We start from the raw sequence: 101,770 nt of genomic DNA on the forward strand, positions 1-101,770 counted from the left end.
GCTAGTGCAATAGTGCATTTTGGCATAAACGTTTGCGAGAGCAAAGAGGAAGTAGTGAACTCCAATCTGAGGAATTTGGTGCCATTCATGGTGAGAATAGTGTGGGAGGGGGAGTGTGAGGTTTTAAGGTGAGGAGATTTCGTTTTGAAGAGGTTGGCAAGTGCTGCAGACACTGTCCATTCTGCGCCTCAGATGCGCTCGGTGCATCTCCGAGCTCCGTGGACAGTTCCTGAGCATGCGCGCAGCCTCCCACCGCAGAGCCTTCCTTTCTCCGCCGCTGGCTGTCTCCGTTGCTAAGGGAGTTTACTCAGCCTATTCACAGGCCAGCCTGGAAGTGTGGATCCCTAGGGGCAATCGTCAACCACTGACGGGTGGCGCTGGGTGACTAAATCCCAGCCATCTCTCACTGGGACGGTTCTGAGGGTCGTTCTGAGTTTCTCAGAGGGTCCCCAACGGGATGCAACCCCAGTTGCCTACAGAGGTGATGCAATTATCGAGGCACACTTTTTGGCTTTTATCCCTTCAGGTCTTATTTAGTTTCTTTCTTTTTTTAAAAGATTAGCACTTGAGGGCCAGCCCGGTGGCACAGCGGTTAAGTTCGCACATTCTGCTTTGGTGGCCTGGGGTTCGCTGGTTCGGATCCCGGGTGTGAGCATGGCACCACTTGTCAAGTCATGCTGTGGGAGGTGTCCCACGTATAAAGTAGAGGAAGATGGGCATGGATGTTAGCTCAGGGCCAGTCTTCCTCAGCAGAAAGAGGAGGATTGGTGGTGGATGTTAGGTCAGGGCTAATCTTCCTCAAAAAAAAAAAAAAAAAAAGAAAAAGATTGGCACTTGAGTTAACATCTGTTGCCAATCTTCTTTTTTTTTCTTCTCCTCCCTAAAGCTCCCTGGGACATAGTTGTATCTTCTAGTTGTGGGTCCTTCTGATTGTGCTATGTGGGACACCGCCTCAGCATCGCTTGATGAGCGGTGCTAGGTCCGGGCCCAGGATATTAACCACCGAAACCCTGGGCCACCTGAAGTGGAGTGCGGGAACTTAACCACTCTGCCACAGGGCGGCCCCCAGGTCTTACTTTCTGTATTCCCTCTCTTGCTTCCTTGGATTGCTTTCCAAATAAATTGCCTACACTCAAGACCTTGTCTCAGGATCTACTTTTGGGTGAACCTGAACTAAGATAGCAAGCTTCTCTCCTGTGGGAGAATAGCGTACAAGGAGAAGTGGGAAGATGGCTTGAGGATCAAGGAGAGGATACAGAGTAGAGAAAAGTGGTGAATGCTCTGGAGTAACAGAGGAAATAAGGACCTTGCTACTTAACCAGGGTCGGTGTTAGAGTTCAAGACCTTGAACCTAAAGTCATCTTGGTGTCTAAGCTGCTGCCTTGGGGAATGAAAGGGAGTCTAGAGGAAGGGGATGCTGTTGGGTGGGTGAGTCAGAGGGGAGAACATGGCTTCCTGAGCAGGAGGGAAGAGAAGACTAAAAGCACTGGTTGGCATTAAATATCTGAGCTTAACTGTTTTTGCTGAAGAATTTTACCTGTGATAGCCTAATTATTTCCCTGAGAGAATCAGAACATTTAGTGAGCGCATATGTGAAATGACTCTAAGTAGAACAAAGCTTTGCACCTGCTAACCCCACTTCATGAATAACTAAGGGATAATTGATGAAGAGTGAACTAGCCTATCGTTTCGGAAGTTATCTTCTGTGTAGGAGGCTCTCTAGGTTTTACATCAAATTTAACAATCCTGGAAAAACACAGAAAAGCTTGAATTCAACTCTGTTAATGACAGACTGTCCTTCTATTGACCGTTTGTGTCAGGAAACTTCATCTGACCCTGTTTCCTTGAATACTTATGCCAAAAACTAAACAACACTCCTTTGCAAGTATGAGTCTTTGGATTTTGAGATAATGGTGATAGACACGTGTACAAAATGTGACTGAGAGGGTAGCTGACCAGCTCCTCCTCTCCATCCATCCTCCCTTTCCTCTTCTATGGTAATAGAGTTGAGCTGGGCACATGGCTGCCTAGTTGGAAATCAAATCTCAGGTTGTTCCTGCTGCTGGATGTGGCTGTGGGACTAAGCTGTGACCAACGGAATGTGAGTGGAAGGAATGTGAGCAACTTCTGCCTCACTTTTTGGGAGGAAGTCTCTAGATTTAACTCTTTCACCCTTCCCAGTGGCTACCCTGGTGGTCCTTGCAGGAAGCTCAGATGCCATTAGCCTGGTTTCTGAATGATTGTGGAGGAAATCCTCTTGCTGACCTGGAATACCCAGCTTGGACTGAACCGTGTGAGAGGGAATTGACCTTCGTTGTTCTTTAGGCCATATTATTGTTAGGTCTCTTGTTACAGCAGCTTAACTCTTACCCTAACTCGTGTATGCACACATATAAGTACTTGTATATTTCCTTTGCCTCTATCCTGATCCCTGATCCGGTTGGTCTAGGCTAGTTTAGAGCATCCAAGATGAATACAGACACTTGAGCTTTATCTTGCCAGGTAAAGGTTGTCAATGCAGGGAGTGTTTGTCATTGGTCAATTCATTAATTTATCCATCCTTCCATCCAAGCGTCCATCCATCCATTCATCCATCCAAGTATCCATTCACCATCCATTACACATGCTATTTTGAGACCTAATGTGTACAAGACTCTTTGCTTGGGGATACCCAGGGAATATGAATGACACAAAGATGAATGATACCCAGTCTCTGCTCTCAAGGAGTTCACAGTCTAGAGACTTTAGGTGGAGACTAAATCATTGAAATAGGAATAATTATAGTTAATTTTTCTTTTGTAAAATTTTAATCAAAATTGAAAAAGGTAGGCCTGGCCTGGTGGCAGAGTGGTGAAGTTTGCATTCTCCACTTCAGTGGCCTGGGGTTTGTGGGTTCAGATCCCGGGCGTGGACCTACACTCCGCTCATCAAGCCATACTGTAGCAGTGTCCCACATACAATGTAGAGGAAGATTGGCACAGATGTTAGCTCAGGGCCAATCTTCCTCAAGCACAAAAAAAAAAGAAAAAAATTGAAAAAGGCTAGTTTCATTTATATTAGTTTATTATTGTTATTACCACTATTTTTTGAGAATGCTGTCTGCTGTCCCTGGTGAATTTTTGTATTCATTTCTAAGACCAGCGTTTACAGAATGATCATTTTCATTTAATGGCAATAAAGCATGCTTAAGCACAAGTGATGTGTCAGTCACCATAAACACAGTCCTTGCTCCTCCCCTCGCCCCCCCTTTCTTTCCCCCAGGAGAGTATTAAAAAGAGCTGGAAAAGCTGATGTGTCATTGTAGCCTCAAACCTTCCTGTACTCTAGGGAATTCCAGAGGCTCAAACAGTTTCTTAAGGGATGAAGATAAGAAGGAGCAATTGAAAGGACCAGCCTGAAAGGTTTTGCCAGGTAGGAGGAAATTCCTTTTGCCAGGGACAATTTTGTAGGTGGGAAGTCTAGTTTGTTTCCATTTGTTTTTGCAAATGCACTGCTTCTCTTTCATTTCCAGGCAGAGAGAGGCAGAGACATAGACAGACAAGAGAAAGAAACAGAGACTAAAAGAGAGACTTCGAATAATGAAGAGATGGAGAGAAATTGAGACAGGGGTAGAGATGCAGAGAAAAAACACCCCAAAGTATCTGCTAGATATACAGAGCAAGAGTAACCTCTAAGATGAAAACAATGATAGACAGAGATCTGTAACTCTCTGAAGTTTTATTGAGCAGGAAGATGTGAAATATTTTGAGATTGCACTTGGAATTTTCTGTCTGCATGGAAAGGGAAACGTGACTTATGGGGACTCATGCAAGTTCCACGAGTTATTTCATTGATGCATTATCTCTTTGGGGGATATTAAAAATGAAGAGTCGTGTTAGAATGGTAAGACCAAAGGAAGAAGAAAACACTAAACATTTAACAAATAAACAGGCTTAGTAGAGATATAAAACTCTGTTATAAAATGACTCTCCCTCTCAAAGCATCCCCATGGGCAATGGGGACAATTTTGAGTTAGAAATAGGAGTTCTTTTCTTCTGTCTAGCTTTCTAGGATTCATATAATTTGACTGTCATTTCTCTTTCCATTTGACTACCATAGACAATTTTAACAAATAATTTAAATGATTATTCAAATTGTTTATGAGAAATTTCAAACAGACATCAAAATTTAAAGAATTCACAGAAAATACGTGTATACTCACCACCTAGATTCGCCATTAACATTTTAGTATATTTTTATCACACACCATCCCTCTACCCATCCATTAATCCATCCTATTTTTTAATGCATTATAAAGTAAATTGTAGACATCAGTACACTTCTCCCTAAATACTTCAGCATGCATATTATTTACAAGAGTTCAAGAAAATGATCTTTTTATAAAGCACTTCAAGAAAAGTTATTGTATTGGGGCCGGCCCGGTGGTACAGCGGTTAAGTTCTCATGTTCCGCTTCAGCAGCCTAGGGTTTGCCGGTTTGGATCCCGGAGGGTGGACATGGCACTGCTTGGAAAGCCATGCTGTGGCAGGTGTCCCACATATAAAGGAGAGGAAGATGGGCACGGATGTCAGCTCTGGGCCAGTCTCCCTCAGCAAAAAGAGGAGGATTGGCAGCAGTTAGCTCAGGGCTAATCTTCCTCAAAAAAAAGAGAGAAAAATTAATGTGAAATTGATCAGGATTAGATTTTGTGTGCAATTTTTAGATAACTGGGGCTGATATTTCTACATTTAAATTCGCTGAACAAACCTGGGGACGGTGACAACTATTAAGATGTGAGGTGAAAGGATCAAACATTGGCAGAGAATTAATCCACAAGATCTACAGGAGAAAAATCGATTATACTTTTATTCTCTTTGTATTGATCTTCAGAGGCTCAGAAATAGGCCCAGGGAATACAAAATACAGAAGGACCCTTTTTTAATTTCAGTCCCTGAGTGTGTGGCCCACAGGCCTTTAAAATTTGTCTGCCATCACAGATTCCTGTTTGGTGGTTTCCGACTCATGAGAATGGGCTTTGAAAGGTCTGTGGATGTGTTTCTTCTGGCACTGGCCAAGAGTGATGGAGCCCTGTCTCCATTTTTGCAGAAACAGCAAGTATGGCACATTACAGAGTCACTAGGAAGTGAAGTGATGAATTTGTCTACCTGATATTTTGGCCTGAAATATCCTGAGCCTAAAAACACAATCACTCCTTTTAAAAAGATCATACAGAAAATTGTTTTGCCCAAACATTCCAACCTAATCTTGTATCTTATGTTTAAGTAACTCTCTATCTAAGTGAAATTTTTTGGCTGTGAGTTTTAAAAGATTCAACATCCTGGTCGCGTCTCTCCCCTGCCTCCTTGGGTGTGGGTTGCAGTCACAGTCTGGCTCCATTTTAGATTTCTCAGAGGTCTCAAACCAAGTCTCCTTTAAATACTATGCCCAGGATCTGCTTTTACTCATTCTACAAATTTGCCGAATGTTTACTTTTATCCTGTTTGTTATGATGATATTTTTAGCACAAGCGAATTAAAAATATAATTGTAATTAAAATATATAAGTGAACCCAGTTGGCTCTGAGTTCTCCGTTTACTAAAAAATAATGGCCTAGAGGGCACCAATCTTCCCAAGAGTGCCTCTAAGTCTTGGTATAGAATATTCTATCTTAAGAACAGCATGTCATTTTTTTGTTTTTCTGAGCAAATGAATTAATGCAACAAATATTTGTCAAACACCTGCTATGAGCCAGGCATTGGAGATGCATCAGGGAAACAGAAAGATTCCTTGTCGCTCTTATATTCTAGCTGAAGGTGGGGGCGTGACAAAAGATAATAAAAACCACGATAAATATTATATAGCGTGTTAGAAGGTGATAAGAGCTATGGGAAAAGAGGAAAAGCAGAGCGGGGTAGGGGGTTGGATGTGCCTGGAGAACAAGGGTGGGTAGCAATTTTAAGTAGAGTGGCTAGGGTGGACCTCACTGAGAAGATGATATTAGAGCAAAGACTTGAGGGAGGTGAGGGAATCAGCCACGTGTATATATCTGGATATATGGGGAGAAGCCTTCCAGGCAGAGGAAACAGCACATGCAAAAGACCCTAAACGGGGAGTGTAACTGGCTTGTTTGAAGAACAGCCAGTTGGCCAAAGTGATCAGAGTATAACAAGTGAGGATGAGAGATGAGTCAGAGAAAAAATGGGGCCAGATCACAATAAGGCCTGTGGCCTATTTCGTCTTGAAACAGGGAACCAGTGGAAGGCTTTGAGCAGAGGCGACTTCGGTTTTAAAAGATCTCCCTGGGTATATGTTGAGAATAGACTTCAGAGAGAAAGGTTAGAAGAAGGGAGACCTATGGAGGTTGTTGCAGTCATCCAAAAAGAAAGATGATGGTGGCTTGAACAGGCTATTTGCAGTAGACGTGCTGAGAGAGGACCAGTTTCTGGATAAATGGCTTTAAAGGTAGAGCCAACAGGATTTCCTGACGGCTTGGATGTAAGGGTGTGTGTGTGAGAGAGAAGTTAATGATAACTCCATGGTTTTGGGTCTGTGCTAGGAGAAGATTGCAGTTTCCATGCACTGGGAGAAATGAAGGGAGGGAGGGAGAGAAGAAAAGAAAGGGCAAAGAAGGGAACTATTCTAGGTGCTGAGCAAATATAAATGATGAAGATGTGGTCATAACAAATCCCAGTTATTCACTGAAATAAGTGTACAAAGTTCAGAGGAAGAGCAGAACAGGGGGTGACTCCCCATCAGCCTTGGGTTAGGGAGGTGACGTCTGAGCTGGGTTTTGAAAGATGAATAGGAGCCTACCAGGTGTGTGCGAATGTAAGTGTGTGTGCATGTGTACTGGGGCCGAGGAGTGGCGTGCAGCCTTCTAGGCGGAAGTAAGGAATAAGTAACATATTCTGAATTTGCGATCTGGATGAACTTGGCATAACTCACCGTCTTATAATTGTGTAACCTTCGGAAAGTTTTGTAGCCTAGTCAATGCATCCTGCAAGTTTTAAAGCAATATTTTTATCTTTCTGAGGGCTGGATAGGTTTGTGTTGCTGCATTTAGTGGGTAATTTTTCAATTGTCTTTAAAAAACTTATTATACATGATTTGAGATATTCAAAAAAGATACAAAGACTGCTTCAATGGCACTTAGTTATTTTAAGCTGAAGTCCTGGAGACAAAAGTGAAAGATTCAGCTCAAAGAACATAGACAGCTAGATTAAAAGAGCTTATCTCATCTAGATGACCACACTGCCACCAGCCTGGTGTCGCTCCTGGTACCCTACTCCTTCAATTTAGGAAATCTTCTCTCACTGCTGTAAAAAGTGTGTCAATCCAAACTCCCGCTTTCATCATGGTGTGGTTATTTCCTAGATATAATGGAGCAAATATGTGTTCGCAGCTCTTTGATTTAAGCAAAGCATTTATCTTGGAATAGAAAATGCTGAGGTTTGGTTCTGTCAATGAGAAAGTTCTAAATTTGGGGGATTTTGTTCCGTAGATGATTGCTTGACAAAAGTGATGGTAACCTCTCAAATCATGTACCTTTTTACAAAGTCCTTCCTCCACCGTTAGCTCTTGCTGTGCTCGCAACCACCCTGCCACGTGGTGGTGGCAAGGTATCATTGGCTCTATTTTATGCTGACAGAGCTGAGGCTTAGAGAGTTCAAGAGACTTCCAAGAAGCCACATCACAAGAATATGGCAGGGCTGACACTTGAACCAGAAAATTCAAAGTCAACTTCTGTGCAATTTTTACTGCTCCGTACTATACTTTCTCTCCAGTTTCTGGAGCAACATTCTTCTTAAAGGACATAAAAGAAATAAAGGACTTTGTATATGATGCCCGGCTAGACAATTGCAGAGGGCCGCCAGACTTGCCCTTATTCACTATCATGACCTGCTCTTTCTGTTTCCTGGTGACAGGAAGTAGGGAGTGGCAGAGTGCCCTGACCTGCCCAGGGTGTTTGGAAAGGCCTGCTTTGCTTAGTAGATTTTAGACATCCTTCCTGAATGAAACACTTCAGAAAGATGGAGTAGTTATTCCTATTTCTCTGGCAAGACCAAGCTCATGAAATGCTTGGATGATGGAGTTTATAAGCTACACATAAGTAGAAAGAGTTTGAGTAAATATTCTTTTTTCTTTGGATTAAATCATTTAGCAGTTTGTTCAATCATTTATATAATGATCATAAAAGGAAAAGATTAATTAGTTGGATTCAGTGTATCCAAGACTACAAAAATTTCTCAGGCCGAGGCTCTGCCCTCTGTGTGTTCACAGCCCAGTGACGGAGATAACAATTAAGCAGACCATGACAATGCAATATGACAATTGGCGTAATTGAGGTATGAACCAGGCATTACGGGAAACCAGATGACTCAGGATATGAAGAGGGTTTAGAATAGTCAAAAACTGCCCAAGAGCTGAGATTGCGTTCAGTTCTAAAATTTTAAACATTTCACAAATTGTGTGCTAATCTTGTAATTACCACGGCTAATGGGAATATGATGGTCATCAGCACCCATTTGTCGTGTCGATGAAAATAATCCATATCCAATCTATAAATGAAAATTTGGGTGAGTTTATTCTGAGCTTAAATCTGAGGATTATAACCCGGGAGAGTCTTTCCACAAAGGAACAGAGCACTCCAAAGAAGTGGGGGTATAAGGGTGGTTATATACCCTCAAAGAGGATGTTTCACATAGGATTGAAATGTCCCTCCCACAATAGTCGCGAGACTGCTCTGTCGGCACAGGGATTGATGGAAATAGCAGGTAGGTCTTCTGTCTCTGTGAACACAGCAGGGTGGCAGTCTGTTGTCTCCAGCTGGGTGGTCACAGGTGAGCTGGGAGGTGAGTGCAGTAATCAGTTCCTAGCCTAAAGAAAAATGCTAATGTCGGGGGGTAAGTTGCATCTTTATCTCAAGGGCCTTTGTTCTGGCCAAAGGAAATGTCTAAGCAGATATGCAATGCGTGCTCAATAGCCAGTCAGGCCCTTTTGGAGGAAAAAAAAAAAGAAGTCAGGCCGAATTAGGTTTATACCAAATGGCTTCCTCATATACTCCAATATATCCTATTGCTTGCCATTTTTATTTGTCAGTCGCTTTGTACAATGCTCTGCTGAACTCTGGCATTCTAATCCTTATCCCTCCCTGGAAGAACACGCCAAGATTCTGCATCTTGTTATTTTTTTTCTGAGCCTAATGGCGCATTAATTGTCATTGAAATGTTTGACATAGCCTCCCTCAAATATTTTACAACAAAGTTGTATATATATCCGAGCCGTCATAAGATTTGTGAATGGGCACAGAAAGCAAATGTTACTGTTTATGCAATAGGTTAAGGCGAACCTTTAGTTTTTTTAACTGTCAAACATGCTGTGTGGATTCTAACGTGATGTGTACAGAAGAATCTGATCATGTCCTCCAATTGTTTGCCTTCTGGAGCTTCCTGTTGCCCAGATGTGGTACACTACAAGACCGTCTTGTAAGAAAGCCAAAAATACAGTGCTTAAAATAACCCTAAGTGACCAGAAAAAAAAAGAACATAGCTCTAGACTTTTGAGAATAATTAGAAAGCAAGTTGAAAAAAATGTGTTAAATTAGTTTTGCACGTTTGCGTTGGGTCTTTCATCCAAATATTTTGAAACTTCTGCTTATCCCTCAGTCATGTCTATATAAAGAAAACATTTTTAATAGGTCATCTATTCCCTTTCCCCACTTAGTTGATAGACACAAATAGACACTTGATTTTCTCCATATGGAGCTAGACATGCTGTTGAAGGTAAGTGGACCACACATATGCCTGGGTGGGAACCATTGCATGCTAAATGCGTAGAAGAATGGTTTTCAATGTGTGGTCCCTTGGACCAGCTCAGCATGCAAATTCTCAGGCCCTACCTCAGACCTACTGAATTACAAACTCTGGAGGTGGGGTCCAGGAAGCTGGGTTTTAACAGGGCCTCTGGGGGATTCTGATGCTGTGCTCAAGTTTGAGAGCCGCTGGCGCAGAACATTAGTGATGGCATCTTTTCATTTTATAGTTGAAGGGTCCACAGAAGGAGAAGAGAAAACTTGAAGGAGACTGGGATATAAAACACTGTTGATTTAATTAAATGAAGTTAAGGTGGTTTATGGTTGAAGACTGAGAAACTCTTCCCAGATCCCCTCTTCTGTCCCACCTGCTCAGTTCAGGCATTTCAGGAAACCAAAGGTCTCCATTAGACTTATCACACCTTCAGAGCTTATACAGCACAGGTGTATGAGCTAGTGAAGGCTTAACTGAGTCCCCTACACTCCAAAACCTTAGCTCCCGAGGCTTTGGATGAGCTCTACTTGGGGTGTCTAATACCTCTCCTGTGTTCTTGCACATGCTGTCCTTCTGCCTGGAACTCTCCTTCTCCACTTGCTCACTTGCAGATTTCCACTCATCCTTCAAGTCTCAACTTCAGTGTCACCTGCTCTGTGAAACCTTCACCCAAGAAGGTGCTCGCCCAGTGTGTTCCTCGGCACCTTCTATTTCTATATAATTCTATTTCTATATAATTTTACTCACCCTATGATATTGCAATTTATCCATCTCTCTCTCCACTAGAGTTCCAAGTCCTTTCAGGATCTCTCTATTCCATGATTTTTAGTGCCTAACATATTGTCTGGTAAACAGTAAACACTCAGTTAAAAAGTTGCAAGAGTATTGCAATGCTTTCCTCCTCTCTCTCTATGAATTGTTGTAATTCTGCTGAAGATTTGAGAGTAAGTTGCTGACCTCAAGACTCTCTGCCTGATAATATATCATGTGCATTTCTTAATAACAAGGATATTCTCTTACATGACTATGACACAATGACCAAAATCAGGAAATTTAACATCAGCACAGAATTATTATATAATATTCAGTTCATATTAAAATTTTACCGACTACTCCACCAAATGTCCTTTTATAGCAACTCTTTCCAATCCAAGATCACGCTTGCCTTTAGCTGTCATGTCTCTTTAGACTGTTTTAACCTCAGCTGTTTCCTCAGCTTTTCTTTGTCTTTCATGAGATTAACGTTTTAGAAGAGCACAGACCAGTTGTCTTTTAGACTGTCCCCAAGTTTTGTATTAAATGATTGTTTCTTCATTACTAGATTTAGGCCATGGCTTTTGAGGAGGGCTACCATATAAGTGATGTTGAGTTTTCTCATGCATAACATCAGGAGAGATGTGATGTTGGTTTATTCTATTATTATCCTATTAATATTGTTGATGTCAACTTTGAACACTTGGTAGTGTCCACCATGTTTCTCCATTGTCAAGGTACTTTCTTTGCCCTTTGTAATTTATAAGTAATTTGTCAGGGGATACTTGGAAACTGTGTTAAAATCCTGCTCCCCAACATGCTTTTTTTTTTTTTTTTTTAAAGATTTTATATATTTTTTTTTTATTTTTTCCTTTTTCTCCCCAAAGCCCCCCCGGTACATAGTTGTGTATTCTTTGCTGTGGGTTCTTCTAGTTGTGGCATGTGGGACGCTGCCTCAGCGTGGTCTGATGAGCAGTGCCATGTCCACGCCCAGGATTCGAACTAACGAACCACTGGGCCGCTTGCAGCGGAGCGCGCGAACTTAACCACTTGGCCACGGGGCCAGCCCCACCCCAACATGCTTTTACCTGATGGTTTTAGCATCTCTTAATGATTCTTCCCTTGATCAATTATTACTGTGGTGATTGCAAAGTACTTACTTTAATTGAATGACTTAATCTTAAAAGATGGATTGTTCTGGTGAGTTAACTATTTGAGCAGCATACTTTAAGAGAAGTTGCTCTCTTCCCCAGGCCCATTAGAATTATTTCCAGAAAGAACTGACATCCTATACTATCCCTGCCTAATTACACCTCATTTAATCGCTTCATTTTTTGCTTCCACGATGAGCCCTACATATTCAAATGCAAAACCTCTTCAGCAGCTTAAATTAAATATAAACATCTTCATGAAATAGTATATATAATATAGATGTTAAGTCCTTAATCTACAGACATTTTTCTCTTCATTGAAATAACACACACATAGACACAGCTGTGAAATGTTTATATACTTTTGACTTTCCCACTAGATTTCCATAAACAGCTCTAGTGCTTTATTTACAACTAACTAAAAATACTTCTCATTTCTTATGACTAAGTGCATTAATGCTAATAATTAGGACATAATGAAATATGAAAATGTAGATATCATACTTGAAGCTTTTATATTTCATCTAACTTTATTAACCCGACTTTAAAAAATTGAAGTACAGTATTTTATTGTGATAGTAATCATCATCATCATCATCATCATCATCATCATCATGGTAAATTTATTTTGGAACATTTTTCCTGGTACTTTCAAACTTGCCAGCTCTTTACCCTCATACTGTCCCTAATCCATTAGAACAGTTTATTCTTTAAGATTCATACATCCATTTATTTGCCATTAGATGAAAATTTATTGGGGAATAGGATATTTACAGTCTTAGAGTATCTTCCCTCAAGTTACTTATATGCCTCCTTGAGGAGGTATTAATGGGAGGTTGACGTAGAAACCGAGGAACAGAGAAATCCAATTATATCACATCTATTTATTGGAAAATCACTGGATGACTATCCTGGGGAATGCTTATAATATAGTGGGGTATATAGTAGGTGTCCCAAAGCAGCGCGAAGCTCTCTAGAGTCATCACATAAACCTTGAAAGGTGAACCGGCTTGCTGTGGTTCCTGGAGCAAATGGTCAAGCTGAAACCAGAATCAAGGCCTAAGGGCTTCCTCTGAAGTCAAGACTTCTCCCGGTATTTTCTGTGGGCATAAAATAATAAAATAGATGTGGTTATCTCCATCCTCTGGTTACTCTGAAGGAGTAAATTAAACGTGCACAGTAGCAATGTGTCCTTAGGGAAGGAAGGTGGCTACGCTTATACTTTCTGGAAAGAGGCCCTCAATCCGTGGGGAGCTGCTATTTCTAGGCACCACGATGTCATTTCCACACAACATTTTGCTTAAAGGTCCCAAGACTGAAAAGCGATATAGGTACTGTGAGATTCTTGCTTAAACTCTTTGATACGTTTAAGAATGTGCTTTAAAGTTTACTGAATTTCTTATTGTTTCCAGTATGTAAAATTTCTCTTCCCAAATAGATTGTTCAGTTCTCTAAACATGAAAGCAAGGTTTATAATTCCATTCTCTGGAGCACCAAATACAGTGTTTTGGATATAACATTATGCTCTTTGAAGACCTAATTGGTGGGCAAAGGAACTTATGGCTTGAGCTCACGTTTTTACCCCATGGTAAATTGCTCCTAGGTCCTCATCTTACAAGAAGTGGACTCTGGGGGATCGGTGACAGTCTGGACTTGGAGACTTTCATTGAAGGGTTTGAAGCAGAGGTTTGAGGTCGAGCCATGCACTAGAACTGGAGTTGGGTTCCCTGGGACAGAACCTGACAGTGCATGGCTGTGTAGCTCTGGTACGCTACTTAACCTCTCTGGGACCCGATTTCTTTATTTCCATCAACAAAGTGAGCAGACTAAGGCCTGATCTGCTGGCCTTTCCCAGGTGTGAGGTGAGGAACGCAGAGATATTAGTCTAGTAACGTACAAAGCAGCAATCAATTGAGAGTGAAAATTAAAGGAATTAAATCAAAAATATAAATTAAAATACACAGAATGAAATAACTGCTTTCTTAATACACAATGCAAAACATTAGTCTCCCTTTACCTCTGCCGATTCTGAGTTTCAAATTAAGGGGAATACTTTTTTATTCTTACATAGTGGGTTTCCAAGACTTACTTTATTTAACAAACACTTAAAGAGTGCTTTTTATGTGCCAGGCATAGGTACGGTGTTTTACAATAATGAACTCACTCAGTCCTGATTACAAGACCATGAGGTTGATGCTATTATTGCCCCCATTTTACAAATGGGGAAACTGAGGCACAGAGAAGCGAAACCACTTGCCCAAGATCAACTATTAAGTAGTGGATCTGGGATTCAAACCCAGGCAGTCTATCTCCAAGAATCCTTACTTTTAACCCCATTACACTCTGCTGAGGATGGCGGTGAGGTTGGCTGGTTAAGAAGATAAAGATGAGGTATCCCCTGTTCCAATTGCAACATCTCAGTCAATGTGATTGTCACGTTGGTCTTATTTTTCAACACATGGGCTTTCTTAGAGCCGAAAAACAGAAATGAAATTGGGAGGGGATAATTTTTATGGAGGCCTTTGAAATGGGATCCAAATTTAGGGGAGGGAAGTATGATGTTCTGCTTCTTCTGGGAACATATAAAATATTTTCAGGCTAGCTTGATGTTATCAGGCAGATGGACTCCTGCAATATCTGAATATTTCCGTCTGCCACAGATGTTTACCAGGTCCTCCAACACTTGTATAAAAATACAAGCAAAACCATCCAGAAATGTTTATGTCCCACCAAATGAATTCAGTGTGTGAAGCGGAAGTTCAACCCCACGCGCTATATGCTTTCTCCTTTTATAGCCATATCTGGGCAACTTCAAACAGTGGAATCTGAGGTATACACTGTGGGTGTTTACAAAATTCTTCCTTAGTTAGGTCAGCAAGACCATTTTCCCTGCACAGTTAAAATGATGTGGCAACATGTCCTTAATTTTTATAAAGCTTTCATTGGTCTTGGGAAGGACAGTTGTGTTTTTTTAAAATCAGTTTTATTGAGGTATAATGAACATACAATAGGATGCATTCATTTTAAGTGTATGAAGACGTAATTTTAATTCTGAGATTTCTTTTTCTGTCTAGGAACATATCGAGAATGGAGACTTGGAAGACGTTTTGGGGGCTCATCTTCCTTGCAACTAATTTCGGTTTTATCAAGGCACAGAGAATTGGTAATGCATCAGATTCTTTAAGCCGAAAATGATGACCTTGCCTAGGAACCTAGAGATAGTGACAATCTTAAAAGCACATATTACAGGAGCTTCATAATTAACAAAAGGAAAATGATTCTTTCAAGGAGAACTTAGAATCTGGAAACTTCTAGTGAATAGTGGGCACTGATTTTTTCAAAGCTTAACTTGGAACGAGAAAACAAAAATATTAAAAAATGCTATACTTTGGACTGCATTTCCAGGCTCTCAAATGCTTTTGTAAACATGGGCCCGTCCTATTGACTCTGCATTTTGCTTTGTCTCCTTCTATTCCGAGGGGTAATTGTCATCACAATTGCCTAAGCTACTGATAGATAGCTTCACCAAATGCTGGTGACACCTCTGCAATTTTTTGCAGTCATTAACAGATTGTTGGGACTTTTCAAGATGAAAGTCTCATCAAGAGAAGATTGTTTGAGTAGCCTGAAGCCCCACTGAGACAGTATTGAGGTTTAAATATTCAAATACAATTACATAGACTGTTACTTGTTGGGAAAAAAACATGAAGCTGTCTAAATTTTCCCTTTGGCTCCGACTCCCCTCACTTGTGAACAGAAGCTGTGACAGTCAGTCTTTTCAGGTTTCAAACACTTAAAATGACAAAGAACTAGTGGAGGGGTTAAGAAAGTAACAACGTATGAAAATGTAATACATTTCTCAAGTTGCACAGGATGGAACCAATACTTATTTGCCTGAAAAATATTCTCTAGGAAAGATCAGGGAGACATTTGTTAGATCTCTTCTGAAAGAGATGTTAAGGGGACAAGCCAGTCAGCCACCCCTGGAGCATTCAGTGAATTCTCTCCTCTCAATAGGATTGCATTCTGGAGGGCCAAAGGGAAACAAAGCTTAATGGGCCTGTCGACGAAAATAATCCATATCCAATCTATAAATGAAAATTTGGGTGAGTTTATTCTGCGCTTAAATCTGAGGATTATAACCCGGGAGAGTCTTTCCACAAAGGAACAGAGCACTCCAAAGAAGTGGGGGTATACAGGTTGGTTATATACCCTCAAAGAGGATGTTTCACGTAGGATTGAAATGTCCCTTTTACAATAGTCGTGAGACTGCTCTGTCGGCACAGGGATTGATGGAAATAGCAGGTAGGTCTTCTGTCTCTGTGAACACAGCAGGGTGGCAGTCTGTTGTCTCCAGCTGAGTGGTCACAGGTGAGCTGGGAGGTGAGTGCAGCAATCAGTTGCTAGCCTACGGAAAAATGCTAATGTGGGGGGAAGTTGCATCTTTATCACAAGGGCCTTTGTTCTGGCCATAGGAAATGTCTAAGCAGATATGCAATGCGTGCTCAATAGTCAGTCAGGCCCTTTAGGAGGAAAAAAAAAGAAGTCAGGCCGAATTAGGTTTATACCAAATGGCTTCCTAATATACTCCAATATATCCTATTGCTTGCCATTTTTATTTGTCAGGCCTTAAGCTCATTTATTTTCTGACTTTTCCATACTCATGACTCTACTTGGCTTTATGACCAAAATCGGGCAAACTTCTGAGAGAGGTGGGACTCAGGACTCTCGAAGTGGACAATGGATTTAATGACCCTGGAGAACACCAACCTTCCCCAGCCCTCTGGTCTAAACTCTCACGTGGTCTTTGCCTCTCTCTCATATGGACTTTTGATTTAATCTTCTTTATGGCAGTCCAGGGTGTGGACTGGATGGCAGGAGACCTGGTTTCTAATATAGTAGTCCCCCCTTATCCATGGTTTTGCATCCTGTGGTTTCAGCTACCCATGGTCAACAGCAGTCTGAAAATGTTAAATGGAAAATTCCAGAAATAAACAATTCATAAGTTTTAAATTGAGAGCCATTCTGAGTAACATGATGCAATCTTGAGTTGTCCCACTCCATCCCACCTGGGACACGAATTATCCCTTTGTCCCGCATATCCATGCTGTATAGTCGCTTAGTAGACATCTCAGTTGTCAGATCGACTGTTGAGGTATCACAGTGCTTGTGTTCACGTCATCCTTATTTTACTTAATAATGGCCCCAAAGCCAATTTTATTATTAGTTATTATTGTTAATCTCTTACTGTGCCTAATTTATAAACTAAACTTTATCATAGATATGTATGTACAGGACAAAACATAGTCTATACAGAGTTCAGTACTATCTATGGTTTCAGGTACCCACTGGGGGTCTTGGAATGTACCCCCTGTGGGTAAGGGGAGACTACTCTACTGGCTTTTTGAACAGATTTACACAAGTTACTTTGCTTTTCTAGGCCTTATTTTCTTTATCTATGAGATGGATGAATTGGTTTCATTATTCTATATCCGTACAGTTCAAATACATGGCCACTAGCCACATGTGACTATTGAAATTAAAATTCAGTAAAATTTAAAGTTTAGTTTCCCAGTTGTGCTAGCTACATTTCAAGTGCTCAATAGCTACGTGTACCTAGTGGCTACAGTATCGCGTTGCATAGTCTCATGGGATTATTTCTAGTTCTAAACTTTTCTAAGTCCCTTATTTGGTTTCATTAATGTTCAATATTTCCCTCCTTGTAAGTGATGTCTTCCTTCCTCACTCCCTCTCTCTTTCCCAAATATTTCCTTCCTCAAATATTTTTTGAGTGATGGCTCTATGCTAGACACTCAAGTGGTGGACAAACAAACAAAAGATATGGTATCTGTTTTCGTGGAGCTCACAGCCTGGTGGGGAAGATTGTCATTAACTGAATAAGCACACTGATAAATGTTACATTACAAACCAAGATCAAAGAACCTGATTCTATGGAAATTTACCAGAGGAAAAAGAAACCCCATGGAGGGATTAGCATGGTAAAGGCCAGTGGCAACTGGGAGCATGAGAGTTTGAGAAACCAGATTAAGGAGCCTCGAACCCAGAGAACAAAGTGGAGAGGGTGGAGAGAGAAAGCCAGAGAGATAGTGCAGGGCTAGTCCCAGCCAGTGTTTTAATCCTCCTGGCACAAAATCAAATGCAAGTATGTTTGACCAGTGTGGGATAATTATCCCTGGTTTTCCAGCCACTTGAAACTAAAATCTTCGTTAGCTGGTTTCTGCCTTTGTTCCTCCTCTCATCACTAACTTATGTGTTCTTTTCCCATCATCACAGATAATCAGATTGTGAGATATGAGGGTCTCCCCCATGAGAAATAGATAAATCATAATCTCCTCTTCCTCTTTTTGTCCACACGAGCACTGTACTTAATCCACGTTTTACTTCTTGTCACAGAAAAGCAAAGTTTGAGTCAGAAGAGGCCAGGTCATCTGGTCAACCCCTTATTCTAGAGAACTGCAATCTGAGAACCAGAAGATCAGCTATTTGCTCAAGTCCTGTAGCCACCTGGTGCCTGATCCCTTCCATGCAGAAGACCGGGGTGGACCCAGCTGGAGTACCACTTGGTCTGGCCACTGTTGGGGTTGTGATTCCCAGGATGAGAGCTGGGTTCGGGAGAAGTAGTTGCACAATGCAGCCTCAAGTTCAGGCAGCCAAAGGACAAACGTGAGCCACACATGTGGTAATGCCATGAGTCAAACTAACAGAGGCTGGTGGTAGCCAGGCAGTGCCAGAGATGAAAGCTGGAGAGCTGCTGTCTTAGGTCAGGTTTTCTAGAAGCAGATCTTAGGACTGGGATTTGGTGGGCATGTTATCTTGAAGGAGTGCTCTCTAGGACAAACCTGTAAGAGAAGTGAGATAGGGTAGGGGGCAAGGAAGCCAAGGAAGGATGTAGCCTTAGGTAAAATCAAGCCTTGACCTGAGCCACACGAGATGCTGGAGCATAAATAGCACTATGAATTGTTTCAGTTAAGGCAAGGGGGCCAGGTGTTTGTATCCCCACGTGATCAAACATTTGCCACCCAGGGTGGTGGTGGCGGTCGTGTAACTTCCCGGGTGTCTCCAGATGAGGCCACTTCCTTCAGCCAGGAGCAGGTCTCTGGACAAAGTCTCACAGGGGAGCAGTTAACTGTAGCACTTGAAGCAGCTGTGGAATAGATGTGCTAGCCAGCAAAGGAGATCTGGGGGGGGTGCCAACAGCATCCTCTACTGGTAGAAGCTGGTTTCTTTTATCAAGTTTAAGCAATGAGTGGAGGGCCACGGTCAGGAATCTAATTGAAGGGTCAAATGTCTGTTAGAATGGAGCAGAGGGTGGCAGGTGAACAAGGGTAGATGGTGACCGTGAGGGAGCAACGGAAGATGATGGCGTGCCTGGGCTGTGTGCGTATTGGCCATCATCAGAGAGCAGGGCAGGCAGATCTGTGGGGGGTAAAGGCAATGAATTGGGAAAGATGGATTCCAGCCAGCCAGGAGTTGTCAATTTTGTAATGTTTTATCTTAAATTGACCCTATTCCCCAGTCTGCAGGGAGGCCTCTGTGGGAGATGTCGTGTTTCTGGTGGATGCCAACGTCAACCCCCAGCATACCCGCAGCATGAGGAACTTCTTGTACACCCTGGTAAATGGCTTCAATATCAGCAGAGAGACCATCCGTGTGGCGCTGGCCCAGTACAGCGATGTGCCCCATTCAGAGTTCCTACTTTCCACCTACCACCGCAAAGGCAATGTGTTGAGACACATTCAGAAGGTTCAGTTTAAGCCTGGGGGCAACAAGTTGGGCCTGGCCCTGCAGTTCCTTCTAGATGACCACTTCCAGGAAACAGCAGGGAGCCGGGCAAGCCAGGGTGTGCCTCAGGTAGCTGTGGTGATCAGCAGCGGCCCAGCTGAGGACCACGTGCGGGAACCTGCTGAGGCATTTGTGAGGGCAGGCGTCCTGCTTTATGCCGTTGGCCTCAGAAAGGGAGCGTTGGCAGAGCTCCGGGAGATTGCCAGTAGTCCTGTGGAGAAATTTACCTCCTTTGTTCCCAACTTCTCTGGTCTGGACAGTCTCGCTCAGAAGCTTCAGCAGGAGCTCTGTGATATTTTGGCAAAGGCAGCTCAACCTGCTGACCATGCCTCTCCAGGTACAAAGGCTTTTCACTTTTCCTTTCTGATCAAGAAGTCACTGAACTCAAAGCTTTATCTCTTATTCATCCTCCCACCATCCTTCTTATTTTCCGTGTGTGTGCATGCTTAATTTTACTATTAAAATTTCACTAAACCATCTGTACTCTATGCTCCTCTCCAATCATTGATCAAAAACTTATGAACTCTTTTTATTAATCCTGTGGGCATTATGCTGGTTTTATATATGGATGTAGTGTAAGTCCATTTTTGAAGGAAGATATAGTTGCTCCTAGAATGATGTTATTCCTAGATTAACTTACCCATGTTGCCTGGATGCAGGGCAGAGGAGGGGAAAGGGCAGTAGATCCCCCAGGAAGCTTGCTTATTTTATTGCCAGTGTGTTGCTATGGTACTGGTTAAGAGGATGAATTTAGGGAAAAGAAGCATCTGGGTTCAAATCCAAGTTCTCTACTTTCTGTCTCATCTTGAAGAAGTTACTTTATCTCTCTGAATCTAAATTTTCTTCGTAGAATGAAAGTATCTGCCTCAGAGAGTTTTTAAAAGCATTAAATAAAATTATGAAGTAAAGTACTTATCACAGTGCTTAGCCCATCAAAGGTGCCTGTTAGCGTTACGGTCGTTACCTGTGATGATACACCTGTCCTCAGCTTTGTACTTCTGCTGGTGGTGATGGGGCATGTAGAGGAGGAAGAGAAAGCCTCTACCATCTGGGTCCTTCTGGCTGGTCTACAAATTAAATTGACATGAGACAGAATAACAGGAGAAAATCAAGCGAAGCTTTATAACATGTATACATGGGAGAAACCCAGGAAAACTGGGTAACTCAGCCAGCACGGCTGAAGGTCTCACCTTAAATACTGTCTTCAACTAAAGACAAAGGAGGATGTTGGGGGTAGTGCTTTGGGGCTTCAAAGGGGAGGAAGGCAGTTCACATGGAAAAGCAAATGTTTGGTAGACAGAACTTTGATAAGGATGGGCTTAGCAAGGACCCTCACAGTCTACTGATACCCAGAGTTATCTGTGGTGATGGCCTGTCCTGGGGATGGGGCTTTTAATCTTTTTTTTGGCTATTTTGTGAGGAAGATTGGCCCTGACCTAACATCTGTTGCCAATCTTCCTCTTTTTGCTTGTGGAAGATTGCTGCTGAGCTAACATTTGTGCCAATCTTCCTCTTTTTTTTATGTGGGATGCTGCCACAGCACGGCCTGAATGTTGTGTAGGTCCGTGCCCAGGATCCAGACCCACAAACCCTGGGCTGCTGAAGCAGAGCATGTGAACCTCATCACTATGCCACCAGGCTGGCCACGGCCACAGGCCTTTTATTTTAAATTCTTTTTTTTTTAAAGATTTTATTTTTCCTTTTTCTCCCCAAAGCCCCCTGCTACATAGTTGTTTTTTTTTAAGTTGTGAGTCTTTCTAGTTGTAGCATGTGGGATGCCGCCTCAGCGTGGCCTGATGAGCAGTGCCATGTCCACGCTCAGGATTCAAACCTACGAAACCCTGGGCCGCCGAAGCTGAGCACGTGAACTTAACCACTCGGCCACAGGCCCGCCCCGATCTTATATTCTTTTAGGCAGTTAGGGGGAGGGTCAAAGTTTTTTTTCAGAGTCTTTTGTCTTTAAAATTAAGCCAAAGAGACACATTTTGCGGTGGCCACTTCTGATCCCCCATGGGCATTAACTGGGAAAATTCTTTATAAATCAATTACTAAACTGTATAAGAAAGCATAGAACTTTGAACAGAGGGGAAGATTGCTTGTGGATTCCATCAAAACCCACAAGAGGTTAGAGCCTCCGTTACTTATTCATTCTTTTGGTATTTCTGCATGGGGGAGGTGAATTGGAGGAGGTGCTAAAACTTTCGACCCATTTGATGCTGCAACTGTGTGCTGGTAGATTGCATTTGTACAGCCAGATTACATACCTTACTTTGGTATAGTGCTTTAAAGTTTACAAAGAGGTTTTATATACATAGCAATGATAACTACCATTTGCTTGGTGCTATATAGTTTCCAAAACTTGTTTACATGCCCCATCTGACTGATAGTTAGATACATGAGGCAATTTTTGGTTCGATACATAGAAATATGTATGATACATAGGGCAATTAGTATTTGTTTTTACATGGATATGTAAGGCACTTAGTATTATTATTTGCATTTTTTTTTTTTGAGGAAGATTAGCCCTGAGCTAACATCTGCCACCAATCCTCCTCTTTTTGCTGAGGAAAACTGGCCCTGAGCTAACAACTGTGCCCATCTTCCTTTACTTTATATATGGGATGCATGTCACATCATGGCTTGACAAGTGGTGTGTAGGTCCACACCTGGAATCTGAACCAGTGAACCCTGGGCTGCCGAAGGGGAATGTGTGAACTTAACCACTGCTCCACCAGGCTGGCCCCTATTTGCATTTTTTTATGTGAGGAAACTGAGGCCAAAGGTGCTATAACTGGATGGCAGAGCTGGGACTTGATCCCAGGTCTTTCAGAGCAGATCCATCCCAATAGAATGGTTATTACAGATTGTGTCCCCAGAAGCAGAGCCTGAGGCAAGGATTTGAATACATGTTACTTCTTACAGAAGAGCTCCCAAAGGTGGTTGATAAGGATGTGAAGGATGCAAGACAGAAAAAGTAGAGGAAAGTAAGGAAGGGTGTGATCTCAGGCAAAAGTTCCAAACAGAGTAGTTTTAGCTTGATCTTACAGGAGTTCTCAGGAGCATAAGTTATGCCTCAGGGTTGTCTTGACCTAAGGCAAGGAGATAGGCTTTTATATATTGCAGGCAAAGCAGCTCCAGTAGCCAAAGAGAAATCCTCCAAAGATCAGTGTGCAGAAATGGTAAAAAGAAATCCAAAAGGACTTGTGCAGAGTGTTGCTATTGTCTGCTGTGATAGATTATCTTATTTTATCCTTAAAACAACCCTGTGAGAGTATGAGCGCTGGTGTAAAGATTTCAGTGCTGCTGCAGAGAAGAAAATTGAGTCTCAAAGAGGTGAGTGATAAATAGGTCACAGCACTACTAAGTGGGGGAGCTACAATGAGATTTACCACGGAACATGGACTACATTCCTGCTCTCTGAGCTGTTGGTGCCAGCACACTCCCAGAGATGAAGTTTATTCCCACTGGAAAGAGGACAGCCCCTTTCTCAGTGTGCTGCTACATTTATAGAAGTGTTTTTCTTCTGAATGCAATTCAGGGGATTGTTCGAGTGGATTTCAAGATTGGAGGTCTCAGTAGAGCAGGTTAGAAGCCTCAGAAGATGATGGAATGGAGGGAAGGAAGGCACAGGGGATGTTGTTACTTCTCTGAGCACACTGTCATTTAGGGTGTCTAAGGACCACTGACTATAGGCTTCCTGGCATTGCTCTCCTTTCTGTACACCATTTAGCTCCATTGGCTCTAAGAATTTTCAGTGAAAGCCTGCAGACCCCATCCCTTTTGTCCTCTCTCTTACAGCTTGCAGAGAAGCAGTCCTGGCGGACATTGTCTTCCTAGTAGACAGCTCAACCAGCATTGGACCACAGAACTTCCAGAAAGTGAAGAACTTCCTTCGCTCTGTTGTCTTGGGGCTTGACATTGGTAGTGACCAGGTCCAGGTGGGACTTGCTCAGTATAATGACAACATCTACCCAGCCTTTCAGTTGAACCAGTACCCTCTGAAGAGTGTGGTCCTGGAGCAGATCCAGAATCTACCCTACCGTACAGGAGGCACAAACACAGGGAGTGCCCTGGAGTTTATCAGGACCAACTACTTGACTGAGGCAGCTGGAAGCCGGGCCAAGGACAGGGTTCCTCAGATAGTTATCCTGGTGACAGATGGGGAGTCAAACGATGAAGTCCAGGAGGCAGCTGACAGGTTGAAAGAAGATGGAGTTCTTGTGTACGTGGTAGGAGTCAACGTCCAGGATATCCAGGAGTTGCAAAAAATAGCCAGTAAGCCATTTGAGAAGTTTCTCTTCAGCACTGAAAACTTCAACATCCTGCAGGATTTCTCAGGAAGCATTCTTCAGACTCTGTGCTTGGCAGTGGAGGGTGAAATAAAAGGTAAGAAGCTGTGTGAAAACCCACCCTTCCAACCAGGACACCTAATTCCAATGTGAGCCAGGATACGTTGAATATAGCGGGAGGGCAGGAGAAGCTGTCCACCACTGCGGGACAAGCTGGGGAGCCTTCCTAGATGAAGAACCATTGGACCTGGGGATCGAAGGATAAATGAAGTTCTCATGGGTAGGAAAGAACATGGGTTTTAGAGTCCAGAAGACCTGTTTTTAATCCTACCTTTTCCACATTTTAGTTATGTGAGCATGAATGAGCAGCGTCACTTCTTCACTTCACTTTTCTCATCTGACAATGAAGATAATAATACTTGCTTAGTAAGATGGTTTATGAGGATAAAATCAAATAAAGTGCATAAAAATCTCTAGCACAAAGTGGTGGCTCAGTATGTGTTAACTTCCTTTGCTTCCTCTATTGGTTGAGGAAGAATAATTGGAAGGTGCTTTAGCCTAATAAAGCAGACAACAGTTGCAGCAGAGTGTGAGAGGGAGAAAGCTTCGTGATAGAGTCTCATGTGGAGGAGGTGAAAGTATAATCTACACAGTGTTGCATAAATAGAGTACCTCTCCCTCTTCTATTCCCCACACAAACCCCTCCTTGTGTTCCATTTTCGTGAGATCTTGACTTGATTTACTTTCTCCTTTCCTTTTCCTTCCCCCTTCTCTCTTCAATTCCAGAATCCACCCAGGCCTATGCAGATGTGGTTTTTCTTGCTGACACCTCACGGAACACATCATGGACCAGTTTCCAGTGGATGCAGAATTTCATCTCCAGAGTTGTTGGCATGCTGGATGTTGGCAGGGATAAGTACCAGATTGGGCTGGCTCAGTATGGTGATCAAGGTCACACTGAGTTTTTGTTCAATACGTACCAGACCAAGAATGAGATGATTGCTCACATCCACGAACACTTTGTGCTCCGGGGTGGCTCCAGGAGGACAGGCAAAGCTCTGCGATACCTTCATCAGACCTTCTTCCAGGAGGCAGCGGGAAGCCGGTTTCTCCAGGGCATTCCCCAATATGCAGTGGTCATTACCTCAGGCAAATCTGAGGATGAGGTCCAGGATGCTGCACAGACATTGAGGGGAAAAGGCGTGAAAGTCATGTCTGTGGGCGTACAGGACTTTGACAGGAGAGAACTGGAGGGGATGGGGACCCCACCCCTTATTTATGAAATGCAAGGACAAGATGGAGTCAGACAGATGATACATAATGTGAATGCGGTGATTCAAGGGACTGGGCAGCCCGAGTTCAGCACTCAGGCAGAGAAAGAGGCTGCAGTAGGTAAGATTTGGTCTCTAGGTGTGTAAGTCACTGAGAGGTCTGTGCATAATAGAGAAGTCTGGGGAAAGAGCAGAGAAGAGGGTGCATTCTGGATTCTTCAGTTCTGGGACATTAGCACCAGTAGATGAGGAAGAGGAGGATGCCTGGGCTACCTCAGGCACATACCTCGTATTAGTTAACTATGGTCACAATGATGTTGCATAACAAGCCATCCAAAAAGTCAGTGGCTGAACAGAATCATTTATTTTCCCAGATGTGCTGGGGGTCAGCTGATCTTTGTTGGGTTCAACTGAATGGCTTTGCTGATCTTGCTTGGGCTTATTCACAGATTTAGCATTTGGCTGAGGGTTGGCTGATCTACATTTGGCTTTGCTCCGTAACTCTCATCTTCCTGGGATCATCAGGCTAGCATGGGCATATCCTTCCTATGGTAATTGCAGAGGTGCAGCAGGGAAAACCCAATTGTATAAGCACTTTTCAGATTTCTACTTCATCATCTGCTAACATTCCATTGGCCAAAGCAAGTCATATAGCTATGTCATCATCAATGGAGTAAGAAAGTATATTCCACCCATGGAAGTGAGGTGTAGGGAATGAATATTTCTGAGCAATAATCCAAGTTACTCCATACCTTTTCCAGAAGAAGGAGCATTCAGACTTCTCTCCAGAGATTAAATAAAGTCCCTCCTTAAGTTGGTATTCAAGGTGCTCAAGGGAGATGCAAATTGGCATTTTGGGTGGAACAATTCACAGTGTAGTTTTTGTCCTGTGCATTGTTGGGGTTTTAATATCCCTTGTCCCTGCCAGTAGCATCCCTGAATCTTAAGACAATCCAAAACATTGCCATATATTTCCAAATGTCCCCTGGGAATAGGTACCACTGTTGGTTAAGAACCACTGAGTCTTATCTCCTGCCAAGTCCTTTCATATATTATAAGGAGTAGCCTAGATGAACTATTCACCACTTGCTGTATATATGTCAGATGTTTTCACCTCTGTCTCTGCCCTTGAACACACTATACCGTCAGCTTGGAATGCCCACAATCAAAACATTATCCTTCAGTTCTCAAGTTCCCCTTAGCATAGTGTCCCTACAACTAGAATCTTGGTGGAACTTCCAGTTGATCCCCACAAATGGGAGTGACCAATCCTTCCTTTCTCTGAACTATCACAGCTCTGCCCAGACCTCTCAACATCTAGAGCCTGAGGGTACTTGGAATTTTACAGGCATAAAAGACAAACACATGTGAGACAAGAAGAAAATCCAAGCAGAGATAATAAGGAACTAAGAAGCACCTTCTAGACATTACATTAAGTAGAAATAGAGCAAAATGAGGGTATAGTGGAGAACCAGGCCTGGGAGGAATTGCATTGGCCCCTCAATAATGAATGTGATTTTAATATATAGGGAGAAGGGAGGAGGGTACTCTCGGTAGGGGGAAGAGCGTGAGTAAGAGTGTGGAAGTGGGAATGGGCTGAGTGAATGGGGAAGCAAGTGAACAAATGGAGCCAATTGGGGTTGGGAGGAGGGTTTAGAAGTGGTGAGGGATGAGATTGGATTAGGTAGGATGGACCCTGATTATGGAGTCCCAAAGGCACTGGAAAGTAACTGTAAGCTTTTAAGCAGGAAAACATGACATGACCAGAGTGGTCTTTAATGGAGACTTCAGTGGGCAGCCTGGATTCCACATGATACTTCAGACTCTGAAGGACTTTAAGGCTGAGCTGTCATCTGTCTACATAGGGAGGATACCTGGCTCTAGACCAATGGTGGCTCTGACAATAAGGAAAGGGGATGAATCCTGAAGAAAACTCAAAAGGACAACAATAGCTCTTGGTACCAGTACTAGGTGAAGGAAGGGAGAAGTCAAAGATGCTTGCAGTTCCTAGAGAAGGTGTTTTAGACTTGGCAAAATCATAGGCAACAGCCTCTTTTTAAATTGAGCATTGTTTTGGTTCTTTATAAAAAAGGACCAACAGGGAAATTTCATGACACCAAGAGACCAAAGATAAGTCAAAAGACTATACTGTTGCCCCTATATTCTCTTCTCTAAACTTTGTTCCACAATATTCAGTTGTGTACACATTGGTTTCAACCTTCTGTACATGTGGTTTTGGCTCTCTGCTAGGGAGATTTCTTTTTTTATATATCAAAGCAGATTTGGACCTTTTTTGTATGTGGGCACAGTGGGTTTCCCAACATTAGTTACTGCCTTAAATTGGGAGGGAGGTGTCTGGACTCCTCTCGGAGGGGAGTTTATGCAGTCAGAACTCTGTGACCCCATTTGAGGCAGGTTGAAGGGAAGACTGTTTCATAGCAAAATGAAACGGCCAGTTAGCTCAATTTTTGGTGAAAGATTTTTCATAGGAGCTTGCAACATTTCATGTTACCTCTATTGAAATGACATAAAATTTGTCAGAGAAAGGCACGCGAATTAATAGTCATAATTTGTAATTTCCATTTTTTACCGAGAGAGGAAAAATGATTAAGTCAAGGAAGTTTCAGGCCTATAAAAAAGAATTTGATCCAGGGTTTCCTAGCACTGGAAAACTGAAGAAAAAATTAGTTCAGCAAGACTCAAATGCTTTTAATGGACTTAGATGAATTGAAAAATCATTTTAAAGCACTTGCTTGTGGGTGTTCGTGTATTTACAGATTTTGCAAGTGATGTGAATACTTTTTCATGTGAAGAATTTTGAGATAGGTAGGAACTCTGTGATGCTCTTTGACCATCGTGCCAAATGATGGTCATAAAGGCTTCTACTGAATTCTAAACTGCATTAATATGTTAGTATAATATATATTATTACAATTCATAGTAGTAAATATATTATTACAGTATATAAAATATAGCATAATACAACTTTTATGTACAAAATGAGTGTTGCCTTTATTCCCCTGTTCTCACGCTAAAGCCCTTCTTTCTGTTTTGTTTCTTTACAGTGTGTCCAGTTGCTATCCCAGCTGACTTAGTATTCCTCATTGAGGAATTTAGCAGGGCTGGACAATCGAATTTCCAACAAGTTGTCAATTTCTTGAAGACCACCATCAGCTCTCTAAGCATTCATCCTGATGCTGTGAGAATTGGCTTGGTCTTCTACAGTGAGGAACCACAACTTGAGTTTTCACTGGATACATTTCAGAATTCAGCCAAAGTCTTGGAGCGTTTGGACAAATTAACCTACCAGGGACAAAGAGGAAGGATCAAGACTGGGGCTGCTTTGGATTTCCTAAGAAATGAGGTTTTCATTCAGGAGAAGGGCAGCCGGTCCAAGCAAGGTGTACAGCAGATAGCTGTGGTCATCACGGATGGCTTCTCCCAAGACAATGTGTCCAGACCGGCTTCTCTCCTCCGGAGGGCAGGGGTTACTATCTATGCAGTGGGCACCCAGCTTGCCTCAGAGGGTAAGGACCTGGAGAAGATAGCCTCATATCCTCCTTGGAAGCATGTCATCCTCCTGGAATCATTTTTGCAACTCTCCGTTGTGGGAAGCAAGATTAAGAACCAGCTCTGCCCTGAGATTGTGGGCACAAGGGCTTCCATTTCTAGGATGGGCAATGCCCTGCAAGAAGGTAGGAAGACCTTTCCCAGATTTGATTGTTTTTTAAAATCTTTACTCTGCTGCTCCATTCATTCACCTACTCTACCCTCCATCGAAGAAAAGATTTTGGAGTCAGATCATTGAGAAACAGAAACACAAACTTGTAAAATCCTTATTTTGTCTTGATTCCAAATAGTTCAGAGAATATGAAGTAAAAAGTGAGCGTTCCTCCCTCTTCTGTCTTACCCTCATGCCTTTTAAGAGTTTGATGAAAATATGCGTATGTGTATTTACAGTAAAGCCCTGGGGATCTGAGAATGGATTGACCAAACCTTTAATCACTTAAAGAAGAAAATTATTTCTAAAGAGATAGACACATTCTTGAAATTGGAAAATTTTAACTTAAAGCATAATAAATGAACATTAATTTGGCAATCTTTTGTGTAAGGCCAAGGCTTCTTTGAATATGAGCCCTGCTGATTGGAGTTCCCTATGTTTTCTTCATCAGTCATCCAATATTGTATTTCCTATAATTTCCAGTTTCAGTTTCTTTGAAGTGAGATGAGAACTTAGCCACTTTTGAAACAATCTGAGTATAGAAGTCCTTATTGATTTTTTATGATCTCAAAAATTCAATCTTTGTAGTGCTGTCTAGTACACCAATAATTTCTTTTAAAACACCTTGCCTTTATTGGTTTTTTTCTAAGCAGTTAACCTGATTTTCAGAGACACAATAAACCTGTTTTATTCACACTCATGTCCTATTGATTTGTACCATATTTGATTTGTTGTGTTATTATAATAACAAAACTGCCATAAACAGGCTGGGGACAAACCCACTTTGTTCTTGGTCGGCTTATTCTTCCACTGAGGGGAGCAGAACTGTATGATGTCCTACTGCTCCAGAGGAGGGCTCTGGATGTACTGGAGGAGCATCACTTGTGTGTTACAGAAGGAAGGGAGAACGTCAATTATCTGGTGAGCTATTTAAGAGGAGGTCAGTTAGGAGAGCTCCTACTATACACGTAGTTAAAAAAAAAATACCAGAAAAAACATAATGGTTAAGTATATACACCTTGGAGTCAAACTTCCTGAATTTTAAATCCCAAATTTGCCACTTACTGGCTCTTATAAATATCTGTGTGTCTGTCTACCTACTTGTCTATTTTTGTCTACCTATGCTAGAATTTCTTAGATTCAAATCAGAATTATAGAAAGAAGATGACAGCTTGAAGTGTAGATAATTAACTTAAAAATTCAAGGCTGTGATTATATCATCAGGGGGAAATCACTGAGCTTTCCTTTTTTTTTTCTTAAAACAATCATTAACTGATCCTGTAATTTCTTGATTACTTGTGCTGAGGTCTAGAGATTTGAAATATCTGAATAAATTCTCCTCTTTCTCTCTGGCCTGTATTTTCAGTCCCTTTCTCTTTTCTGGGAATGGGGAACAAAATTGTTAAATATGAATTTTATTTCCTTGTACATCCCCTGCCTATATTCTGTAGGGGAGAAGAAAACACAACTTACAAACAGTATAAAGAGTTGAGAGTTGATTTCTTTCCCAGACTGCATAGCAGCTAAAAATAAACCTGGAATCAAGAAAATCAGCCCGAAGTCTAGAGTGGTTGGGGGTGGGGTAGCTTAGGTAAATAGAAGTTGGGGCAATTTTACCAGAATTCTGTCCTGGGTGATCATAATGATCATCATATATACCATTTGTTGGTCATTTGCTATGTGTCAGACACTCTGCTAAGAAATTTGTGTATGTAATAGATGTGGATGCATAGCAGCATCCAGCTTGTAAAAAACATTCTCTTTCTCTCCCCTGACTCGCCAAATTTCCATCTGCCAAGATTAGCAGGAACGTGTAGTGCCAGACAATATTCAGGACTCTTGGCTCCTCTGGACACTGTCAGGGCAAAGGCCCTGGGCTGCAGGGGAGCCTCCTCGACCACTGCTGCCCGGGGCTGGCTACAGAGATGGCCCTTCCTGCACAGCGGTCCTTTTCTCAGCCTCAGGCAGCCATCCACCTGTCACCAGTGGGTGCTGGCTTGCTACAAGGTCTGAATTTCCGCCTTCTTTTTCTATAATTTCCCCTCCATTCTCCAAGCATTCAATGAACACTTACCATCGGGGCAGACCACTCCTCTTCGCATCCCTTCCAGTGCCTGCCCCTCTAGGGGAGGGTTGCCAGATAAAACACAGGATGTGCAGTTAAATTTGAATTTCATTCAGATGAACAACAAATACTTTTTCTAGTCTAAGTATGTCCCACATGTTGCGTGTACAAGCTCTTTCCAAATGAAGGTCTGAGCAAGGGAGCCCAGTGCCTGCCTCAGGCCGTTTCCCTCTCAACCAGGAAGCATGAAAAGGCTTTTGATCCTTCCCTGAGTCAAGAGAATCCAGAGATTAATAACAAAGGCTGGGCTGCCCTTAATGAAAGGGGCAAGGAGAAAACTATGTTTCATTCTTTTTGCGAAATCTGCTATGTGACAAAAATAGAACACTGGATGATCTTAACGGTGAATTTTTAATACTCAGCTCGGCTGTGTTTCCCTGACCTTATTTCATCCTCACAATAAGCTTACTGAGTAGGTGTTAAGATTCTTGTTTGACAGATGAGGCAATTGAGATGCAAAGGGACAAGCCGGCTGGTAAGTGGTGGAGACAGGATCTAAATGCAGAGCCATTTGCCCTTTGGAGTCTAGGCCTTAATACAAAGCGATTCATATGAGTAAGCCTCAGTTAAAACAGAAAGTTTTAAATTAATTAAACTAAGTTAAATTTCAGAAAATGCAGTCTTTTGCCCATGTATTTAAAAAGTGTGACTTGCGTGGGAAGCAGGAATATTGGATCCTGAGACATTTCGTAGCTTCAGATATGCTCTGATGTTTTACTCTTAGCTTGTTCTAAACTTCCTCATTTGAGAAATGTCGAGTAATATTTACTTCATGTTTTAAGTGAGGTTCTTCAGAAATAGACTCTGAGATAAGGATTTGGATGCAAGTGATTATTTGGGAGGTGACCCCAGGGGACACTGCTGGGGGAGTGGAGATGCGAGAGAGGAAGGGAAGACAGCCAATACAGGCTGAGTTAGCATGAGCAGGTTATTGTAGGTTATTGTGGGCAACTGGGTCTCAGTTCTGCTGGGGCCTCAGGGAAACTATGCAGAACTCACCTCCCAAAGGGCAAGGAAGCTGGGGTGTTTATCCATCAACCCCTGTCAATCATTGGTTGGTGGTTGCTCCCAAATTCACTCCCAGGTATTCTGGCCTGCCCAGTGTATGGGCTGATCAAGCTCCTGGCCAGACAATAGCCTTGGGCAGAGTCACAGGTGCTTTCGGTAGAAAGCTATTGGTTCTCAAGGGAACAATGAGTGCTGCGCGGGTGTGGATGCAGATCAGGATCAACAGCTTTGGCTGTGCCGTCTCACACTCTGTTCTAATGGGTTGCTCTTCTTATTGCCTAGGCTGTGTGCACATTGAGAAGGCAGATATTTACTTCCTTATAGATGGATCTGGCAGCATCAACCAAGAAGATTTTCTTGAAATGAAGGCATTCATGAAAGGGGTGATAAACGAGTTCCATATAGGACCTGACAGAGTACGGTTTGGAGTTGTTCAGTACTCAGATGGAATTAATAGTCAAATTATCCTCAGCCAGTATTCCAGTGCAGCAAGGATGAAGGTAGCCATTGATGGCATCCAGCAGAGGGGAGGCGGCACCATGACAGGTCGGGCCTTGAGTAATATGGCTCGAGTCTTTGCAGACACTGCTCGCAGCAATGTACCTTGGTATCTCTTAGTCATCACTGATGGTAAATCTGCGGATCCGGTGGCTGAAGCTGCAGAGGCACTGAGGGGAGATGGAGTCATCATTTACGCTATTGGAGTCAGAGATGCTAACACTATTCAACTTAAGGAGATAGCTAAAGACAAGATGTTTTTCGTGCATGAGTTTGACTCCTTGAAGTCCATTCAACAAGAAGTGGTACGGGATGTCTGCTCCTCAGAGAGTAAGAACTTTTTTCTTTAATCTTTCTCTCCAAGTATATATGTCTAATCTATTTGAATAGGTTTCATTCTCGAAGTGTGGATTCACTGATCCAAAAGTGAATATTGGACACAGAGTGACCATGGCCTAGTATGAACCAAGCCGGTCAAACTTTATGTCTTTATCATACAGCTGTGTCTTATTTTGAGACTGGTTTGTGCTGGGTCACAGAAAATTTATTTGATTGACTTCCTCTTTGACCCCCTGTAAAAATATTTTCATGTTGTGTATATGTCACCCCAGACTGTCCCTGGGGCCTTGTAATTAATTGGTTTCAGGCTCTGAGTGAATGTTCTGTTCTGCTCCTTTTCCCCACAGCCTGTAAGAAAAGGAAAGCTGACATTATCTTCCTGATAGATGGTTCAGAATCCATCTCCCCAAAAGACTTTGAAAAGATGAAGGGATTCATGAAGAGGATGGTGAGCCAATCCAATATAGGTGCTGATGAAATTCAGATTGGCCTTTTGCAGTTCAGCTCAAGCCCCCAGGAAGAATTCAGGCTCAACCAATACTTCTCAAACGTGGATATTCAGCGAGCCATCGAGAATGTTCAGCAAATCTATCATGGCACCTACACTGGGAAAGCCCTTGATTTCACTCTGCCCTTTTTTGACAGTTCAAGAGGAGGGAGACCCAGTGTTCCTCAGTATTTGATTGTGATCACCGATGGGGTGGCCCGGGATGATGTAGCCGTACCCGCTAAGGCTCTCAGGGACAGAAATGTAATTATTTTTGCCATTGGGGTGGGAGAAGCCAAAAACTCTCAGCTCTTGGAGATTACCAATGACCAGGACAAAGTGTACTATGAAGAAAAATTTGAGTCCTTGCAGAACCTGGAGAAGGAAATTCTTTATAAGGTCTGCACTCCACAAGGTGAGTGACAGAGGGTTTGTTATTTGATCCATAAGCCCTTCATAGATGTCAGGGACACTGTTGGCTCTCTCAATGAAACAAAACTGATCCTTCCAGTTGGAGGAGTGAGGGAGGGTCACTGTGTGGGGAGTACATCTGGCCTGAACTCCTGATGCTGTGACTTACCTTCCCCTGGGGATTCTTTTAATCATTCCCACGGCTGTCGCCACTCTGGACTCCAGAGGCCCAAAACTTCTCAGAACTCTGTCTCTCGAAAGTCCTCCCTTTCTTCTTTGTAGATAGATGAAACCGGAGTGGAATGTGTAAACACAACTTACTGAAGATTTGGGCATATCGAAAGGGAAAACGAAGCAGAGAGTATCAGTCAGACAGGCTGTCTTATGAGATAGAACACACTGTCTTTTCTCTGTGGCTCTGTACAGGGGTCTTCTCTCTATGTTGTTGCCAATCTGCTCCCATACGACTGAGGTCATCCTCAGTCCTGTTTTATCTCCTCAAGCTTTCATCCCAAACAGCAAGGCCCAGAGACAAGGGTTCCTCCTCCTGACAGCCTAGGTCTGCTCTTCTGCTCTTTTCCTGAGTCCTGCCTTTCAGTGGGTGATCGACCCAAGGTCTTCATGGATGAACCCACATCTCCCCCACAAGTGGTGAGATTCTATGGCACAACTACGTTATGAGCAGAATAGCTAAAGTTTAGATAGTGCTTTCTTGTGCCAAGGGTTGTTCCAAGGGCTTCCAGATATTAAAACATTTAATCTTCACAAAACCCTATGAAATAAATATTATTTAACAGATGAGGAAACCAAGGCACAGCAAAGTCAGATTATTTGGCCCAAGCTGAGATCTGAACCTGAGGCAGTCTGGGTCTACAGTCTGTGTAGTAAATGCTGTCCTATATTGCCTTTTGGTATAGTACAGTAGAGCATAGCGGGGACTCTGAAACTTTAACGTGCATTTGAATCACCTGGAGATCTCGTTAAAATGCAGATGCTGATTCAGTAGGTTGAGGTGGGGTTCTGCATTTCTATGAAGCTCCCAGGTGATGCTGATCCTGCTTGTCTCAGAGCACACTTTGAGTAGGAGGGTAGTATAGTATGGTATGGTGTGGTGTGGTGTAGTATAGTGAGGTATAATGAAGCATAGTATAGTATAGAAGTATAAAATAGTATAGTATAGTATACTATACTATATATCGTATAGACGAGTATATAACGGAACCCATAAAGCCTAATATTTCTAAATCAGCCCCATGGGAAGCAGATGCTATTATTATGATACCCAATTTCCAGATCAGAAAAACAAGAGAGAGGGTAAGAAACACAGATGGGAAATAGTGGCAGCAGAGTTTGAACTTCCCTGTAGCTTAGTGTCAAAAGCCTGAGCCAATTTTCTGGATTATTAAATCAATATTTTTGCTTATACCATTTAAAGAGTATCACTACTTTGCAGTGTCCTTGGTGAATTCAGAAATCAATTGAGGGCCAGCCTTGTGGCTAGTGGTTAAGTCTGGCCTGCTCTGCTTTGGTGGCCCGGGTTTGGTTCCTAGGCGTGGACCTACACCACTCATTGGGGGCCATGCTGTGGCAGGAACCCACATACAAAATGGCAATGGATGTTAGCTCAGGGCAAGTTTCCTCAGCAAAAAAAAAAAAAAAAAAAAAAAAAAAGAAATCAATTGAAAAGGAAAGAATACATGTGTAAAATTAGTTTTTAAATAAGCATGGATTATGGGATATCCTGCATTAGGCAGTTCAGATTCTTCAGGGATCAAAGTCTCATTTTTTTGTTTATAGGCACCTGGGTATTATCCTGGGAGAAGAGAAGAGATATAGGATTCCAGCTTCTCTTTTCAGTTCATTTTGCTCCATGTAGTAAATTAGGATTTATATTTATCTTTGTCTTTTAACATTTTTGATAAAATTAGCTGGGTACATTAATAGTGGCTTGAACCTAATTAATTCTAGAATTCTAGAATAGTAAAGCTGAATTATAAAAACTTCAGAAGTTATCTGGCAATGTTCAACCCTCTCCACTACAAAATAAAGCCAGCTGACAAAGTTCCTGGGGAAAATGTAGATTAGAAATGTTGGAATAATACACTATACTACAAAAAGGAAATTCCTTTTTTTCTGAAATTAGATCCGATATAGAAATGAGATTTACATCTGTGAAAACTCCTTTTGGTGAATTTCAATTAGAGATTTAAAAAATTAAAACAAAGCCAAGATGTTTTACATGAAAGGAGAGGAGGAAGTCATTTTCTGTCTTGGCAATTCCAGAAACGTATCTGGCCAGCTAGCATGGAGTATAATATGTCGAGGATTGAAAACTCACGGCTCAGCCATGACTCTCAGGTCCCTGAGAAAGTTTAAGCCACCATCCATGACCTTTTTCATTAGTGAAGAGTCTAGTATTTACTTATTTTCCTCAAAATTGCCCACCCCCAATAGCTGCAGTTTTATTTTTATTAATTCTGAGCCAAATAGTCCAATGAGTGCTGGTCTAAGGAGAAAATGTCCACATGTCCTGGCTTGCCCTGGAGAGTCCCAAGCTATGCTTTTTGTCTAGAAGTAGTTAATAATTGTGGCCCTTTTATGATTGATATTTAAGTCATTGACATTTTAAGTCATTCATCTAGATTCTAATGCAGGTGTGTCTGTGACAATCAACTTTTGCCTCCTCAGTGGAATTTTGTGGATGGCCTTATTATTCACCTGTGAGAGGGTGGGTGTAGTCTGAAAGATCAATGGGCCTTCAGATTCTGGCTGTACCCTTCTGTGAAGGCTTAAAAGTTTTCAAGTAGAAGAAACAGAAATTGAGCGTGATTTTCAGTCTTGATCTTTTCTGATATGGTTTCCTGAAACAAGGTCTATGTGTGGGTGGCGAATGAGGAAGGAAACTTCCAGGGGAGAAGGAAATAGTACAGCTAGAGCTGAAAGAAACTCAAGGCTCATTTATATTTCTTTCTTCATTCATTTGTCAAACATGTGATGAGCTTCTGTATTAGGCATGGGAAAAGTAAGATGACATAGTCCCTACTATGAAGGAATCTTTATTTAGTGGGAGAGAAGGTCAAGTAAAGTAACAACGGACATGCAGGGGCATTTAATAACTTGATTGAAGCGCTAGGGACATGAGTCCGACAGGCTTTGAGAGGGGGTTACGTGACCTGCTCCTCGAAGGACGTGTATGAGTTAACCAGACTGGGGTGGAGGGGGCGGGATAAGACACTCCAGGTAGAGGGAATAGAATCTGCAGCAGCGTAGAGGTACGAAACAGTATTTATTGTATCAGTTAGCTTTGGCTGTGTAACAAACCATCCCCCCCAATTAAACAACAACCATTATTTAGTTTGCACTTCTGTGGGTTGGCTGGGGGTTCTTCTTTTAGGGCCAGCTTGGTTGATATCTTCTGGGCTTGGTTGTGCCTCTATAGCTGACTAATTTGATTTACTTCTCCTCCACTTTCAAAGGATGCAACGTAGAGTTGTCTGTAGGAATTGATATCTCCTCCCCCACAAGGCAAGTTCAGCAGAAGCTTCAAAGGTTGCTGCCACAGCTGATGCAACAGCTGGCCTTGCTTTCCAACATCAGCTGTAGCGTTCCTGGGCAGTTCAACATGATGTTCCGCTATTTGGTTCCTGGCCCAAATGGGCAGCTTATCTTTGACTCAGGCTTTGAGAAGTACAATGATGAGATCATTCAGAAGTTCTTGGTTCATCAGGCTGCCAAGAGCAGCCATTTGGATGTGGATTTTTTGCAGTCCCTGGGAGATAATTCTATTCGCCTCTCTTCTGCTAAAGTGAAGGTAATAAATGCCGAGAATCCATGTCATGGGGGCCATTGGGCAGGGTTGGAGGGATAATGCTTTTGTGACTGAGGCCAAGGAAACTGTTCTTCATTGGAGATCCTACATAGTCTTACCCAGAAAAGACCAACAAGAGAAGTGTTTTCATTCAATCAACAAATGTTTACTAAGCCCTAGAGGCTCTGTGCTGAATGATGCCAGTAGGCATAAAAGGATAAAGACCTTGCTCTCAAGTTGCCCACAGTTTAGTGATCCAGAGTCTTCCACTGAAGAAATTCATTCCAAGACAGCTTGGAAGATATTTTAAGACTCCTTAGCTCCTATGGTCACTCATTGCCATGTAGAGTAGAGCCATATTTTTCTAGCCAGCAGTTTGAACCATCTTTAGTGACAGCTAATGACTGGCTAGCGTAGCCCATCTCCTCCCTTGCTGGTGCCCCAGAATTATACACCCACAGAAGTCCACAGAGCTGGAAAGAGCTCATGTGATGTCTGTTAAGGAATGACATCCCCAAACTTTGACAGTTACATTTAGTTTTCCCTTCGATCATACATCCAATGGATTTATTTCTTGACTAATGTAATTCACTTTTTAAATTAAATTTTTCTATGACTAACAGTGACAGATTGTAATTGTAGAAAATACAATAAAATTTTGGTATTTTTGCATTGATAAAGATGAATATTGTAAGATAAAGATAGAATGCCTTTTTGGAAGGTATTTTTAGGTGAACACATTAAGCTGGTTCAAATTCTTTTTTTGGGGGGGGTGGGGAGGTTGAAGTAAAAGTGAATGGGTAATAAAAGAACAAGTAAATGAAGGGGTAAAAATGAAGAGGGTGAAAGGCGGGATACAACCAGAAAAGCTAAGCTTACTCTTGTATTTTTAAGAAATGTGTAATTTATAACAGCCATGTTTCCCATCCCCCTTCCCCTCTCCGTCTCCTTCCTTCCTTCCTCACTCCCTCCGCCCTTCCCCCTCCATCTCCCCTTCCTCCATCCCCCTCTCTCTCATAAACAATAGGTCCTCTTAGTGTTTACAGATGGACTGGATGATGATTTAGAGAGACTGAAGAAAACATCGGAGCTTCTCCGCAGCAAAGGTAGGTACAATGAGTTGCCCTGCGTGGGCCTCGCTCCTCCCACAGGGGCTGAGATACTCTTTCAGATTTCCCGATGCACTGGACTCCATTAAGCCTCCTGTATGCTAACCCAGGTGGTTGGAGCTCAGTGCCCCTGAGGCTGATGCCCAGTCTCCCTCTTTGTACAAAGCAGGGGGCTCTTCAGGGCTGAGAGACCCCAGGGCCCCACATCCCTGACACTGACCAAGGGTCTTTCTGACAGAGACAGGACTGACCAATTACCACCCTGGCATCTGCTTTGAGGGTTGAAGGTACAACTCCTCCTTGATGGCCAATGGATGTTGTTTGCTCTTTTAGGCTGCCTAGGGGTTGGTATGTCTCTTTTTCCTAAACTCTGGAGTCAGCCTAAAGCTGAGCCTTGCTCTTTCCACTGCCCTTCCTCTATCCTTTGCTTCCTAATTCTTCCTCCTTTTCCATCTCCAAGGCCTGCTAGTCTACATGGCATCCTTGTGAAATTAGGAAAAGATGCCCAGTGCTCTGGGTGGAAGCAACTCCTTCACCTGGCTCCGTGAGCGGCGTGCTGGCTGGATTTCGGTGCCCGCCAGCTCCCTCAGCTGGGTTCTTGGGCAGCACCACCTGTACGACTGTGAGTGGTTGCTCTGGCTGTTCCCATTTTGTGCCACAGTAAGGCTCCAAAGCAAACGTGGGATGAACAACCAGCAACTTGACTTGTTCAAGCTCTTTTCACCCTTCTCCCTCCTCAGTAGAGTATGTTCAGTATATTCTTCTGGGGATGATGTTTTCCATTGGTTAACAATGTGCTGGAATATTTTTTATGACAACTTGTGCCCAAGTGAATTTATCTCACAGGTTGCCACTGGAAGTTTAAAATGTTGCATGTTGCAACTTTTCTGGAAGAGATTTGGGAGAATAGGACAAAAGTTTGCAAACAGCCCATGTCCTAGGTTGGCAATTCCACTTCCAGGAATTTATTTTAAGGAATAATTAAGAATATATATACAACTTTAACTACAAGATTGTTAAACAGCTTGTTTACAATAGCAAAAAGCTAATGTGCGCTTGTGAATTTACCATTCAAAATATTAACAGTAATATTTATTCTGAAATTCTACAAACAGTGATTTCTAGCCATATTTGAAAAACATCCGTGTCCATTTGTTCTGTATGTGGACAAATCCATGTGATCTTCTAGCGCCTGCATCAGTAGGATAGGCTGGGTTATGCTGCAATAACAAACAACCTCCAAATCTCAGTAGCTTAAATCAGCAAGAATGTATTCATTTCATGCCTCATGCCCTTTCATCTCTGCCTGATGCTCACCATCCAAAGACCCAGGCTGAAGGAGGGGCAGGGGAAAGGCTACAGGGTGAATTGTGTATTGCTCTTAAAATTTCTCCCAAGGAGTGACACATGTCGCTTCTGCTCATATTTCATTGGTTAGAGCAAGCCATATGGACACTTTTAACTTTCAGGAGATAGATAATATTTTTACAGGTAAACAATTTAAGCTTAATGAAAATTTACAACTTTCTCAAAGAAGTGAAATCCTACCATGTGCCCTTAAGTAGAAGAACCGGAAAATTCATGAACAGTCCCAACGACTGCCATACTTTCTAAGAGTAAACCAAGTCTATTTCAGGAATGGGTTTAAAGGATGTATCTTAATACAATAAGAGATGAAAACCCTCTGAGAAATAGAAGTAGCGGCTATCAGAGAGCTGAGAATCCTTTGTGGTTCTACCTAACTGCTTAACTTTCAGCCGGTAGGACTGAAAGATTATCAGATCAATTCTTTAAGAAGGCACGCCATAAGCTAGTTCTGATTTTAACAGAAGTGCAGTTTGAGACAAGACAGGTGAAAGATATGGGAAGGGTAGGATGATGGACAAAGATCTGAGGCTGAGAAAAAGACAGACCATTCAAAAGACATGCAAATAAATTGCCCACCTGTTGGTATTTTGAAGGATTCTCTGGACTCCTCATTATTGGCCTGGAGGGTGTGCATAGATTAGAAGAGCTCCAGGAGCTAGAATTTGGCAGAGGATTTGCATATAACCAACCTCTGAGTGTCAAACTGCGATCCCTCTCAAGCATCTTAGTGAAGCAACTTGTAAGTATTTTTTTTTTAACACCATCCTTCACTAGGTCTATTAATTCTAATACTTTTTAAAACCTTGAGGGAATTTTGTCTCTTTAGTGTGTAGCGTGATGTAGATTAACACAGGTGAAAAAATTACATGTGATATGGATTCTGTTTTTCAGAACACAATCGTAGAAAGAACATGCTGCAATATGTGTGTAAAGTGTTTTGGAGAAGATGGGCACAGAGGTGATGGTGGGAGCCCTGGCAGGAAGGTGAGAATTCCTTGGGTGTGGATGGGGGAAGGAGAGAGATGACGTTTTAGTATCTACAACATATCAGGCCTTGTGTTATGTCTTTGACACACCTTTTCTAATTCTGTCCTCTTACCAGACTTTTGAGGTAAATGTTATATTACAGGTGTGAAATTGAGGGTCAGAGAGGGAACATCACTTTCCCAAAGTCACACAGTTGAGAAGAGGCATTTTGGGATTTAAACCCCTATGCCAACCTGACACTAAGTCTCACATTCTTTCCACTATAGGATGCTGCCTACTTATGTTTATCTGAGAAATGCTTTCACATATTCCACCACTGCACAGACGTTTCTGCTTGTCTACAAAATTGTCTCCTATCTAACATTTTATATTATAGCATTCAACTCTGAGGAAAGATACAGTCAGTGGTTCATGAGTGGTTAACTTGCATTTCTCTAGCTCCAGGGTTAACTGATAGGAAAATTACTACTTCACACTTTTAAGGGAGAATATCTCGTTAGAAACGGTCCTCAGATATCCAGGGCTGACAAAGTTCCATTCTCGCAGGGACTATAGCTTTATGGGGGGGTATCACCACAAATCCCCATGTAAGGTTGAGTCAAATCCACCGGCTTTGCCCATCATTTTACATTCTCTCTTTCTAAGGTTTTCCATGAGATTGTTGCAATGAGCTCTTAATGACTTTGCGGATCAGTCTCATTTTAGCACAGTATAAAGTGTATAGTTACTTTTTGAAAAATAAATTGTAGTTATGACTTAGCACTGGATTCTGCCCCCCCGCCCCATTGTTCTTTAATATCAGGCTGGAGAATCAGAAAATCAAACTTGGGAACCTGTTGATATATTTTCTCTGCAACTCAAGGGCACTGAAATCTTGACTTCTCCGCTCTTTCTGTTTGCTAGAATTCAGTGGTTGATTGACTTTTATGTCTTTCTTGATCACAAATAGACCATGGCTGCTATATCTCATTGACCAGTTTTTAGACTAAATAAACACATCCGGCTATAAAATGGCAAGCCAAACTTCCTTGCGAGGAAATGGTTTGTGTGTTTAGGTATCTCAGAAGAAGTATTTTAAAAAAAAAAGGAGACTAAATAGCTGAGTCATACAGAAGTAAACAACCATTTCTCATCATGGGCATTAACACCTTTGCTTACTGATATTTTGTAAAATAATGTCAAAGACCTCTTGAACAGTACTAACCATTTTCCTTAAACTATTAAGTAGAAACTAGTTTTGGTTTGGATTTTCACAATAGGATGGCTTAAAAAGATATTTTAGAAAAATCAGAATATGTTGATGTATGGACTATGAAGACAAACAGGTATTCAAGTTTTTACTTTAACACAGACCAAGACTCTTTGTCTCTGTAGGTCTCTGCACATCATGCCCACCACTTAGCAGAATCTCAATGAAATGTCAACTCAGTGAGACCAGTGTATCTACTAGTAACAATTTTTATTTCAGGTAGATTTGAGAAATGAAGACTTTAGAGTTTAAGTTATTTATTTCAATTGGTTTTCTTCTCAGGGAGAGAAGGGTTCTGACGGATTACCTGGTTATCCTGGTGAAGAAGGTGGACGTGTAAGTACTGAGTCTTGTTTTTTCCTTCAAAGGAATGTGGTAAAATGGGTCAGGTATTAGCAAAACTTAATTGCGCTTAAGTCATGAAAGTTTTCTCATCTAAGCCGTTTAAAGTAGGTATGCCATCCATCTAAAAATAACCATTTATTATAACAAATGTCAAGTGGATAAACTTTGTAAAGATATAGTCTCAAAGATGTGCAGTGATGAAGTATGGTCATTTTGTTTTTTAATCAGTGAACTTGAGATAACTGAAAATGTGGTCTGTGTCTAATCTGCTGCATGTAATAGTAGTTGTTAATCATGAGCTAAATTGTAGGTAATTTATTACTGTTAATGAGGTAGCTGTGTTTGTAGTGGTTTGACTAAATTGTAAAGAATCCAACGCCATTCTTATAACAAGGCCGCTCAGATGCCTCTCTGAGTGGGAGAAGATGGTGGAGGTGTCGTTACCCACCAATGGCTTCCCTATGACCATGGACACATCCCGGGGAATGAGCTGGGCAAGGGAAAGCTATCTATCGTGTGCGTGTGGAGAGAGCTGTTTATACAGAGAGAATTATTAGCTAGGCGACTGGGATGTGGGAGGGACCATTTTTATTACAACACATAGATAACAGAAGGATTTAAAAACCCCATGGTTTATTTTAGTTAATTTTAAGTTACAGAAAACCTCTTTGCCACAGGTGTCTATTTTAAAACTGACTTATACATACCACTGGTTCTCAAACTCTGTGGTCTCAGGATACCTTTATACTCTCAAGGATGGTTGAGGATCTCAAAGAGCTTTTGTTGATGTGGTTTCTATCTACTGATATTTACCACATTACAAATTAAAATTGAGAGAATTTTAATTTTTTTAATTTCAAAATAACAAAACAAAACCCCACTATATGTTAACATAAATGACATATTCCTTTACCAAAAATAACAAAATATAGAGTGAGAAGAGTGGCATTGTTTTACGTGTTTTCAAATATCTTTAATGTCTGGGTTATTAGGAGCCAGCTAGATTCGTGTATTCTGTATTCAGTCTGTTGTGATGTCACTTGCTATGTGGCCTCTTAAAAACTCTTCTGTACACTTGGGAGAGAATAAGAGTAAAAAAAGATAATAACATTTTAGTGTAATTGGGAAAATAGTTTTAGCTTTGTGAGCACCCCCTCCCAAAAGGGTTTGGGGGACCTGAGGGGTTCTCGAACCAAACTTCAAACTGCTAGTCTATATAAGTATTAGTGTTCTCATTGCTCCATTTAGAGTAGCCCACTGTTTTATTACTCTGAACCTTAAGGCTGCCTGAACTTGAAAATAAGCAGAAATCAGAGAAAAATGCAGCTGCTGAGACCTATGTAAGCCGATCCATTTCTTTGATTATGTTTATGGGAGAACTACTCAACTTTTCTCTCTTTATTTTACTTCAGTAAGCATAGTCTTAGACGTTAGAAATACATTCAGAAATGTGAATTGTGGACTTTTGCTACTTTGTTTAGGAGTAGTGAAAATATTCCTTCCTATTTTTTTGATGTTTTAAAATATACTTTAAGTGTTGTTTTATTTTTTCTGCTTGGCCTTTGGTTCAATGAGCCTGGCCAAAGTTAAGAGGATAATTTAAGGTGACCAACCCATTATTAGCATCATTGACACCAATTTCAGACAAGTGGTATAAATAAGCCCTTGTCGGTTTAGGGTGGGAGATGGTTTTGTCCTCCTTCTCTGCTGTCTTAACATCCTAAAACCAAGATGTTTTATAAAGACCCTCTAGTACAGAGCTATAAATATAATGCAAGTGACATATATAATTTAAAATTTTATAGCAGCCACTTTAAAATAAAAAGAAACAGGTGAAGTTAATTTTAATAATATATTTTATTTAACATAATATATCCAAAATATAATCATTTCAACATGTAACTAATATAAAAATTGATGAGACATCCTACTCTTTTTAGTATACTGTCTTTGAAATCGAGTGTGTAATTCACACAGCACATCTCAATTTCGACTAGACACACACATTTCAAGTGCTGAGTAGCCGCGTGTGATTAATGGCTACTGTATCTGCCAGTGCAGCTCTAGTTGGTCTCATTTTCTTTTCATTTCATTTTTCCCAAGAGAAGGTGACTTCAAAATGTGTTGTCCTCTGAATGGCTTTTAATACTGTTTCCCTGCAAAGCGGGTCAGATTGTTCTGCTCAGCAGCAAACATCTCTCTTGCAGATGGAACAATTTCAGAATGGGGCTCATAATTTGTAGTTCAAATTGAAAGCATATAGGGACAAATAACTAACTCACTGTTCTTGTTATTTATTACTACTCTCTCCTCCTTTCCCTCCAAAAAAATCCTTAGTGCTGTAAAACAACAATTATTTTACTCAAATAGTCCCCCACCTTATCCAAAGGGGATATATTCCAAGACCCCCAGTGGATGCCTGAAACCGTGGGTAGTACAGAACCCTATATATACTATGTTTTTTTCCTACATATACACACCTATGGTAAAGTTTAATTTATAAATTAGGCATGTAAAAGATTAATGACAATAACTAATAATAAAATAGGACAATTATAACAATATACTGTAATAAAAGTTACCGTAGATCTTAGCTACCTCAGGATATGATTTTTTTTCTTTCGTTAAGTTGAGAACTTTCACCTTTTCACTTACAGCAGCACTTTACAGTATCTCTTTGGCAAATCCAAATTGCCAGCATCACTACCCTTGTGCTTTGTGGCCATTATTAAGTAAAATGAGGGTTCCCTGAACATAAGCACTGGATATGGGAGCCAGTCGGTCTGATAACTGAGATGGCTACTAAGTGACTAACGGGTGGGTAGCATATATAGTGTGGATATGCTGGACAAAGGGATGATTCACAGTGGGACAGAGCAGGACATAGCATGAGATTTCATCACACTACTCAGAATGGGTGCACAATTTAAAACTTCTGAATTGTTTATTTCTGGAATTTTCCATTTAACATTTTCAGACCATGGTTGGCCACAGGTAACTAAAACCATGGAAAGCAAGAAGTGGGGACTACTGTACATTCAGGGACTCTGTGAGTGGAGAAACTGAAAAGGGAACAGTGGGGCAGCTCTTTGCTATGAGTCTGGGGGCTGAGGGGCTGACTAGACCATCTGGGAGGACCAACTGCCAAGATGGCTTCCCCTCTAATGGGTCTGGTGCTCGGCTAGGCTGGGATGGTGGCAGGACAGGCTGAGTGGGAATTGTATTGTGGCTGGGTCTAAGAGGGAGCACTCAACAGGGAGGGTCCATCCTGAGACTGAGTATTGCAAGAGACCAAGGCTGAAGCTGCAAGGCTTCTGAGTGAGCCTCAGAAGTCAGGCAGTAACTTGTCTGCCACATTCTATTGGGTACAAGTGAGTCACTAAATCCAGACCGTATTCAAGGGGTGAGGTTGAGGAGGGAGGAGTTAGACTCCTCATCTTGATGAAGGAGTGGCAAAGCCACATAGCAGAAGAGCATAGAGATTTTGTTGTGGCCATCTTTGGTCTTTCCGACTCATGAATTCTTATTTTAAAAATTTACCTACTATGAGGTGGTGGTTTGAATAGTAACTTATGCATTGCTTACACATTGAAGACTTAGTTATATATTAAGTTAATCAGATATTCTAAGGTCATAAAAAATTATTACATAACTTCAGTAGTAACAAATACAACTAACGTATATTGAGAGCTTCCTATGTGCTGTACAGAGGGCTGAACAGTTTGTATACGTTTCCACATTTCATCTACAACATAGGATATTATTATTAATGTTATCCCCATTTCTCATAAAACAACTTGAACCAGCCCAGCATTTGAATAACTTTTGGTGATGTTATTATTTCCATTAAATTGTGGTTATAATCAATAGCTTTAAGAAACTTCTGTGAGGGAGGCCAATTTTTAAACATGATAGATCTTAATATCTGAATGAGAAACACAGTCAGAGCCAGCCTTGATGGCCTAGTGGTTAAACTTTGGTGTTCTCACTGCTTCAGTGGCCCAGTTCCCCAGTTGAAGAACCACACCACTCATCTGTCAGTAGCCATGCTGTGGTGGCAGCTCACATAGAAGGATTTACAACTAGAATATACAACTGTGTACTGGAGCTTTGAGGAGGGAAAAAAAAAAGGAAAGATTGGCAACAGATGTTAGCTCAGGGTGAATCTTTCCCAGGAAAACAAACAAACAAACAAAAACGAATAAAAAGGCAAAAGGAAATTATCTAAAAAAAAAAAAGAAACAGTAGAGTTGGTGTCAAGATGATGGTGTAGGCAGACTCTGAACTCGCCTCCTCCCATGGACACAACAAATTTACAATGGGAACAATTATCCCTGAGAGAGAACTGAAAAGCAGATAAAAAGAACCTTTGCAAAAATGGACAGTGCTGACTGAGGTAGAAGAGGCAGAAATTCCTTTCTGGAGACAAAAAATGCCACCTTCATGAGCTGCGGTGCTTCATGGGTGGCTGGGAGCAATCTTAAGGTATGCAGCCTTCCCTGGAGGAGTGGGGGAGCTGAGCAAAGGAGTACTACTGCTATAAGGAGCTCTTGGACTCAGCACAACCAAGACAAGTGTCATAATATCTGGCTTTGCTGGCTACTAACAACAATGGGGAATACCCCCAGAAAAGCTATTGGACATAAGGAAAAAAAAAGCTTGCTCTTAAAGGGCCCACACACAAATTCAGCTATTTTGGAAAGCAACCTGAAATCACCAGAAAGAAAGATGTACAGTCCTTTGGTGACGAGACTCACCTGACAGGCTCTGGGAGCAACTTGGTGAGAGGTGAGACCTCTCCAGGGACTGAGACATTGGTGGCAGCCATTATGGTGACCTAGTACAGGTGTGCTGACACAGACACTGGCAAATGCCATTGGAATTCTTCCCCTGGCTTGTTAGCCCAGGGGCTTCCCCACCCACTAGAGTACCAATTTAATCCAGCTCTGCCAGGGCAGGCAGCCCACCCAAGGACTGGCCCCACTCAACAGCAAGCCCTAGGACAAATTGTGGGCCTGCATATTTGGGGTGCCTGGGTCCTCTGCAGCTGCTGTGTGAATGGGTCCATTTCTGCAGGGCAGAGCATGCACAAGGAGTAGATGGAGTTTGTGGGGCCTCTGCAGTGGGGCTACTGGGTCCACTTCAGGGGGTCAGGGCACATGCACAGGGCAGGACTGTGTTGATGGTGTGTGTGGCCCTGTGGGTGGTGGGACCTGTCAGCTACAGAAGACTTGGACTACTCAAACAGCCACATAGGTGATCGGCCCCACCTTCCAAAGCCTGAAATAATTGGGTGCTCCTGTGCCTAGGGGGCTGACTCCACTCAGCTGAAGTCCTGAGATAGCTGACAACAGCGTTGTGGGCTGGAGGCCTACAGCAATTGTAAGCCCCTGAGCCTAACAACCAGCCATGCTGGGGGCCTACTCACTTAACAGAAAGATTGCAACAGAAATGTGTTATTAGACCTTGCAGCCAACTGTTCTGGTGCTCTGCATATACAATAATGTGACTTAAGGGTCCGTAGCAATTACACACAGCTGTGCATTACAACCAGCTGGCCAGGGGGATAGCCTAGCCTCCCTGGGCAGCTGCAGCAAGGGCAACCCTACCACAACAGAAGGACATACGTAGCCCACACATGGGTCACTCCTGGAACATTTGGAACTGGTGATGAGAAGGAAGCACGCTGTTGGGCCTTATAAGGCATCTCTGACATAAGGCCACCTCTTGAAGATCAGGAAACATAGCTGATCTACCTAGTACAAAGATATAAGCACAGAGAAAGAGGCAAAATGAGGAGGCAAAGGAATACATTCCAAGTAAGGGAACAGGACAAAACCCCAGATAAAGAACTAAATGAAACAGAAATGAACAATCTACCTGATGAAGAGTTCAAACAAAAAGTCATAAGGATGCTCACTGATCTTGAGAGAAGAATGGATGAACTCAGTGAGAACATCTACAAAGAACTGGAAAATATAAAAAAGAACCAATAAGAAATGACGACTATGATACTGAAAATGAAAAATTCACTAGAGGGACTCAATATCAGAGCAGATGATATGGAAGAACGGATGAGTGAGCTGGACAAAAGACTAGAGGAAATTCACTCAAGCTGAACATATAAAAGAAAAAAGAATTAAAAAGAATGAGGACAGCCTAAGGGACCTCTAGGACAACATCAAGCACACTAATATTCATATTAGAGGTGTTCAAGAAGGAGAAGAGACAAAGGGGAAGAGAATCTATTTGAAGAAATAATAGCTGAAAACTTTCCTAACCTAAGGAAAGAAACAGACATCCAGGTACAGGAAGCACAGAGAGCACCAAACAAGATAAACTCAAAGAGGCCGACACCAAGACACATTATAATTAAAATGTCAAGAATTAAAGATAAAGAGAGAATCCTAAAAGCTGCAAGAGAAAGGCAACAAGTTACATACAAAGGAAACCCCATAAGGCTATTAGCTGACTTCTCAGCAGAAACCTTACAGGATACAAGGGAGTGGCACAGTATATTTAAAGTGCTGAAAGGAAAAAACCTATAGCCAAGAATGCTCTACCCAGCAAGGCTATCATTCAGAGTGGAAGGAGAGATAAAGAGTTTCCCAGAGAAGCAAAAGTTAAAGGAGTTTATCACCAAAAAACTAGTCTTACAAGAAATGCTAAAGGGACTTACTTAAGTGGGAAAGAGAAGACCACAGATAGGAATAAGGAAATTATCCAAAAAACAAAAAGCAATAAAATCACTGGTAAAGGCAAAAATACAGTAAAGGTAGCAGATCAACCACCTATGAAGATAATATGAAGGTCAAAAGACAAAAGTACTAAAATTACCTATTTCCACGATAAGAGGGTAATGGATACATGCACACACACACAAAGAGGTTAGATATGATATCAAAAACATAAAATGTGGGAGGAGGGGAGCAAAAGAGTAGAGCTTTTAGAAAGAGGTTAAACTAAAGAGACCATCAACTTAATATAGATTGCTATATATGTAGGTTATTATATATGAACCTCATGGTAATGACAAACCAGAAACCTATAATAAATACACAATAAATTAAGAGAAAGGAACCCAAACATAATATTAAAGAAAACCATCAAACCACAAGGGAAGAGAGCAAGAGAAGAAGAAAGGAACAGAGAAGAACTACTAAAACACCCAGAAAAAAAGTAACAAATGTCAATAAGTACATATTTATCAATAACTACTTTAAATGTCAATGGAGTAAATGCTGTAATCAAAAGACGTAGGGTGGCCAATTAGATGAAAAATAAGACCCATATATATGCTGCATACAAGAGATGCACCTCAGACCTAAAGACACTCAAACTGCAAGTGAAGGGGTGGAAAAAGATACTCCATGCAAAGGGCAAAGAAAAGAAAGCTGGGGTAGCAATGCTTATATCAGACGAAATAGACTTTAAAACAAAAACTGTAACAAGAGACAAAGAAGGACGTTACATAATGATAAAGGGAACAATCCAAAAAGAGGATATAACATTTGTAAAATATCTATGCACCCAACACAGGAGCACCTAAATATATAAATCAGTTATTAACAGACATAAAAGGAGAAATAGACAGTAACACAATAATAGTAGGGGACTTCAACACTCCACTTACACCAATGGATAGATCATCCAAACAGAAGATCAATAAGGAAAGAGTGGTCTTAAATGACCCATTAGACCAGATGGACTTATATACAGAACATTCCATCCAAAAACTGCAGAATACACATTCTTTTCAAATGCACATGGAATGTTCTCCAGGATTGATCACATATTAGGCTACAAAATGAGTCTCAATAAATTGAAGAAGATTGAAATAATACCAAGCATCTTTTATGACCACAAAGGTATGAAACTAGAAATCAACTACAGGAAGAAAATCAGAAAAGCCACAAATATGTGGAGATTGAACAAAATGCTATTGAACAATGATTGGGTCAGTGAAGAATTCAAAGTGGAAATAAAAAAATACCTGGAGGGGCCAGCTCCGTGGCGCAGCAGTTAAGTTGGCACATTGTGCTTCGGCGGCCCGGGGTTTGCCGGTTTGGATCCCGGGTGCGGACATGGCACTGCTCAGCAAGCCATGCTGTGGCAGGCGTCCCACATATAAAGTAGAGGAAGATGGGCATGGATGTTAGCTCAGGGCCAGTCTTTCTCAGCAAAAAGGGGAGGATTGGCAGCAGGTGTTAGCTCAGGGCTAATCTTCCTCAAAAAAAAAAAAAGAAAAACCTGGAGACAAATGAAAATACAGCATGCAAAAATTTTGGGATTCAGCAAAAGCGATTCTGAGAGGGAAGTTTATAGCAATATAGGCCTACCTCAACAAACAAGAAAAATCTCAAATAAACAATCTAACAGTGCACATACAGGAACTGGAAAAAGAAGAGCAAACAGAGCCCCAAATCAGTAGAAGGAAGAAAATAATAAAAATCAGAGCAGAAATAAATGAAATAGAGACTAAAAATATTATAAAAAAATCAATGAAACTAAAAGCTGATTTTTTGAAAAGGTAAACAAAATTGACAAACATTTAGCTAGACTCTCGAAGAAAAAAAGAGAGAAGAAATGAAAGAGGGGAATTTACAATGGACACCTCAGAAATACAAAAGATTATAAGAGAATACTATGAAAAGCTAGATGCCAACAAATTGGATTATCTAGAGGAAATGAACATGTTCTTAGAATCATACAAACTTCCAAAACTGAATCAAGAAGAAATTGAGAATTTGAATAAACCAATCACCAGTAAGGAGATCTTTACAGTAATCAAAAATCTCCTAACAATTAAAAGTCCAGGACCAGATGGCTTCCCTGGCGAATTCTACCACACATTTAAAGACTTAATACCTATTTTTCTTAAACTCTTCCAAAAAAATTGAAGACAGGGGAAGCTTCCTAACTCATTCTATGAGGCCAACATTACCCTGATACCCAAACCAGACAAGGATAATACAAAAAAAGAAAATTACAGGCCAATATCACTAATGAACATCAATGCAAAAATCCTCAATAAAATACTAGCAAATTGAGTACAACAATACGTTAAAAAGATCATACACCATGATCAAGTGGGATTTATTCCAAAGATGCAAGAACGGTTCAACATCCGCCAATCAACCAATGTGATATAAGACATTAACAAAATGAAGAATAAAAATCACATGATTGTCTCAATAGATGCAGAGAAAGCATTTGACAAGATATAGCATCCAGTTATGATAAAAACTCTGAATAAATGGGTATAGAAGGAAATCATCTCAACATAATAAAGGCCATATATGACAAACTCATAGCTAATATCATTCTCAATGGAGGAAAACTGAAAGCTCTCCTTCTAAGAACAGGAACCAGACAAGGTTGCCCACTTTTGCCACTCTTATTTAACATAGTACTGGAGGTCCTAGCCGGAGCAATCTGGGGAGAAAAAGGAATAAAAGGGATCCAAATTGGAAAGGAAGGAGTGAAACTGTCACTATTTGCACATAATATGATTTCATGTATTGAAACCCTAGAGAATCCACCAAAAGACTTTTAGAAATAATAAATGAATATGGTAAAGTTGCAGGATACAAAATCAATATACAAAAATCAGTTGCGTTTCTATACACTAACAATGAAGTAGCAGAAAGAGAAATTAAGAATGTAATCCCACTTATAATGGCAACAAAAAGAATAAAATACCTAGGAATAACGTTACCCAAAGAGGTGGAAGACCTGTACACTGAAAACTATAAAAGATTTTTTAAAGAAATAGAAGACACAAAGAAATGGAAAGATATTCCATGCTCTTGGATTGGAAGAATTAACATAGTTAAAATGTCCATACTTCCTAATGCAATTTGCAAGTTCATTGCAATCCCTACCAAAGTTCCATGACATTTTTCACAGAAATAGAACAAAGAATCCTAAAATTTATATGGAACAACAAAAGCCCGAATAGCCAAAGGAATCCTGAGAAAAAAGAACAAAGCTGGAGTTATCACACTCCTTGACTTTAAAATATGCTATAGTAACCCAAACAGCATGGTACTGGCACAAAAACAGACACACAGATTAATAGAACAGAATCAAGAGCCCAGAAATAAACCTACACATCTATGGACAGCTAATTTTTGACAAGGGAACCAAGAACATACAATGGAGAAAGGAAAGTCACTTCAATAAATGGTGTTGGGAAACTGGACAGCCACATGCAAAAGAATGAAAGTAGACCATTATCTTACACCATGCACAAAAATTAACTCAAACTGGATTAAAGACTTGAATGTAAGACCTGAAATCATGAAACTTCTAGAAGAAAACATAGGCAGTACGCTCTTTGACATCAACAAAATGAAAAGACAACCTAAGAATTGGGAGAATGTCTTTGCAAGCCATATATCTGATAAGGGGTTAATGTCCAAAATATATAAAGAACTCATACAGGCACATGAAAAGATGTTCAACATCTTTAGCTATCAGGGAAATGCAAATCAAAACTACAATGAGATGTCACCTCACTCTGGTCAGCATGGCTATAATTAACAAGACAGGAAACAAGTGTTGGAGAGGATGTGGAGAGAAGGGAACTCTCATGCACTGCTGGTGGTAGTGAAAACTGGTGCAGCCACTATGGAAAGCAGTATGGAGATTCCTCAAAAAATTAAGAATAGAACTACCATACAATTCAGCTATTCCACTGCTTGGTATTTATCCAAAGAACATAAAAACAAGAATATGTAAAGATACAGGCACCCCTATGTTCATTGCAGCATTATTCACAATAGCTAAGACTTGGAAGCAACCTAGGTGGTCATCAAGGGACGAATGGATAAAGAAGATGTGGTATATATCCACAAGGGAATACTACTCAGCCATTAGAAATGATGAAATCCGGCCATTTGTAACAACATGGATGGACCTTGAGTGCAATAAGTCAGAGGGAGAAAGTCAAATACTGTATGATCTCACTCATAAGGAGAAGATAAAAACAACGACAAACAAACACAGAGAGACAGAGATTGGATTGGTGGTTACCAGAGGGGAAGGGTGGAGGGAGCAGGGTGAGAGGAGTGGTTAGGCACATGTGTGTGGTGATGGATTGTAATTAGTCTTTGGGTGGTGAACATGATGTAATCTACACAGAAATTGAAATATAACGATGTACACCTGAAATTTATGTAATGTTATACACCAAGGTTACCATAATAAAAAAAAAAAACACAGTAAGCCCAAATTTTGTTCTCAAAACAATTTAACACATATACCCATTATACAGTAATTCCCATTTTCTCACAAGAAAATCCTAAAAAATATTTTGCCCATTTAGAGTATATGAACTTTTAGGGATATAGGCGAACTAAACAAATGTCTACTTGTTATATTTAACTTATTTAGTTACACATAAGCATTTTAAAGTCTTTCATTAGGACAAATGATACATCACATTAGAAATTGTGGGTTTTTTCTCTCATAGTTTATCAAACTATTTTATTGAAAAATTCTTCCGATGTAGTTTTATATTTATTACTGGAACCACTTTTTGGAAACATCTCACCTGGTTTTCTAAAGAATTTTGTGTTTGCCTCTAAGTTCTGTGAGAGAAATCACTTTTTAGACTATTTATGAAGTCTGTTCTTGCAAAGTTTAAAAACTTATTGCCTCATTTTTCTTGTAGGAATATTTTCATGATCTCCCCAATGTAATCACGAGTTCCATTGCTCATAAAAGTGATTTTTAAAGGCCTTGTTTGGATAGCACTTAACATTGGTAATCGTGATGTCTGTCCTCAAATATAATAAATAAATCTCAGATTTCTTTACTTCCTTTTTTTAGCTGATCTGATAGGTTCTATAAACATACATATATATTCCAAAAATATCTCAAATTAACACTGACTTGGTGTCAATACTATGCTGTTCAAAGCTAAGTAATGGAGAGAGTACTTTGAAATAAGAAACTTTATGCAGACTTTGTGAAGACTCAAATTTAAGAATACTCTTTTTTCTGAAGGCTCATTTTGGGAAAACACATGCCTAATCATGTGTGAACAGCAACTGAAACTTTAGAAACTGGGAATAAAAGTCATAAAAGTAGGTTTTTTTCTTTTTCTTCACCATTAAAAAAATTTAATTGTGATAAAATAAACATAACATAAAATTTACTATCTTAACATTTTTACATGTACAATTTAGTGTTATTAAATACATTCATATTGTTGTCCAACCTTCACCACCATCCATCTCCAGAACTCTTTTTATCTTGCAAAACTGAAATGCTGTACCCATTAAACACCAATTCCTCATTTTCCTCTCCCTCCAGCCCTTGGCAACCATAATTCTATTTTCTGTCTTTGTGATTTCAACTGCTCTAAGTACCTCTATATGTAGAACCATACAGTATTTGTCTTTTTGGCTTATTTCACTTAATGTCCTCAAGATTCATCCATGTTGTAGCATGCCAGAATCTCCTTCCCTTTTAAAGTTGGTGACTATCCCATTGTATGTATATGCCGCATTTCATTTATCCGTTCATCTATCAGTCAAATAATGGAAGTTTTGCCCATGATGCTTGATTGAATTGATGAAAATATAGATAATTTGGATTTGTATGATTAGGGGTCATCAATATGGGCAGTTGATGGATGAACAATCTGATTGCCTTGAGGTGATCTGGTCAAGTCTTTGAGGACGTAGAAGTAATTGTAAGGACCATCTCATATTTTAGTCATTCTGATCGTCATTATTGCTGGTTTGAAATGGTTGGGTGGGGATAGAGATAGTTCCTTGACTATTTCCACTTGTGTCTTTATTTCAAAGGGAGAAAGAGGCCCCCAAGGTCTTCCTGGACTCCGAGGTGAGGAAGGATGCCGGGGTATAAAAGGACCTAAGGTAAGTGTGACCTTGAGCTGTGGAATTCTTTCCCCTTCTCTGTTTCATCCCTTGCGTTTGAAGAAAATCTTAACTCTTCAGCATAGCTATAGCATCTTAGCTCCTCCTCTGAGTGAGGGTTTCCCAGCTGTAGAGCCTGAGAAAAAGAATCAAGTGCAAATAGTTTCCTGGGAGGGGCTCTCACTGCAGATAGTTTACTAGTAGGGAGGTAGGGAAGTTAGGGAGGGAAGGTGGCCTAAAAAGGATGCGTTATCAATTAGGTTACCACTGTGGGTAGACAGACCCTAATCCTGCTGAGGAACTCTGGGAGCCAGTGTCGAACATGCCCCTCAAGGTTATCCCACTAAAGAGGTGGGGGAGCTGGGGTATTCATACACCAAATCCTATCAGGCATTAGGTGAGGCTGCTCCTAGGGAGCATGAATTCCCCAGCACTTCTGGCTTGTCCTGCATATGGACAGGCTCCGGTACCAGAAAAACCCACAGGAAAAGAATCACAGTGCTGGCCGCTGAGAACATTGGAATTTTAAAGGCTAAAGGATAATGGGTGGGGAGCCCTTTTTGAGTGGTTGCATTAAATATCTCCTAAACTTCCAGGATTAGAGAATCTCCTTTAATAAGGCCAGAGAAAATTTTCTACAACCTCAGAGACCTATAGAGAATTTTCTCTGGTCACAAAGACCATATTCTGTATGTTGTAGCAAGTTACTCTTTCAATTAATTTGTCCTGCTGTTCCTGGCAGCCCTCTCATGCTTGTTAGCCAGTGCATTATCATTTTTGTTTGAAAAACCTGATTGTTATAATAATAGGGGGCATGCCACTGCTGTGTCTTGCTCACCCCTACTATGAGAGGAGTTACAGGGTGCAGGTTTCTCCAAATCACAGGCAAAGGGGCATGGTAGTAATCAGAGTGCTGTGACATCCATTACAGTCACTGGAGAAGAAATCTTCATTTTGGTCTAATAATTGCATTTTCTTGAAATTAGAGAACATATTGTTTCCTAAATGAAACAATGGTTTAAGAGTCTCATTCAAGCTCAATTTTTATTTCTTCCTAACTTTAGGGAGCAAGAGGATTTTCGGGAGAGAAGGTAGGTGACCTTCCTTACTCTGCTTATACTGGAGAGCAGTTTCTTTGGGAAACACAATACTGAGTCCAACTGCTTTTCCTTTACTTGAGTGAGGTGGGCTTAAGACTTTCAAACGAGGGGCTATGTTAGATGGTATTAACAGCCAAACTGCCGTGCTAATGAATGGTTATTTGTAAGACACATATTTCAGGTTTAAGGCGGGGGCACGTATTATCATTTTCAAACCTTGCTGACTTTATAATAATTGAGCCACCGTATTTCTCCCATGATGGTTTGGAAGAGTTGGTCCTGGATTCAAGTGGTGATCAGGAGGGTCTCAAAGTGGGTGTCAAATGGGAGAGGGATGCCAGGACAGGATTGATAGGAAAGGAGCTGGCACAATACGGAAATGACTTTACATTCTGATTCAGAAGCAAAGTATCCATTTGCTCATTCATTCATTCAAAAAATATTTATTAGGTATCCACTTTGTTCCGCACATTATCGTAGGGAGTGGTTCCAAAGTGATGAACAAGACAGACAAGGGCTGATAGAGCTTCTTCACTCACGTCTCCTGGTACCACCCATGTACCCTCTATGGCCTGTGGCAAATGTATCATGTGACTTCAGTCTGAGAGTTTCTTCTGCTTATTTTCATGCACTAACTCAGCTGTACTTTCTTTAAAAAAAATGCCCGAAAGATGACTTCCTCGTGTAGACAATAGGAGTAGATCACTATTCCACACATGTAAAATGCATTTTATTCTGCTTGCAAAACTCTGGATCTTTTCCCCCAAAGATACTTTATAGTAAATATATTAACTATCATCTTGAGATAGTTGGCGAAACCAAGGGCCAACTAATTTGAAATAATTTGAAAGTGATGGAATATTTGTTGAGATGTCACTATGCAACTGCCGGTTTTTACTCTTATTATCTAGTTAGACTCAGTTTTTCAATTCTTTTCTTAAGGAGTTTTTTTTATTGTAAATCTCCCAAAATGCACACATATGGATAAACTCAAATTTAATTCCTCCTTCATCTGAGATCTTCCAAGTTTCCATTATGCAGGTTAATTCAGGAACATTTACCAGTCTTTTGAAATTAAAAAAAAAAATCAGTGACAAGAGGACCATCTTTAACGTGCAGACAACCCATGGGAAACGTTTCATTCAGCTTTGTGAAAGTGCTGCTTGTTCCCAGTGCAAAAGTTTAAAAGGAAGTGTTACTATCCATTCAAAATTTGCGTTACTTTTTTTCTTATGTTTTTTTTTTTAGCATCTGAAACTGTCAGGAAAAACAATAGGTAACACTAATCACTCTGCAAGAAGAAAATCATTGCTTTTGAATAATTGAATGCAGTATATAAATGTTGCTTTGGAAGTTCTAGAGTCTTCTACCAACTGAAAAAAGTATTAGCAAGGAAATTAACATCAAAGCAATAAGCACGTAAGAGCAATAAGCACGTACTTCTGGTCGTCTTGTTGCTAACATTCTCACCTTCCTTTGTTCCACAGGGAAGCCTTGGTGATGATGGTGTTGATGGCTTGGATGGAGAACAGGTACAGAAAGTTTCTCATCCTGTTTCTCTCCTCTACTAGTTTGGCATTTATACTCTCTATCTGTATTTTTCACGATTAGTCTAGAAATGTTAACATGCATACTCAGCAATGTCTAAAGTTTACATATTTGCCCTTATCCCCAAAATACAAGGACCCTAGAAACTTAACTCTAATCAATTGCCTCCCATATTACCTATTATTGTTCAGTATTTTATTTCCATTTTTTGTGAAATTCTACGTTAGACATCATTATTATTATTGTTTTATTTAGTCAATGCTCATCTAGCTGTCCCCTCACATTTGTTACTTTCACTGGTGCCTTCAAAAGAACCTGAAAAACGTCATGTTTCTTTTGCGTAAGGTACACCTTTTAGAATTTCCTTTAGTGAAGTTCATAAACTCCCCTGGTTTCTTTTGTTTCTCTAAAAATCTCTTTATTTTACTTTTTTCTTGACGGAGTTCTTGGGTAAATAATTATTTTCTTTCATCACTTTGAAAGTATAGTTTCAGAGTCTTCTGGCTACTGTTGTCTTCTGTCTTTCATTATTGCTGTTAAGAAGTTATCCATCAAATGAATTGTTGTTCCTTTGTCAGCAATCTTAAAAAAATTTGTCAGGCTGCTGTAAGAGTTCCCCTTTGTTTCAGTTTTCTGCAGTTTCAATACGATGTGTCCAGGTGTGGATTTCCTTTTATTTATCTACTTGGGACATGTTAGGCTTTTGAATATGAGCAGTTGCACCTTTTATAGGTTTTGGAAAATCCTTAGCAAATTATCATTTTGAAATTTTTATCTTTCCCCTTCTCTCTATTGTCTCTTTATGGATGTCCAATAAGAAATTTGTGAGAACCTCTCTTTCTATCCTCAATGTCTCTTAACCTCTCTTTCATATTTTCTATTTCTTTGTCTTTCTGTGCTGCCTTCTGAATAATTTCTTAGTTTCTATTTCACTATTCTTAACGTCACTTGTGTTTAATATGCCATTTAACCTGTCAATTGGATTTTTAATTTCAATTATTCTAATTTTCACTTCAAGAAGTTCTATTTGATTCTTTCTCGAATCTGCTTGAACTTTTGAAAAGTTGCTTACTTTTTACTCATTCTTTTTTTTACTTATTTAAATGTATTAAATATAATTAATTTATATTCTGTGTATAATAATTCCAACATCTATAGTAATTGCAAGGCTGATTTTGTTGTCTGTTGTTTCTGCTGGCTTCGCCCCCATGGTGTCTCCCTTGTGCATGTTGTGACTTGATTTAAACTCATTTTTTATTAAACTTGATCTGTGAGAAGTCATTTAGGCCTGAGTTCAGGTTGTTCGCTTCTGCCACGTACTTGATGGCACTACTTTCTGGAACCACTTTAAAATAAATGATCAGCTTGTGGTTTTTCATACACACACATCCAGAGTGATCAGAAGTCATCAGGACAGGTGGTGGCTATGACTTCCCTGGATTCCTGCTTTCTCTTTATTCTGAACTCTAAGGATTTCTGTTTTTATTTATCAGCTCACTAATGTAAATGAAAGATATTTTAATTTATTTTCTAGAATTTTGAGTTGTTTTACAAAGGGAAGATTGCTCAGGGCATCTAGTCTGTCACATAGTCAGAAATAGAATGGTAAATAAATTTTTTATTCTTGGTTAGAAGGTGAAACTACGTGAAAAAAGTTTCTAGTGTGACTAATATAACAAAGATTCTTTGTATATTTATTTTTTTTTCTAGGGTAATCGTGGAGTCCCAGGGTCATCTGGAGAAAAAGGAAATAGGGGAAATAGGGTAAAGTATGAGGACATTCTTCTCTCATATTTCTACTTCATAAACTGATCTTGAAAGTTCATTTTTAAGCTCTGGGAAAGAATCATCTAGTGCCTTAAGTACTAGATTGGGAGATAAAGGGGAGTAAATATTAGGTGACTATTTGGAACCTTTACTTAAGGCTTGACTCTGCAGATAGTGAAATGAGTAATGTAAACCGAGTTACTCGACCTATCATGCTTTAGAACAGTAATCCTCATTCCCTCTCTCACAAGCTGTTCGTGGCTTCTTGCCCCCAATGATTTGGTGTTACATTCAAGGCCTTTCAACCACATCCTTTACTAATCTCAGTCAAGAAGTATCCTTCCCAGTCAAGTTGTACTACTCATTGTCCCCTGAAGATTCCTTATGCACGCCCTGCTCTGTGTCTTGGCTCATGCTAGGTACCCCATCCTGGAATACCTTTTCCTTGCCTTCATTTTTAGTGCTTCTTTGAACATCACTTTTTCTTCACTTTCCAGCTCCTGACTTTCCTCCTCATGATGCCCTCCTTGACCATGTCAGTCTATAGCGATCTCCTCCTCTACATCCTTCCAATGTACGTTATTTGTACTATCTCCTTGACAGTGACTATACACTGCCTTGTGCTGGTAATTATATTTCCATGTAAGAGAAAGCAGATACTTGGCATATGTACTGTAACTCTCCCTTCCTGTTCCCATGGCAGACATTACTAACTGATTGTGGAATCTCGTCTAAAGGATGTGTCTCAACACAGTACTATAATCAGCTTCTGTTGATTGACTGGGTTATATAAGAGGGGTGAAATTTATTTACTTATTTTTTTTTGTATCCTTCATGGAATTAGAATGCTGCTTTTACCCCAAGGTGTGGATTGATTTCCTGATAAGTAAAACAGGGAGTCACAAGAAATGGCTCTTTATTGAGGTTTAATTTCCAACCTGCAGTTTGTGGATCAGATTTTGGAGAAGGTGGACAACACCATGCTTCCTTCAAGACTGGGGACTTCGAGACTCAGTTCCCACTGAATTTAGTTAAACTCAATAACCACCTGTCAAGTGCTTCAGGGCATTTTGCTAGACACAGGAAAGGGTTCAAAGATAAATAAGTTATGGTTTTGACCAACAAAGAGCTTATTATCTGGTACAGGAGATAAGATTTATATAGGGAGAACTATAATACAAGACAGGATGAGATAAAGGCTGTTAAGAATGGTTCAAATAAAGAATCAATGGGAGCACAGTGACTTGGAGAGGAATCTAGAAGAGAGTGGTATTTTTTCATCCAATCTATCATCAAAACTTATTGAGCATCTATCATAATCCAGGCATTACTGTAGAATGGGGAGCAAAACAGATGTGGGTTCTGTATCTCAGAGCTGGCCTCTTTAGGGAGATACAGACATTAATGAAATAATTATGGAAATAGATGTAAGATTACCTCTGAGATAAATGCATGAGGGAGGGGTAAATGATGGGGATCCGCTCCAGCCTGTGCAGTCACAGGGGTGAAGATGGGATGGTATTTAAAGAATGAGTAACAATCAGATGACGAAGCAGGAGGGAGGGGCCAGAGACCAACCTTCCATACTGAGGTCCTATGGCATTTGAGAATGGTGCCGAAGGGTGGAGAAGACTCTAGAATTCCAGGGAAATCAAGACATTTTTCACTCAGACCTCTGTGAGAGACACACACAGGATATTCCAGGTTAAGAAAGAAGGTAGGCTTAGAGTTAGAAGAACTCAGGGTAGGTTTGGACAAACAAGGATTCCAGTTCCATAGGAGTGGAGGGTGAGAAAGAAGTATAAAGAGTGGGAGGAAAGTCTGAAGTGGCAACTTGGAGTCAATTTAATGCCATGTTTGAGGTTTTATTTTTTCTACTGAGTAATCACGTGCTATCAAAGGTTTCTAGGCAAGGAAGACACTGTATTTTGTATCTGTGGAAGTTACTGTAAAGCCAATGTCTAGTCAGAAAAGGAGGGACTAGGAGTTGGGCAAGTCATAATAGGAACCATATGCCAGGCTCTGTACTCAGTATTTTAATTTATTATTCCATGTAATCCCTATAATAGCCCTATAAGATGGGTATATCTGTTTCACAAATAAGAAAATTGTGAGAGGTCAAAGAAATTTTCCTGGCTAGTAAACTAAACAACAGGATTGCAATTTTGAATTAACTAAGTCCCTTTTATCATTATATCAGGCCAAGTAAGAGGTAAGGAGGAGTCTTAAGTAGCATTATGAGGTGGCTTCTTTTGGGGCCTAGAGAACATTCCATTCCCTGTGTGTCTGAGAGCCAGATCTTAGAGAGGGGTCCCAGTTCGCTATTCTCAGAGTGTGGTGTATCCCCTCCAGAATCAGGCACATAACATCATCTGAGGAAGTTTCCTGGGGTGGGGGCTCTCCCCAACTCTGTAGGAACTACTACACAGAGATGGTTCCATTAATGGCAGGTTTTAAGAGAAGAAACTATTTGCTTATCATGTCATAGTCTCATGGCAAGTTGCTTCACTTCACTGGTCTTCCCTGTCTACAGCAGTCAGGAGCTCTGGAAGCATTTTTTTCTTTTCTCTTCTTTTTCATGAGATCTTGCTCTCCTAATGCTGCCTATGCCCATGAGGGAGAAAGCCTTCTTTTTCTTATATGTGTTTCTGCGTGGGAGCATCAGGGGGGAGTGGAAAGATCAAGGGACTTGGTAGTAGGGAGTCCTGGGTCCAACTTCTCTGAACCTCAGGTGCCTTGTATGCAAATAGGGTAATTTCTGAGTTGTGAGTGTTAAATGAGGTAATGCACACCTAAGGCCAAGCATATCATTGATTTCTAATGAAAGTGTGTTCTTTTCTAGTCTCAACTTCACCTCTTTAGTAGCAAAAGCTTTAAGTTCAAGTACTAAATTGCTCTTTTAATGGGATTCTCATTTTTCCTCATAATGTTCTCTTCCCTAGACAATAAGTGATTTTAAAAAGTGACACATTTTTTTTTTTTGTGACTTAAGGGCTTGATGGGACCACCTGGACGACCTGGAGAGCATGGACAGCCTGGGTTAAGGGGCGATCCTGTGAGTGGTGGTTGGGGGGATTTCTGCTGCTTTGATCCAGGGACTTGTGAACTATTTGCTTATGGCACAAAGGTGGAGAGAAATTAATTACTCATTAATGAGACATCTGCTCAGCCTATCTTAGTATTGCAACAAATAAGAGATTTGAAAGGAAACCCATCCTATAGAAAATTTGGGTTCTTAAAGAGTTTGGAATTTTAATTGCGTTGAGTATTTGGGAATTATTGAGCAGGCCCAGACAATTAAAAGGGTCCACTTTGGTTTGCCTTTCTTTTTTAAAAAATCATACTTCCTGTCATTTCTTTTCCTTTCTTTCCTGTCCATTTGAGGTAAGCAATCTTTTATTTTCTCAGGGAGATCCTGGAATTGATAATTACATCCAAGGTCCTAAGGGAGAAAAAGGAAGGCATGGACATCAGGTAAGATGGTCCCTGTTTGCTTGGCAATACTGAAGTGCTTAGGAACAGATGCTAGCTGTGCAGAAGATGTGGGTATTCTGGTTGGATCAGTATAGAAAACCAGAGAGCAAACCTGTGGGATTCCATTGTCCACGGAGACAGGAGCTCTGAATGTTAATCCCCACTTATATCCTTGTCCTTGCATCCTTGTCTCCTAGGGATTTCCTTTTTCTTTTTTTTTTTTTTTTTGTACAAATCTTTTGTCCCACAACACCAGTAATACAGGTTACTTTACCTCTTTTGTCCTTGGTTTCTTCATCTCCAAAATGAAACCATCAGACTCAGTGATGCCTAAGATCTTTCCAGTGTTAAAATTCCCCAATTTTATAATAATGTCTTGATTTAAAAGATACTCAGGGTCATTACCCTGTTGGCTTCCTTTCTATCACTGACAATGTTGATTGATGTGAATTGGGTACTAGCCATTTTTAAAGATAAGATCCTTGTCTAGTTCTGAAGACTAGGAGCATCATGACAGAAGACATCTTAGAAAGAAAGAGACTTGTTAACTTGACAGATGCTGACTTGTTGCAAGCCACTTTCAGATTTTTACGTCCTAGATATTAAAATGCATGACTCTGAAAAATGATTAAAATAATACAAGTGCCTCAGTCCTCATATCTCATCATTGCCAATTTCCAGAAATGAGGTCTGCATAGCAAAATGTTTACAACTGTAGAGGAACCTTTATTTGCTTTGAGCTCCAATTTTGCGTCCTTTGACAAAACCTTAGGACATCTGTTCTCCTCCCTGGATTGTGGCAAGTTAGCATCCATTTCATGTATGTCCAAGTCCTGAATAAAATCCAGTTTGTAACAAGATCATTACTATGTAGCTGTGTGAGAAAACTGTCATGACTTGCTGCAAGAATTTCTCATTTTGTGGCTAATTACAGTTGGTTTGGACAAAGTAGATTGAGAGAGTTCTTTCCGGTGAGTTGAGATCAGAGAGCCCTGTGAATAGCCACTCAATCATCTCTGGGATTGAGCTAATAGAACAGCAGGGCAGCAACCCTTAACCAATCTGGGTTCCAGTTTCCTCCTCTGTAAGGTGGGAAGATTAAAGAAACCATTTCAAAGTTTCTATGAGTTAGTGATTGTCATTGGAAGAAAGGTTATAAACTGAGCTTTGGTTTCATGGTTCACTCACAGTTTTACTGCTGGGAAGGAACTCAGGCCTCTAGACAAACTGTCCAGGGCTGTGTCCATCACAGCACCACAACCATGGGAAGAGCCTCACACTCAGCTTTCAGAGGTCTCTGTTGCTGACTTTAGCTAAGGGTCAACCTTGAACATCAGACCTCTGAATTGTGCACGCAAACAAAAATTGTAACCCTCTGAGGCAGTGCCATGCCATTTTGCATTTGTGTTCCCCAAGGTTTCTATCCCATGCTGAGCTCAAACAAGGGTGCTAACTAAGTATTCTTTGAATAGACTTGGTTAACAGAAGTCACTCCCATCAGTTATGTTGCAGCTGGTGGATGCTGAAAATTCTAGCCTGCGAAGTGCTATTAGAAGATAGTCCTCTAGGGGACAATCTTTCCTTGCAATTAGTTTAGCATTGAACCAAAGAGCACATTCCACGCTGCATGTTGGATGGAGAAAGTGCCCTGGTGAAGCAGTCTTTCAAACCAAACAGAGAACCTTTATCATATTCCTCGTATTGGGAAGGAGTGGGAAGCCAGTCATGCTTTCACACTTCTGGGGAGAATGAAAACCAGTACGATCTTTCTGGAAGTCCATCAGGCAAGATATATGAGTTAGGACTGCTTTTTTCTTTTTGTTATGTTTTTTAATATACAAATGACAGAAAGCCTGAATGGCAGTGTTTAGCTAATAACCATATTTGATAATCCAGGCATAGGTGATTCTAAGTTTGGTACACGAGCTTGATGATTCCATCAAGATCCACTGATGTCATCAGGGGCTCAGCCCCTCTCCTTCCATGATGCCATCCTCGGTGTGGTCCTTAGGCTTGGCAGCTCAAACATTTTGTCTTCACCTTTATGTAAATTACCAGAAGGAAAGGGACATTCCTTTCATCAGAGCGTTCCCAGCAATATTTTCTTTATAGCTTACTGGCCAAAGCTAGGCCCTGTACTCCCCACCTGCCCTTGCCCCATTTTAAGAGAGCCAGAGAAAGCAAGTCTCTGACAAAGGAAATGGGATTACCATGATTGGCTTAGACCTGTCATCATCATCTCTTGGAACTAGGCATGTTGTTTCCTCAAACAAAACTAATGTTTTCTTAGTATGGAAGAGAGGGGAGGGTATATTGTATAGGTACCAACTGTGTCTACCATGGCTTAAGATGTGTATGTCCTTTGATCCAGCCTTTCCAGCTCTAGAAACTTATTCGGAAACTAATCATGGACCCATACAATGATTTAGCTCCAAGGATGGTTAATGTCGTGATTTTTAATCACTACAATGCTTAAATTTCCAATGATAAGGGATTGTTTAGACAAACAATGCTACATCCACATGATAGAATATTATTAACCCGTGAAACAGTTTAGAAGACTATCTTAATAAAGAAAACATTCATGATGTAATATTAAGTGAAAAACCAGATTATAAAATACTATATTCAACAGGAATCCAAATTGGTAGAGTATATCTACATCTATTTATCCTGGAAGGATAAACACTCGGAAATTATGCATTTTTTCCCTTAACCTTTTATTTTCTGAAGTTGTTGAAATATCTGTGATGAACCTGTATTGCTTTTTACCCCAACTTTTCACTTTAGAAAATTTAATATCTACAGAAAAAGTTGTCATTGCAAGAATAGCACAATGAACACCAATTGTTATCATTTAGCCATATTTGCTTTATGTCTTTCTATACATATACATAGATTTTTAAAGGTATATATATATATATTTTTTCTGAATTATTTGAGCATTAATTGAAGGCATCATGACATTTTGCTTCTAAATATTCAATAGGTATCTTTCAAAACAAGGACATTCTCCTATATAAGTACAAAACAATCATCATACTCAAGAAATTTAATATTGATACAATATTACCTTCTAATATACAGTCCATATTCAAAATTCTCCACTTGCCCCAGTAATGCCCTTTCTGGCTATTTTGGTTGTTGTCGTCATCGTTCTGGGATCCTATCAGGGATCATGCGGTGTGTTTAGTCACCTTGCCTCTGTACTATCCTTTAAATACAACTGTCACTCAATTATTTCTTTGTTTACATGACCTTGATATTCCAGACCAATAATTTTGCTAAACATCCCACAATTAAGATTTGTCTATTTCCTCATGACTAGACTCAGGTTAAACATTTTTGGCAGCATATTAAGTAATGCTGTGTCCTTCTCAGTCACGAGGAGGGACACTGTGTCAGTCTGTCTCATTATTGGTGCATTAATTTGATCACTTGATTAAGATGGTGTTCACCTGATTTATCCATCATGAACACACCTTTCCCCTCTTTCTAATGATTAAGTAATCTAGGCAGTGATACTCTGAGACTGTAAATTTCTTGTTTCCCAACAATCTTTTATTCCATGGTTACAGCATCTGCCCAGATCATTCCTTTACTGTGCTGCCTGTAAAAAACTGTTTACTATTGAAACGAGAAAATGATAAACATTTTAAGAAAGAATCCTTATTATATGTAGACCAATTGTGAGAGTGCTTTATCTAAAGGTTTCTCCCTCATACAACCTACTTTATTTTTTTAAAATTCCCATTATAAAAGTAACATTTACTACAGATATTTGGGAACACAGAAAAGTCAAGTGTATAGAAAACAAAGCATCAGTAGTTCCAGTAAGCAAGAAAACCATCAGTTTACTGAACTTTCCTAACTTGTGGATGACAAAGTTACTGTCCCTGAGAAAGGCAGATGAGGATCCCACGGGCTGATTAAGAAATGTTCTAATATAATAGGAAAAAAAGAGGAATCATCATTTTGTCTTTCTCTAAATTTGGCATGACTTATTCTTTGAGAGAATTTAGTGTACTTGAAAAGAACAACACTGTAGCACAGTTTTTTCTACTTTATAAACTTTTGATAAACAGAATTTTTAATTGTTGCATTCTATTTCAGTATGTGTTTCTACCACAATTTAACTAGCATTTCCCTCATATTAGATTGTTTTGGAATTTAATTTATTATAAATAACAGTAGGAAGAACAGCTTTGCACAAAACATCTTTGTTTCTGTATTTCACAGTCTTTCCCAATTTATGTCTTCTTATTGAGTTAGTATGTGACTTCACTGAATAATTATATAAAATGTGCCTACCTTGTTTTTCCTACAAGATGATTTCCAATTCTCCTGAAAGATGGACTCATTCTTTCTCTGGACACCACTCATTTTCCTACTTCTGACCTGAAAGAAATGAGAGCATTGGAGAGTTTCCTTATTGTGACTGTGTTTAACCTCTTTCTCCATCACCATGTGCATCTATTGACATTCCAAATGTACAGAGACACACTCTTATACCTTCTGTTTCTGTTGGCCACTCTGTACCCTATACAATGCAGGTAGAAAGGAAAGTGCCGATATTTTTCAAATATTAAGCATGGCTTGTTGGAGAATACATACAACTACTGTTCCAGCATGTTGAACCCTGAGGAGTCATCAAATGAACAACCTTTGGGGAAAGATACCTACAACAGGGATATTTTTAAAAACCAGAGTTAAATCCATTTGCTTCTAGGAGCAAATGGAGCGTTGACCAATAGAACTTTCTTAGATCACGGAAATATTCTGTATCTGTGATATCCAATATGGTAGCCCCAGCCACATGTAGTTATTGAACACTTGAAATGTGCCTAGTATAACTGAGGAACTAAAATTTTAATTTAAAGTAATTTTAATTAATTTAAACTTAATATTGCCTGTGGCTAGTGGCTTCTGTATTGGATAGCCCATGTGTAGAGAACAAATCCAGAAGTGTGTAGACATCTAAACTGATCTTTCCTTTACCTCTTACTTTTCAGGGAAGCTCTAGTTTCAGTGGACCTCAGGGAGAAGCTGGAAATGTTGGCCCCCAGGTAGGTATAACTGCTTGTTGGATATATTTCACCTGCTTTTGTGGAAGAGAGCGGTGGGTGGGGGTAAAAATTGGTTTATTTCCTTCTCTAAGGTCTCTGCTTCCCGTCTATTCTTAGGGGTCAAGAGGAAGACGAGGTCAGCCAGGGTTGAAGGTCAGTGTTTTCTGGAAAGAGTTGCTTTTTGTTCCACATACATGGCTACCCTAAAGAGCTCTCTCTGAGGTCAAGGGGAGTACTGGCTGGGCTGTCTGAGGGTGCGTGCATATCACTGGGAAGTTTCTCTGGGGGCTTTTTCCATGAAACAAGGAAAGCTCACGTGGTTCTTCTCTGCTCCCTCTCCAGCCTGCTGTAATATTTCATTTATGTCAAAAAGAAGCTAATACCTTAGAGAATGGCTTTTGCCTCTGAAATAATGATTTTTCCCTTTAAAGAAGTGGGACCTCCTAAAAGTGCATAAGAGGACCTCATAGTCACTAAATAAAGGAAAAAGATTGAGTTTTTATTATTTCCAAAGGGGAATGATGTGATCTGAGGGTGGGATGGGGGATATCTCTGTGGAGGAATCATATTTTACTGAGCATTTATCTAGTACCAGTCACTGTACTAGGCCTTTATTTATATCACCTCGTGTAAACCTCTCTAAACTCCAGGAGTTATGAGCATCATTGGTTATTTTTTATGGATAAGAGAGGAAATATAGGTTTAGCAAAGTGAAGTTGCTGGTCGGAGGCCACATAGCTAGTAATTGGTGGAGACAGACAAAGATCAGGATGTTGTTGGAAATTTTTGTGCAAAATAAGAGTTAAGTTTATGAGGTAGACTTCTCTCTAACATAGTCTGGTCATGCTCTGCTGGAATTATTTTTTCTAGCATTCTCATGATTTAGGGATTGTGGAAAAGTAAGAGATCAATTTATGTCATCTCTGAGTCTGGGAATGGATGAGTGTGTGTGCGTGTGCGTGTGTGTGTGTGTGGTGGGCAATGACCTCCCAGGTACAAAAGAAGATGAGTCTCCTGTGTCTTCAAACCAAACATGTTGGAAAAGCATGGATATTGAGAAAGCCCAAGTCTCAAAAATCCAAACAAATTTTGTTGACACCAAGTAAAATATTATTTCTCATAAAATGTTAGGATTTGAAATAAATTCTTAAATAGATAATTTCTTGTGCGGTTAATTCAATTTTAGCAATTGTGAAATAAATAATATCTTGAACTATCATTTTAACCTATTGTTTTTAATACCCAAAAAAGCAGAAGGAAATAGACTACAAGTTGACTAGGCTAAGTTTTGGAGAAATTAAGTGACTCTGGGCAGTGGAAGGAATTTCCTACTCCTGAATTCTTTAATTCTTTTGTGGTGCTATGTGTAGTTTATCTAAATGTCCATTAACAGTGGGTCCTGTGCTCAGTTGAGTCTTGGTTATTTTTGGTTCCCTGTGTCGCTCCATTTCCTATGTCTTTCTTTTTTATTTAATTTAAATCAGAGCTCAGCATGTGCACAAATTTAAAGTCAAATTGCACTTGCAAGCTTATGATGAAAAATATTTCCCTGCCCATTCTAACTGCCTGCTCCTGATTCCCAGCTCTTCAGGAGTGCTTGCTTTCATCTCTTTGGGCTGTTTCTTCTGGTTTATTGACATTTTTCTAAACAACATGCTTAGTTCGCTGTTTCTTGGTTTTCAGTTCTGGATGTTTTTCTATTGATTTTTTACTATAGAGGATAAAGATTTTTCTTAACCTGTTCATCTCCTTCTCTGTACACTTCCTCCAAACTCATCCTTGCAATACACTTATTTTCTCCACTTTTGATTAAATCAATTCATTGTTCACACACTGACTGAGTAAATATTCTTTACAGCTACAGAACTTCTGTTGGCCTCCAGTCACCTTTTCTCCCATTTGCTTTGTGTTCTAGGTGCCTGTTACTAGTTAATCATCTTTAACAGAACTGATAACTTCCCAATACATTCAAATGTGTGAGGGTTATTTTTCTTGTATTCCTCCTTCCTGGGCCCTCTGTCCTGCTCTAATCCAGACTGATTGCTCTCTGGGCCTCTGCACTCTTGTCTTATTGGGACAGATTTTGGAACAGCAAGCTCTCATTTTGAGAGCAGAGAAAAATGTGTGCAAACTGCTGTTTTTGGTAGGATGCCTCTCCCTTTTTAATACACGGTAATCTTGATGAGTCTCTTTAGTTCTTTGCTCTTTTTCCTATTCAAGCTCTGATTTTTAAGTAAGAGATAAAATCATAACTATTTGCAGAATCCAGGGTGAACTGAGTTTATCTAATATGTCGATGGTTTGCTAGTTAACCCAGGGTTGGAGAATTGGTCACATAGACTTTATGTTTTTGAGGCTACAACTTGCTAAAGATCACCAGTACTTTTTGAAGAATAGAGCTTACAGAGGTGCTGAATTCCAAATTACAGCATCCCGTGGACCTTGGGAAAATGTGGCTCATATTGTCTGAAAAATTAGGTATGCTGGCTTTTGCAAGATGCATAATAAAATGGAATTCTAAATAAGATTTTATTTATGGAAAAGATTGTATAATGGCAAACAAATCAAGGCATAAATTATTTTGGCAGTAAGAGAAAACTTTAATTTGTTAATTATGATAAAACTAAGAATATCATTAATTTTTTAAATGTCTGTAAACACACCATCCTCCTGCAATTGTTTTCATGTTTGTGTATTTACTTGTATAGATAATAAAGGGTTATCATAACGTATATACTATTTTACATTCTGCTTTTCTATGTTTCCAAATCTTCTAATTATAATTTTAATATACCATATCTTACTCTGTTGAAGAACAATGACTGACTAACCGATTCTTATGTTAAACATTTAGATTTATTTATTCTATTTTGTTAGATGACATGGTCAGTGATGTAAAGAAAAATTGTATTACAGATTTTTTGCTTTGTTCGTACATTCGCTTTGCTGAAAGTGTTTCCTTACTATAAATGTATAGGCATGGAGTTGCCATAAAAGAGTGTGAACTTTGCTATATGGAGCCACATTGTTTTCAGAAGCGTTGCAGTACTATGAATGTCACTAATGTGATGTGCAAATTAGGTAATATTTCACACCCTGTTTCAAAATTTCTAGCTACATGCCTTTTAAAACTTGGTTCATATTTTTAAGTCTAGAGATCAACTCTTGAAGAGCAAAATAATAAAGCAGTAATGCTTAATAGAAGTGCTTCCCAATTATCTGAATAGTTTACAAAACTTAAGAAGCACAAGAAATTGATCCACATGTTGATTAATTCTGAGTTGAAGCTTTTTTTCTCTCTGCAAATCTATGAATAGTCAGTAACCTACTCAACATGTGAGCAACAAGAGCAGGAAGGGGCAGAATAATTCACAAAATGGGTCTTATCCTCAGTCTTGGAAAATGCATCTTTTCTGTAGAAATGAAAATATTAATTTGAGGGAGAAATTAAATCTGTTATCAGAGAAATCATTTTAACAGCCAACTCTTTGCCTAGAGAGCTAGCTTAATGCTCTAAGAAACTATAGGTTTTTAAAGCCAGTTTTCTGCTATTTCTCTGTGTGTTTTGTGCCTTTGTCCTAGAATATCACACTTGCTACTGTGTTCAACATTCTGAGTTTCCTCACGTGGGGTAAGAGTCCTTAACACCAGTGAGCATTTTACCCATATCCCTTAAAAGGATGGATGGGCTCTTAGGAACCAGTTATTATGTAAGATGGGAGTTTGAGTTATTTAAACAAAGTACTTTTGCTTCCATCACTAGCTGAGGCATTGGAAAATGTGCAAAGACTGGGAAAGACAATAAGCATCTGGTCTTGCAATTTCCCAGCATAAGTAGACTCCCCCCATTTCCTCTCCAGCTCCGTATCCTAAGAGGACTGAGCACAGATAGTCAAATCTTGGTTGTCTTTCTCTTGTGGCTTTCAAGTTTCGTCTTGCAGGGAAGGCTGCCTTCAGTAGGAAAACTAAAGATGCCTGGTGAGCTGACTACATTTTATTTATTTTGACAGGGTGTGCATGGAGAATCCGGTGAACAGGGTTACCCAGGAGAGCTTGGGTATCCAGGCCCACAGGTTGTATCGGTGAACTTGTTTTTAGTGCTAAAGGATATTTGTTTGAAATTTTAACTTAGATTCTTTTATGGAGATTTAACATCTATCAGAATGACCTCGGATACCTCCCCCTCAGGACCTCCCAAAACAAATTGTGTAACCTCTCTTCTGGGAGGATTAAACCCCAATAGCTATTTATTGAGCTCTTACTATGTCCTAAATATGGCCATAAGCACTTGTATTATCTCATTTAATGCATCAATGGGGCTAAGGCATTATTATTCTCATTTTACATGGGAGAAATATTGGGGGGATGAAGAAGTTAGGTAAATTGGCCAAGCTCACACAACTAATAAGTGATAAAGATAGGATTCAAACTCAAGGAGTCTAGTTATAAAATCTATGCTCTTAATTACTGCGCTGAAGCTGTGTATTCAAACAACTCAAATAGTATTTAATTTATTAAAATTGTATTCAATCTGGCAGGAAAATCAGCAAAGTGTTTATTATCTATTATACACAGGGTGCTTTGCTAGTGGGCCTGGGACGTTCAGACCATTAAGGCAAGGGTCTTGCCCTCGAGGAGTTCAGTCCAGTGGGGCATTGAAAACTATTCAGTGACAACCAGAAATTTAAACTTCCAACCAGTGCTTTTGGAATCTTCTAAGCATAACCCAAAGCTGTCATTCTGTAAGCCCTTCTGGAATACTTTCTACATCTTTCTTTTAAAAGCCAAATTGTTTCCGAGTATCCTCAAATGGGGGAACTTTAAAACAACAAATTATAGAGGCCGGCCCCGTGGCTGAGTGGTTGAGTTTGGGTGCTCCACTGCAGTGGCCCAGGGTTTGGATCCTGGGCGTGGACATGGCACCGCTAGGTCACGTTGAGGTGGTGTCCCACATCCCACAACTAGAAGAACCCGCAACTAAGATATACAACTATGTACTGGGTGGAGTTGAGGAGATAAAGCATAAAAAAAAAAAAAGATTGGCCACAGTTGAAAAAAAAAAAACCAAAAACCCCCAACAAATTATACTAACACATTGAATCATTCTCCATAACTTTAAAAATCCTATGAGTGTCAGATGATAATTCGAGAAGGTTTCTGCTGCTGTTCGACTTAACAAAGGTGCTAAAGGAAAAAATGGGTAATCAAAGTGTAATTAGAGATTATATTTATTTTATGATAGAAAATAATATCTGAACATAAAGGGAAACAACTGAGAAATGTATTTTTGCCTTTTCTTGTGATTACTGGCTTGAGTCAAATTTGGACCCCCCACCACTGTGGTGTCCTGATCTTCTCCTTTATAGTCACTTTATTACACAGCTGAGTGCAAAGGGAGCAAGTCGTGCTGTGAGCCATGAGCAAGATAGTCAATAAAACCTCTCCTTAATTCTCACTTCCCGCTGGGGTGTGGGTATGATGGTCTATTTAAGCACACGGTTACAATACCGCATCCAACAGTACAGAAGCCGTGATCAATGCTTCCAATAGGAAAGCATTTCTCAAAAAAGTTGGAGAAAAATTCAAGTGTCAAAAATCAGTAAAGTAAAATAGATTGGGGGAGAAATGAGCAACTCCTCAGCAATGTGCTCAGTGAGATTAGGCCACTTAAATGTGCTTTTGGTTCTTGATAAAATCAGAATGCAATCGCTTATCTTTTGCCTTTGTATGTACAAGGAAAAGGTTGATTTTTCAAAGGAGATCAGCATCTTAGCAGCTCCTCTCGTTCACCTTTTAGGATTTAAAATTAGTTGGGTGAATTAAAATATAAAAGCAATGTTCTCAAACATTAGTGTTCATCACATTTAACTGGAGAGATGGTTGAAAGTCTAGATCCTGGGGACTCATCCTGTGCTTTGGACGGAGGGAGTTTGGAGGGAGTGTGTGGGGGTGCTTCAGAGTGAAGATGCTGCTTGATGGAAGTGTGATAAAGGAGATAGTGATGCATCCGCGCATCTTAATTGGCGTTTCCATCCGCATCCAAGATGATTTTGTGGGTACAGGGAAAATAAATAGCTCTGTAAAAGTTGGTTGAATTTTATTTTCATCTTCGGGCCAGGGACCAAGAGGAAGGCAAGGAGTACCAGGAACTTTTGGACAGAAAGGTTCACAGGGTGCTCAGGTAGGTTTGAAACTCTAACAGCTACAACACAGCTGCTCGTTAACAATGGCCGGTTCGTGTCCCTGAGTGCTCCTGGACAAACGACATAAAGCTACATGGTTTGTTCTGGGATCTGTGGGTATCAGGACTTTCTACAAATAGCTCATTCGACACAATAGACATTGATCACCAGCTGTGTGCCCCCTTCTACTTTAAGTGTATTGTGGGAATATAGTGATCACTGGGATTGGATTTGAGCCTCAAGGTTGTGTAACACAGCTCATACTTCCCTATAGTGCAAGAAAAAACAGTTCTGTGAAAGGGGTATAAATGACTAATTTACTCCTCATAAACATACAAGGAAGCATTACTATACCAATTTTACAGATGAGAAAACCAAGGCTCAAAGGGATTAAAAGACTTCTCATCTGGATAGTAAGTGGCCAAACTAGCTTCCAATTTGGGTCTTTCTAGTGTCTATTCAGCTCCCCACCCAGTATCCCAGTGCTTTATAGAAAGATCAGACCAGATTGAGACAGGTGGTTAGGAGTGGTTTCCTGAATAAGGTGGCATTTGAGATGGCCTAAAAACCTGGGCAGCATGATTAATTTAGGGATGAGCATCCCTATCTAGAGATTGAAAATAGCAGCTCCAGGATGGCCTAAGCCCTCGTTCTGTCCTCGATCTCTCTCTTGGTCGGGAAGAACTGGCCCCATAAGTGATTGTATTATTTTCATTCTCATTTGATAATATTTTCTATTTGGAGAGGGTATAAGTTCAGGCGTTTGTCTTCCCAATTGCTTAATCAAGTGATGTTTTTCCCTCTAGTAGCCAGGTAATTCCTCCAGTTCTCGGTACATGGTGATGTGGCCTTTCGCACAGAACACCTTACTCCCCCACCCCAACACCCAGCCCAGAGATTAAAAGTGTATGTTATGCGTTTTGTGTGTAGGAGGATAAAACTGTGTAAAACATTAAAGGTGCTTCACGAGCATATTACCAGTTCCAGACCATTTCAATAATAACAAGAGAGTCAGATAGTTAACTTTTTGTACCTTGAGGTGATTTTGGTCTTGGTCTTGTTGCAGGGGAATCCTGGGCCTCCAGGGCCTAATGGTTCAAAAGGAAAAGCTGGACCAAGAGGAATGAAGGTAAATGTCAGAGAACACAATTTTCCTTGATTCCAACTCGGTATTCTTACAAGAATCTCTCCTCACGTGATCATTTCCAGCATGAGTTTCTGATGTGGTTGGTGATGTTATTGACTGTCCATTACCTTATAGCTGGATAGATGGATACAGAGAAGGAAAAATTTATAGACAGACATATAGAAAGATGGATAGATAGATGGTCATATATATCAGTAGACCAAACATATCAATAGATAGATAAACTTATGGCCTGATCACAAATATAGATTCACACACCCATACCTAGAAAAAGCCATAATAATATAGCATGCTGGAACCAGTGCTGTAAACCTGGTTTTGCTGATTTTCAGTACTAAAATCTTTACTATATCTGTTAGTTATCTATATTTAACAAAATTTAGAGGAAGATATTTACCTTGGACTGTATGGTGATGCTAACAGGACTTGAAAAGATTGACTGTAAAATCTAAGGAAAATGACATAAAATCACATGAACTCACAGGAGAAATTAATTTAATCTTTATCCTTTACTATAAAAGGGAGAGCTCGGTGATGAAGGGGAAAGAGGCCCACGGGGTCAACAAGGACCAAGAGGGCAACCTGTAAGTCTAATTTCTCTGTTCTGGACTCTTGATTGAATCTCTTGTTTGTTATTTGTTCTTGTTTCACATAAAATTCTAATGTTCTTAATGAATTAAGTTTGGGATCACAAATATGATGTGATCACTAGAGCTGCCGTGAATCTAAATACTCAAAGATTCTCAAACTCCTTGTATAAAGAAAGACTCCAAAGATGTCCTGGGAATTATTTTGCCTTCTCACATGTTGAAGAAGGAAGTGCCAGTCAGCCTCTGCTGCTTGACAAAGAGATTTTGTAAGCAATTGAGTCTTTTAGGAATACAGAGATGTTCAATGAAACGTTTTTTCCTGGGGAACAAATAAGACAGCCAATCAGAGTTGCAGTCTTTTAAGGTGTGAGTTCAATTATCCAGAGCACAGAAATGATCTTTGGAGCCCAAGGATCATAAAATGTTTGCTTCACAGATAACATTTCCAAAGACAGGACTCTACATTTTTACCTTAATCATGAGAGCGAGTTAGTTATTTTATCGATATTTTCAATTCACCACCTTATTGGAATTAGCTTTATGATGCAGTAATGTTGTCTTTCCTGCAACTCATATTTCTGAGATTTCTTTCATCAGCAACGGGAAGGACCTGAAGTTGTTTTGCACTCAGCACTCACACTGCATTTGAGCAAGGAGAGAAAACAGAAACTTAAACTTAAATGTGGAAAGGGAAAGAACAGAGTAAGATTACCATCAAATGGAGTATAGGGCAAATAGTGTTTTGTACCTACACTCAATTCAGATGATGAAGTTAACACTGCTTAACTTTAGTAAAGTATCCTGATTTAAAATAACAGAAAGCTTGTTCCTACTGACCTCTCCCTGGGACAGACTAAGCTGGGGAGCAATGCCTTTCTTGACGGTGTCAATCAGGTGTCACATCACATCAGAGGGGACATCTCCAAAATATACAGTTTGGGTTTCTGGGGTTGCAGATGCTGGAGGCTCTGCATGTCCTTCAGCAGAGAGAAGCTGGAGTAACAGCAAATGAACCTCATTCGCATCCTTCTTTTTCCTCAAAATAATTCATTTTTGGTGATCTTCTTTATCTTATTTTTCTTTCTTTTCTAATACTTCGCTCTCTTGTTCTTAGGCCATAGGAATGATCTTTGTGGCTTAAAATTTTTAATTTTCTTCTCAGTTGACTTACTTGATTTTGGTGCAGTCCTTGTCCTTTCAGCAAAAGGCACCTAACAGGTTCTGAATTCACTCTTTATTACAGGAAGCTCGCTGTACATATAGATGCTAAGATCTCCAGTAGTATCATCAAAATTTTCATAATTATTATCATCATCACCACCACCTCCACTCCACCATCATCACCAATGCCATCACCGTGACCTTTATCACCACCACTACCACTACCACTCCCCTGCCGAACTCATCACTGCTACTGCCGCCATCAGCAGCAGAATAATGACCACTTATAAGTATTTTCTTGGTGCCTGGCATCATGCTAAGTGCTTTCCATGCACGATCTCACTTAATCCTTCCCCAAAGCTTACTATGTAGATGATATTATTATCCTCACTTAGCAGATGTGGAAACTGAAGCTTAGAGAGGTTGAGTAACTTGCCCAAGGTCACTCACATGAGTGTTGGAAGTGGAATAAAAACTCAGGTCTGTCTGGGCTTATATTCTGTGCACTTATTCACTAAACTGCATTTCCTCTATTCTGGTCTTTTCCCCCCAAAGTCTGTCTTTCTCCCTAGAGATTTACCAATTCTGGAGCTTCTTCCATTGTTACTTTATACTACATGGAAAGCAAGTTTAGCCCAATGGGAACTTTGTACAGTGATTTGGCTTCCTACAAACATGCTCTTATCTTGCTGAGGTACAGAAGCTTGCTGAAGAGGGGGTTAAAAATTTTTTTAAAAACTCACAAAAAACTTACTTATATATGGTCTCTCAAAGTTTTCAACCCTTATCCCCCCCTTATCCTGTGAAAGTCGTCTAGTGGTCCTCTGTGAAGGTGGGATACGCCTCCACCCAGCCCCTCCCGCCTTCCCCACCTCCTTGTGCTGCTGATGTACCCAAGAGTTCGGAGAATATTACCAACCACGTGTTAATCTGGATGACTCTACAATTTATCGTGTATCCTTTTCTTAGGGTCTTTTTGGTCCAGATGGATATGGACGTCCAGGAAGAAAAGGAACAAAGGTGAGGGTTACCTTACAGAGTATGCTGAACTAAAGACATGGTTTTTATTTTATTTTACTAAAGTAAGAGTTATTACCCAAGTGGTCTGCCAGGACCGGTTTCTACATGCTGTTTATAACATGTTGTAGCTGCCAGAGTTTCCTCCTTAAAATATAAGAGCTGATTTTTATCACTCCTTTATTTAAAAATCAGACTCCTTATTCATCTTCCACCTACACCCGATGTTCCCGTCCCAGCTCTGGGAACGTCAGGCCCTTTCCCAACTCCTCGCCTTTGCAAACACTCTTGCCTCTACTTGGGATGTCCTTCTCATCTCCCTCCTTTGGGCAATTTTTACTCATTTTCTAGGATCAACGCTAATATCAACTTCTCCTTGTGCATGCCTTATTGGACTTCCCCAAACAGAATTTGTTGTCCTATACTCTGTGTTCCTAAAGCATCTTGTTCATATTTCTGCAGTAGCCTCTTTCCATCTAGGTTGCATTATCACTTATCCCTGCATATGTGTCTGCCTCCTAGTTTGGGAACTTGACTGCAGGATTACATCTTATTCATTATTGTATTGCTGGAACAGAGCCTGGCACAGAGTAGGTGCTCAATAAGTATATTTGAATAATGTATTTGAATATCTCCACTCCTATAAGAAGCTGGTATTTTAACTTGTAGTTAATGGGCTCCTGACAGAGGTTTCAAAGCATGGAAGCCATGTGAAGCTTGTTGAACAAATCAAATGTCAATAGTCATGGTTATTCGGGGTGCTTTAGTCTGGAAGTTACATTTATTGCCTCACAAAATAAAAAATCACTGGAATGTTTAGTGATACTTAACAGGACTCTGGGCTGGCTTCTCTGCAATTCTCGTTTCCCTTGTGGCTGCAAGATGGCACCAGGAAAGCAGGTTATCAAGCAGGAAAATGCCCAAAACACGGTCAGCTCTTGGTGAATATCTGTAGAATGATGGAATAATGGGGGTCCTTAGTGATCATCTAGTTCAGCCTAGTTGATTTACAGATAAGAAAATTGAGACTCAGAGAAGTGAAGTAACTTTGCTACCATCACACGGCTAGTTAGAAACAGAGCTGAGTGTGGAAGGTAGCCATTGGAGCCCCATCCTGGCAAATGAAGTCTTTTTTCTCTAGGGAGAGTTTGCATAACAGGGGAATCCTGGGTAGAATTCAAATATGCGTGTTTTGAGCCACATACCATCTCTGAGCTGAGCACAAGGGCAGTCTGTGCTTATTGTGATACAGTTAACACTCTGAAACACAGAGATTCAATCCACATTTGCATGATTTTTTCCTGGCAAAACATAACGGTCTCCCTTTAAAGGGCCCTTACTGCCGCTTGGCCTGCCGACTATGCTTTCCTCTTCTGTTCACTTTCTTCCTCTCCGAATCGACTATTTCATATCCTTTCCTCTCCCCTCAACCTCCAAGATCTGCTTTCTCTCCTACATTTTCAGTGGAGGATTGTGCTTCCTATTTCATTAATTAAATAGAAGCAATGAGAGGAGAACACCTCATACATCCACCACCACATAGGCCAACTTACTTGCCTCTCTACTTGTGGACCCTGCCTTCCCCTCTACTGATGGGGATGACAGTCCATGCCCTTATCTGAAACTAATCTCTCCTCTCATGGCCTGGATTCCGTTCCCTTTTTGCTTCCTTAAGGCCCTGGCTCCTGCAGGTGTCACCTTTCTTTCCTGGATCATCAAATTGTCTTCCCTTCTCCATAGACCATTACCAGCAGTATACAAAGATGTTCCCACAAAGAGGTTGGAAAATCTCCCATCTAAAAAACCCCAATAAACAAAAAACCAAACCCTCACTTAACTCCGAGCTCACATTGCCCCATTCCTCTCTGGCGAAACTCTTTGAAGGAGTAGGTCTATACCCGTGGTTCTCATCCAGGGGTGATTTCACCCTCCAGGGGACATTTGGCAATGTCTGGAGATGTTTGGTTGTCACAGCTCGGGGAAAGGATGATACTGATATGAAGTGGGTAGAGACCAGAGATGCTGCTTTTCACCCCATGACACAGAGGACAGCCCCTCACGACGAAGAGCCATCAGGTCCAAAATGTTAGTAGTGCCAAGGTTGGGAAACTCCACTTTCTTTCCTCTGGTTCTAGCTGATGACACTTGAGTCTTCACCCCTCGGCCCTCCCCACTCAACTCCATCTGCTTTATTGTGGTAAAACCCATGGTGCTAAATCCAATGGTCAGATCTCTGCCCTCATCGTACCCCAGCTCTCAGCAGCATTTGACAAAGGTCATCATGGGCTTGTTCTTGAAACCTTTCCTCTCTTGTCTCTCATCACACCCCACTTTCCTGGTTTTCGCTGGCTGTTCTTTCTCAGTCTCCTTTGCTAGATCTTCTGAGTGTTCTTGACCTCTAAATATTGGAAGACTCAGGGCTCTATCCTCATATTTCTTTCCCTCTTTACTCACTCCTCAAATGACCTTATCCAGTCCTGTGGCATCAAGTACCACTTCTCCTGTGATCTCCAGCTTGGACCAATCTCTTAAACTCCAAATGTCTCCACTTGGTTATCTAACAGGCATCTTAAAATTGAGATGTCCCAAAACACCTTTTTTCTTCTTCTTTTGTTGTTAACCTTTTATTATGGAACAATTCAAACATATATACAAGTGGCAAGACTAATATAATGATATCGCCCCCCCCCCCCCACCATGGACCCATCACCTAACTCAGACAATGAAAAATCCTTGGCTGATTTTGTTTTGTTTTATTTATACTCCTACCCGCTTATCCCCCACACCCCAATTATTTTGAAGCAAACCTCAGATATCATATATTTCATGCATAAATTTTTCAGGTTGCTTCTCTAAAAGATTCTTTTAAAGTAGAACCACAATACCATTATCACACCTAAGAATTTACAATAAGCCTTTGATATCATCAAACATTCAGTCAGTCAAAACTGATTCCCCTGACAACTTGCCCCCCCTCCAGCCTTCCCCGTCGCAGGGAGTGAAGACTCCATCCTGCCAGTTGCTCAAGATGGATACTTGCACCATCTTTAATAAGTCCCTTTTTCTCACCTCCTACATTTAATCCATCAACAAATAATGGTGAGTTGAGTCTATCTTCAAAATACATCCAGCATTTCATTACTTCTCACCACCACCACTACCACCCTCTGGGCCAAGCCAATATGATTTTCCACGTGGATTACTGCAACAGCCACCTTACTGGTCACCCTGTTTCCACCCTTGCCTCATCTAGTTAGTTGTCTATGCAGCAGCCAGAGCCGTCTTTTAAGTGCATAGTCAGATCATGTCACTCCTGTACTCAAAGCCCAGCTGTGGCTTCTGATGTCATTCAGAATTAACCCCACTGTTAACATGACCTACAAGAATCTACACAATCTGGCCCCTCTGTCAACTCTCTGAGCATCTCTTGCTGCTCCCCCCACATTCTCCTTCAGTGTTCCTCAAACACAGCACACAGTCATACTCTTGCCTCTGCCTGAAATGCTCTTCTCCCAGATATCTGCTTGGCTTGCTTCCTCAATTTGCCAAAATGCCACCTTTACCAAAAGGCTTTGCCTGACCACACTACATAAAATAGTTACCCCCCCGACTCCTACCCATGTCATTCTTTATCTCTTAATCCTCTTTCCAAAATAGCGTTCATCTCTCCCTGACATATTATATATGTCTTCCTCACTAGTGGGTAAGTTCCATGATAGCAGGGTCTTTGTTCTATTCACTGCTGAATTCCCAGTGTCTAGAGAAGTGCCTAGCACATACTAGTGCTAAATGAATATTCGTTGAATGAATAATTGCTTTGTAGTAAGCCTTTGACCTAACAATGAGCACCTGCTTCCCAAGAGTCAATCTGGTCCCCCTGCCCTTGGCTCAGATCTCTGGTTATTTAAACCAACAGATAAAATGCTTAAGCTGGAAGTTTCACTACACAATATCTCAAGGACAGGGAAGAATTTGTAAAAATCATTTGCAAGTTGTTTCACATTGAATTATAGAAATAAAATATAGCCACTTGGGAGTAGCTCAAGACAACTGTTCCTGTAGCTGTTTTTCTGGCACTTGTTTTGAGTCTATTTCCTCAAAATTATAGTTTCCTTTTTCTCTCCAAGGAATATCAAAGAAAGACTTACCACATGACGTTAAACAAGCTCTTTTCTCATTTCTGACACTAGGGTGAACCCGGATTTCCTGGCTATCCTGGACTACAAGTAAGAAGATATCTTTCTTGGCCTGGCAACCGGTATGCAGCATGTGTCATTTGTTTGTACTTATTTTTATTTACACTCAAGCTTCTGCTTTTGGTTCTGTTAAGGGAGAAGATGGTGACCCGGGCCACCAAGGAGAGAAGGGGGCAAAGGGAATCAGAGGGAAGAGGGTAAGAACCAAAGCAATTTCCCAAGATCCACAGAGGCCCACATCATGGGACTCTACTCAAAGGAACATATTTCCATTGGCTTAGTGACTTCTTAGCAGGAAGCCCATGTCCTCCTCAGTCAGTGCACATTCCACACCTTCCTTGGGCTACCTCACTCCCCACTTAATCCTACTCTCATTTATCTTCTGAATGCAAATGCAGCTCACCAAACCATAACAACAGGCAATCCAAGTTGGAGTTTTGGTTATGCAATATCAACCTTTTAAAAAGCAAGTTTGGGGGCAACCCTGTCTTTGGTAAGTCTAGATATCATTTGGCTAATTTAGCCAATTATCTGCAGTTAATTTAGCTGTAGAGCAAATGTTGCTGTTTCTTTAAGATTCTTCCAAGCCTTAGCTTTCTCTTAGCTGTTTTGGGACTAGACTGTCAAGAATGTGGCTACCATCTTGGTGGACTTTGAGCCATGTTTTCACTGTGCTTTATAGAGTCTGTCACTAAAAATCCATTTCTAAGGTTCTGAAGATTCGATCTTGAAGAGTTGCAATCACTGGCAGCTCTTTTTGGAAGGAGTAACCCTGTGGATATCTAAAACCTTGGTAGTGTTTAGCTGATAGACATTAGAGAGCAAGGCCTTCTGGGAAAAACACACAGACTAATGTTCAGTGCAGAAACGAGGCAAGGAAAGAGAATGTATATTTACTAGGCTCTCAATAATTGATATTTTCATATATTGGCAAGGACATAAGGAAAAATTTGATCTATGCCTAACTTGGCTTGCTGCTGGCTAATATTGCCCTGCTCAGCTAAACTTATCTGTCTGGTTTCAAACAAAAAAGCTAAAGCATCGATTACGTACAGATAATGCTGTGTCGCTTCATATACCTGTAAAATGAGCAATGAGCCCGTCGTCAGTGTAAACCTTTTCTGAGACACTGAAGACCAGAGAGTGGTGGAGGAATTTTCTTGTCTCCTGATGCCAGGCCCTCAATGCAGATTTCCTGCATTCTTTTAATTATATGACCTGAAGGCTCAACTGTGTATTGAGTCATCTTTTAAGGCTCAGTTTGGAAGTGAGTGTTTGTGTGTGTTTGCATCTGTTGGCTGGGTTTAGGTAGATGAGGGGAATTTAGATAAAGAGATCACTCATTCTAGTCTCCATGTCTCATGCCACTGATCATGGTTTATAAACTAACTGGTCCATAGCAGACTCCTTGGACCTCAGATGTGATGACAAGTTGGTATCACAAAGTGGGTCTCATGGTTTTAATCAAGTTGTATTGAAGAGGGGACGCTTATTCCTTTGGTTTGGTCATTTTTAGGGCAATGCCGGCTTTCCTGGATTTGTCGGAATTCCAGGTGACCGAGGCCCACCGGGACCAAGGGTAACATGGACTATTCTCCTTTCTTTGATTTTCAACCTTTGTGTAAAAATGAATAAGGATTTGATAAGAGGCATCTCTAAGAAGAAATAAGCATTTGGGACACATAAGAAGAGCTATATAGGAAACGGGCCAAATTTGCTTTAGAGGACATCAGCTTCAAGTCCTTATACAATATATATATTTAATATATATATTTTACTTGAATGTGGGGAAAATGTTAGAGTGACTGGAGATTTACGAATCTGTCTAAATACATAAAACATGTATAAAACTCACTGGAGAGTGAGTTTTTCAATATAAACAAGATAAAAACAACATTTATGCAAAAATCAGAAGGAAATCCTAATAAAAGATGACATTTATATAATATGAACTGATGTAGCAAGCCCACATATATTTTTAAAAATTCCCTGGAAAGTCATTTGGTATGAAAGGAAAAGACTGAGCTTATTGTTGTTTTGCCCCATGGCTCACCCTCAGAGGCTAGGCTATCAGTCTATCGTTCTAGGGCAGACTTGTTCAGTACTAGGGCAGAGATAGGGATGGTGCCTGAGCAGAAGGGATGGAGGACAGACTGGGATCCACTTTAGAACTGCCTATGAATGGTCCTGGGATCCTGACTGGCCTTTTTCTGAATTTGATCCTAAATTGTAGCTTAGTCTCAAGTGATATTGTCTTCCAGGAGTCTGTATGTACCATCTACCTGGGCATCCTGGACTCTGAAGTCTGGGATATACCTCCTAGGCGCTCTGACCTCCTTCCTTATGGGGTCACATAGAACTCCAGGGCCAGGAGTGAAGGGCAGAAGGTGGTTTATGTACTATGGTGAACTTTCTCGGAATTTCTTGCCAACTCAGGAGAATAATGTGTGAGACCTCAGAATCTTGCGTTTTAAACGTGTTTCTGTTCTTTCCAGGGCATCAAGGGCCCCAAAGGTTTGGTAGATATGACGGTAGGTGAAGATTTTAGTTTTAAACATCACTCTTTCCAGAACACACAGCTTTCCGTTTTCACAAAATAGAAATCAGTAAAGATTCCTTACTTTCTCCTCTTACAAATTCTCTTAGTACTTGAAGTTTATAGGTTTTACTCTGGAATATTATAACCATATCAAATAAAAAGAGTAGAATAATAGTTTCAATCCTGGAGGGAATCTGGATGTTTTTGAGTAACATTAGTTGACAAAAACGGAGACTTTGAGGCTACTAGCCTGTACAACATGCCTTTTTGTAAAGTTCAAAAATTGCTTATAAAGTATTTATAAGCCAGCACATGGTATAGTACAGCACTTCGTGTCTCATCACACACCTGGAAACAATTTCAAAAGTCATGATGACTTTCCATCTCACAAGTACAAAAATATTATGGTGGGGGACTAGGGGCAACTGAGGAGCAGGAAGTAATGGGGTTGAGGGAAGAAAAGAACAGGAGGCAGGGATCAAAGTAATGAAGCAGAATTCTAGGGGAGGCGTCTGGGGTATCTGTCTTGGCACTCTAAAACAGTGTTTGAGCAATGGCTAATTAGAGATTCAAGAATTGGAGGCATTTCTCTGCCCTCTGTGCTGAATTTCCTGGATTTAAACTTCTTCAAAATCAGATTTGATTCCATCCTTTTGTGATGCAAATTAAAAAAGAGTTCCTCTTATCTACCTTTTTTTTTTTTAAAGATTTTGGTTTTTTTCCTTTTTCTCCCCAAAGCCCCCTGGTACATAGTTGTATATTCTTCATTGTGGGTCCTTCCAGTTGTGGCATGTGGGACGCTGCCTCAGCGTGGTTTGATGAGCAGTGCCATGTCCGCGCCCAGGATTCGAACCAATGAAACACTGGGCCGCCTGCAGTGGAGCGCATGAACTTAACCACTCAGCCACGGGGCCAGCCCCTTATCTATCTACCTTTAATAATATGGGCACTATATTGTATACAAAATGCTTTAAATGTTTTAAAATATCCACTGGATCCAGAAATAGAACTGCTGGAAACTTTCATCTGCTTTAACAATTTCAAGGTTTTCTGTTGTAGATTAAAAAACTTGAGATAGGCACTGATAACATCCATATGACATTTCTAAGTCATGAGGGTGAGGAGAAATATGCTTCAAATTAAATACTTTTTCCTTTTTCCTTTCTCCATCTTTCTAACAGCCGTGTGAAATCATCAATTTCATGCAAGAAAATTGCCGTAAGTTGTTTGAGAAAGGCTCAAAAGGAGCCAGTGATGTGAAGTGGGGATGGATCATGGACTGAGGACATAAGTCACTTGTGGATTTGGTTGAGGTTTGAGAGGTGCCATTGTCCATCATGAAATGCTCTTATAAATTAATATATTCAGCTCAGTCAACCCTTGGGTAAATAATCTTCCCCAATGTGGTCTCAGAAATGAAGTGATCAAAAGGCGTGTCATCTCAATGGTGAAGAAAAATTCCATTGTACAATATGGTGCCTCATGAAATGCCAATGATAATTGCGCATCTGCATATCTGCATTTTGGTGCTTCTTATCACGAAACAGGAAAAGAGAAGCTTTGTTCTTTTCATCTCATCCATTCAAACAAGAGGAATCAACAGTGAGCCTTCAATAAGAAATGTGTCCTATTTTATTTACATTCATGTTTTAGAAATGGAAATATGAATCATCAAATCTTAGGTAATATTTTCTCACATTCCCAGATTAGAACTTATTTGCAGTCTTCAGTAAATTTGCAGGATATGTATCCCAGGATATTTGCATCCTATGATATACATATTTCTCCACTTACTGGCAACAGGGAGAGAACACTGACTTAGCAAAGTGCTTAGTTTGGGAGCTTAGGTTTTCTCCACAATCATCTGCTTCTCTTACTCTGATTCTTCTGTATACTGTCCATCCCCATCCAGTTTCTGTTCAGGGAGATTATGGAATCCTTTTTCTAGGAAATCATAAGGAATAATACCATCCTCTTGACCACAAAGGAAAAGAGTGTCAGAGTTGACCATGTGAAAAGCTAAACCCCCTTTTCATTGAAGAGCCCTGTGAAGTCAAATGCAAGCAGAAAAATGGGAAAAAATATATGCGATATAAGCAGTGGACCCAAGCAAAGGACCTAACTTCCTTTCTCTATCATGTTGAAATATATAAAATTATTGCTACTCAATCATTTTCATCAGCAAACACAGATATTTCATATTTGCTAAATATAAAAAACTCTTAGACTGAAAATGGGCAAAACACCTGAATGGACGATTCAGAGAAGAAAAAATACAAATGAACAGTAAACCCGTAAAAATGTTCGACCTCACAAGAAGACAAAGAATGCAATTTAAAATAAGATACTCTTTTTATTTCTCAAATTGGAAGTATTTTTTAAATGACAAAAAAATGCGTATCCAAACGTGGGAAATGTATAAAAGTACACATTGCTGGTAGGAATGTCAATCGGTACAACCTTCCTGAAGAGCAATTGGATAATGCATACAAGGCCACAATTATAGAGCTTTATAGAGGGCTGGGTTGGACAGAAGATGCACAGATATATCTACAAGTGCACTCATCAAAAGGGATGTTGGCAGAAGAAATCATGAGACGTCTCTAGTAGACCAGATGATATTGCTCTAAATTTCTTGACAGAAAAAAAATAGATGTTCCTGAGATACTAAGCGAAAGAAGATGGAGAATAGAATATATCCTGAGCTCCAAGTTTTATAAAATAAGTTGAAACAAATTATATATATATCTACTCAAACATATATATGATGAATGAAGGGTAATTTTAATTTTTTGTTTTCTAATATTTTCCATGAAAATATATTACTTTTGTACACATGCTTATATAGTATATAATTAATATATATTGTATATTATATATATATAGTTTTAGGTATGTGTGTATATGTGTATGTATGTGTGTGTGTGTATACATTATATATATATATATAGTTTCAGAATAGCTCAGTGTATTAGTTAGATGTAAGTTCAGTACAGTGTGACCTCAGTGCTCAATAGCAGTGACAAACGTATTTCTCAAATCAAAACCTGGAAGTAGCCCGTCCAGTGTTGATACGGAGCTCCTCGCTGAACACAGGGATGCAGGCTCTTGATATTTTCTTGTTCTGCCATGGGGGCGAGGGTGCTCTGTTTCCCAAATCTCCTCCTGATCTAAGATGTCTGTCAGGCTTCAGTCATCAGGAAAGGAAAGGAGAAGGATACTTTTTCGAAGTTGTACCTACCATTTTTCTTATTCTATTATCCAGAACTTAGCAAGATGGCCGCCCCCCTGGGAAATGTAGCCTTTGTCCTACGCAGCCATATGCCCAGCCAGAGACTGGGGTTCTAGCACTTTAGAACAATGGGAGAATGGATACTGGGGAGCAAGCAGAGGTCTCTGCCACACTCAGGCAGGAGTTGGAGAAGGCCACTGCTTGAATTTCTCAGAGGAGGTGGTTTTTCATGTTGAAGCACTCAAGTGGAAAACATGCCTCTGCCCATGTAAACTAACGACGTCTTCTTTTCTCTCCAAAATAATTTCCCTTCCAGCTTGTTCAACAGGTAAGTAATATTTCTTATTCAGTCAAATCTTCACCTGTTTAGAGGCGTTACAGAAAGTCTTAAATCTGTGTATCCATTGTGTCAAGGTATTTCCAAATGTCCAGCGTTCCCCACCGAAGTGGTCTTTGCCTTGGACATGTCAAATGATGTCTCCCAGTTGGATTTTGAGAGGATGAGAGACATTTTATTATCTCTGTTGATGAAGATGGAAATAAGTGAGAGTAACTGCCCAACAGGTGCCCGAGTGTCCATTGTTTCGTACAACACCAAAACAGATTACCTGATTCGCTTCTCAGACTACAAGAGGAAGCCTGCGCTCCTGCAAGCGGTCAGGAAAATCCCCCTGGAAGTGTCATCCGGCAGCAGGAAACTTGGGGACGCCATGAGGTTTGTAGCAAGACACGTATTCAAACGTGCGCGCTCAGGCCTGCTCACGAGGAATGTGGCTGTGTTCTTCCAGGCGGGCTGGGCCCGTGATACAGATTCCATCAGTACTGCCACACTGGAGCTCAGTGCACTGGACATCATCCCTGCAGTCATCGCCTTCACAGAGGAGCACAACCTCCCAGATGCTCTGCTGGTATGCGGGGGAACCGCTGGTGGGCAGGGACACGGGGGGCGGGGGTTAGTGCCTGGTTCTTACTCCCCCATCAGGGACCACATGAGGAATGAGAGCTGTGCAGGGGAAGAATTCCCCAGAGACTGATGTGCATGCATGAGGGAGTACGTGTCTCTTTATGGACTCTGCTACCAGTGCCGCTACTAGTACTGACTTGGCCGTTCTTGAGCACTTATTCTGTGCTGTGTGCCTCATAAGCATTATCTTATTTAATTACCCCCCAGACTCAATAAGGTATGTGTCATTGTATATCTCCAATTCAGAGATGAGAAAACTGAGGCTTAGAGAAGTTAAGTATACCACTGAAAGTCAAATGTCTAGTTAGTGGCAGACCAATGTTATCAGCCTTCAGAATCTATGCTTAACCACTATGTTAAATTGTATCATGAGGGTCCATAGAATGTAGTTTGCCTTCTTTTTTTTTTTTCACTTGGGGCATAAAATACATGCCCATATAAGAAAGCAGGTGAAGGGCATTGATTTTAAGTGTATAGCTGGATGGATTTTTATATATGTTTAAACCCCTGTGACCAAGATGTGCTTCAACATATTGAGCACTCTGGGCATCCTATAAGTTTTCCTCATGTCCCTTCCCAAACCACACAGTCCCCAGAGTGTGGCTTCCATCACAATCAAATCATTTGCTCTCTTCTGAACCTTCATATCAGTTGAATCCAATAGCACGAACTCTGTTGTGTTTGGCTTCTCTCACTGCACATAATGTCTATTCTTGTTCAACCATGTTGTGTACATGGGTAACTTGTTCTTTTTTACTGCTGTTCTGAAGTATTTGAGTGTGTGTATTCGCCACAATTTCTCCAGACTTTACTTTTCTAACTGAAACTCATGTAGCACATTCTCATGGAATATCTGGGATGATTTATCAAAATGAAGGGCAATTCTCTATTTAAGAGATTCCAGGATGCTTATGAATGTCAGGTTGAGCCATGTGACATTGCCAATATTCAACTGTTTTGACAGGAAAAAAATGGAAATGTCATATGGTTCAACCCAATAGCTAATTAACTTAGCTGTGCTAGACCGTTTAATTTCCCTTAAGGTTGAGTACACGATAGAAGTTGTAGGTGACAGATTTGTTGACACAGCTGTGAATATGCTTCTAACAATCAATAGGTAAAACTGTGATAGCTTGCAAACAGTTGGGAACGATGCGCTAAATATCTTGGGTTCTGAGAACAAAGTTAAAATGCAGTGGATAAGTAAGTGCCTGTTCACTGCTCCATCCCTCTCGCCTAGAGGGATGTCCGACAGGGATGGGCTGGTGAGAGGCAGCTCTCAATAACTTCCTGAATGGATCAATAAACTCAGAGTATTAACAAATAACAGTTTAAATTAGAGATGTAGCTTTTATCTTTGGCTCTTTTATGAATAATGAGGTGTCTCTGGAAAAAAAATCTCTTCATCTTTCTGAGTCTCATTTTGCTCAGCTCTAAAAGGGAGAGAGGGTCACAACTACATGTTATCTAGGCTCCCTTCGGGGTGTAATTATCTATTTTCAAAAAGGCATTTTCCCTAACATTTGGAGAGTGTTACTCAGGGTACAGTTACATCGGCACAAATGCTCATCAGCTCTGCTCTCTGAGAGGGGATCCTGGGTAGACAGCGAGCTGATGATCCTTTGTCAAGAGTTTCTTGCCCTCTAAGCTGCCTTATGTTCCAAATGAAAGGATGTAATTGTGCGTGAAAAGAACTTGCCAGCTTACATATACTTGGACCTCAGTTCTGTCATTTCTATCCACTCTCCTCTCCATTTCTTGGACATATTCTTGCCCAGGATGCCTGGAGACACCTCTGTGCCTTAAATTTAACAGTGTAGAAAGGATGTTAAATGGTGCTTTCCAGATCAAATGTAATGAATGACCTCATTTCTGGTGACACTGGCAAGGAGAGAAACCATAGAAACAAGAACCCCCTCCTCAGGGCCTTTCAGAAAATCCTAATTTCTTCACAGCTGGGCATATTGCAGCCCTTAGCATCCTCCACTCTGTGCTGTATCCTTATGGGAATCCAGGCAGGAGAGTGGGAATATCCTACAAGGCTCCTTCTGAATTATCTACCTGAGGGCTCTCTTTGACCATCCATAGGCTTTGTCTTTCATCTCTATATTATTTTATTTTCAGAACAACACCTGTATGCTGCTTCTGGAAAAATGATGGTGGTTCAATTTGAAATGATTATATAAACAGTTGCCCTAACTTCTCAGTCCATTTAAACATGCTCAGAGGCTGTGGGGCATAATGAAAAGATTTTTAAGCCATCCATTGAGTCATATTAGCCCTAAATAAAACAGTTATAGCATTTGGACTATTTGCGCCTAATCTCATTGTTAAGAACTGTCCGGTTGCCTTGTGTCTCAAAACAGAAGACTTTATTTGCCCATTTTTTAAAATGAAAAAGCTGAGAATTACAGGGAAAATGCAATTTGTGTGTCGGGTTTCAAATTTCATTTTTCTTTTCTTTTTTTGTTTTTTTTTACCATTGATACACTTTATTAGAAATTTTAATTTGGTTATGGAGTTCACTAATCAGTAAATAAATGGTCAATGTTTAACAATTTAAAAATAATTCTGTAATTGCACTGAAATGTTCAGTAATATCTTGTTGCATACTCTGAGCATTGCTTAAAAGAACATTTATTCAGACGAGAAAATTACTGGGTGGTATAAAATATCTAGAACAATAACATGAACTTTGTGAATTCTTTTCTTTTTCAAATTTCATTTTTATTTATAAACAGTCTAGCACATGTTCCCTTGAAATAATCCCTAGGAAAGTAACTCACGTTTATGGATCCAGACACTGTTCTGAGATCTTCCCACTTATTGATTCATTTAATCCTTACAAAAACCCAGTGACAAAACTATTATTATGGGCCCATTTTTAAGTTGATGAAACTGAGACACAGAGAAGTCAAACAACTTGCTCAAGGTCTGGAATTCCCATTAGCAATGAGATTTTGAATTCAAAATTCAAAAATAGGAAAAGAAGAGTTTAGAAGTTTTTCTTTCCATGTATTCATTTTATCTTTATAATAATACTATGAGATAAACCTATGAACTGGCTCTATTTCTGTTTCTGTGTATTGCTCTTGAAAAAAAAAAATCCAAAGAATGAAATGTTGGCTATCATGGAGACAGAACAACAACAACAACAACAACAAAAAACTCATGAAAGCATTAAGAGGAAGGCCAAAGGGATTTTTTGGGTAATTTTTAATTTTGGCATAAAATTAGAAAAGTTCCAGGAGGACATTCTTTTTTTTGAAGAAATTGTTGAGTTGCCTAGATAGGCCCTTTCTGAGGCCAAGGATGACCCGCTGTGGAGGTTTTGTGGGCTGCTGTTTTCCATTAGATTGTTACTCTCCTAGGGCCAGGATCAACAACTGAGGGAAGGAATTAGGCAAAGAGGCTTCAAACTCTGGCTTTGCCCACTTTGTAATCTGGACATGTTACTTGACAGTGGGGCCTCAATTTATTCAGCTGTAAAATGAGGATAAACTCACAGGTTTGTTGTGAGAATTTTAAGAGATAGTTCCTACGGGGACATCTGGCACTTCCCGTGTGTATACTCAGTGTAGGCCATTATCATCACCGTCTTCACCAGGTCTTTAAGAGTGCCCCTTTATCCAGTAACTATTTATTAAACTGGATAACTTCCATTTAGGGAGGGCCTATGAAGTTCCAACCACCACGCTACGTACTTTTCATGCTTTGACAGCTTAACTTCTCACTACTTAAAATGTGGTCCTGGGACCAGCAGCATCAGCATCGCCCAGCTTTGTGAGAAATGCCGGATCTCAAGCTCCACCCCTGATCTAATCAATCAGGCTCTGCATTTTTAACAGGTTCCCCAGATGGTCTGCATGAACGGTAAAGTTTGAGGAGTGTTGGTCTGATCCTCATAACTATCCTACAGGTTAATAATAATAATCTACGTTTCCCAGATGAGGTAAAGGAAGGTCAGAGGTGGAACAACTTGTTCTAAACTACATAGTCCTGGAATTTGCACTCCGCTATGTCAGGTTCCCAAGTCCCACTCTGCCACCTGACACCTCAATCCAATGCTGGATGCTAATGGTTGCTGGGGAGTCCAGGAGGAGTCAGTTGGTTCTCGGAGGGACAGTGCCAGCTGGCAGGAGCCAAAACTGGACTCAGCTCCTGGAGTCAGTCACAAGTTGCATGACAACTCTCTCCTTCTGCCTCCTTCCCCTACGTTTTTCAGTTTTCCCTTCTTGTTCCCCAAACCCTTACCTCAACTGGATGCCAGATGGTTTCTAACTCTCCCTCCTTAGGGTCCAGTTAGCTCTTCCTCTGTCCAAGGCAAATCATCCTCCCAGCTTTTGCTTCCTTCCCCTCTACTCCCATCTGGCCAAGCCAAGAGCCTCCCCCAACCCAGTTCCAGGAACAAACACTGTCTCATGGCCTCTGGCAGCTTAGAACAGCAGCTGAGGACCTATGGGGCCCTCCAGCTCCTGGTTCGTGGGGAGTCCTTTAATACTGGCGGCTGAGGTTTGAGGGTTGTCTATATCCTTTGAGAAAATATCTGTCTATTCAACAAAAGGGGTTGTTGATGCAAATCCCCATGCCGCATCCTCGTCCCCTCCATACACTCCTGTTGTGAGTACATAGCTAGTTCTAACAGACCACAACTGGACATTCAGGAATGAAGTTGGTTGAGGAAATCGCCAGAAGTGCTGATTTAAACTACAGTAAAGCTCTGAGCCTCCAGCAGATCGCTGGGCTTGTGTTTAAGGTCCTTGGGTTTGAAATTGCCTTCTCTAGCACTGAGGGGAGTTTGCAGGATTCAAAGGGCCCGTTTTCTCCTCGCCTTCTGCTGGATTCCCTCCCACACTCTCTTTCTGCTTGAGCTTTCTCAGGCTTTGTCTTGTCCACCTTGTTAGTGACTAGGACCATGCTGGCAAGTCCACAGTCAAAGTAATTAAGTGATAATTAAGAACAACTAGGTACAGATGCATCTACGCTGAATCATAATTCCCTGTGGGGTTCCGCTGTGGTTTTTGTGTACTTGTTGCCACGATATTGTTTTTGCAAGGACAGTGAAAGTTTTCAGCGTGATCACAGAATTATTCTTCCTAAGAAAAGTTTTAAAAAGATGCAAGTTTTGTAGCTCTTCCAGTTCAGTTGAATTTGGTAATTTTCCAACAAGCAGAACAACAGATGGAAGAGTTACATCCTCTGAGCTGCTCAGAGTACAAAAGGTAACACAGTGTCCTGAACAAGAGGCAAATCCAGAAGGCAGTACCCCAGGGCCAGGCTGTGCTCAAACAGAAAGAAAACTCAGAGGCATTGACTCCTACATAAAACTCCATCACTGAGGCAGCTGAGGCCAGCGGCTTGTTCAAGGTCACTCGGCTAATTATGGCAGTTCAAGATTAGGACTCGGATTCTGACACCTAATCCGTTTGTGCTGCCTAGAACTTTTCCCATGAACCATTCCTTTGTACAAACTTAGGGGAACGTTTGAATTATTTCAAGTCTTCCATATTATCTTAAAAATTCATGCAAGTTCTGCATTTTGTAACACACTTCATCTATGTTTCCTGTGATTTAAAAATAGCGCACACGAATTTAGCATTTCTCCACAACTCTTGGTGATATTGAAGCTCCTAGGGTTAGCCCAGTCTCCTCATATCTCCTGGAACACTGCTGTGGATCCAAATTGTCTCATGTGATTTCCAGTAAAGCTATCGATGTGACGTATCCATGCCTACGCTGTTCTGTTCTCTCTAATCATTGATGATTAGTTAGGTCCCTTTGTTTGGTCAATACGCAGATATGATGACCACGTGCAGTAGATCTGCACTCATTCTTCATGTCAACCTCCTCCATCTGGAAAGGAGTTCCAGGGTTTCAGATGTGCTTTGTAGCTGCACATCAGAAGTGGGTGTCCTCTAATCTCTGGGCAGGGGGGCATTGAGAAGAGTTCTATAGATAATCACTGCCTACCTCGGGGCCTTTGTACATGCTGTTCCTCCACACTATAACATTTTTCCCTGCATCTTTGCCACGTACATATCCTACTCATTCTCTCAAATGTGCCAGATGCCATTCTCTTCATCAGGTTCCCTCTATCCCTTCCCCTTGAAATGAATCTCCTCTTCCTGTGTTCCTGAAACATATTATCGGACCTCTTTCTTTCTCGAAAATTGCTTTCTCGAAAATGGACAATTCACATGGCTTTTTAAGACTTTCAGGTAGTAGCTGTTTAATCAGTCTTGGTCTATTTGAATTTCTAGGTCAGGAAAAAGCATAATTTAAGGTTGCCTTTGCCAGGTGAAGAATGAGAGAGAAGAAAGTTTTGCCTTTCTTCTCAGGAGACTTAGGAACCTTCCCACGGTTTTTTTTGTATGTGTTGCATTAGTTCAACTAATGTAATTAGTAGAATTAGTTACAAAAGTTCAACTCTATATATCTTTCCTCACGAGGGTTTTTCCTTCAAGTAAGCTCACTGTGAGAGACAAGGTTTGGGATACGCTGCAGTCCCAAGCAGAAAGGGTGAAGGGCCCCATAAGGAATATGTGTTACAGAAAATTCTTTTCCAAAGTAACCCTTGCCTATCTATCTCCCTGAGGGCTAGCACAACATCTGCGGGTCCCCAGCACCTTGTTACCAAAGGACGGTCCAGAGCCTGCTTGGTCCTGGCCACAGGGATGAAGGAGGAGCTGACCCTCAATGGGGCCCTGTCCTACATGCTTTGGTGAGAGCAAAGAGATGGATGTGACTAAGCTAGGATAGCCACCTCTTTGCAAACCACACCTCATGTCCTGAGAGAAATAATTGGAAAGCATTCCTAATTTCATCATGAGGTGGAAATCCTGCAAATAGTATTAGTCCCTGTATTAGTCTTGGAAGGTTAACTGTGAAAGCACTCATGTCCCAGTCTCAATGGCTTAACACAGTAGGTCTTATTTCTGCCATCTCTCACAAGTGAATGTGGGTCCTTGGGGGGGTGTGTGGACCAGAGGAGAGTTTTGCTACATGCAGCCATTTCAGGACCTGGGCTGCTTCTCTCAGTGGCCCCATCATACCCTAGGGCCTCAAAACCTTTCTCTGGATCCTCTACATCTGGCTGGCGGATGAGGGCCGAGGGAGCCGTGCAGTATAGTTTATGAACTGGAAATGGCACATATCACTTCCACCTCCATGCCATTGGCTAGACCCCAGCATATGGTCCCAATTAACTGCAAGGGAGGGTGGGAAATGTAGTCTACTTTTAGCCCTAGGAAGAAGAGGGAATGGGTTTATTGATTATCTAACCAGTTGTCACATGGACCTTTTCGGATTTCTTATTGCTATTATTACTATTTGATATCAGTTATTAAATTGGAAAGGTTAAGTGAAGGAGATAAACAGATTTGCCATCCCTACAAAGCTTTCCCCGATTCCTCCTTACTCTTGCCTTCTGGTTTTGATAAGTCCCAGCTCTGAACACCAGGAATACTCTAGAGGGACCTCCCTTATAGTATCTACCTCTTGCCATTCTAACGGTATACGACCTATACGACCACCTCCTTGAAGGGTCTGCCTGTTTGTGTTTAACTCCCACCACACTGCACCTTGTTTACTGTGGACAATCAGTAAAGATTTAAGAAACTTATCAATGATTGAACCCTCAACTCCCTTACCCTCATTCCAACTCAGCATGACGCTGGCTGAGTTTCACACATTGGGAGTGTGAAGACCCACAGCTCTTGCACCCACACCAATGCTAGTCCAACTTCCATATTAGAACTAAAGAACTAAATGACTATAAATAACTGTAACAGATAATGCTAAATTGTATATACATGTATAATTATATATATTCATCTTTAAATAGCATAGTAAGGTTTTTCTCATCTGAATTGGAAAAAGCATGAAAAACATGGCCTGAAATTTAATTCAGCTAATGATAAACTCGTGTATGTGTTCGGCTTAGATGGATGGAGCCAACAGATTTCACCTGTTTGTCTGGGAGACCAAGGGCCAGCAGGACGTGGGGCATGTGGCCCGCTGCACTCTCTGCTATGGTAAGCCTGGACAGCATTTCTGGCCAGACTCATGTCTTTAGAACAGGATGAATGAACTGGTGACCAGAGACCAGGTCTGCTCTGCAGATGTGTATTTGCAGTCTGGGAATCTGAGGATTTCCTATTAAGTCCAGATTTCCAATTTTTCTTAAGAAGTCAGAATAATCTTGAGAATCACAGACACTGCATTCCTTTGTGGCCACAGTCATGGCCACATGTGGCCACAGTCACAGCTGAGTTATGCCTGCCCCCTTTTGATGGGGGAAGTGTCTGCTAGTGCCCCACAGTCCCTTCCCCTCTCTATCGTCTTACCCCTGGCCTGCTCTGCTTACTTACCTATCCTGCCAGGCTCCTATAGATGGCTGGGCTTGTGTTCCTTCCTCAGTGGCACCTTAGTGTGAAGAGTAGACTACTGAACTAAGGGTCAAGAGTCTTGGGTTCTAGGCCTGGAACTGCCATTGACCACCAGCAGGATACTGGCAAGTCATTCAAGGTCTCTGTGTCTCCAGCTTCCATCACTATATCCCATACCACACACCAGCCTGTGCCAGAGAGAACTTTGTGCTGAAACCTGTGGATGCTCCATGTGAAGAGCTCTCGTCATCAAGCCCAGGCCAGACTGAGTCCTATAGGGGAAATCAAAAGGGGATTTAATTGTTCCCTCTACTTGATCCACACTAAGACCTAACACTGCCATGAGAGATTTGGTTCTGAGAACTTGCTCCAGTCAAATACAGTAAGTGCCATTTGTAGAGTGTGTTAGAGTTGATGAGCTGCTTTCCCATCCATCCTCTCATTTGATGATGAGACACGTGCTCTCTCTGGGCCCCAGTTCCCTCTCCTGCAGAAGCATGAACACAGCTGCTGTTGACTGAGCTTGAGCTCTTACTATTCACCAGGCCTTGTTCCAAGCTTACATAGAACTCATTTTTTATTTAAACCTCACAAACAACCTCATAAGGTAGGTACTATTATTATCATTATCTCCATCTGACAGAAGAGGAAACTGAGGCACAGGGAAGGCTGAGTATTTGCCCAAGGTCACTTACCCAGTAAGAGGTAGAGCCTGCATTGAACCAGACGAGTGTCTGTGAACCTAGAGATTACGAAGCCATATGGCTTAGTGGTTAAAAACATTAAATGTGCAATCAGATCATCTCGATTCTTTCTTCTGAAAAAAGGGCACGCAGAGTGCCCATTGGCTTGCCTTGTCGAGACGGTGCAGGCAGCGCTCAGCAGCAGCTCTCCTTAACGAGAGCCTGGAAACGTGTCTGCACAGAAAGGAAAGGGATGCGTTGTTTAACTCTGGCCTCTCCTCGTGCTTCCTCCCCAGACAAGTGCCGACCAGCCCCAGAGTGCAGGCTGGGCACTTCCGGGCCCCTGGCTGTGGACGTGGACGTGGCATTCGTGGTGGACAGCTCCCACGGCGTTGGCGCCGACGAGTACCGCGCCGCCTTGAGGCTAGTGGATGCTGTGCTCGACGACCTGGAGGTGGCTGTGCAGCCCAGCACGTCCCCCAGTGGGGCGCGCGCAGCCCTGGTGATGCACACCACTCCTGGCTTCCTGCCGGGCGCCGGGCGCCCCCCTGTGCTCGAGGGCTTCCACCTGACCTCCTACGGCCACCGGACACAGATGCAGAGGCATGTCCGCGAGGCGTTGGGCCGCCCCCTGAATGGAGCCCCTGCCCTGGGACATGCCCTTGAGTGGACGCTGGAGAAGGTGCTCTTGGCAGCCCCGGTGCCCAGGAGAGCGCGGGTCCTCTTCGCCATCGTGGCCAGCAAGACCAGCAGCTGGGACCGTGAGAAGCTAAAGACTCTATCCCTGGAGGCCAAGTGCAAGGGCATCACTCTATTTGTGCTGGCCTTGGGCCCAGGCGTGGGGACCCGCGAGCTGGCCGACCTGGTCCACGTGGCCAGCCTCCCTTCAGAGCAGCACCTGCTGCGCCTTGAAGGAATCTCAGACCCAGAGGTGACCTACGCCCGCAGATTCACCCGGGCCTTCCTGAATCTCCTAAAACGTGAGCAGTCCCCAGCACTAGAGATGCCCTGGGTAGGGTGGGGATAGGAAATGTCAGAGCCTGGCATTTGGGCGAGTAGGTGCCCACTGCCCTTTCACTCTAGCTGAGGTGTGTGCAGCCTCACAGCCTCTGAGGAGCCCCCAGAGAGCATCCTGTTTCCTGAAAACCTTGAGCTGTCTTGTTCTGACACCATGCCAAGCAGTGGAACCTCTCATCTGGTGGCTGGGAGGCCTCGGGTTTCCACCTAACCTCTTGATTTCCTCATTTACCAAAATGGGAATTACAATCTCTTCCTTATTTGTGAAGCCTCTATTCAAATATGCACACGGAGGGGCTTTGAAAGCACCAGTACTGTACAAATGTAGGGTGTGGTTATTGTTATTACAACAGCCAGTGATCCAGACTCCAGAATCCAGGTGTATATATAACAGCGCTTCTCAAATTTTGATGTGTGCACGTAAATGTGGGTTCTGATTCCATAGATCTGAGTTGGAGCCTGAGATTCTGCGTTTTTAACAAGCTTCCACGTGATGCTGATGTTGCCAGTCTTCAGAGACTTGCCAGGAAGTGAGGGAGACAGAACAGAAGTCCCGGGTTTCCCATCTCAGGTTGGGTGGATGAAACCAACAGTGAAGATCAAGGGGCACGGTGACAGTGTGACCTGGGTGGAATTCCTCCCTGCCTCCTGTCCTAGTATCCTCACCTCCAATCAGAACTAGTTGAACTCCATTCAGGGGCAGCCAGTGCCACATCTGTATCCCTAGCATGATAATGGAGATTGCTGGGATTGGGGGCGGGCGGCGGTGTTATCCTGGTCACGCTTCCAGGAGATGGTCTTGGGCTTTGTCCAGAGGTGCATAATCCAAAACAGCTCATGCAGGGGGCCTTGTGACATGTGAGGCCTTGCCCTCCTTGCTTGTTAGTTTCTGGGTTTATAAGTGGATGTGACAGCCTGTTGGGAGCCTTGAGGGACGTCTCCCCCTTCCTCACTGAAGGAACAAAGGGAGTCTGATGGACGTCTCAGAAGTATTGACATAGCGTTCTGCCTCTCCAATTCAGTACAAAGACCAAAGAATTGCTTCTTGTCCTAGCTTTGCCACTACGTAGTGAGCTGTGTGATCCTAGAAAGGTCAGCGAACTACTCTGAACTTTAGATTCCTTGTCTTTGCAGGAGGTGGAGGAGAGAAGTGCAATAGGTGGCTGATGGCTTAGTGGTTTTTTGAGGGAGAAGCAGGCTGAAGGAATCACTTTTTAGTTTGTTGTAATTTCATTTTACTTTTTTTTTTTAAGATTGGCACCTGAGCTAACATCTGTTGCCAATCTTTTTTGTCTCTTCTTCTCCCCAAAGCCCTCCAGTACATAGTTGTATATTCTAGTTGTAGGTCCTTCTGGTTGTGCCGTGTGGGACGCCATCATAGCATGGCCTGATGAGCGGTGCTAGGTCCATGCCCAGGATCCAAACTCGTGAAACCTTGGGCCGCCGAAGCAGAATGCCCAAACTTAACCACTCAGCCACAGGGCCGACCCCTTATTTTACTTTATTTTTATGTTTCACGATGTTAGGTTGCATTTTATGTTTTGTTATATCCTTTTATGTCTTGATTTTATTTTATAGTATTTATATGATAGGTTGCATTTTATGTTTTTATTTTGTTTTTGATTTTATTTGCTTTTATTTTTGTATTTATTTTATGCTTCTTTACATCTTTTTGATTTTATGTCAATGGATTTTTTTTGGTTTTAAGTTTTATTTGAGTTTGTATTTACTCTGTTAGGATTTTTGTTTAGTTTTATTGTATATTTTGCTTTATTTTATGTCTTTTAAATTTTATATCTTAATGGATATTTTATTTTTATGCTTTATTTTAATTTATTTTATTTTTGAGTTTTGTATTATTTTATGCTTGATTTGATTTGATTCTTTAATTTTATTTTTAGGTGGAACAAACCAGTACCCACCCCCAGAGCTCACTGAAGAATGTGGGGGCCCGAAACGAGGGGACACTCGGAGGCAAGGAATTGCACCTCTCAAGAGGTAGGCCAAGGGCAGAGCTGAGGTTGTCCCATGGCTCTGCCTCCTGCAGGAGACTGTCTCCCCAAAGAAAGGTCACAAGCAATGCCAGTCCTTGATCCGACCCAAACCATTGGGGTAGGCTGCTCCTGTGTTTGACAACTCTGATATGGTTTGATTTTTCTTTTCTTGTTTTTTAATGTTAAGAGTAATACAGGACCAATATAAAAAATGCAAAGAGCACATAAGTGTATAAAAGCAAAAAATGAAAATTTTCTGTTCTGCCACATCCCCCCATCCTCTCATCCCATGCCCCAAAGGTAAAATTG

At 40.9% G+C, this 101,770-nt stretch overlaps 1 protein-coding gene across 2 annotated transcripts; it reads left to right on the forward strand.

The window, feature by feature from the left end:
* The first annotated feature begins 3,298 nt into the window (after positions 1-3,298).
* Positions 3,299-101,519, forward strand: LOC106842755 (collagen alpha-4(VI) chain-like). Of its 2 annotated transcripts, XM_014859458.3 has the most exons (36): positions 3,299-3,411; positions 14,764-14,852; positions 19,227-19,829; positions 23,291-23,878; positions 24,568-25,173; positions 28,118-28,747; positions 32,189-32,734; positions 33,091-33,645; positions 37,118-37,452; positions 38,477-38,555; positions 40,520-40,665; positions 40,818-40,910; positions 42,445-42,498; positions 55,326-55,397; positions 56,462-56,488; positions 57,985-58,029; positions 59,756-59,809; positions 62,805-62,867; positions 63,221-63,286; positions 68,299-68,352; positions 68,470-68,505; positions 72,363-72,425; positions 74,471-74,533; positions 75,601-75,663; positions 76,203-76,265; positions 78,402-78,452; positions 82,640-82,675; positions 82,780-82,842; positions 84,162-84,224; positions 85,141-85,176; positions 86,366-86,402; positions 88,733-88,744; positions 88,831-89,324; positions 97,323-97,413; positions 98,747-99,430; positions 101,369-101,519. In XM_014859458.3, exons 2-36 carry the CDS (start codon positions 14,777-14,779, stop codon positions 101,467-101,469), a joined length of 6,648 nt encoding a protein of 2,215 aa, XP_014714944.3. In that variant the 5' UTR covers positions 3,299-3,411; positions 14,764-14,776; the 3' UTR covers positions 101,470-101,519. The 2 variants fall into 2 exon arrangements, with proteins under 2 accessions (XP_014714944.3, XP_014714945.3); XM_014859459.3 differs by lacking the exon at positions 19,227-19,829 and having other exon boundaries at positions 101,369-101,491.
* Positions 101,520-101,770: the final 251 nt, after the last annotated feature.

The sequence above is a fragment of the Equus asinus genome, chromosome 21 (genome assembly GCF_041296235.1).
Source record: "Equus asinus isolate D_3611 breed Donkey chromosome 21, EquAss-T2T_v2, whole genome shotgun sequence".
In the NCBI taxonomy this organism is placed as follows: Eukaryota; Metazoa; Chordata; class Mammalia; order Perissodactyla; family Equidae; genus Equus; species Equus asinus.

Bases quoted from the DNA above. Each gene is read 5' to 3' on its own strand.
- LOC106842755 (XM_014859458.3), top strand. From the start codon at position 14,777: ATGGAGACTTGGAAGACGTTTTGGGGGCTCATCTTCCTTGCAACTAAT. The intron at 14,853-19,226 runs GTAATGCATCAG...CCTATTCCCCAG, and splicing joins TATCAAGGCACAGAGAATTG to TCTGCAGGGAGGCCTCTGTG. The intron at 40,666-40,817 runs GTAAGTATTTTT...TCTGTTTTTCAG, and splicing joins GCATCTTAGTGAAGCAACTT to AACACAATCGTAGAAAGAAC.